Raw genomic sequence first — 144,179 nt, 5'->3', positions numbered from 1 at the left:
AACCTGGAGAGCGTCCCCACGACGAAAATGCCTGAAAATGCTTGAGGTTGAAAATGACTAAATCGGGTGCTCTAATCAGCCCTCATCGATAAAGCAAAGTGTAGCCCGGTAGTGCCCGCTTGGAGACGAGGAAAGGGAGAGCATATATGCCCAATTCTGGCATCGAAAAAGAGCGAGACTCTGGTGGGAACATTTCGTGCGCCAGGCCTCGCCAACAACATGCCGTAGCCCGGAGGTGGGAAGCAGGAGGGGTGTGACGAGAAACGAATGTGGGGAAAGCGACAAGTGGCACGCTGGGAGGCAAGGTGACAAGGCAGGGATGCTAAAAGTGACACGTGGGTGTGCCAAGCAAGCAAGCTAAAAAGCTCATCGTCTCAAAAGCAACAAAAAGTAGTCATCGTCTCAAAAGCAGCAAAAAATAGCAAGCTCCTTCTTTTCGTTGTGGCTTCTTCTCCAGAGCATCCATGGCAGCTATTCCCATCTGCATTCCCCTCTGCTTCGAATGTGGAACCACAGATAATCCTTGCCGCTGTAAGGTCGTCGGTCCGACCTTAGGCTTCCTCGCCTTCTGTATCTCTGCCGTCATCGAATGGCCCGTCGGTGCCCTCGTCTTCTGCTGTGATCGTAAGAAGGGTAGCGACATCATGGCTCAGCCCGCTACCGTCGTCCAGCCCACCGTTTCTGGTTTGATCCCCTTTTAGATCCGCACCATCCTTACCGTTTTCCATCACCGTTATTCTTTCTTCCATCACCTGCTTCTCCCCATAGGATAGCTCATTTTACAGTGGTTTGTAAAGCACTTCGTACTCTACTCTTTAACGGTGGTCGCAACGTTGTTGAGCAATTTCTTCGGATGGCCCTAAGAGTTTCAGACTCTTTACTGAAGACTGTGCAACTCTTAAGGAACGTTGGTTATTTTTGTCCAGGTTCTCGGCTGGTGTCTCATTAACGTATCTTTGACATTCTATTGTACCTGAGAAAATCTGTAGTAAGATAATTTATAAAAATGCTGAGAGAGAGAGAGAGAGAGAGAGAGAACTCACTCGATTGTGAGAAGGATGGGATGGGGAATCTGCGTTTTTAAATCTTCCGTTCGATGAGGCCCTTGTCATAAACTCTGTGGTTTCTCTGTGGAAACCAAAAGTGCAGCTTATGTTCCACTTCAGACACTTTCTTGTCTCTCGTTAGATGTTTTCTTACATATATTCTCGTTTTAAAAGGTAGCGTATAAATTTTTATTTGTAATGTCTAGCTCAAATGAGCAAGTCACTTGCAAGTTGGAGGAAGGCGAGCCTCATATTTTAGCGGGAGAGGAACATGCATACAGGCTTGACTTTCTATGTACCTTTTGTCTTTCTGTGAAAGCAAAACCTTTTGAAGTAGGGGCTGCTGATTAACGTCGCTAAGGGTCTAACGGCACTAAACTAGTGTTGCTTGATGTTTTGAAGTAAATTATTTCTATTTTGCAGTCAAAATTTTCTTTGCTTTGGTTACTCTTTGGATGCCAGTGTAAGAATGGCGTCCATCTAAATGCTAGCCAACCTCTTGGTTGACTTTCCCTCCTCTGAATTGTCAATTGCTTTTGAATAGAGCGGTTCCTAGTGTCACTCCATCCATCTCCTTTTTTCCCATCACTGAGACTACATCTGAACTACATGTCTTTGATGGGACTCAAAGCCTGCTTTTTGGTGGATTTGTCTCCAAATTTGTGGTGCGTATGGCCTCACATGAGGGAGGAGTCTATGATGGTCCAAAGGCTGTGATCTTCTTTACCATGTTAATGAAGTAAGGATTGCGGGCTTTACGTCTAATCCATAAAGAAATGGCCCTATGCTGCATCTATTTGTGCCCTCATCCTACGATGCCATGAGAGGCCACAAGGCTAGCATGTATGGCTCTTGGGGCTGGCGAAGTGGTGCAAATGAAGCACTATACACAACGGAGGCTGCAATCTTATCAATTAAGTATGGATTGCAGGCTTTTAGTGTCGGTACATCTGCTCCATAAAAGAAACAGCCCTCTGCTGCATCTACCTGTGCCCTCCTCCCAGGATGCAACGAGGCCATAAGGCTAGCTTGTATGGCTCTTGGGGCTGGCAAAGTGGTAGCCGCACTTTTATCATGTGTGTGTGCATGAAGCTCTACTCCCAAACAAGGAGATAGAAATAAGAGTAGAAGCAGGTGTGCTATCATATATGGAACAACCCGCTGCACCTGGGGTTGGCGATGCTTGACCTTGAGGATCAAGAACCACAAATATTGTCCAACCTCTCTGCAAGTATCTTTACAGGTGTGAGATCTTCTTTTGGAACTGAAGGGCAAGGGGAGATGCCCTGCCTCCTCACTTCCAATAAATAAGGCCGCACTCAGCCTGTTCCTTCACTTTTTGTGTCCCCAAGGCCTTGTGAAACATGGCTTACAATTTGGGAATTCTGTCTGACTAAATCGGACTAGTCCAGGGTAGCCTTGCTGCTGCAGCATCCTTTAGAGAACACATGTGACATCACCCTTCCATTGAAATTTGAACCAAGTTCAGGTTAATGATTTCCCACGATCATCTTCTGATCATCTAGTCATGCTGAACACATTGAACATCCTGATGCATGTGGAAAACTTGTAAGTATGCCCATGCTTGGTGAGTGCCTTAATAGAGTACCTTGTATTGTACCATGATCCCACGAGTGTTGTGAGTATTTGGATTGCTTCATTCAAAGCATCCTGAAACTTTACCTGGAGAGTGTCGATCAGGGCTCATCTATAAATACCCATAATGCAAAACATTCTGCAATCTTTGGGTATTTTGTTCACTCCAGTCTTGTATTCTTTGTGCACACTCACTACTTTCCTTGCTCCCTCATCACTATCAACATGTGATAGCATGTTAGTATGATAGCATATATCATCTAAATCAATGAAGCAGGCTAGTTGTCCAACTTCTTTTAAAAAAATTGTTTTGATCCCTAGAACCTTTTCTAAAATTATAACTTTTTTTGAAGAGTTGAACCCCCAATAACTTCGATCATCATTTTCTGCGCTTAAACTTACCTACCTCAATGAAATATGGCTCGAGTCCCTAAACATCTTTTGGCGGAATGCAAATATATTTGCTTATAGGTGACAAACTGTGGAATACATACAACTGACAACAAGAAGTGATGATGAACTGATGCAATGCTATGAGGAGCTAGAGAAGAAATAAATGGCAATCATTGATTGTATGGACGACCTCCTTGAGGATTACAAAATTGTACATTTTCATTTGTTAACAGAGTCCATATTCTATAGCTCAGTAAGAGCAAGTCTTACCATGGAGGGCATTGCAAACTTAAGTTTTACCATCACAACCCACTACCAAATATAATGTTGCCTGCAAATTGAATGATAATGAAGTTGCATCTTTAAATTTTCAATCTTGTGTAAAGATCTCTCAATTCAAATGCCAATTCACTTTGCACAAATGAATATCTGCTTGGAGATATTATTTGTGCGTCCTTGGGTCAGAATAGTTGCTCCAATTGAATATGAGGATGAAGAAGAAGATGAATACTTGTGCCCCCTTCATACAGCACAAACTTAAAGCTCTATATCAAATGATCTTGACAAAAGTTCCAATATCTCTTGGCATGGATCACCAAGGCTAATGCTTCCCATTGGGGATTGTGATCCTCTTGAAGAGTGATAGTGGTAGCTTAGATGTTTATATAGATGAGTTGACTTGATTGTTAATGAGATGAGCTCAATGTGGTGCTTCACACGTGTCCCGCTAATAAGTAGAATCTAGGGCACTAGTTGTGATACTCCCAATGCTATCCTCTTGGTTCCCTTCAGTAGCCAACCCAACATCATGCCAAGCAATGCATCCACACAAATCAAAGCCATCACTGAGTCCAAGGCTTGCCACTGCTTCCCCAGGAAGAGAGTATCACAACCAGTGCCCCAATCCTCTTTCGGGCCAAAGGCAGGGCATCCACCCTTCCAAAATTCAACAAGAGTAGCAGTCGCACAAAGCAGAAGAAGAAGGCAAAATTTTGTCTAGCAAATAGAGGCTGTTTCAGCTCAAAATAGCCTCAAAAGATGGTCAAACAATAGATAGCAGACTCTAGCAGGAGGGAGTCGTCCTTGACTGCCTTCCTACACCAAAAAAGGTCACAAGAGAAGTCGTCCAGCAATCAACTGTAAATCTGCCATGAATTCGTCCACCAAAGTGAAGATTCCAACTCACAACCACCTCAGAATGTAGTTCTTATAACACCAGACACAAGCCAGGAGAGAGGTGACCAAGAATATGGCCTTGGACAAGGAAAAGGAAGCATTCCGCCACGAAGAATGTCAAGAAAAGCTTCAGAAAAGGCCCAGAATGGCGACGCCCAGGCCCAAGGTGTTGAGATTCAGCATCTCCAGGCGTGGCCAGCCGACCAGCCCCCATGCAGCAAGGGGGGCCAGAGGGGGTAGGCTCTGGCCGACCAGTTGGTCGGCCCAGTTGGCCTGACCGACCAGGCTGGTCGGTCCAGCCAAACTGGCTGACTCCCCCCCTTGGCCTGCCCTATAAAAGGGCCTCCTTCCCTTCATTTCCTCCATCACTTCTTGCAGCTCCTCAAGGCTCCAGCATACAGCCTGCTCCTGACCATCCCCTCAGAGCCCCCTCTCAGCTGCTCAGTTGGCTGCCCACACTCCCGCAGCAGATCTTGCCTCTTCAGGGCTCTTGCCTCCCCGCTCCAGCCTCTACAGTTCCCTTGTTCCAAGGTTCCTGCCTCTTCACCCAGGCTCCTTCAGCCTCCTCTTCTCTAGGCTCTTGCCTCCTCAGTTCAGGCTCCTCTAGCCTCTTCACTCCAGGCCCCTGCCTCTTCGTTTCAGGCTTCTCCTGCCTCCGTGCTCTCAGGCTTCAGCTTTCTTGTGTTCCCCCCTTTTTTCTCTGCTTCAGTTCAGCCTCTCCTGCAGCTCTTGTTTTCTATCTTATTCAAGATATCTTGTATTTCAGTTGCTGCCCTGGTTTAAGGGCTGATTTACAGCAGATCAATGGTGGTACATTTTGTTATCTCTAGTGTTCTCTGTGTGGCTCTATAATTTCAGTTTGTTTGCATCTTCCGCTGCCATTTTAATACAAGGGGCATGCCAATAGTAGGAAACACCAATAGGAGAAGATCTGTCACGGAGAACGCTTCAAAAACATCTTCAGCCAACAAAGGGAGAGCTACAAAAATCTGCTAGACTCTCCAAAAGACTCCTATGATAGGGATGAAGACCCAGAACAACAGGGTAGGATAGGGTAGAGCTCCAAGACCTTCCAGGTGCTTCCAAATGGGACGCACAGGCACCACAAGTCAAGCAAAGAGCCCAAGCATGCACACACTCAAGACACATGGCAAATTGGAGGTGGGAATTTAATGCCCCTAGGGGGTCACTTTTAAAGTCGTGACCCTAGTGTTTAGAACTAGTGGCCCTAGTAAATAGGACCTCTAGTGGGTCACTTTTTAAAACATGACCCTAGTGAACTAAACCAATGACCCTAGAGAATAGGATCAAGCTAATAGCACTAGGATGATGTACAAGAATACAATGCACATACTCTAGGACTACAGATCCATCCATATGGTAGTGTATCAAACTGTCTGGAGTGTCTATGACCACTCATCATAGAAGTCTCATGGCAAAAACACTGTCAGCATCAGTGCCTCGGGGGAACCGTAGTGTCACTAAGCGACCTCTAGATATCCTGTGAGCCTACCTGCACTGTAGGAGCGGAGGTGCTACCCCTCCCCTTGAGCATCCGGTAATGCTCCAGACCTGTGCTCTGCTGAACCAAAATGAGCCGCTACCGCAGTAGGCTCGAGACCAAATGCCTCAAGGTAGAGCTACAAAACCTGAGGTGAATCTGCCAATTCATTCTCCTCCATCCAGATCGCATCGTTTGCAGGATATTCTTGCACGTCACTCAATAGCATCTGGAAACTCTATCGTTAACCTTCCGATCCTTATGTGCCACAATCTGCTCAGGAATCAAGACCTCATCTTGCTCATCACCTTCAGGTTGCTCTTCAACTGGCATATCCTGTGGCACTTCTCCATGAAAAGGCTTCAACAAGCTAACATCATGGAAAGCATTGTGGATGATCCACTTCTCAGGTAACTTCAGCCTGTTGTAAGCTACCTCATTGATCTTCTCAAGAACTTGAAAGGGCAAACGTAGTACCTCATAATCAATTTGGTATATACAACTTTACCTTCCCTTTCTTGATCCTGAGATTTGCCTTAAGAAAATGCAGCAACAATACCCAGTCACCTTCCTTGAAGACCAGGTTCCTGTGATGCTTATCTACAAGCTCTTTTTGCTTGTCCTAGCTGCATTGAAGGGCATACTTAACCTTTTCATACGATGTCTGCAAGCCTTCCACATACTGATCAACCACAAATATCTTCTCTTTTGTATGCAAAATAGGAGGAACCTTATTCCCACCTTCCACTATTTCAAACGGTGCCCCAGTGGAAGAATGCACTGTGTTGTTGTATGCATACTCCATCAATGGCAAATACTGTTCCCATTTTGTTTTGTGCTGAGACACATAACAACGCAGCAAATCCAATGCTGTAGAATATGCCTCTTGTAACTGGCCATCAGACTGTGGATGATATGAAGATGAAAACAGCAGTGAGGTACCCATGTTATCAAACAAACCTCTCCAAAACATACTGGTCATCCCTGGATCTCTATCGCTCACGACGGACTCAGGCATCCCATGGTACTTGAAAATAAACTTCAAGAATTCTTTTGCCATCTGCTCGGCTGTAATCTTCTTCCTCACTGGAATGAAGTGAGCCTGCTTGCTAAATCTGCAAATTATAGTCCATATGCCACCATGACCAGAAGGAGTGCGAGGGAGATCGAAAACAAATTCCATAGCAATGCTCTGCCATGGTCTATCTGGTATGGGCAAAGGATGAAGTAAACTGGGCTGCTTCTACCTATCATACTTCACCTTCTGACAAATGATACATGTCCTGACATAAGCCTCAACATCCTTTCGTAGAGAAGACCAACAGATATAGTGCTTCACTGCTTTGAGCCTCAATACCCCTATGTCCTGCATATGGTGGGGCATGACTTTCAGTGAACTGTGTCACACATAGCTTACGATGCATCATCATGAATCCCTCCTTTATAGTATAATGATCATGCCGATTTCCCTCCATAAGCTGATCATAAATACGTGCAAAAGCATCATCCATAGCATACTACTCCTTCATGGAGGGACGAGCATTTTCCGAACGAAATCTTCCGAGCATCCGAGCGAAGGAAAAAAAAAGCTTCCAACTATGCAAAAATATGACAAAAATGGATCACAAGAAAACATAGTTTCACTTAGAAATATGAAAAGTATTATAGGAATCCCTATTTTATACATGAATATTTACGTGAATCTTTGGGAATGGTGAGAACATAATGGGATGGCTTTTGAAGAAACCCACATGTAGAGTAGATTTCTCTATGAAAATTCCTTTATAATCCTTCTTACAACTTTTTACTTAATAGGGGGTGGCATTGAAAAACCTCTCTCCACCTATCTTCATGAAAGGGTTTCTCCAAAGAAAACTCATTGAAGCAAGCCATCAAGGTAGTTTCGCCAACGAAACCCCTTTGAACAAGGTCTTTCAAGGTAGTTTCGCTGGCGAAACTACCTTAGACAGCACTTTTAAAAGTGACATCATAACTTTCACATCCAATGTCCAAATATAGTCATTCAGCCACTCAAATTGATTGGAAAACCTCATTTGAGCACATCTATGGGGTTATATTTTGGAAAACCCTCCATATATAGTATTAAATATTACATGTATTTTATGAGAGTGATATATAAGCAAGCCCAAGTCAATACTTATTTACAGTAATTTAAACTTCTATAGAAACATGTCCATAAATATCTTGTTATTAATACTATAAAAACACTTGAAAGATATTGCCATATGATATAAATGTGTTTAATAAGTAATTATTTATGTATAATATTATTATATTGAGAGTGATTATGAGGGACGTTTCTTAAATGAATTATTTTTCAATACTTTTTTAAGGTAATAATAAGGGTACAAAGGGATGTCTATGAATAAGAGGATTTATGTTATGTAAAAATGAATGAGTGACTAGTCTGTATAATTTTATGATAAAGGGATCTAACTCTAATGAAAATAAAAGTGTAGAAACTATGTTTCTTAAAGAAATACTATTTTTAAAATCTCTTGAAAAACACGCTCGTATAAACGTGCTCATAGGTTTTTGCTCATAAAATTGACGCATCCTCCTTCATGGCATCTAGCTCATTGTGATAAGCAATAGTATCTGCAGATACTTGTGGTTTCTTGGACATAGCTTCTGTACGTGGCCCTATGGAAAGTGCATCAGCCACTACATTCTTCTTTCCAGCCACATGAACAATCTGAATATGAAAAATGGAAAGGAAGTTTGCCCATCTCATGTGCTTCTCTGACTACTTTCTCTGAGTGAGAAAGTACCGCAGCGATTGGTGATCAGTTTGCACATAAAAATCACCACCTAATAGATAGTGCTTCCACACAGTAAGAGCATGCATTATGGCTACCAATTCTTGCTCATACACATTCATGTGGTGTTCAGCATCTCGGAGCCGCCTACTCTCATATGCAACCACTCTGCCTTCCTGCATAAGAACTCCACCAACACTATTGCTACTTGCATCGCATTGAAGAACAAAAGGCTTTCATAAGTCTGGCAAAATGATAACAGGATTAGAGCATAGTTTTTCCTTTAGCTCATTGAATGCTGCAATTTCTTTCTTCCCCCAATGGAAAGGCACTGCCTTCTTTTGTAAAGCATGTAAAGATGAAGCTATCTCAACAAAATGGCATATGAACCGCCTGTAATATGAACACAAGCCAAGAAAACTATGGACTTCATGTAGATTCTTCAATGGAGGCCAATTCTTGATTGCCTCTATCCTTACTCCATCCCGTGAGATGATGTGTCCCAAGAAATGGATCTCTGGCATGAAGAAGTCACTTTTTTAGTGTTGGCCAATAGCTTGTGTCTCCTAATGTTGCCTATGCTCCTCTTCATCTTTCAAATGCACAATAATATCATCAAAGAATATTCCCACAAACTTTCTGTGCTCTTTGAAAATTCGGTCCATCATGCGGTTGAAGGTAGTAGGAGCATTAGTCAGACCAAATGGCATAACAAGAAACTCATAAAGCCTAAAAGTAATCCTGAAGGTAGTCTTGTGTACATCTTTGGGCCTGATTCATATCTGGTGGTAACCACTCTTTAAGTCAATGCAACTGAAGATGGCTGATCCCTCCAATCGATCTAGAATATCATCAATGCGTGGGATGGGGAATCGATTCTTGATAGAGATCTTATTCAGAGCCTTGTAGTCAATACACATTCTCCAAGATCCATCCTTCTTCTACACTAGTAGGACGGGAGAACAATATGGAGAAGAGCTTGGCTGAATCCGCCCCTTTTGTAGCAATTCATTCACTTGGCACATGATCTCCTCATGTTGTGCCACACTAACTCTATATGGTGGTTGGTTTGGTGGAGAGCTGCTAGGAATAAAGTCAATGGTATGACCTTCTGGCCTTTCAAGAAGTAACTCCTCTAGAATTGCATCTGAGAAACAATCTTGAAACTGAAATAAAAACCCAGTTTGCTATTTTTCCAGCTTGGAGAAATTAGATTCATCCTCTACTGGCTCCTTTTATTTTACAAATATCAAGAAGATGCTTTTCCATTATGGAGGAAGTCGCCGAAGCGGATACAATTGGGACTGATTTGCCTTTCATTTTTATATCGATGACTTGGGTTTTACCCCTATAAGTCAAAGTGAGCTTCTTATAATGCGTATCAAATGATAGCATGAACACGGTACATCCAAGGCATCCCCAGCAAAACATCACACTCAGGTAAAGGCATCACATAAATATCTTCATAATCCACATAGCCCTGAATGTATTCCATAGCTTCCCTATGATAGGAGTGACAGGGGTACTGAGCTTCATGTTAGCCATATTGGCCTCATAAAGAGGGCAATCTCCTTTGGTCGAAGACCCAACTGAGCTACAAGTTCAGGAGTTATGAAATTTGCTTCGGCCCCACAGTCAAAGAAGTACAAACAATGATGATCCCATAGCATGCCCCATGCTCTGCACATCTATGTCTTCTTCTCATCATCCTCACCCCCAATGATATCAGGAATGTGGCCAGCACTTGGCTTGGGTTTCTTGCCTCTAGGTCCTCTCTTGTGCCCTAATTAGACTCAGCCCGAGTTGCTTTAGGTTCTTTTCTCTTCTTGTTAGGATAGCCCGCTACCCTATGACCAGTCTTTTTGTAGAGGAAACACTTCCCTTCAGCAAACAATTTATTCCTCTCTTTAGAGGTGAGGGAAGAGGGATGCTGTTTTTTGCTTTGGCCTGCAACAAACTTTGATTTAAAAGGTACTTTTCTAGCTTGCTATGGTTTCTTGTGCTCCTCTGTAAAGTTGCTTTTAAATCCTAAGACTCTACCCTACATGAGTGAGAAAGCTGTGTTTGCATTCTCTATCAATTGTGACATGCTAGAAATGTGTGTCTTTATGCAATAGTCCCTCAACTCTTTAGGAAGATCACAACAATACTTTTCGACCTACTCTAAAAAGGGGATTGTTCTGTAGGAGCTCATAGGCAGAAGTGCATCCCAAAACGTCTTATTGTAGTCTTCTAAGTTCTTGCATTCCCTACCATTCAGATTATGCCACTCTGAGTCATGACATCCACTTTAAATGTAGTGGTAAGCCATGTGGCTGAGAATACCTGCTTGAAATCAACCCATGTAGCAGGTGTCTACCTATGAAGAAGAAGATTAGACCACCACTGCATCACATTACCTTTGAGGAATGTGGCTGCCTTCTGATTTTTGAGAACTCTATGAAATAACCTCCAGCATAGGCCAAGTCAAATTGTTGCAAAAAGGTAAGAGCCTTCATCCTATCTGCATGTCCATTGAAGGTCTCAATTTCACTGTTGCTTGATCATTGAGACTGTTGCTACTCTGGCTCAAACTCTAAGTCTACATCATAACCAAGCCTTATATGCTCCATATTAAAGGCAATGAGTGGTTGTACCAAGGAAAATCAGCAGATACATTCTCTGCCCAAGGACTCCTCTAGATGATTTGATGATGATCCTGGAAACGAAACCACTATAATCAATCTTTGACTGTCAAAGGGCAGTATATCTTACTCTACTTTCTCACAATACCAAATTACAACCACCATGTTCCATTGCCATTGCCCAAACACAATACTAGAGCATACAATTCCATAGCATCATTGAATCATACAAAACACGAGAGGCCAGAATACCCCTAGTCAATAGCATACACAGTGACACCTGTTGGCCCCAACACTTGGCGCCCCTTGCGGTATTTATTTATTCACTAGTTAGTTCAATTATAAGGGACTCCCTTCTTGAACTCACCTACAGGTGCAACCCAATACAATGCCAACTCGTGGCTGTGGAAGTGACCAACTCCCACTACTATCCTCTTGGTTCCCTTCAGTAGCCAAGCATATCATAAGCAAAATAACCCAACATCATGCCAAGCAATGCATCCACACAGATCAAATCCATCACCAAGTCCAAGGCTTGCCACTGCTTCCCTAGGAAGAGATTATCACAACCAGTGCCCCAATCCTCTTCCAAGCCAAAGGTAGGGCAGTGGGGTTATGTCATATTTTATTGTTTTAGAGGAAATAAAAATCAAGAAATCGTGAATTTTTCAGGGCCCCAAAATGAGCTCCCTTTTTTCCTAAAAAATAGAAACAATTTGCGGTACTACTGATATGACCAAATGGTAAAATCCTCGATGGCCAACCAGTAAATGTTGATCGAATGATGTTGATCGAATGCCACTAAATCTGATTCTACCCTTTTAACTATTTCAAAAGTGGGGTTTGGATTTCATGGGTCCATTTACACCTATGGCCCAACACTCTGATCACAAGCATGTTGTGATGGTTACGAATTACTGCACCAAGTGGGTTGAGGCCTAGGCATTATGAGATAGATCCGTGTCAAGTATGGCAAAGTTCTTGTACAGGAATATCGTCACCCATTTTGGATGCCCCATTGAGTTGGTCTCCAATTAGAAGGGAAGCTTCTCAACAAAACCATCAAGGAGCTTATGGATGTGCACATGGTGACCCATAAAATATCCACGACGTATCATTTGTAGGCAAACGGGTTGGCAAAAAGTAGCAACAAAACCATGAAGCATGAAGCTAATAGTCTCATAGAACAAAAAGGATTGGGATACAAAATCGGAATTGGCCCTTTGGGCGTACAGAATTGCTTTTGAGATCACCATCAGAATGACCCCATTCTGATTGGTTTTGGGGAATCTAATAGTATATTAGAGAATTTGGGAGTTTCCCAACTCCGACTTTCAAATAATCAGTTAACATTTGACCATGTGGCTAAATCTTAATCTTTTATTTGAAAGTGGGACATGGAAGGAATCCCTAATAAGGTGTTTAGGATAGATTCCACTTTCAACTAAGGGCTTAAGATTTGACCATGTGGCCAAATCTTAACCATATTGGGAATTCCCAAACTACATGAAAATTCTAGAATTCCCTGATATGCTCTCAGATGGAGGCCATTGTACCAATGGAATTCATCTCTTTCAATTTACAAATCATAGCAAAGAAGATGAGTCGAGAGGAGTTTCTTCAATTCCAACAAGATAAACTACTATGTTTAAACAAGGTAGTCGGCGATGTTGAGCGAGTAGGACCAAATAAGTGAGTGAGAAAAAGCAAGCAAAGCAGAAATGGTTAGGCTACCAACACATAATCTCATTGTATGTATGTAATCATAATAATAAATAAAGACTTATAGTGCTTACTCAACATTGAACATGATTATAACATAATATTGCAAGTGCACATTAGTAATAGTGTTCTATATTCTATGAGATGAGCTTCAATAGAAATATTTTGGCTATATCAACAACAGGTACTATATAGTTGAGTGGATAACTTGAGGAAAAGATAACCTCATTATATGTATGTACTGGTCATTAATAAAGCTTTATAGTATCACCATAATTTTGAAGATGATTATAACATAAGCTTGTAAGTTTACATTAGTGATAGTGTTGTTTAGTCTCATGAGATGAACTTGCATAGAAATGCTTTCGCTACCAACAAGTAGTATATAGTTGACGTGCATCATTCAATCAAAACTTCAACATCGAATATGATCATAACATGTTATTGAAAGTCTACCTTGGTAAAAGTGTTCTATACATTTTCATCAGAAGAACTTGCATAGAAAAAATTTGCTTTTTTTGTCCCAATATATAAATAGAGTTCTAACATGCTCCTATTACGAGCGGCCTTGCTCTAAATATGGTGCAAGAAACTGGAAAAAATTTCATTAAATTCACATTTTGATGCATGAATTTTTATTAATAGTGCAAGAGGTCATGATAATAATCTAAATCATGCCTTGCCATTCGTTTTGATATGTAGCATGACCCAATTTTGATTTGTAAATAAAAAGATACAGGACGTCGAAATTCTCATCTTTTGGGCCAAAAGAGGGAGCGCGTTAATGCACTGCCTATTTTGGCCCAAAAGATGAGAATTTCGACGTCTTGTATCTTTTTATTCACAAATCCAAATGGGGTCATGCTACATATCAAAACAAATGGCAAGGCATGATTTAGATGATTATCATGACCTCTTAAACCATTTAGTAAAACTTCATGCATCAAAATGTGAATTCAATAAACAATTAATCGATTTCTTGCATCGAATCTAGAGGAAAGTTTACCTAATCAAGACCATGTCAATATATTGTCTATTTTGGCTTCTACCATTGATTTCTATAAGAAAATATTGATTTGTTTTGGAATTTAATTCATTTTAAAGAAAGAGATGTATTTACTCTTTAGATTTTGTTGGATTGGTGGGATGTAAGAGTGATTCATTAGGGAGGGTTTTTTTGCAAAAAAAAAAACATGGGTTTTGTTCCAAGAGTGAATAGAGTTTCAAAAACTAAGCATTTACACATGCATGTAATGTGTACTATTCCATTCAAGAAGTCCTATGAAACTTTTGACTTGTGTGGAAGATTTCATTAGTGATCTCACTTATGTTGGTGGAGAGAGAGAACCAGTGATTAGGGAGGATTACGAAAAATTGAATGAGTAAAAGTGAGTGAAGATAGGGTGCATCTTTACTAATGATGCCTTGGCAATGACAAAGGTCTAACTCTCTCATGGACTTTTGAAGAACTTAGACAGTTGCTAAAATAAGGGATTTGTCAATCTATTATTGTTTTGTTTTGATTGTTTCTTTTGGCGTGCTCACTTTTTCTTGCTCGCTTTTTTTGGTGCGCTCAATTTTCCTCGCTCACTTTTTGGTAATCCTCTCTTTAAACATGGAGGTGATTTAAGAGCGCGAAAGAGCATGAGTGAACGTTTTGGATTGTGGATCTACATGGCAATGTGTTTCTAGCATAGGTCAATGGTTTCTAGGTGAACCTATTTATTTCCTTAGAGAGTTGGTGGATTTGTCAGGCGATCCACAGCCAAAAAGTTCTAGTCAAGGTAGTCTCTGGGATGTATATGATGGCAGTGGCGGCTCACCATATTCATCTAACTTATAGTACACACGAGTGGATGTGCTTGATAAGATGTTTGAAGCTGCATGAGTCTCCAATGATGATTCATTTCACAAACACTCTTGTCCTTCAGGTGTGCAAGCCTATGCAAGAAGTCATTTTTGTCTTTTATGTGCCCACCATGCGAGGTGTCCCTTATGTTGTAAATCCTTCTAGTAATCAGGAGACGGGGGATACTATAAGTGCTACTTCTGTTGTTCAAACAAACTCGTACTTCCACACTTTGTTGAACAACATGAGAAAATGCAAGGTCCCCTTTGTATCAACTCATAATCTATGTTCTAAGGTTCAAAACATTCTAGGTATCACCGATGATGTAGCAAACTCATCCCCACAGTGAGCTAGTTAGTATGCCATGGCCGACTTGTCTCCCTTTATCGATCGCGAATTTCATTTGGATGGGGATGACCCAAAAATTGGACCTAGCTCTTGTGGAATGGTGATGTATTTAGAAGGTTATAATAATTTGGAATGGTGAAAGTGGCAAGTAAATTTGCAAGTAGATGATCAGTTTGCATGCTTATAGCAAAATAGGGTGATACTTGGCCCCAAGAATTTTACTAGCAGAGAAGGTAACATCTGTAGTGTTCTAGTTGCCTTTGTTGCTGGATGCCCCTATAAAGTCAAAGTTTAAATGCACTACTCAAATGATAATAGTAGAGTTTGGGATGCCACAAACATCTCACTTATATCACATGCTGAAGAATTGCAAAAGTGAGGTCAGCCAAAAGCAGCTCTTGTGGTTCATTGAAAGGGTGTTGTTTTTGACAAAGTATGACTATATGTGAGAGGCAAATTACTATATAAAGGGGACATCAATTTGATTTTGCCAAAATTATACATTCAAGGATCATGGGTGAGGTCCTACGAAAGGACCGAAGGAGTGTCACTTAGTCCAAGTTGAGATAGATACAAAACCGCTTTTCGTACTCGGTATGGTCACTATGAATTTCTCGTATTACCTTTTGGGTTGACCAATTCTCTTGCCACTTTCCAGAAAATGATGAATGATTTGTTCTGAGATTGTTTGGGCAAATTCATTATGGTGTTCTTAGACGACATCTTGGGTGCATTGTATGAGTCTCAAAGCTGACAACATGTCCTCAACATCCTATTGGAATAATAGAGCAGCCCAAGGATCCACTCACAATACCCCTCACTTTTCAAGATGAATGTGGGTTATACATCGGAAGAATTATACGCATCATCATATAAAGTTCCAAAAATGGTGGATTACATTTTACCCAGATCTCTGCATCCAAGCATAATTAGTCCTGGTGCCAAAACACCAATGAAGTTAAGGTTGAACCGTTCGAGCACTATTCAAGAGTTAGTGGGCATAAGTGGCCTGGACATAAATAACCCTCCTAAGGATTTAGACACCCACTTTTCCTCAGTTGAGAAGGATATCAAAACAAAGGAGTTTGACCATCCTTCTAAAAACCAGCAGGAGTTAGGTTTCTTGCTTCAAAATTGTTTTAGAAATGAATTGTGGATCCTAACCAGGTTATACATATACCCTCTGCAGATACCAAGATACTAGATTATGTTGTGGAATTACCACATGTGATTGGATGTGCATAGTAATAGGTACAAGGTGCTACAAAGACTACTTGGTGTGTTTCAGAAATTTCATTGGCTCAAGCTAATGACATGCTTGCTTAGCTTATTTCTTGATTTTCCCTGCTTTCACAATTTCATATGCAACAAAAGGGCGAATTGCACCAAATAAATGAGCTACTTGATGAGTGGGCTAATGAAAAAACCCTACATCAATATTTAAGCAGGGCATGAGAGATTCAAAAATTACATGCATATTAAGATCACAAGGTTGCAATCTAAATTTCAAGCACTAAATGAGGATAATGCTAAATGGCTGCAAGAAAGGGAAGCCTTAGTGAAAATGACAAAGGATATTAATAAGGAGTCCCAACAAAAGTTAGAGCAAGGTCATTATTTTGTGCAAACTTTATAGAAATAGAATAAGGTCATTGAAGAAAAGACTAAGTACTTGCAAGGTTTGTTGACCCTTAGAAGGACCATGATGCAAGATATCCAGAAGTGATTAAATGATATGAAGGGTGCAATTTCTCAATAATTAGACCAAATAATGGATCATAATGCAAAACTTTGGAGTCAAGATGTGATGCTACAAGACACAGTGACTACTTTAGAAGCAGTAGAAACACAAATAAAATCTATGGTTGATGATGGTATAATTAAAGTAGAGGGAAGTTTGTGTGCTCCCAAGAATTTCAGGACATGCAACGTCAATTGAATACTTACATGAAGGATATGTGGCAACAATTCAAGGGGAACTTGGTAGAGACCTTTCTCATCCATTAGGATTATTTAAGGGTTGAAGAGTCAGCCAGGGTCAAAATGTTGCAAAAGGAATTGGAAACTTTACAAAAGGAGCTTTATGAGGTAAAGATGGGTAAGTCTGTGCTTTGCTCTGTGTCATTATCTGAACTAGGAGAGTATTTGTACACTAAGTATGACCAAAAACCTTCAAGGCAGTAGTAGAGGAGACTTGCAAAGCTGCTCTTTTGGTGTTGGTCATTTGTCATGGTGGGGACTCTTGCCTTGTGTTGTAGTCGGTTGGGCTGGCCGCTTTGATGAAGCGATGGAGGCATCTATGGCAAGCTTTGGAGCTGTTGTTGAGGGAGCCTATGTGGAAGAGCTGAGGCTTGATGAAGCTTGTAAATCATAAGAAATAGTAGCTTTTTCTCCCTTGTTTAGAGCCTATGATAGGCTCCTTTACTTGGAGCTGTTCGAGTTGGCTAAGTTGAAGGAAGAGGTTGTAGAGCTCTTTTGGCTCTGTAGGTTGTAGATAGGCCTCCAAAAAAGAAAATCTGAGACCTCTAAAATCCATCAAACACAATGAACAGAGAAAGCTCAATCTCTCAAGGATAAAAAGTAGAATTCATCTCTCTTTCTTTTTGAAGAATGGAATTCCTCTCAAGAAGAAAATGAATGTATCTCACTCTCCATAGCTTGGAAGAATGATGAGGTTTTTGATGCAAATCTGAGAGGGGAATGAGATCTACAAGATGAGCATGAGATGAAACAGAGATGCCTCAAAGGGAGGGATTGTGCCTTGAAGGAACAAGGGCTTGATGCCTTGACAAGGGCAAGGGCTTGACTCTCTCTGAGGGAAAACTCTCTCAATGGAAGATGCCTCACACAAGGAGGGCTTGATGCTCATGAAGGGAGTGGGAGCACCTAGTGCTCTAATACCATGATAGCGGAAGTAAGAGAGGGAGAGAGAGAGAGAGAGAGAGAGAGAGAGAGAGGAGCGCACATGATATAGCTACCTGTACACTAAGTTGTGTTGAACATAACATGAAGATATACATGTGAGCCTCTTAGGGTTAGGGTTAGGGTTAGGGTTTTCCCCTAATGCCCTATGTATATTATGCAATTTACACCATCCTCAACAGCACTATCACATGACAATCATGCATGGATCTAACTCCATCTACTATCACATTAGATGCAGATACACCGTAGGATTTCAATTATGATCATGCAGATTTACAACAGGTGAGTCCTCAGTATGAGGCACTCACATCTCTAGCAGCATGCAGAGATGTATGCCATATTGTATTCAACTCTTCAGGTGATTCCATTCTAGCATCCACCACTGATGCTTTTCCCTTTGACATGGAGCACATCATATCTTTGGACACAATTTTCATTAGCAGTACAGATCAACACATCAGTCTTCTAGACATTCCAGCATCATCTCAATCATGTCACATTGCAGCATGCTTGGATCCAATTATCACCACTTTTGATCAACAGATCATTCCTCAGCATGAGGATATTTATGCATCAGTGCAGTCCTGCCCCAATGTAGTGGACATCATCAGGTTCAGCCATAGCGCAACTCGGGGAACCTCAGTGTTTCAGCATGCACTTATGGTTGTAGTATACAGTCCGCACTTGATGCAGATTAGTGGTTGGGGCTAGGACTTCAGATCAGTCCTCCCTACATCAGCATTCGGCACAGCATTCGGCACTGCATATAACTCAGGGACATTTTATGCTTTCTCAGTTGTATTTAATGCTTCTATGTTAACCTTCAGCTCATGACAATTGAGCATGTAAGTTGGACAGGTTCTTATACCCTATTAGATTTATGGGCCTCTTCGTTAACGGAGCAGTGTATCACACTTGGTCCTTCGGCCCCAGCTTTTTTAGAGCCCCTGGATCACTCTGTCCACATTGACTATGCAGTCTTCTATGATCCTGCATCACATGATAGAGATTACTCTACTGTAGCATACCTCCAACATTGCTATCGGTTCAATTGGGTTGGTGACGCTCTTGTATGTCACAACCTATCGAATTCTTTCTCCATAGCCACATCGACCAGCCTTAGATCTAGATGCCTCTTTTACGATGACTTAAGACATGTTGACTATAGAGCAATAAAGCAGTCTACAATGACTTAAGACTTGTTCAACACGCACCGATACATGCAGTCATCTTTTGATCAACCAGTCTTTGATCCAGGTGAACTTTACTTATGCATATTTCCTTCCTCTTCCCTTTGACCTATTACCTATGCTTTATTCCCAAAGGTGAAGGATGATCCACAACTTAAGAGGGGGAAGTGCACTTTACATATAAGATCTAGTAAGTTGTACTCATTGTGCAGGCTTCTACTACGTAATCAATGTGCTTACACATGTACATACTACTCTAATGTCTTTCTAATTTTCTTTTTTCAGCTTTGGCCTGCTATCATATGCACCAAACGAAACACAAAAAGATGTTGTACATGCACCCTCTACTTACCCAACACAATTCAAGAGGGGTGTTGAGGATGGTGTAAATTGCACCATACCTTAAGGGCATTAGGGGAAAACATAACCCTAACCCTAAGGGGTTCTCATGTATATATTCATGTTTATGTTCAATACAACATAATGTACAGGTAGCTATATCATCTGCACTCCTCTCTCTCTCTCTCTCTCTCTCTCTCTCTCTCTCTCTCTCTCTCTCTCTCTCTCTCTCTCTCAATTTTGGATTGTAGAAGTGGTAAAAGGGAAGGTATTTATGCAATGGTTTAGGACCGCATGCTAATCCATTGAAAGAAAAATATGCTCTTGAAATAGTTGCATGTCCAAAAAAGAAAAGGTCAAGAAGGGGCACCAAAACCCAACCATGATTGGATGTTCTTGATCTTGGAGAAGTAGACATACTTGTTTATGATTTTCAACTTACAAATGATGGACTCCTAAGGAAGAAGACAATGGATATTGTCTTAAAAAGGATCCATCCTATGTGACACATCTTGTTGGATTCTCCTCCTCTAGACTCATACGGTTGCAAATGGAAGGGGCTCTAGGTCTTCACAGGGATGAAGAGAATATTCTTGTTGATAGTGTGGAGGAGGATGGATCATCCACTTTCGGATCATCATCAAATCATGACAATGACCTTGATGATGATGAATTGTAGGTGTTGAAAATGAGGGAGCACTTGTAGAGTGAGATGGAGCACGTACACTTTTTGGTCAGGTAGGAGTCTCCTAATGTTCGTCTTTTTTAAAATATTAGTGTATTAATAAATTGCCCAACTTTTGATTTTTCTCTGATGAAGTTAGCAAACTATAAGGACTATGCATTGTGCTTTTAAAATTATGTAAATTTTGACACATTTCAAATTGCTAAGAAAAGTACGAAAATTTTAAGACTTTTTTTGCATTCTTTTTTTTCCATAGTGATATTGTGCAACAGATTTTTAATTATGATAAAAAAAGTATCAAATTTTTGCTTGGTAAAAATAAATTTTCCATTTGGTTATCATTTGTGAGCAATGTTACCCATTTTATACGCAATAGTGTTGATAGTTTCCTTTTATTTTGCAAGATGGTTTGATACATGGGTTGGACGTATAAAGTCCTTCTCTAGGGAATTAAACTTAGAGGGAGTAGATAGTTCTTCTTTACAGTCTCCCTCTTCTTGGTAGTCCACAATTTTTTTCTATCCTCTTGATTGATATCTTCTTTAAACTCCTTAGACCATCTTGCTAGTAATTCTATAATCCTCCTTAGACCATCTTGCTAGTAACTCTATCATCCTCCATTCTATTTTCCATGGCACCTCGAATCCAATCTTATGTCTCCTAGTTAATGCCTTGAAGAACATCATAAGTTTATTCTTGCACCAATTTAATTGCCTCCTTATCCTTGGTGTCTCTTGTCAAAGGAGCATAGTGATCACATCCTAGGAAAGGTTGTACCGTTCTCCACAAGATTCAAGGATGAGTGTGCGAGATGGTGATTAGAAAATGCAAAAGATGGAGAAGACAAGTAGTCTGACCTCTATCTTTTTTAACCAAAATCGTCTCACCTTGGGGTCATTTGGCATAGCAATGGCGCTAGCATACCATTGTTGAATTAGTGATCCATGTTTTAAAGCACAATGCTTCATGAGGAGGGGAGATTCAATAAGGAGTTCACTAGCCACTCCATAGGTGAATCCATTTCATAACAATGGTAGAGCTAACAATGAAGATCAAATTCCAAAATAACATGGGGTGAGAGGGTGAAAATCCTCATTCCCATATGTAGAGCTTTCTGGGAATGATAGAGATTTGCAATGCAATACAGGGGTGGAGTACTTGACTCCCCCAATGGCATTCATAAATAAGGCTATTGAACGCCTTGATTAAGATGTCCCATCATTTCACGGTGCTAAAGTCCAACCAAATCTAGCAAAAATTAGAGAAGATCATGTATGACTTTGTAGCCCAAATGAGGGTACTCACTAAATAATTGACAATCGTCTTAAATGAAACAATGCTTTATTCGTGATTTTTGAGTGGCCTCACCCATGGTGTAGAGTCGAGAACATGGACATCACAAATCCAATAAGAAGATATGGCAAATTGCTGCACGAGGTAATTCTTGCCAAGAAGGGGATCATTTGTGAGCTCGAAAGGAAGAAAAATTAGTCTTTTTGTGGATAACAAAGATAAACAAGAAGAAGAAGTGCTAGTTGTCAAAAAGAAATAAGAAAAGAGGAAAAGGAAGCATTGAAAAATATTTTCAGAGAAATAGGAGAAGAAAAAATAGGTGAAGAAAGTCTCTTTGTTTCGAAGATTGAGCAATAGCAAGGTGCATTATTGGCCCTACCCCCACGCAAGGATAGGTTCAAGATTGGGTCCAAGTAAGTGTAGCCTTGGAAACAGACAACATTTAGGATGCCACAGTTTATGAGTAGTTTTTCCAATTATAGATTAGCTCAATTACTATTATGACAGCATCACTCGGTCATGGGTTGAGTAGAGCCTAGTTACCTCATTTCTAATTTGGTTTTCTTCATCCCTTGGTATCATGGTTTTACAAGGAGATGATACACATCACGTACCAAGCTATACAATTACAATATGCTTCTTAGGCTTCTCCAAGGAGCATAAATCTATTTTATCATTTATCAAGGTCTGTTCTAAAGACGTTAACGACAAGAGATTCAATACTATGATAGCAAAGTCTTGAAGGTGTGGTTGATAGTGGATGACCCAAACCCAAAGGAGGTACTTTTAGACATCCTAGATCAATATATCTTTAGGCAAAAGGGAAGAGGTTTCAAGCTTATGAGGGCATTGCCTGTGGTACTAACACATGGGCCATCTGCAAGGCTTGCTTGCACTTCGGGAGTCGCCCTTTCCCCAACCCCAAGGTCGCTCCAAACTCCCAACAAGTGGATAGCAGGACATGACCTACCCCCATAAGTGAGAGCCACTTTCTCCTTGGTCAAACCCCATGGGTTACCCCAATAAAAGGGGTTTGGACCAAGGTTGAGGGCAATCAAGTTGGCAAGTGAGCAAGAAAGAATGACAAAGCATCTCAGAGCCTAACCTAGGCCTCATCATTCTCTCCCTCTCTGGGTCCTACCTTGGCATCTTCCCCAAACACGACTTCCCTCTTTTAGCTTCTAAAAAGCAAGCCCACCCACCAAAGCCTTGGAGGTATGAACGAGGAACTGCCTCATTTTGGAGATCTTGGTTTGGATTCTATAGCCCATGAAGGGGGATACCATTGAAGCAATGGGCAACTCTAACCCATCCATTCTAGGGCTTCAACTTCGCAACCACAAGAGAGGAGAAATGGACACGACCTTATGTTGAAGGCCCATATCATGGAGACGTTGAAGGAGTAGCTAGGGATGGCATGTTAAAAACTTTGGCTAGCACATGGTCACAATGCCACCTTCCAACCTAAAAATAGATGTGGTTGGGAGTGCTCAATGCGCAATGTCAATGATTCATTTAGAGCAGAACAAGAAGCTCAACCGAGTGATGCATTCTCCTCTAAACCAATGTGCAATCAAGTAAGGAGTCTCAACCTCCAACAAAGTCCGCTCGCTCAAAAGTGGCTATGTAGACTTCTACTCATGCTTTATCCTAGTACGTTGGAGTTTTTAAGGGTTCCACAATCAAGCATAATTTGTAGACTTCTAGTCCGCTCTCCATAATTTGGATCCTAGTACGTTGGAGTTTTTAAGGGTCCCACAATCAAGCATATCATTAAAAAAAACACTTTATTTCTTGAGTACGGGTTGTAGAGAGCCTTTGTAGAGCGGATAGTTGATATTCTCATCCTCAAGATCATTTGTTCTCAGCCACACCGATATTCACAAACAAAGACACCTTCCAAAAAAGAAGTCCTCAATAGTGGGACGGAGCATGGGGGGTTTGCATCTCAATGGGACAGACCCTAGCTTTAGAGGTGTTTGATCAAGGTAAGCTCATATTGAAATGAACAGTGTGGATCCGTCTGAGGATGGGAAATACCTTCAGTAGGGATCGTCAATCTATACGCACCTTCATGCCATCAATAGAGCGCCAATCTGGTCCCATCTTATAGAGAGCCTATCAAGCATGGATTCCTCAACTATTGGAGGTGACTTCAATAATCTGGAGTTTGCAAAGGACGAGCCTAAAGGGACTTCCTTCCCTACCATGCCCTCCTTAGTTTATCTTCATCGTCAAGGGCCGAGATCCTTGGGGTGAGCATGAGTTCTCTAGAGTGCAAGGGAGTCTCAATTTCTCCTTTGCGTGCCATTGGTACAATGGGATACTGAAGAGATTTTCCATTAATACCATTCTCCAATTGTATTACCTCTAGAAAAGCCATTTTCGTCGGTGAGGATTTAGGACAAGCCATGGCACAAATTTGGTGGGTGGAGGATGCCCTCTCATAAGATGCATGGGCATAAGATGCATGGGCCAACAAACAAATGCAAAGTAGTATCCCAATTACAATGATTGGGAGATAAGGGAGGACAAATGCACTTGGATACCCATGACATCTTGGAGATGACTACCCTCCTACCGATAGCTTTTTTGGGAAAAGGAGAAGACCGCATAAGTGTTGGTAGCCCTTTGTGACAAAAGGCATTGGGATGTTTCCTCTAATCGTAGGCTATTGACCTAGTGAATGTCTATCACTTGATCCGATTGCAAGAGCTGTTGGACTCAAAGTTTGCACATGATACAACCTATTCCTAGAGGGCTCACTTGAGAGCCTAGATAGGATCAAGATCCCCCTAGAGACATATTGTTTGACATCAGGTGCAAAGTTCAACAAGAATAAGTTAGTTGGTTTCTACACAAGCTTCAAGGAGCTCAAGGTGTGGGGTGCTCGCCTTAGCTTCTACTAGATCTTCCAAGGACAACAGACAGCAATATACCTAGGATGTCAAGTGAAACTTCACATTTAGAGCAACAAATTACCTCAATCATGCATCTCTACCAGATGTTGGCTAAACTATCATTGGCAAGAAAAGCATTGCTGGTAAGCCAAGTTCTGAATGATGACTCGGTTACCACCTCATGTTGGTGCTTTCATACAAGGTGCATGGGGTAGTTTAGGCATTCAATTTTTTGTGGACCAAGTCAAACGGAACACGGAATACTTGAGCTAAGGTTGCTTGAAAGACAGTGATACTATCCCAATCATAAGGTCTTGATATTATCTACCCTAAGATGCAGAGCAAAGCCATGTTCGAAAAGCTCGCGTGGCTCCACAACCACTCAAAAAGAACTTCTATTGAACCACGCCTCGCACAAGGAAATGGTAGTAATCTCACAAAATGGATCTTCATAATAAGTGAGCATGCATATCCCACAAATATTCTTAGGAAAAAGGCACAAAGTTACTCTAAGGTTAGAGAGTCACTTAAAAGTGTATTCGCACTATGAGATGTGAAGGGGTTTGGACCTTTGTGGTTCCCCACTCCCTCTTCTACTGCCATGTATTTTTTGAATTCATGGTTGGATCACACATATCTTGAAAGAAAGTATAATTAAAATATGGTATAGCTTGTGTATTTCTCTCTCTATGAAGCCTTCTCTTTCTTCTTTTTAAAGTAGTATGTCTACCTAAAACACTCCCTCACAGGAAAGGGATCACACTAATGCGGAGCTCGATGAGAGATTAGTGGCATATCTCAAGCAGTGTCATTCAAGCAAGGCCCCAGAAGCTGAGTTGAGTTTGAGCGATAGCCTAGGATTTAAGACGCGAACGTCCAAGACTAGGAGGGTCATATATTGGGGCAACACGTTTATTGAGAGAGCGGTGGGACAAAGGTCTAACAAGACCCTTGGGCTATGGAGTCGACTCTCCCAACAGCCAAGGAGAAGTTGAGGGTGCACGCCCACTTGAGAGGAGTCACTACCAAGATTCAGGAGATCGAGGAGGCCATCCTGCCAGAAGAGGTAGGACCCCAAATGCCCACATACCATCCGCATTGATTTTTATAGTTCTCCAAGGTAGGAGTCCCTCTTAGAGTCTCTACCTACAGCAAGGCTACGAAGAGGAAGAACCCTAGCAGGTCTTCTTCAGCATCCACTTAAGTGGCTTACTTCAAATGGAGTCAAAGCGAGAGTACAAAAACTTCGGAACTTAAACTCAACATAGTGATAGAGAGTTAGAGTGCTTAGCCAGCATGGACGATGTTGGATCATCAACCCCAAACTATTTCAGTATGGTAGATCACTCTAATTAGCACCTCTGGTTACGGGCCCCACACAAGGTGCGATGGGATCTAGCAAGTGGTCCCAAGGGTGCCCTTCTTTTCCTAACCACTCACAATGGTAGACAACTTCAATTGGACGCATCGACTTTGACCCCTTCAGTAAAAGCGGAACGTACTCAAGCGGCACATGCCACATGATGTACTTAGAAAATTTTCGTCCCGCCTCTGGAATAGCCTCACCCGAGCAAGATTCTTATTTCTTCTAACTAGTAACTCGTAGAGTTTTGCCCATAGGACCATGTTTCGACCAAATGAGAGTGGATAGGGTCTATCACTGTTGTGACACCAACAACCTTGAGACAAATGCTCTCTCAGGATCATGACCACAACGGGTCTAAGAAGACTCCCAAAGAAGGAAGTATTCAGCAAGACATGGTCTGCAGGCTTTTTTTCTAACTCTCATGGATCGAGGAATCTGCTGGTTGTATAGCCCTCCACACCCTGGTTGTTGGCACCTGTTTGAGCTGAGATCCTGAGAAGCAGGCTGCATAGCAGCCACCTGTCCCTTTTGATTTGTTAAGCATCCATGGATTGCTGATCTGTATTGTCTTCTGAATTTTTCTAATAGAAGATTCTTTTCTTTGGGGGGAAAAGAGGCTGAAAAGCTGTAAACCTTATTTCAAAAAGATCTCCATCCAATCCAGACTCCCTAGTTTAGTTCAGCTTTTGTAATCGAGCTCTCATGTAACATTTACAGGACCTATCAGATCAGGAAAGAAAAAGGATCGAGAATTGAACCAAATGAACATGGGAAAAGAACAGTCCCTTTGGACGAAGGTCGTACACGCTGCATGACTGTAGAGTCCAAGAAACATTTCAGCCAAGCAGCTGAAACATGTCAGCAATCGAAACTTATTGTGATCTTCAAGTAACTGCATTGAACTGTTAATACTTCCCTTCAATACGAAATAAATAAAGGACAACAAAATTGATATAATTCCGCACAAGGATGACACTTTCAGCTTTCATCCGTGGCTAGTCTATCAATGTATCGATTATAATATCTTTGGGCAGCATCAAGATCACCAAGTTCACAATAACAATCTGCAATTGATCCCAATGCTTCTGTATCTCCACAATTTATCCCTGTCCTTTCAGATATTTGCAACACCAAAGTATGGTATTTTATGGCCTCACGAAATTTTCCCATGCGTTGGCATGATGCACCTGCATAAATTTTCTGAAATAAGAATCGCATTTCCAGTGCCAATCAAAACACATTACATTAGCTTGCCTCTAAAGGTAATCGTGCACGCATTCAACCAGCCCAAAAGCACAGCAAAGACACATTACGTTTTTCAATCGTCTCATAGAACATGATAATCTAAGATAAGGCATAAATTTCAGCTATTCTAGGTAACTGAGGCACACAAAATATTAGTGCACACACAATCAAGCAGGTGCAATCTTTAGCGTATATGGTTTACCAAGTCCTCTGGCTGCCTTCTTTTCCTCGATTGAATCACCGATACGTTGAGCAAGTGGAAGAGCTTTCTTGAATTCCTCGTAGGCCAACTGTGGATCCCTCTCCCTCAGAAACTTCTTTCCTGTTTTCAAGAGCCCCATAAGTGCTTCCCTTTCAGAATTCAGGGTCTTATCGTCCTCTGGCCTACCAACCGGTGCATACACTAAACCAGGAGCATATGTTTCTATCATAGCTTTGCTCCTTAAATACTCATTAATTCTCCGAAGTTGAGCATTAAGCCTTTCGAGTTCTTCCTTTCTTTGGCGAGCTAGGGTACCTGTCGAAGAAGTTCAAACTCTCAAAATCACGAACCTCTCTCTCTCTCTCTCTCTCAATCGCGGACTCTCTTTTTTTAATAGTAGAGATATAGTTCCAAAAATAATTACAGATGGCCATATGGCTGCCATGTGATGTCCTAGCTCTCCCTTCCTTGGAGTACCCTCACCCAATATATAGATGTGTAATTCTCCACCAAATGGGCTGCCCTTAAGGAAGAGATTTACCACAATAGTAACCCTTTGATACAACCTATGTGAGCTTTAATATCAACCTTTGCATCAGGTATGAAAGCATTCCTTGTCAACCAGATATGCCACAAATCTGTCCCTCTAAAAAATATTAAGAAGACCACATATTCTAGGTTTCCCATCCCAAGCTGAAGCTTGCAGAAAACCCAATATTGAAACACATATTCCGATTGGTCAACAGATCCATATGAAATCCCACACCTTCGCTGCCCCTGGACATGAAATGAAAAGATGTTCCAAGCATGAATTACAAAACACACAATTACCAGGAGCAATCCGCCGCTTCGCAATTGGTCTCTCATGGGTAGGCCACCCACGAATCCGCTTCGGCCCCCAGAGGACGGTAATACATTCTTCTTCTTCTTCTCTCCGCTCGCCCGCTCAACCTCCCCGACAATTTTCCTCCCATCAATGTGATTAATCACCTAAGGAGCACAGTTACGAAATATAAACAACCTTACCCTTGCATTGACACAATCCCAAATTTGACCTCCTCCTACTCCAGGATGTCAAGGTTGGACGCAAGGGGACCAAGCCTCGCAATGCCCACCAAAATGAAGTCCACGAAATCATACATATGTAGCTCAGACTCCATCACGACCCGCCAGACTCCATAATTGAGTCCATCCAATTAGCAATCGATCGGGAACGTGCGAAAAACTGGAATTTTTGTGGAAAAAAGGACACATCTTTTCGTGTGGGGACACCCCTTTTTAAAACGAGGTCACACCCCTTCATGAAAAGGTACACCTATTCCAAGGGTCACACCCCTTAGAATAGGCACACCTTTTGGCACCAGCACCCTACAAAAGGGTACCTAAAAGGGCTAAAAAGGAAAACCAGCCCTATACCCAAGACCTAACCCTAGACTACCCAAGGGGTTTTAATTTTTGGGTAACCACCACCCAGCAATAGGCGCATGAATCAAAACGCAAAATCCAAAATTCTGTTTCGCCATTTTTTGCCATACCTGATTGTGCCATCTTCTTCCAGCCAGCACGTGCCCTTCGTCAGGCCTCCATCTTGCATAGTTCTCGATTGCCTGCATCAGCCAGCTCTTGTTGGTTCATCGCCATGATTACCTGCGATCAACAGCCTTCGCTGCCCGCAAATCAGCCAAGAAGCAAGAACAGCGCCAGATGCAACGATTTGTTTCAAGCCTCTGCCAGGGAATTTCTTCTAAGCCTCTCCTGCTTGTGATCAGCAGCCTCGATCCCTTTTCATCTTGAATCAAACCAACCAGACCCCGGCTGCTCATCTCGCTACCTTAGCCTGTGAACAGCGGCCTTTTGCTGCCTTCCAATTCCGACCAGCCAGGCCCAAATCTGCTCCTCGCACCCCACAAGTACTTGCCTCTTAATTCAACGCAGGAAAAGCGTGTCTGGGTTCCACGCAATCTGCCTTTTCTGCACCCAGCCTCTGCCAACGCCCCTATCTGCCTCGAAAGTCTACCAGGCACCTATTTCTTGTTCACACATCCACGTGGACTTGCAAGGACAGCACATCTCTCAGTTCACCACATTGGTGCTGGAGATTGATGGTTTAACTGATGATGATTGCCTTCATGCTTTCATCTCAGGCCTAAATCCCTCGTTACGCATTGATGTCCTCAAAGCAAACATCACCACCATAGCTAGCGCTATTGCTTACGCTGAGCGCATTACTGATTTCCAAAACACAGGGAAGCACAGTGCTAATCGAACACAAAACTCTACTATGGCCAAAGGTGCTCGCACTCAAGATAACCCCAAGTTTAGAAAAAACTCAAGTAATCAAGGTCAGCGACAGTCTCAAGATCCCCACAAGTCTCACAAATCTTATGCTAGATTCCAACAGAAGCACTCCTCCAAGGATCGCGCCTCTTCTGCTTCACAAAGTCATCACAATCATCCCCAACATAAAGGTGCGGCCACTAATAAGAAGAACAACTCCAGCACAAAAGGACTTTGTACCATCTGTACAGGCGACCATAGATGGTTCGATTGTCCCAAGCGACCAAAGCAAAATTCCAAGAGCCTTGCCAGCAACCCCGAACCTTCCCTGGCTACTCAAGTACTTTGTGTCCAAGGATCGATTCGTGGAACAACGGTCACTATCCTCCTCGACAATGGCTGCTCTCATAACTTCCTAGCTAGTTCTATGGTCGACAAACTTCGGTTGACCACCAGTCCTAGTCTCATTCAGATTGAACTCGCAAATGGAACTACCTTCTTGTGCAACACCAGGATCAGAAACTTGTCTTTTCGCATCCAACATTATACGGACAAGTTGAATTTCGACATCATGCCTCTTTCTCGGTACGATGTCATACTCACACAACAGTGGCTCTACGACTATGATCCATCAATCAATTTTCGCAGCCATACTATCCAATTTGTCCACCAGGGAAAACTTATTGAGCTAACTGGTTCTAGGGACTCTCCTTCAACCCCAGTTGCCTCTGCCCTACAAGTAAAGAAGTGGGTTCGTAAACATCAAGTAAAGACTTTACTTCTGTTGGTTACGGTAGTAGAGGAGACACCAACAAAGGATCCTCCTGAATACCTCAACCAACCTTTTTTCCAGCCCTACCTAGATATTTTTCCACAGGAATTGCCAAAGCAGTTACCACCTCGACGACCAATGGATCACCCAATCGAACTTATTCCTGGCAGTAATCCACCGTCGAAACCTCCTTATCGGGTTTCTTACACTCAAAATGAAGAAATCCAAAGACAGGTGACCTAACTACTTGACAAAGGTCACATTCGGCCCAGTCGTAGCCCTTTCGGATCTCATGTACTACTTGTGGAAAAAAAGAATAAGTCAATGCGCCTCTGCATCGACTACTGAGCCCTCAACAAGCTCACTATCAAAAACAAGTATCCATTGCCTCGCATCGATGACCTCTTCGATCAACTTCTACACGCCACACAATTCTCAAAGATTGATCTTCGTTCAGGTTATCATCAAATTCGCATACGAGAAGGCAATGAGTACAAGACAGCTTTTCGAACAAAGTATGGACACTATGAATGTTTGGTCGTGCCTTTTGGCAATCCCAACCACATTCATGACACTAATGAACGACATCTTCAGGCCTTTCCTCGATAAGTTCGTCATCGTTTACCTCGATGACATCCTTGTTTTCAGCAGATCCCTTCATGAGCACAAACAACATCTTCACCAAGTTTTTGAAGTTCTCCGCGCAAATTCTCTCTACATCAACATTGAGAAGAGTGAGTTCTTCAAGACCCAACTTGAATATTTGGGACATGTTATTTCAGCTCAAGGCATCTCTGTGGATCCCAAGAAGGTCAAGGTAATCCAAAATTGGCCTACTCCTAAGAATGTTCATGATGTCCGCTCTTTTCTCGGATTGGCAAACTTCTACCATACAAAGGTCTATCAGTTTTTCGAAATCGCAGCTCCTATGTCCGAATTATTGAAACGCACAGTAGTTTTTCAATGGCTTCCTGAAACAGAGTTATAGTTTCCAACAACTCAAGCAAGCACTCACTACCACACCAGTTATGGCTATTGCTGACCCAAACCTTCCATTTGAGGTCATGACCGACGCTTCCGACATCGCTACAAGAGCAGTCTTGATGCAAGAAGGCAGAGTTATTACTTTTGACAGCCATAAACATTCCGATATCCAAACCCGATACCCGGTTTATCATAAGGAGTTTCTTGCCGTTGTACATGCTTATCGCTCTTGGAAACATTATCTCATGAGAGCCAACTCGGTGGTTAAGACAGACCATCACTCTCTAAAGTATATCTTTACTCATCCAGTCATGAACGCTCGACAAGCACGCTGGGTTGAGTTTCTGGCCAACTTTGACATGACCATTGAGTACATTCCAATGTAGTTGCAGATGCTCTCAGCAAGTTAACTCTAGCATCAGCTATGGTAATCTCTACATTATCTGTGGATGTTCCGAATTCATTCAAAGGGAAGTATTTCAATGATAAAGACTTCGGCACAGCAGTACAAGTTCTTTCAAAAGATCGACTTCCGAACAGAAGATTTTCTCATCCTATTCTTATACAGACGACCTTCTGTATTATCAAGATCGCGTCTGTGTACCACATGACAATGATGTTCGACGTCTTTTGTTAAAAGAGCATCATGTAGTTCCTTATGCTGCCCATCCAGGCATCAACAAGACTTATAGGTTACTCAGTGCAACATACTACTCGCCTCAAATGAAAAGCGACGTCATCAAAATGGTTACATCTTGCTTATCTTGTCAACAAATGAAAGCAAGCCAACGACTTTCAGCACGACTTCTTCAGCCTCTTCCAGTTCCAACAGAAAGGTGGGAAAGTATTTCCATGGATTTCATTACAACACTACCACGATCCTCCAGAGGTAACACTCAAATTATGATAATTGTTGATCGATTGTCCAAAAGGGCACACTTTGTTGCTTGCAAAAGCAGTGCACAGGCTCCGGACATCGCCAAACTCTTCATACAACACATCTTCCGACACCATGGATTGCCCAAGAATATCGTATCCAACAGAGATCCTAAGTTTACCAGTCACTTTTGGATTTCCCTGTTCGAATCTTTGGGTACAACTCTACTGTTCAGTTCAGCCTACCACCCAGAATCAAATGGCCAGACTGAAAGAGTCAACCAAGTTCTGGAAGAAATGCTTCAACATTATATTCAGTCACGCCTAGCAGCTTGGGAAGAGTATCTACCACTCCTTGAGTTTGCTTATAATAACTCTTTCCATAGTGCCATCAACATGACTACATTCCAAGCAGCTTATGGACACACTCCGATTGTACCAACAAATTTTATACTTCAACATCGAATGGCCCTAGCTGATCAACTGGTTCAAGAAATGCAAGACATTCTACTCCAAGTCAGGGATCATATGCGAAAAGCGCAAGAGCGGTATCAACGGTCTGCCAACAAACATAGATGTCACCTAGAATTTGACACTGGTGACATGGTGCTATTATTTATAGCCCCACATCGCTATAAGACGGTTAAGTCTGTGTTTCCTAAGTTGCGACCAAGATACTATGGACCTTTCCGGATCGTTAAGAAAAATTCACCTTTAAGTTACAAATTGGAATTACCACCATCATGGGGTAATTCCATCCGACATTTCATATTTCTTGGCTAAAGACGTATATTCCAGGCGATGAAGCAATTCCTCCTACAGGTGATTATGTCCCAGAAATCGATGACGATTATGTTCTCCTTATTCCTTAGCATATTCTGGACCATCGACAGTGAGAGACTCGACATCGACTTATCACGGCATTCCTTGTTCTTTGGCGAGATCTGGACGACTCCGATGCTACTTGGCAATCTGATGAAGACTTACAGCAATACCCTGACATTTTACAACAGTATTTTCAGAATTTACCGTGATATTTTCTACATCAGTTCATTATCTCCACCAGGGTCTTATTTTGAGTGGGAGGGGATGTCACGCTCTGTGACGTATTCCTTTCTCTATACCTTAGACTTATGGATGGTTTGATGAATGGACACTTGTGGAAGGGTATGCTCTTTCGACGGGACACTTCCTATGAGGCACAACCCTTCACAAGAGACATTATATGGAAGAGACACTCCTATTGTAATGTACCCTCTCATCAAGGGTCACACCCTTCACAAGGGATACACACCTCTTCATGCACATACACTTTGGAGTACACACCTTTTCATGTGTGACTCTTCACTCTCTATATAAGAGAGGCCCAATTGTATGGATGACACACTACAAATACTACAGACACTCAAGCAATACAAATATTCCTTGTTCTCTGCTATTTCAGTCTTCTTTCTGTTCCTTAGCACATTTCTAAATATAGTAAATCTAGGATTTCTTACACGTTCTTGCCTGAGTCTGCAAGATACCTTCTCGTATATGCGAGAGAAACTACCCTTAGTGCCAGAGGGACTCCGAAGTCTTGCATTCTTTTCCATAGGCCACCTCTCGGGACTGTATCAAATGCCTTCTTGAAATCTACAAAGCAACACAGAAGAGTTTCTCCTTTGAGCCTGCTCTCATCCATGAGTACTCTTAATGTGACCAAGTGATCCGCAGTTCTATGTTCTTTACAGAAGCCCGCTTCGCCAATGGCTCTCTTCTTGGCCTCTTCAGCCCAATTGCTGATTTTTGCCTCAAGCACTGTGCTAAAAAGTTTGGCTAGTGTGGAACTGACCATTATAGTCCTTTAATTGGTGACTGAATTTTTGTCTCCTCCTTTGAATAGAGGCTGAACCCAATTCTCTTGCCAATCTTGAGGGAAGCCATGATGTAAAGCGTTTGTCAGTATGTGGGACAGCCATTGTCGTGCCCTGTCTTCTGTCCATTTGAAGAGTTCAGCACACATGTGCATGTGGTCAAAGGCCTTGCCATTTGCCATCTTTTTCAACCCTGCTTCAGCATCCTCAAAAGTGAAAGGGCTGGCTGAAGCATATGACATTGTTTCATTTCCCATTTCTGTGGCATTGGCATGATTATAGAGCTTGGTGACATACTCCATCATTTCCTCATCAGAGATATTGCACATGACCTTTTTCTTCTGGCCCTTAACCTGTTTCCACCCCTTTCTGGGATTCTTGATGAATGTAAGCAAATCAGATTTTTCCCTTTCTAAAATGTAATTTCTTTTCTTCTTCCTCGTGAGGGCATTGTATTGCTTTTCCTTCTGTCTGTAGAGGTTAAGAAATATGTTTCAGCTCACTGCGTAGTTGGTTGCATTCATCATCATACCATTTCTTGTGGGGCAGCCCTTTATGTCTCTTCTTTCTGTCCTGGGAAATTTCTCCAAAAATCTGCGTTGCAATGTCAAGGACAGCTTTTCTGAGGGCTTCCCATGTGGGTGTGATTGCCATTGCATTCAGTTTTGCATCTAGTGTGATGGCATAGTCTTTCTGCTTGTCTTGATCAATACGGAAGCCTCTTGAAGTGGCTGCAAATTTCTGCACTTCTCTTTCAGTTGGAATACCAAGAGTCAACCATAGTGGGAGATGGTCTAAGTTTCTATATCATGTAGAGCATTGATATGGGCCAGGACATAATCAAGGACACTATGTCCCCCGCTGGCAGAGAAACATGTCATCTTGTTGGTCCTTGGAAAGCGTTGCATCCCATTCAAAATTGGCACATTCATCATACACCCGAGTGCTCTTCCTTGCGCATTTACAGTATCATCTTCTGATGTCCTGTGCCACAAGGCATCTATTTCAATTGCAGCTTCTTTATCCAATTCATCGTGCATAATAGGTTGGAATTGCGACTGTCCAATTCCAGCATTGAGGTCCCCCATGACTATTACCTTGCCAATGTCTTTCAGTTCTGCAATGTCTAGGCATAGTGATTCAAATGCAGCACTTGAATCTATTCCATTCCGAGCATAGAAAGGGGACTCATGGTGAGGTATATAACATCCTGCCAAGAAGAGAGGGTAGTCACCAAATTCCAGTTTCAGCCATATAAACCTCTTGTGCTTATCAGCTCTGTACATGCTGATTTTGTCTGCTAAGTGTTCCTGGATCATGCATGCCACTCCTCCTTGGCCTCTCTTTCCAATTTGCTTTTGGTAGACTGTATGTACCACATATCCCGGTATTTCTGGGATTCTGCAAAGCTCGCTTTCCCAAGTTTCCCCCAGGAAAGCTATATCTGCTCCCTATATGAATGCATTAATACTGACTCCCTTATTCCAAGGGAAACCTCTACAATTCCAAAACATCACTTGTAACGACGTGTATGTCCCATGGGTCTCGTACCCCTATTTGGCATCTTGGTTGCTTGAGAGAGAGAGAGAGAGAGAGAGAGAGAGAGAGAGAGAGAGGCTGAGCGGGTGAGGGGGGGCTGAGGCGGAGAGGCTGAGCGGAGGGGAGGCCAAAACCCCACAGCCTGCTTGGGAAAACATCTACTGAAGAGACCGCCCACAAGACTGCTCAAAAGGTTCCAGAGTCCAAACGGAAATGCCAAATGAGGGGAGGAAGGGACCTATATATAGCCCCTACCCACCTAGTCAGTCTGCATATAAGGGGCCAACCAGCCTGATATGTGGGCCGACCCTCCTGTATATAGGGCCTTCCCTGCAGCCCTATAAAGGGGGCTGATTCCCCTGCCAAAAGGGCTGACTGCTAGGACCCTAGACGGCTGACTGGCCTGCTCTCCTCCATACCCTATCAGGACTAACAGGTAGGCCCACCTTTGCCTACAAATAGGCTCCTGGGGGGCTGGACTGCTGCATATATGCTGCCCCAAAGGTGGCCCCACAGGCACACCACATAGGCACCTCCATATGAGCTGCCACATGGCATATGAACGGGCCTGCAAATGCCCCGGGTGGGCATGATCTGTCCTGTGCTACTCTACTCTCACGGGGGGCAGGCACACCCACAACAAGGCCCTCACTCTGCCTAACCTAACCTCACAAGGGCAGAGCAAAGGCCCCGGTAACATCACGAGATGTTGACCTCCAACAGAATCTACTGACAAAGGAGTATATGGCTCTTGCCACCCATGCGATGAATTCAGGAAAAAATGAGACAGCCAAGGATTTGTTCAAAGTCACCAAAGTAGTAATTTTCTCATCAATCGATTATGATACTCTCACCAGGTTCAAATCGAGTTAAAGAAGAATCAACCGTTATTTGGCGACTATCAATGTACCGTCATCATCCCTTGCTTCCTATTGACAAGAACAAGGAGCATATAAATTCTAACAACAGTTGAGCACTCATGATTGCAGCTGTCAACTCAGAATTCTATAACTCACAAAAATAGACAAAGTGCTCAAAATGAGAGAAATCCACAAATTATGCCTTAATCTTTTATGAATACGAAGCTAACAAGATGGGATAAATCCTAGGTTTATGTGTCATATGTTTGCATGTGTACCAACATGCTAATACATAGGAGAGGGGCTGGGGGGTTTCAACATCTCTCTCTCTCTCTCTCTCTCTCTCTATATATATATATATATAGATAGATAGATAGAGAGAGAGAGAGAGGGAGAGACAAAGAGACCCACACACGCATGTGCGCACTTGCATATATCTGTGTGTATGTATGTACATATGTATATGTATATGTCTGTGTGTGTGCGTGCGCACACACATTGATATATGCACACGCATGCCTAGTTGTACACCTTGATCTATGCACACTGTCAAGTCATAATTCTCAGAATCATAATCTCGACATGTACTTATAATTTCAGAAAGCCTTCTTTGATACTATATACACAAGCATGTGTTTTTAACTATGCTTGCCTATGCCCAATGCAAGAAAATCTACTGCAATCAAACGATTTGAAAACACATAAACTGAACACTCAGCCCTTTTATATTTGTAGTCAAAGTGAAATTGAATTCATCTTGCAAATTAATACTTGTAATCCTTATCGCATTGCACATTTTCAGGTAGTATGACTATCCCTACTCTGCTTTTGCAGCAACTCTCTACTGCTAACCATTATGTCGAGTTGACATCGTGAATAAAATCTCCACTTCTTGCCTTTGGGGCATAATCATTTAAGACAATAAAACAAATTTCTGTCTTTCCTGCACTAAAATATGTTGTCTGACACAAGGCATGAGAGCTATGTCGAAAGGATGGGCATCAATGTCAAGAATCTCCAATCATGCTTTGTTTTTTGTGAACAGCGTGCTCTTACACAGATTATCGAAAACAAACTGAACCTAAAATCCCTTCTAGTACTATAAAATTGCTGCGAACATTATCATGAATGTAAAGGAGCATTAAAATTTTTGAACTTGTTACCTCCCACAGCCGCTCCAATAAGAGCAATTGCCTCAATGGCAAATATTACATACATGACTTCAGGACTGGCTAGAGAAAAGCCTGTTGAGGCTTCACCCATGTCTGCTACAGCAAAAGCCTGTCTTGCGCCAGACAAACCAACTCCCACGAGTGAAGTACAACACACAGTCGCTGCCAATCCTGCTGGTAACTGCAAAAAAAAAAGTAAACCGTAAGTACAAATGCTAAAATGGCACCACTAAAGACACATACTACCTTTGATGGTTACCAAAGCGTAACTTAAATATCTCACTAATTAGAAGGGAAGGGGGTGTTAGAAGATAAGGCTAGTGTATAAACCCCTTCATATGACTCACAAAACCCAATCCTACAATTCAAAGTTGTACATCCTCACCCAGCCCTAAAAATGGAACCCAAAAGGCAATAAACTAAGAAAAAAATGAGAGAGATAGAAGACCGAAAAAGCTTATGAGACCAACAGCTGAAAAACATCATGAAAGTACACCCACCATCGTGGGAACTAGAGGTATATACACCCACCGTGGGGGGGACTAGAGGTATATATCTAGATGAATCCAGGAACATGCCCAAACTCATCCTCTGAAAACATAGAAAATTGTGCAGTTTCAATCTCATGATAGGCTCTCGCAACGTTGAAAACCATACACTAGCTACTATGATATGCCCGTGTTATAGATCCCCACCAGACTGTCGAGCTTTGATACATGATGCTCGATGTATTCATTAGAAACATTTGAGCTTCATTACTTGCTTGATATGGAGATTCAGAGGACACCTGAAGGGAAATTCCTCAGCCAATACAGGTATTGCTTGGAGCTTTTGGAGGGATTCCACATGACAAAGTAGCCCAATAATTACTCCAATGGATCCAGGGAGCAAACTTTCCAGACATGATTCTTTGCTCTTGGTGGAAGGTACACTATAGCATCAGTTGGTGGGATGCATTCTTTATCTCACAAACATACACCCAAATATTTCTTTTGCAATTAGTGTGTTGGGCAGGTTTTCCCACACCTCACCAATCACATTGGACAGCAAGGTTACGAGTTCTCAGATAGCTGAAGCATACTCAAGATTTTGGTATCTTCTTGTTAGAATTATTATTATATTCTAGCAGTGACCATTATAATGTAATAAGTAGGTTAGGGGCACTTTTCCCTCATTTGAGGTTTTTTCCCCTAACCACAGTTAGTTCACTAACTACGGTTAGTGAAGGATAAGGTTTTGTCACTTAGACAAAACCTTTCCCTCTTGTTGTACTACTTCACTTCATCTATTGCAACGTTACGTTCAGCTCTCTTGCTCTCACTCTCCTCTCTCTCACATTTGGTATCAGAGCAGCAAGACCCTGCTCCTAGCTTCCGGCCTAGCCCCTGGCTCACAGCTCCTAGCCCATTACACCCAGCGCCAATCTGCCATCCGTACCTTCGTACAATAGCAGTCCGTACCTGCGTTGATTGTCCATACAATCTCTACGGTACTCTTGCGCCAATCCGTACCTGCGCTGACTGTCCGTACAATCTTGCGCAGACTGTCGTACAATGCCCGTGAACAGCCATACAACGTCCGAACACTGTATGGATTTGGAGTTTGATGGCCGTACATTCGTCGTACCTGCGCCGTACCACCTGCTCCGTACAAGTATCTCCGTACAGATCTGCGCCGATTGTTCATACCTACTGCTCGTCCGTGCTATGAGCCATTTGGCTGTATGCACAGCCTGTTGGCTGCTTGGTAGTACACAGCTTCAAAGCTGTTCGACGTACTACCGTCCATACGTGCCCGTACTACACAGGAAGGATGATCGTACATCCGTACAAAGTTGTGCATGCCACTCCCGTTCCAACTGCAGGCAGTTAGTCCATACATCCGTACTGCGCTGCTGCCACCAGCAAACACAAGGTGTAGGTACTTCTATTTTTGCAGCAAGTAATATTTAGCAGGCACATTGCAATCTTTGGGACAAAAATCTAGTGCTTCTGTACATTCTTGGACAAGTATTGCAGGCAGATTACAGATTTGTCAAGAGTCTAGGGATTTTGGACTTGCATTGCAATTTTTGCAACAGTTGGGGCTTTTAGTCAATCTGCCGTCTTCTGGTTGCAATTTATGGCAAGAAATTGGGGCTTTTGCAATTGGATTACAATTTTGCAGAAGAAGAGCAATTTGGGAGCTTTGCACGCTTTTTGGACTCAGTTTGAGTCACATTCGAGCACATTGGCAGTAGAATTTACTTCTTTTGCAAATAAATTGCAAATTGGGGCTTTCAGTCAATTTGCCCCTTTTGAGTTGCAATTTCTTGCAAAAATTTGGGGATTTCCGCTTTACACAGCAAATTCTTGCATTTTTGGGGCTTTCAAGCAATTTGCCCTCTTTTGGATGCAATTTCGCTAAAGAAATTGGGGCTTTTGGCATTCGGATGCAATTTGGCGGTGTAAAAGCATTTTGGGACTGTTGCAGGCAATTTTGGACTCATTTTGAGTGACATTGCAGACATTGGCAAATTCTGCAGTGTTTTTTGGAAGTTTTTGAGAGCATTTGTAGAGGACGATTGGAGTGCATTCTGAGCCTTTCACAGGTTGTGACAGTATTTGTCACTGTGGGCAGATTTTTCTTTGAGATTTTACTTGTGCATTTTATATCCCAGGAAGGGATTTCACCTGGTCAGTCTGCTGTATTTTTCGATATTATCTGGTATAAATGGCTCAGAACAACTCCAATGAGGTGTTCGGGGTTCTCACACAGGAGGATAAGTTGGATGGCACCAACTACTCCTTTTGGAGTTTCATGGTTCGCAATATCTTGGTTGGCAGACATCTTTGGGATTATGTCAATGGAGATGAAGCAAGACTAGATACAGCTACTACACCTGTCACTCCTACAACTGGAGGCAGGGGTAGAGGTATAAATGCAGCACAGGTGGTTGGAGCAGCTGCTCCAGGAGCTCCCACAGCAGAACAGAAAAGATGGGACTCTAGAGATGCACAAGCTCTTTCAGTAATTTCTCTTTCTGTCAAGAGGTTCATTACACCTCATATTCGGTCATGCAAGACATCTATGGCAGCTTGGGAAATACTAGAGAGTATGTTTGCAGCAAGAAATGATGCCAGGGTTTCCTTTCTAAAGCAAGAACTTTCCCATATACATATGGAGGAGGGAGATTCCATGAATTCTCACCTCACAAAGCTTTAGGACCTCAAGAAACAATTGTTGAATATTGATGAAGTCATTCCAGATTCAGAGATGATCACCACCACTATGAACTCTCTTCCTGATTCCTATCTCGGTTTTCACACCTCGCTGAATTTGTCATTGAGGGGGGGCAGCAATCCTCTCTCCTTTCACGAGTTGGTAGGACTTCTGTTGCAGGAGGAACAAACTCGCAGAAATATGGCAACCCGGGCTGGCGAGCATGCTATGCTCTCCAAGTTCAAGCCCAAGGGTAAAGGGCAGCAAAAGCCACATGCCAATCAGCCCACACATCAGCATAAAGCTGATTCTGGACAGCCTTCTTATAAGGCAAAGGGTGATACAAATAAGCAGAAAAAGAAGGGCATCTGTCATTATTGCAAAAAGGCAAGTCATTATATTGGGGAGTGCAAAAAGCACATAGCCAAAGAGAAGAAAAGGGATTCCGATATGGCTATATCAGATGCATCAGTTCCACATTCTCATGATCGAGGAGATGTTGCAGCCAACTTGGTTAAAGAGCACTATGCCTTTCTGCCTTGCACTTCAGATTTTTCAGTGGGTAGCTCTGATATTACAGCCACTCATGATGATGACCCATATGCTTTCTTGACTTGCAACTATGATCCTTCAAAGGATGAATGCTCCTTTAGTGTTGATAAGACACTTCATACTTGGTATTTTGACAGTGGTGCTTCAAAGCACATCACTTCCAAGAAGAGTCTGTTTGTAACTCTGCATTCTTCACCCACCAAGAAGAAGGTAACTTGTGCGAATAATTCTTCTTATTCACTGTGTGGAGTGGGAGACATTATTCTCACATCCACTAATGGCATAGATTTCAAAATTTCAGATATACTCTATGTACCAGGGATAAAGAAGAATTTGCTTTCAGTGTCCTCACTCAATAGAGGAGGATTTCAGGTTGTTTTTTATAATGACAAGTCTGCAGTCAGAGACAAAGAAAATGACTATGCTTTGATGTTGTCTGGCACTTTGTATCGGGGTCTTTTTCAGCTTGATCTATATGAAAAAAGATCCCATCTTGCATTATTAGTTAGCACTCCCACTGCTGCGATGCAGAATGCGGAGTTATGGCATGCCAGGTATAGGCACATGAATTATGGCAGCTTAATGACACTTCAGAGGCATGATATGGTTGGTGCATTGCCTCCTTTGGAGTCTCCTCCTCCTCATGCATGTGAAGGCTGCATTCTTGGCAAAATGCATAGACTTCCCTTCAAAAAGGATGGTGCAGTGAAAGCTACACGAAAATTACAGCTTATTCACAGTAATGTCTGCGGTCCCATGAGGACACCTGCTTTTGGGGGTTATCTCTATTTTTTTACATTCATAGATGACTTTACCAACTACACTTGGATCTATGGTCTCAAGGCAAAATCAGAAGTGCTTATGCATTTCAAACACTTTGTGGCTATGGTTGAGAATGAGACAGGACTCAAGGTGCAGACACTTCGAACAGATCGAGGGGGGAAGTATATGTCTCATGAATTTGAGAAATTTTTTAAAGAAAAAGGCATCATGCATCAGCTTACAGTGAGGCATACACCTCAACAGAATGGCAAAGCTGAGCGAAAGAATCGCACCGCCACGGAAATGGATAGATGCATCATGCATGCTCACAAGTAAGAAGTTGCCTCACAGGTTTTGGCTGGAAGGCCTCATGTGTGCCGACTATCTTTTAAATCGGGCTCCTACAAAGGCTTTGAAGACAATCATTGCCTATGAGACATGGCATGGGAAAAGCCTTCAGTGGACCATTTCAGAGTTTTTTGTTGTGTTGCATATGCCCACGTGCCTGTGGAGTTCAGACACAAGTTGTCAGATAAGGCACTCAAATGCATCTTTGTGGGATATAGTTCACAAAGCAAAGGCTATCGTCTCTACAATCCTGCTACATGCAAGATTTTTGTTAGTAGAGATGTTACATTCTCTGAAAATTCTGCACATACACATGCTGAATTTCAGATTCCAGCCTCTTCAGATGATGTGTTTGAGGGGATGCTTCCTATAGCATTTGGTTCCCCCGCTGAAACTCAGAATTTACAGCAACCTCCGCCAGATCCACATGTACAGATTCAGCCCCCAGCTCAATTACTACAACCTCAGGGTGTGAATGAAGTTGTCAGGCAAGAAATTCAAGAGATACATGTAGCCAAAACAGTCCCGCATTGGTTGCTTCAGACTCTCAGGAAGAGTAAGCTTGAAGCTCCATTTTCTGGCAGGACTCGTAGTACAGTAAGGCACATGGGGGGGGCCCTTTCAGTTGAATCAACTTATGCAGAAACTCTTCTTGATGAGAAGGATCCTGAGACATTCGAAGAAGCAAAGGATAATGTGCATTGGATGAATGCCATGCACGATGAATTGCAGTCCATTCATAAAAATCAGACTTGGGATGTCGTGGATTTACCACCAGGTAAGAATGCCATAGGTACACATTGGGTTTTCAAAGTCAAAAGAAAACCAGATGGGTCCATTGATCGGTACAAGGCAAGGCTGGTTGTCATTATGCTTCAACATGTATCCACTTGCTTGGTACTATTTCTTTTTGTTTTTCAATAGTATGCTTATTAAGAAATGAAATGTTTTCCTGCTGTTCAGTTACGGACAATGGGGACTAGGTCTAGCATTTGAGGGTGGACCCCCTTGCTTGGGGTTATGGGCATTAGTGACCCACAAGAGTGATGGCCTCTCTTTGAAAGGGACATCTGGAAACCACACCCCACCTGAGTACCTAAACATGGGACCAATCAAATGCACAGATTGCATACTGACCTAGGAACCATTCAAGAGAATGTTCCCTGAGCTTTGGATGTGGGCCTGGCACATGCCAAGAGTAATGGAGATACAAGATAAGACGACAAACAAATGAGCTCAGTATGGCTCAATTATGACCTTAGAGTCCAAGCTGTTTGAAACCCGTGGGTGCGATCAGAATTGAATTCTGACAACTTTAAAATTTTAGGGTTTTTGGGAGTGACACGTGGCAGCTGACACGTGGCAGACTGCAACATGGAATCTGAGCTGGCAGGTCAGTCCACCTGTCCCACACATGTGGCAACATGCATGGCAAGTGGCAGGGCATGCAAGCCAAGTGTCTGGCCCCAAATCTGGTAGATTTGGGACAGGTTGTGGACTGTCCTCTTTGGGACTGCAGCCCACCAAAAATCTGGGACAAGTGTCCACCTTCCACTCTAAGCCTTGGGGGGGGGGGGCTGACATGAAAAATTCGTCACTTTTCTTCTCTCTCCTTTTGGTTGATGCAGCAGAATCTCTCCAGCTCCTTGGGTGCAGCCAGCTTCTCCCCAGGCTATTCTCTCACCTCAGCAGCACTTTCTCTCTCTACAACAGCACATTCTCTCTCTACAGTTCCAGCCCCTCCTCTCCAGAAATCTGTCCCCTCTCAGCTCTTCTGGAACAGCAGCAGCATCCTCTCTCCTTCTCCTAGCCTAGAGCAGCCACAGCCCCTTTCTCTCTCCTGCTGCAGTCTTTCTCTCTCTACTGCAGAATTTCTCTCTCTACTGTTCCAGCCCATTTCCCTTGCAGATATCTGCCTTTCTGTGCACCTCTGGAACAGCAGCAGCTCCTCTCTTACATCCCCTCCCTTGGGATCAGCATTGGCACTCTCTCTCTACAGCTATCACTCCATAAAGGCTTTCTCTCTCTAGCCTACAGGGTGTTTTTCTCAGCTGTTCTCATTCCAGCCCCATTTCCACACTCTGCTCACCCGCCGAGGTAGCTTCAGAGGCATCAAGGACTTCATCTACAAAAGGGTCAAGTCACAAAGGGAGCCTGTATTGTCAAGTTTATCTCATTTACAGCACTATTTCATGTTGTTTCTACTATCTTTCTAGAAACTAGTGCTTGCCTCTAATGTTGGATGTAAGTGGTGATTGTTGCAGGCTTCTTCCTTGTGGATTGGGCAAGCCAAGAGTTGAAACCTGAGCTTGGAGGAGTCCTTTTGTTGTCTACCTTGCACATATGCTCTTGAGTCTTGTATGTAGGTCCTAGGTTGTCACTGAGTTCATCAGTTTGGAAGGTGCATTGCACCTTGGTCTTGTATCTCCATTTTCAAGAATAAAGTGAGCCTGGATAAGGGGGGAGCTCCGTCTTGGCCCCTCGATCATATTGCAATTTCCAATGATGTCACTTTGTGTTTAAGCTGTATAAGTCTTAATTCCAGCTTAATTGCAAACTCTTAAGTTCAAGTATATGCGTTTGGCAACTCGCAATCATTTCATTCAAACACCTCTGCAAAATCCATTGTCTGAATTGATAGAAAGCACCGAGTAGTTTACATTGGTATCAGAGCTTAAGCAGTGGTCCTGTACTCTGTGCTTTCTCTTGTTGAGTCTCTCCTTCATTGAGTTATCTTGTCATCATGGCAGCCAATTGACCTGACCTTCCTCCTAACCTGCATGAGTTAAGTGCTCTCTTGTCAAACATTGCTCAACAGGTTCAAGTGCTGGAAAGCAACCAAGCAGAAACTCATGACATAGGACCCCAATCCCAAGGAAGAGGCCGTGCGGACAACAATAACTCCAACATGGAGGGAAGATCATCCTCTTCTTCCCCTCCTCGAGGTAGACGGTGTCATCGGAGTCCACCATCTCCTTCGAGATGTCCACGGAGACGAAGGTATGCAAAGCATAAGGTACCTCTTGGAGATAAGCTCTTCAAGTTTACCAAGTACAAGGGAGAGGACAAGCCCGAGGTCTTGCTGGCCTGGATTCGAGACCTCGAGTATTTCTTTGAGGGGGACGAGTACGAAGACAAGGCGAAGATCCGGTTTGCCATCCTGCACATGCAAGACCGTGCTTCACTCTGGTGGGCAGCTATGGTCAACACTGGACAACAAGCCCACACCTGGAAGCACTTCAAGAAGAACTTGATGAGGCACTTCTTGCCTAAGGAGTTTAAGAGAGATACAATGGTGCAGTGGGACATCCTCCGCCAACGCCAAGAAGAGAAAGTCACCGAGTATGTTGATCGTTTTTGGGATACTTTGTTAAAAGTTCAAGCATTCAGTAGGAAGGATAAAAAAGAGCAGCAAAGGAAGTTCTTTGCTGGCCTATGGTATGTCGTTCAGCATGAGGTGGACATTGCCACTCCTACTTCTCTCGAAGACACCATCAACATCGCCTTGAAGGTGGAGAAGAAACAGTCTTTCTCCAACAAGCGGAACGGCAACAACAACAAGCGGAAGTCCCAGGGAACCTCTTCCAAGGAACAAAAGGATAAGGAGACAGCAAAGGACACACCAAAAGAGCAAAAGTCAGCCAGCCAGCCTCCTTCGAAGAAAGCAGCCCGCACTTTCAGCTCATTGTCTCCACAACAAAAGCAAAAGTATTACTCCAAAGGGCGGTGTTTCAAGTGTGGCGAGCGAGGCCACAACTTCTATGAATGCCCTCAAGCTGCCAAAAACAGCAGCAACAAAGAAGCAGCCCCCAAAAAGCCAGTTTTGGTAGTTAACAAGGTGGAAGCACCTCCAGAAAAGGGAGCTGTAAACGACACCCATAGTTTGTTGAAAACATGGGGTCAGGTAAAGGATCAATCCGCTTTGTTTTTGCTCGATAGTGGAGCTACTCACAACTTTATTTCTTATGAGATGGCACAGAACTTGGGGATAGCCCCAGAGGATAAAGGAGAAGCCTTGGAGGCAACTGCAGCCTTCAAGAACCAAGAAGAGAAGGTAAGCTTCGGGTACACATCCAGGGGTACTTGGATCATCTACCCTTCATGGTGGCACCACTTCAAGGATCAGATGTAATTCTCGACATGCCCTGGCATAAGCAAGTCAACCCCCGAATCGATTATGTGAAGAATATTCTAACCCTCCAACATAAGGGTAGAGATGTGAGCATTACAGCGGGAGTTTCAGGAAACACCATTCCTATGGTAAGTCACGCATGATCTCCCAATTTGCTTAAGAAATGATATGTTCTTTTCTAGTATTTGTACACGATAAGCAACCAAGTGAAGAAAAGTCAGATCCTCTCACAAAAGAAAGATTAGATTTCCTTCAGGAATTCTCTAGTTGCTTCTCTCAGGAACTTCCTAGTCACCTCCCTCCTGAGAGACCAGAGGATCACAAAATTGACATAGTTCCAGGGTCTTCACCTCCAAATAGACCCCCATATAGAGTTAGTCAATCTCAACAAGATGAAATCTTCAAGCAAGTCCAAGAACTCTTGGACAAGGGATTGATCCAACCCAGTAGTTCTTCTTTTTGCTCTCCTGTCTTACTAGTCCAAAAGAAGGATAAAACCTTCAGGATGTGCATAGACTATAGAGCCTTAAACAAACAGGTTATCGTTTCCCGATTCCTCGTATAGACAATATCCTTGATCGTTTAGGAGGATTTGAAATTTTCAGCCGCATAGATCTTAAGAGTGGCTACCATCAGGTACGAGTTGTACCTAAGGACATTCATAAAACAACCTTCCGAACCACATTTGGGCTGTATGAATATATGGTAATGCCATTTGGCCTTACCAATGCCCCAACCACGTTCAATCGGCTGATGGAACGGTTGTTCAGGAACTATAGACAGTTCACTGCCGTCTTCTTTGATGACATCCTCATTTTCAGCAAGAATGAGAAAGAGCATAAGGAGCATCTAAAGATTGTATTTCAAATATTAGCTGAAAATGCTCTTCACATCAATGAGAAGAAAAGTGAGTTCTTTCTTCCTGAGATTCACTATCTTGGTCACATTATCTCACGAGAAGGTGTCCGTATGGACCCAGCCAAGATACAAACAATTATAGAGTGGCCTGACTTGAAGAATGCCCATGAGGTAAGGTCTTTTCTAGGCCTATGCTCATATTACCGAAGGTTTATTTGGCATTTTGCTGAACTTGCAGCTCCTCTACATGATCTCACTAAGAAAAATCTGAAGTTCAGATGGACCCAAAAAGAAAAGGACTCTTTTAATGCTCTAAAGCATGCCCTGACTACAGCTCCTGTACTTATCATTCCTGACTTAAGGAAACCATTCCTAGTAGCAGCTGATGCCAGTGGCGATTGCCTTGGGGCTTCTCTTATCCAAGATGGTCATGCTATGGCCTTTGAAAGCCGACGGCTAAGAGATGCTGAACTTCATTATGATATCTATGAAAAAGAACTCTTAGCTGTAATTTATGCTCTCAAACTTTGGAAACATTATCTTTTAGGGATAGATTTTCTTGTAAAAACTGATCATGAAAGTCTTAAATATTTTCTAACTCAACCTCTGATCAGAGAGAGACATATGAAATGGTCTACCTTTCTGCAATCATTTCATTTCCAGATACAATATACTCCTGGAAAAGAGAATGTAGTGGTTGATGCCCTTTCTCGTAGACCACGGCTTCACCATATTTCAGTTCCCTATCATGATGAGCTAACAGCCCTCAAAGAATTCTATGAGGGAGATGCTGATTTTGCTCAGCCATGGGCACATTTGAAAGATGGAGGCACCCATCATGCCTACCACATCAAGGATGGCTATTTATTCATGGAGAACAAACTATGTATCACAAAGCAGCTTAGATCTAAAGTGATGGAGGAAAGCCATAACCCACCCTATGCTGGTCATAGGGGTATTGTGGCCACTTTTTCAGCCATGGATAAATTTTTCTACTGGCCTAACATGAAAAAGGACACTGCTGCCTACATTTCAGCTTGTCTCGCATGTCAAAAAGCTAAGTATGAGAGAGGAAAACCAAATGGTTTACTTCAACCCCTATCCATTCCTGAGAGACCATGGGAACACATCACCATGGACTTCATTACAATAATTCCCAGGACCAATCAAAATCATGACATGATTTGGGTGATAGTAGATCGATTCAGCAAGCAAGCCCACTTCATTCCTTGCAGAAAGAATCTCAAGGCACCTGAAGCTGCCCATTTATTTATTAGACACATCTTTAGACACCACAGCATGCCCAAGTCTATAGTATCAGATAGAGACTCAAAGTTCACTAGTAACTTCTGGCAGGCTTTGTTTGAGAACCTTGGAACCCTTCTAAGTTTCTCCTCAGCTTTTTATCCTCAAACGGATGGCCAAACTGAAGTTACGAATAATACACTCTTGGATTTGCTGAAATTTTATGTGCATGACCAGCAAACCTTTTGGGAGAAATTCCTTCCTCTTGTGGAGTTTGCTTATAACAACACAATTCATTCCTCCACTGGAAAAGCTCCTTTCGAAATTGTATATAGTAGATCTTTACCAACTCCACTCATGCAAACAAAAGAGAAAATCTTTGCCGCTGATCAACTCGTGGAGGATTATGACTCTGCTTATGCCACGGTTCGAGCAGCCATTCAAAAGGCACAGGAGAAACAAAGAGCAGCTGCAAATAAAAGACAGAGGGCGTTTGCAGTGAAAGAAGGTCAATGGGTCTTATTGAAATTTGAGAAAGCCCGGTTAAAAACCAAAGTAGGCAAAAAGCGCATCTACTTCAAGCTATCCTTTCGATATTATGGTCCTTTTCAGATGTTGCAGGTAATAAATGATGTCTCAGTCCGATTGAGACTTCCAGAGCATTGGAAGATCCACGATGTCTTCCATGTAAGCTTGGTGAAACCCTTAATCGGGAAACCACCTCAAGAGCCCACACTGGACGATACACCTGAAGTAGAGGACACTGAGATCTTATTGATCCCAGATCAAATTATTCTGCATAACTGCACTACGAGACGTCGAGGCACGACTCGCAAGATGTATCTTTGAAGTTCAGAGGGCTCCCATCCACCCATGCCCAATGGGTGGACATAGCTACATTTCAGGAGTGTCCTGAAATCCTGGATGCTTATGAGGAAGCATTTCAGTTGAGCACAACCGAATGAAAGACGCATGGAATGTCATCCTGCTTCAACATGTATCCACTTGCTTGGTACTATTTCTTTTTGTTTTTCAATAGTATGCTTATTAAGAAATGAAATGTTTTCCTACTGCTCAATTACAGACAATGGGGACTAGGTCTAGCATTTGAGGGTGGACCCCCTTGCTTGGGGTTATGGGCATTAGTGACCCACAAGAGTGATGGCCTCTCTTTGAGAGGGACATCTGGAAACCACACCCCACCTGAGTACCTAAACATGGGACCAATCAAATGCACAGATTGCATACTGACCTAGGAACCATTCAAGAGAATGTTCCCTGAGCTTTGGGTGTGGGCCTGGCAGCATGCCAAGAGTAATGGAGATACAAGATAAGACGACAAACAAATGAGCTCAGTATGGCTCAATTATGACCTTAGAGTACGTCAATAGATAGTCCAAGCCGTTAGGAACCCGTGGGTGCGATCAGAATTGAATTCTAACAACTTTGAAATTTTAGGGTTTTTGGGAGTGACACGTGGCAGACTGCCACATGGAATCTGAACTGGCAGGTCAGTCCACCTGTCCCACACATGTGGCAGCATGCATGGCAAGTGGCAGGGCATGCACGCCAAGTGTCTGGCCCCAAATCTGGTAGATTTGGGACAGGTTGTGGGCTATCCTCTTTGGGACTGCAGCCCACCAAAAATCTGGGACAAGTGTCCACCTTCCACTCTAAGCCTGGGGGGGGGGCAGAGCCTATAAAAGAAGGCCTCTCCCCTTCATTCCCTACATGAAAAATTCGTCACTTTTCTTCTCTCTCCTTTTGGTTGATGCAGCAGAACCTCTCCAGCTCCTTGGGTGCAGCCAGCTTCTCCCTAGGCCATTCTCTCACCTCAGCAGCACTTTCTCTCTCTATAGCAGCACATTCTCTCTTTACAGTTCCAGCCCCTCCTCTCCAGAAATCTGTCCCCTCTCAGCTCTTCTGGAACAGCAGCAGCATCCTCTCTCCTTCTCCTAGCCTAGAGCAGCCACAGCCCCTTTCTCTCTCCTGCTGCAGTCTTTCTCTCTCTACTGCAAAATTTCTCTCTCTATTGTTCCAGCCCATTTCCCTTGCAGATATCTGCCTTTATGTGCACCTCTGGAACAGCAGCAACTCCTCTCTTACATCCCCTCCCTGGGATCAGCATTGGCACTCTCTCTCTACAGCTATCACTCCATAAAGGCTTTCTCTCTCTAGCCTACATGCAGTTTTCTAAGCTGTTCTCATTCCAGCCCCATTTCCACACTCTCCTCACCCGAGGTAGCTTCAGAGGCATCAAGGACTTCATCTACAAAAGGGTCAAGTCACGAAGGGAGCCTGTATTGTCAAGTTTATCTCATTTACAGCACTATTTCATGTTGTTTCTACTATCTTTCTAGAAACTAGTGCTTGCCTCTAATGTTGGATGTAAGTGGTGATTGTTGCAGGCTTCTTCCTTGTGGATTGGGCAAGCCAAGAGTTGAAACCTGAGCTTGGAGTCCTCCTTTTTGTTGTCTACCTTGCACATATGCTCTTGAGTCTTGTATCTAGGTCCTAGGTTTTCACTGAGTTCATCAGTTTGGAAGGTGCATTGCAACTTTGTCTTGTATCTCCATTTTCAAGAATAAAGTGAGCCTGGATAAAGGGGGGGGGCCGTCTTGGCCCCTCAATCATATTGCAATTTCCAATGATGTCACTTTGTGTTTAAGCTATATAAGTCTTAATTCCAACTTAATTGCAAACTCTTAAGTTCAAGTATATGTGTTTGGCAACTCGCAATCATTTCATTCGAACGCCTCTGCAAAATCCATTGTCTGAATTGATAGAAAGCACCGAGTAGTTTACACTGGTTGCAAAAGGATATGCTTAGAAAAAGAACATAGATTATGAGGAGACTTTTGCTCCTACATCCAGAATGACCACCATCAGGTCAGTTATAGCAATGGCTGCAAATTTTGAATGGAATGTTCAGCAATTGGACATTAAAGCAACTTTCCTTAATGGAGACTTGTTGGAAGAGGTTTATGTCAAACAACCTCCGGGCTTTGAAATTTCAGGAAATGCACATCAGGTATGCAAGCTGAATAAAGCTTTGTATGGGCTGAAACAAGCCCCACGTGCATGGTATGCCAAAATTGATGCCTTTCTAACTAGCAAGGGGCTGCACAATAGTCCAACTAAGAGCACCCTCTACATCAAGAAGGATGGGGGGGATATTTTGGTCATCATTCTTTATGTAGATGACATGCTAATGTAATAAGTAGGTTAGGGGCACTTTTCCCTCATTTGAGGTTTTTCCCCCTAACCACAGTTAGTTCACTAACTACGGTTAGTGAAGGATAAGGTTTTGTCACTTAGACAAAACCTTTCCCTCTTGTTGTACTAACTTCATCTATTGTAACGTTACGTTCAGCTCTCTTGCTCTCTCACTCTCCTCTCTCTCACAGTTCTACCCTCAAGGACCTGAGTTTGGAGGATACACTGACTCAGATTGGGCTGAATACGTTGATTTGTGACAATCTACTACAATTATTGTTGCTTGCTTGGATTAGGTCTCATTTCAAGAAGCAGCAGACCGTGGCGCTATCATTGATAAAAGCAAAGTACAGCGCAGCAAGATTCACTTTGAGCGAGGCTGTCTGGCAGAAAGTTGTTAATAAATTTGGGGCATACATAAGGCAATCCTTCATTGATCCAGTCTGATAGTGAAAGTTGCATTGCTATAGCAACAATCTAGTGTTTCACAACGCACGAAGCATATGAGGTGGATTGTCATTGCACCTGGCAGCTGATTGCGGATGGTTTGGTGGAGCTTGTTCATTGTTCAACGAAAGAGAATTGTAACTGACCTTCTTACAATTCTCGGGAGCAGTGGAGTATTTACTTCAGTGTGTAGGTATAGGCCCACAACCAGGTGCTGCGAGGGGGTGTTACAATATGGCAGTGCCTGCCTTTGAGCCCCATCAAGGAAATTAGGCCTGCCTGGGGGGTATTGTGTGTAGGTGTTATTATGCCCTGTTTCGGGGGCAAGGCCTGAGGGAGATATCCTTTTTGTTTATTTTGTGAGGGCTACTAGGCCGTCCATTGGTTCAGCATGAGCTGCAGGAGGCTGCAGTACAGGAGCCCCCTCATTGGGAAGACCCCACTATGGGTCCTTTAAATAGGCTGTAGGCCGATCAGCCAGGAGCCAGTCAGCCAGATAGGCTGACAGACCAGACTTCCGACTGGCAGTCAGCCAGTCCAGGCGCTGTTCCAGCCCCTGTATAAACATCTTCCCCCCAAGCTTCTTCAGTACAGTTCTACCGATTTGTTCCTGTCTACCCTAGCCTACCTAAGCATCCCCCTGAGCCACATAGAGCAGGAGATTTGGTGCAGCAGAGGCACCTTCACTTTGGAACCCTAAAGTGAATTTTGTTCAAGGTTCACTATTTTGAATGCTGCAATATATTCAGGGTTCAGTTCATTGTGTGTTCTCTGAGTTGTTTATAGAAGTTGCATGTGTGTAGTTTATGTGTTGTGAACTTTCTATCTTGGGTGAGTCATTCCCTCTGTTTGTCTAAAACAGATCAAGGTATCTTCAAGATCTTGAAACATAATGACACTCCACAGCATTTTGCTTCGGCATACATTCGCCCTCACATCGTTGAATTGTTCACATGCTACTTCCCATAGGCAATGCAATGATATGCAAAATGTCAATGATCAGAGGGATCCAATTCCATCCTCACCCTTTACCAGAATATGGACCTTTTTTGCAGTGTGGAATCCTCTTTACAAAACACTTTAACCCTTATCACGCTACCAGACATACAGTCAAGTGACACTAATATCGATCAGCACTCTGCAGAAAGGCATGTAGATGTCAAAAGTTATAGCATGTCACTTTCACAACAGGGCTCTACACACAATTTGGTTATTTACAATGGAATGGGGAGATGGGAACCGTCAAAGATTTTCACCTCCTTCCCAAATTGGAGGGTACGATGTAGTGGCTATCTCATCGGTTCCCCCTCCTTTGCCTCATCCATTTCAAACTTCCTTATCTCAAACCTCCCACAGAGTGGAGCACATATACCTAGCTTCCACCTGCATTCTAAAAGGAAGAGCAAAGGGATTCCGTGTAGCAATTAGTACGACACACAGAACACAGACTTGGGCAATGCATGGAAACCAGGAACTGCAGAGGAGAACAACAAACATAACACATATAAGGTGAAGATCAAAAAAAGAAGGGATTATGAGGGACAAATAGATGGAGAAGTTGGTTTAATTTTTACTAATTCAAATGGTAAACTTATACGAGACATCAAAGTCTAGTTCACAGCAAAATTTGACATGAAAAATGTGTCTTGTTGAACCCTAAGCGGTCCAACCCTGCTCCCATCCATCACACCTGCTGTTTGCCGCTCCTTGCTTCGACTCCACTCTGCTAGTCAATCCAAAATCGCCAGCAGTTAGTTCACCAGCTCTCTGTTCGCCAGCACTGTTGGTCGCCCCTCTGTTTACCTTCTCTGTCAGACCCTGTTCACCAGCCCTCATCTTTGTTTCAGCCTTTTCTTCATTCATCTGCACCTCATCAGCCTCTAGTTGCCAATCCTTATCTCGTCTTTCCTGAAGTCCCTCTGGCTCACCTTGTCTTCCCTGCCTTCACGCTTCTTTCTGCCCGCCTCACCTTGCCCTTGCCTTTAACTCACTCACACATAACCCTTTCAGACACCTAAACACACTCAGACTAAAACACACACACAAGTACAAGCATACTCTTTCACTAAAACACACAAACACTCACACACCCACTCTCTTTTTTTCTTTGGGTCAAAAGAACCTTCCATTAAGAGAAATTTATTTCATAGCTGTACTCTCTCTCTCTCTCTCTCTCTCTCTCTCTCTTCACACATACATTTCAGCACACACACCCTCTCTCACACATGCACGCTTTCTTTCACACTACATTTCAGTGCACACACACACACACACACACACACATACAGCTGCGCGCACACAGTTTGCGCACTCACGTAGCCACTGGCACACAACCAATCATACACGTAGTCATTTACACACACATCACTCATACACAATTATTCACTCACACGCTACTTGCATACACACAGGCACACACACCCTTGCATGTTGCGCCCCTCAGCCAGCCCCTTTCTTTGCTTTCCCCTTCACCTTGCAATTAAATTAAGATCCAAGTCGTCCTTCCCATCTTTGATTGGTGTGCATAATGGCATGGTGCATCCCCCTACACACCCATTAGTAGCAAAGATCATTTCTTTCATAGAAGACGAACTCAAAGTTCTCAAGAAGGACATCACTACAGAGCATGGATATACCCTGATAAGTAAACTATTTGGCTCTCACAAGAAGTTAGGATCTTCATAGATACCTCGCAGTACTTCCTTCACATTACATGCCTCATCTAACAGACATCAAACTTCTCAGTAGGGACTTTTCCCAGATGGACTTTGATGGCTGAAGTTGCAAGGGGGTGCTGATCCTTGCTCTTGAACAAGGGTTGTCAGCTACAATATTCTGTAGTTTCTAGATATACCTGAGATGTATCCAGGATACTTCAGCCATACCATGGAGGGAGCTTTGTTTCCACTTAGCCCTAGTATGGCCTTGTTAGGATTCCTAGTCCAGTTGGGATACCTAAAGGATTTGTTCAATAAGGTCCACATACCTTAGGGTGGACACCTTCCCTAATAGGTATCGTGTATACTGCCACTTCTAGTGAAATTCCCTTCATTTCCTTGTATGACCATGCTAGGCAGTCTCGGTATTCCATTAGGAGTGCTTTTAGCTTTGTTTGCTCTTCTTGTGTGAGATCTTTCCCAATGAATACCAATTTCTCTTCCTCCCCTTCAAGGGCGAGGTTTATTGTGGGAGTTTTGGCTGGTCCCTCATAGATCGAAGTCTCTCCAATGTTATCGGTTTCTTGCCTACCCACTATAGGAAGTAGGTCATCAAGGAGCAGCTTCACCCCTTAGTCACTCATGCACCAATTGACATTCTCCTCCTTTGAGAGCATAAACTTATTCAGAGACAATGCGCCTCAATAGGTAAGCTTCCACCTAGGCATACTTTTGGTATGGTGCTCTTGGATCACATGAAGAGTATGCATTTCAGTTTCAGCCTCAATCCTTCACATTGTTATTGCACTTGGTGAATTAATTCAGCCAGGGCTTAGTGGATCATCGTTCTCATAGGGGGCTCCCAGATTGGGGTGCTCAACATCTATGCACTCAATCAGATAAGGGATCGGGTTGTCCTTTAGAAAGAAAGAAAGAAAGTTTATTAAAGTCTTCAGAAGACCAATGGGTTTATGAGACTGTGAGAAACCTGATACAATGAGCTGTGGTAGTGGAGCTGCTAAACGAGCATCCATACCAATGCAGAATGCAGAAAATGCAAAATGACACCACTAAATCCTAAGTACAACATAGTCATATCTCAACTATATATATATATATATATATATATATATATATATATATATCTGAGCATCATCATAACCATCATCAACAGCAGTAGAACATCAAGATGGATGGGGATGTGGAAGTGGAGGCATGAGGTTAGCAATAGAGCACTGTCGCCCCCCCAAGGGTGCAATCTTGGTACGTCTCCTAGTCGTAGCTCTACGTCTGACCAGGGCCACTGTGACCCCCGTCGGTCGGGCTCTGACCCTAAACAAGGAGGGGATGTCCCCAAGTATGATCTGTGAGTCAACCCTCTGTCTGAGTTGTCGGGTCACAGGTTCCGGCGGGTCACGGTCATGTCGAGGCCTCGTCTCGTGGGGGTCTATGTGATCTGGCTGAAAGAGCTCTAAGAAGTATCAGTCGAGGAGGAAGTCTGCACCTGTCCCCGTGCTCGGAGTATCCTATCACGGTGTCTGAGCACCTCATAAATGAAAGCAACCAAACATCGCTGGTCTAGGTAGGAGAGAATGGGCCAAAACTCCATAACTATCTCTAAAGAGGCAGTAGAAACGCCCTCGGATCTCATAGTAGACAAGACACCTGAAGATGAAATGCAAATAGCCACCACAAGCTAACTCTTGATAGTACGAGGGGACTTCAACATGGTAGAGCAGCTTGGTGACAAGAGGGTGGGAAAGCCACACGGCATTTGGGACTGTTATATGATGATAAGTCGTCACTCATTATGTATGCATTCATGGACAATGACTAGGCTAGATGTTACGACATTAAGGGTGTCTCATGGTGGCAAGTGTTTCATGCTTGGCTCTTCATGCATCTTGGTTCAGTTAGAAAGAGCCTACAGTTGCTACGTCTAGTTATGAAGCTGGGTACAAGGCAGCCTTCATAGCTCCCCGCATCCAACACTTGCATCATCTATGGCTCTTCTATTATTGTAGATCTGCCCCTCAGATGTGTTCCTGAAAATCTTCAAACCATTGTAGGCCGTTGTAGGTTGAACTAGTTTGTGCCCAACTTCCGCTTCTATACCCAAGTGAGCATATTATCTTTGTTGGCATGCATTTGTAGGATTATGCCCATACTTGGTGGCGCTACATGAGAGATTCCCTGCATGGACCCACCACAAGGGAGTAGTGTAAGAGTTTGATAGTCACCACTTCTATTTCCCGCTCATCCTTGAGCAATCTTTGGCTGATTTTTATGCATTGACACAGATTGACACGGTCCAGAAGTATCTACAGCAGCTCTAGAGACTTCCCTCTTTAAACATTACAATCAAAAAAGGGGAAGTTGCTGTGATTTACTCAGGAATGGCACCCTTCCTTGGCATCTGATGTGAGGGCTCACAAACCCCAAACTGTCGAGCAAGCAATTTTTTATTCAAAGTATGTTTTTAAATACAAGCAAGCTGGGGACAGCAATTATGGGAATGCATTAGAGGTTGACAAGAAACTCAGAATGCTTGCATGTCATCATTAAAAGGCTGCAACAACAGCCACATTTCCTGCGTATCCCAAAGTTTCTAGTGGTAGGATGCCTTACGCAAAGCCATACAAGCAGCAGGATACAAAATTTGCAGCAAAGACAAATGCTGTACCAGAAAAAACAGAGATTAAGAAGCATACTAGAGCCATCATGGACAGCAGGAAGAGGAGTAATTTATGCTTCATATGCAGTGAGAAGTGGACTCTTGAGCACAAGGAAGTATGAGGGGACAGCAAGCTAAGCATGATTGTGGAGTTGTTCAATCTATCTCGATGAGGGGACAGCACGCTAAGCATGATTGTGGAGTTGTTCAATCTATCTCTGTATCAGTGATCTCCAGCCCCCACCCCCCATCCCTCCCAGCCCCTTGGTTGCTGCCGAAGCAACGCAAACAACTGCCGCTATCATGTGTGGAGCTGCGCCACCTGCGTCTGGCTCTCTAGCCCCGCGTGGGCTGTCAGGTCATCTACGCCCTCCGTGGGCTGCTACTGCCACCACGCCATAGAGCAGGGCTATCCTCCAAGCCCCCGCTCCTTAAACAAATAGCGGGACTGCTCTCAGCCCCCGTGCAGCCTCTATACCCCTAGACGGGTCTGTGTGAAGCCCCAAAACAGGCGAGGGGGGGCTTCTCCTTGTTACAAATCAACCAACAGAGGGCACGCATAGTGGAAGACTGATAGAATAGCCCAGGAGCCCACACCGTGGTGGTGTGGGTGGAATCACAAACTTCCTTACTTAATGTGCTTCACATATATGTGCAGATCAGTAAATAGACAATGCTCAAGAGAGATTTAGGACCAACAAAATATTTCCGTCCAAAGGACACAATACAACATAGGCCCAAAGTCCCACCAAACCGTGGTCCTTTGTCCTCACCAAAAGATGTTGTCTTACTACCTCCGAGACACTCCTAGATCCCTGAGTCCGTGTGCTCCCTGATGAGCATATGTAGACCTTAGTCTTCGTGTCTGATCCTCCACACCTTGCTGCCCTGAGCCTAGGTGTGCAGTCCTTCTTCAAGCTCTGTCTGCAGTACACAGCCCTTCTTGGTTATCCTAGATGTAGGCCCCAAGTGTGCTGCTCCTCTGCTCCAAACTTGCTCCCTGAAGGCTGCCCTGTTGGATGCCTTGGGGCCTCTCTTCTATAGGGCAAACCTGCCCCAAAATAACCAACCCAAGCAGCCTGTTTGGCCAACCCAGGCAGGCCCTTATGGCCGACTTTTGGTAGGCCTTATGCAGCCCTAACCAGCCGACTTTCCAAATATCCTAGTTGGCTACCTCCCTGCCCTATATAAGGGCCTTTCACTGGCCCTTTTCGGTGCTGCTGCTGGCTCTGCCTGCCACGTGGCTTTGTGCCACTGGCCAGGTCACTACTGCCTCTGTTTGGGGCCTTTCCAGCCCTTGGATGCTGCGCCCTAGCTCTGTACATACTGCTCCACAGTCCCGTACCATTCCGTACTGCTGACATGGCCATCCGTACTGCTGCTGACATCATTTGCTTCCTGCACATCTGCCCAGACAGCCAGGTACCTCTGCAGATGTTTGTTGTGAGGTGCTGCCCATGAGGCATCCCCCCCTTTCTCTTTTATTTGGGCAGATGCCCATGTGGCAAGTCTTGCCCTAGGTCTCCCTCCCCCATGCTCTCCTCAGTTGCGGGCTTACAGATGGGGAGGTGACCTTTCCAACACCCCTAGCCTCCGCCTAGCCCCTAGGCTCCTACACGCAGGCCAAGGGGCTGTCCCCTAGCCACAACGTACCTCTACACCCCTCCAGCTGCCTCTAAATCCGCCCTGTTCCTACACAGCAACAACAAAAGAGTTAGAGCAATCAAGGAAAACAAGAACTTTAAGAAAAGATACTCACAGGAGACTCGACACTCAGAAATACCTCTCTGAAGGCCCTTGTGTACCCAGGCCCTGCCTGCAAGCAAATATACAGCAATATGAGAAGAAAACAGCATGGAAAGTACTAGTGCGAGAAAGAAAGAAAGAAAGAAAGTTTATTAAAGTCTTCGGGAGACCGTGAAGGTCTATGAGACTAAAGAGACAGCAGCAAGCACAATATGTCATATTTCTTTGCATTCAAAAAACAACAGGGATTTGCAGAAGCACTTGCTAAATTGCCTACACAAGGTTGTGTTCAAGATACATGGGGAAAGCAAGCTTTGGAAGCTGCTATAAATGCCTACACAGCAGGAGGAGTGCCCAAGGGTGGGATCTCTGATGTCATCTCTCACCTTCACAAGATTTGCCTTGTGTTGGTTGAGAAGGCTGATGGTTTGGAAGCCACCAAAGTGGCACTGCTAAATGAAAAAGTGCATGTAGACAAGGCATTGGCTGTGTTCAAGAACAAAGTGGACATATGCAAAAGGAATGGCGGAAGGAGAAGAACAAAAAGGATGAGTGGGAGAAGGAAAGAGCATTATGGGAATCAGAAAAGACCAGCCTCAAGGACCAAACGCAAGCTATGGGACCGAGCTACAACAGTTGCACAAGGAGATCTAGAAGGGGCATACAAAACAATGGAAGAGCTGAAATCTGAGAACGAAAGACTCAAAAAAGACCTGGAATCCTTGCACGCCACCATGCAAGGTAAGCATGCTGAATTCACATAAAAGATCGCAAAAGGAGAGGCTGCAATCCTGGAATGGAAAGATGTGGTCAAGAAAGGCACAGCTGCCCCCAAGAAAGAGATTATTTCAGATGCTTTGAAGGAGGACAAGAGGAACAGCAAGGCTCTAAATGATTTGGTTCGAGGTCTCACAGTGGGAGACACTCTTATAGCGTTGCAAAGGCCCTGTTCACCAAAATGGGTGTGAATCTCACGTGCGAGACAGCTTGGACAGTGGGCAAGCCCGAGGCACCGACAAGGCCACTAGTGATGAAACTCCGGACAGCTATGGACAAGAAGACCCTCATGAGCATGAGGGCAACCTCAAAAGGAACCCAAGACTGCCTACAGGGATGGTAAAGTGATCATTTGAGACAGAGTAGACAGGGAAGAAAAGGAAGAGAAGGAAGACGGGGAGTTATGACGGTGTCGAGCCAATGGGGTGAGTGCACAAAGTGGACTGAAAATGACAGTGTGGAATTGCCATGGTATCCGGAAGGTTTCTTGGAGACCTAGACAGGTCCTCCTTCTCAGCGACTTCAATGCACGCACAAGAGATAGTGCCTGAATTGAACCCAACAGAGTTCTGGATAGTTAGACATTCGACAGTGCACCACACGTGACAAGATATGGGCATCATCTACTTGAGCTAGGAGCTGGTCCATGACTTGATCATATATAACGGTCTCCAGAGATGGCCGTCTTCTGGCGGGCTCACTTGCTTCCCACATGGTGGAGGGACCAGTACAGTGGATTATGTGATGGATCCCTTGGCCTTTATATCACGAATACACGATTTCATTGTGCCTCCCTGCCTCGCTCCGCGCTGACCAATCAATACTTGGCTTTTAACATCTCAGCTACCATGCCAGCCACGAAGAGAGCCCCCCCACACCCACCCGTGTTCAGGTCCACATTGTTCATGCTCTTGATCCAGTCTACGTGAGCCATCTAGCTTGCGAGCTCCCGAATCTACTTAAAGATCATGCAGACATCACCTGTGCTTCGGATACCCTTGCCTCACTGATACAGGACGCACAGCTAGATCCTTCCCCACGACCCGATCTACAACGCATGCCCCAATTGGCACAATGCCTTAGAGTCCCTGGTATGATGACGAGTGCAAAGAGATGAGATCTCACCTTACACGTGGGTGAACTTTGGGCCAAATTACGACACAGGAGGCGCTACAGATTGCACGATGACTAACACGTCGTAAGAGGCGGGGTTTCCTCACACAGGATTGAGGAAGTGATTAGATCTTTTCTACTAAGGGACCCTACCATTGGATGGGGACTTCTATCTACGGGGAAGCCGCCTATTCCCATCACGTATCCAAGGGTTTGGCATACTTATATGATGTCCTTATGCAGACACCACCTAATGTCTTCCATGCCCAGCCCCACCACATGTCATCTGTTCACTACACAGAATGTACGGAGCGCCCTCCACCAGCTCCATAACCAAGAGCTTAGGATCACGAGGGGCTACGGACTGAGCATTCCGCACATGGGCAAGAGGTCTAGCTCCAATCCTAGCAGACAATCCTAGCAGAGATGTTCAACCACGCTGAATGCCATGGGTTCCCATCTACTTGGAGCACTACCACCATTATGCCCATACACAAAGCAGGAGATCCCATGGACATTGAGAACTACTACACTCTTATGATTGGCCACACTCTGGCCAAGATCTATGGGTCAGTTCTAGAAAGGGGGATCAGCAGTCACAGAGACACATGGGCAGCACGCTCTAGGACAGGTAGATTTTCGAAGACAACACTCCCCCCTTGATCGCATCTTCACTAGGCAAAATCGAGGCGCCCAAAAGTCTACGCTTGCTTTGTAGACTTCCGGAAAGGCTGTCAGAGGTGGTGGACAATGGGAGGATACTCATACTAGTGGATGCAGAGGAGCTCGAAGCTTGGGAAGATAGATATGCCCACGCCCTGGCATTAATCATAGGGACTACGGCGGACTCTGTGCTTCCTCACATCCAGATGACCGACATGTCAGTAGAGGCGTGGGCCATTCTAAAGGATCTGCACGAGACGGATAACACATCACGGATCTTGCTTCTTCAACATCAGCCCTACAACTTGGATATGGATGAAGGAGATTCGGTACATGACCACTTGATGAAGGTCAAGGTGGTGAGGGATCAACTAGCATCGGTTGGTCAGAAGGTGCACTTGTACAATTTGGCCTCGATGGTACTGAGGAGGCTACCTCGGAGTTTCAAAAGCTTCGTTACTGTGACAGCAGGACAAAAGACCAAACCTCTAACTTTTGAGAAGTTGGGTCCATTACTGCTCCAGGAAGAAGCTAGTGGCCAGTCGGCCCATTTAGGGCTAGCTGGTTGGTCAGTTTAAAGGGGCCTTGGTCCCTATAAAAGGAGAGGCCCCGGGCCTCATTTTGTATCCAGCACATCAAGGGTGAGCAGACAGGAGCAGCTAGCAAGCCTCTCCCTTGGGCCTCAACACTGGGCCAAAGGTGTGCTGCAGACTGAGTTCACAAGGCTGAACCTTAGGCTGTCTATCAGGGAGCAAGAAGCTGACATCTGGATGGAGAGTCTACATACGCTCGAGGTGGAGCATGCGGGCTCAAGTCTAGAGATATCCGGCAGATAGTAGAAGTACGTGGTGGTAAAATCAAAGGACTACATTCTCATGGGACTTTGGATCTATCTCTTTTTTGTATCGTGCTCATAGCTTTGGACGGAAATATATATTCTTTTGGTAGCTTCTATATCTGGTTGGTTCATTGTCTATTGATGAGTCTACACATCTATTTGATGCACCTAAGTTTAAGAAGTTTGTGATTCCACTCCCACACACACACACTTTGTGAGCTCTTGGGCTATTCTATCACTCTTCCACTGTTCGTAAGCTCCGTTGGTCAAATTCTAACAGGAGGAGGTGTCGAATCTCAGTAAATTTGATAAGAAGATCCCCTCTAGAATGGCATGGCAAGGACCTTTACCTTGGTCTCCCTCCCATAAGAAATGTGCTCGAGCTCGAGGGACAAATTCCATCAATTTGTCACCACAAAACTTGCATGCTGACCTCCTTGTGCCAGATGTGCCATATCTCTTAATAAAAATGGTATCTTGCCACACATCCCCGCTTGTGCTTGCAACGGCACGTCTCGAGGCCACACGACCCCAGCACTCCTAAAACCTCTTATCTGCAAGTAAACACAAGAACACACCAAACATGAGGAATCTGAGCAAGCTGCTCACCACCCAACCATGACATCTACAAGATGTGATCCCAAATCAAGAGATGTCCCCTTCGAGCCACGAGCTGAGCTACTGGCACGAAATCCCAACCAGATCCTGACCAACCACGAAGATATGACAGACACCCAACATCTTCTGACCTTCCATTTTCCTTACCTTCTGGCAGCAAAGGGAAATGGATAGGCATGGAAAGACCCGGTGACCTTCCAGATAGCCTGGGTCTTTGTTGTTGAATCATAGATGGAAAGGCCTAGTGACCTTCTAGATAGGTTGGGTCTTTGTTGTTGAATCATAGATTGAAAGGCCTGGTGACCTTCTAGATAGGCTGGGTCTTTTGGAATGGTAGCTCAATCATGGGTCCGTAGGAGACCCAGAAGAAGGGAGTGCCTTGTGTGCTTTGCTAGGAGCAGGTTCTCCATCTCTGCACGGTAGTAATTCTATCCAACCTTTTCTTGAAGCCCCTCTCCCATACCACCAGGTGGCGCCAAGAGGACTGGCATCTGCTATTGGGCCTTAGGCTATGCTAAGATGCAGGCACGTGTCCGCGACTCAATCCAAGATCAGACCTAGCACTTGGAATCGAGACTTGCTCCCATCGGCTCCCTGAAAACTGAACCTCTGGGCCCCTTATATAGACTCGGACCCAATGCGCCAAAAATAACAAAGACCTCTAGCTGGTTCGTACCCTTGCCACTCAACCTGAGAATCAAGCCTCCCCAGGCTACCTAAGCTAGTCTTGTATACCCTAGTACACGTCGGATACGAATCCGTGCACATGACATACTTCCCCTCCTCTAAGAACTCACTCTTGAGTTCGTTAAAAAACCCGAGAATGTCCTCTGGAGATTCGGTAATGTCTTCCATGTTACATCCTCCTCAACACGATCCTTCCACTTGATCTTGTATTCCGTGATAGTTCTATTACAAATCTGTCTTTCACGAAATTCAAGAATACTCTCAGGTTCGTGTGAAATCTATAACTTCTATTATTTCTTAAGGAGAAACAAGTTGATCATCCGTACCCATTAACGCTTTCAGTCTACTCACATGAAACACTGGATGTACTTCATCAGGAGGCAATTCTAGCTTATATGCAACTGGTCCAATTCTTTTAATAATCTTGAATGGACCACAGTATCTGGGGGATAATTTCGAAACCAAACGAGTACTTAGGCTCTCGGATTCCTTGGGAATACGTAAATATATCATCGTCCCTTCAGAGTACTCTCTAGGTGAACGATGTCTATTAGCATAAAATATGTCTTGATCTTGGGCACTTCTAATAGACTCCTTAACAAACTGCAACATTTCTTGCATGTCTTGCAAGAATGTCCTTGCAGCATCATTTTGAATTCCTTTGAACCCAACCATAACTGGTGACTTAGGTTGAAACCCATACATAAGCATAAAAGGACTGTAACCAGTACTTGAATGCTTTTCACTATTATAAGCAAATTCTATCATGGGGAGATAATCTTCCGATGAAGACTGTCTCTTAGAAACATATGCCTGAAGCATATCTTCAACCAATTGGTTGACCTTCTTGTTAGAATTATAGATATAATTCAGCAGTGACCAATGTAATATAATAAGCTAGTTAGGGGCACTTTTCCCTCATTAAGAGGTTTTTCCCCCTAACCGCAGTTAGTTCACTAACTATGGTTAGTGACTACTAAGGTTTTGTCACTAGGACAAAACCTTATCTTTTCCTTCAGTGTGTTGTACTCTCACTCTCTTCTATTGCAACTAAGCTTTCAGCTTCCAAGCTTCCAGCTCTCACACTCTCTCTTGCTCTCTCTCACTCACTCTATCCTCACATTTGGTATCACAGCAGGTTCAAGAGCTTCGGGCTCCCTGCTCCCTTCAAGTTCCAGCCCTTTGCTTCACGTTTCAGCCTGCTCCGACTCGTCCGTACAGTCCGTACGACTGTACGGAATTCTGACGTACTGCCTTCGTACATTCTCCGTACTGCCTCTGTACAGCTCCCGTAAAGACTCCGTACAGGTTCCGTGTAGCGCCATACATCTTCCGTACAATTTTCGTGCAGCATCGTACAACGTACGTACAATCTCCATACATACCGTACAGACTGCCGTACCTGTATCGCTTCTCTCCGTACAGACTCGCCGTACAACTGTCATACAACAACCGTACAACGCCGTACAGGTCGTCGTACCTGCGCTGCAACGTCCGTACAGATTAGCCGTACAGTTGGATTCCGTACCTGCGCTGACAATTTTGTACCTGCGCTAACAGTTTCGTACCTGCTGTACAGTCTGTATGTACTGTGCACGCAAATCTATGAAAGGTACATATGATACGGTACAGTACGGATTGTACGGTACAGTCCGTACGTACTGTACCGTACAGTCCGTACGTACTATACCGTACAATCCGTACTGTACCGTATCATCTGTACCTTTCATAGATTTGCATGCATTTCTGTACTTTCAGATCTGTATTTGCAGATTTACACAGGTTGCCTTCAGCCACAGGTGTTCTTTGGCAGGCACATCTTGCAGAAAACCATAGTTTGGTTCAGTTGTTTGGGAGTACATTTGGGGCATTTTGTATATTGCAGACATTGCAATCATTATGCAGTTTTGGGGCTACATCTGGAGCAAAATTGCAGATTTTGTTTAAAATTTGGGGCTTCTACAGACAGATTTGCAGATCTAGTCTGAAATTTGGGGCTTTTGTTCAAAAATTGCAGATTTGGGGCTTTCAGTAATTTTGCCCCTTTCTGGTTGCAATTTCAAGCCACAAATTGGGGCTTTTGTGTTGGGAGAGCATTTTTTGGAGTATTCAGTTCATACTGCCTTTCTTGGAGTGTTTGAAGCACTTTTGGCAGATTTTGGAGAGTTTTTGATGCTTGGACAGATTTCTGACAGTGCAAGTACAGAAATCTAAGTTGCATTTACAGCCCGTGCTTGGCTGTGTTTTTTGGGAGTTGTGCATTCCATTCCCAGTAAGGGAATTCAGCTTTGTATCTGCTTCAATCTTTTTCTCAGAAATGGCCCATCAAAATCAGAATGAGTTTCCGTTTGGTGGTCTTTCACAAGAAGACAAGTTGGATGGTACCAACTACTCCCTCTGGAGTTTCATGGTACGTAATATTCTGATTTCTCGAAATCTATGGGATTATGTCAATGGGGATGAGATCCGACCAACAGATATTGCACCTGCTACCCCTCCTCAGCAAGGAGGTGGAAGAGGTCGTGCACAGGGTGCAACTGCAGGACAAGTTGTTGGTGCAGCTACAGTCAATACTCCAGAGCAGAAGAGATGGGATTCACGGGATGCCTTAGCTTTGTCATGCATCTCTCTTTCAGTGAAAAGATCTATCATTCCGCATATCCGGTCGTGTAGGATCTCCAGGGCAGCGTGGGATATCTTGGAAAGCATGTATGCAGCACGGAATGATGCCAGGGTATCTTTCTTAAAAAGAGAGTTGAGCAATACACATATGGAGGAGGGTGACTCCATGCCAGTCCACCTCACAAAGCTACAGGATCTCAGAGAGCAATTGTTAAACATAGATGAAATTATTCCTGATTCAGAGATGATTACAACCACTCTGAATTCTCTTCCTGAGTCTTATCTCAGCTTTCACACTTCGCTGAACTTATCATTGAGGGGGGGTGCAAATCCCCTCACTTTTCATGGGTTGATAGGACTTCTGCTTCAGAAGAGCAGACCAGGAAAAATTTGGCTTCACGTGCAGGTGAACAAGCCATGCTCTCAAAATTTAAATCAAAAACAAAGGGACAGGCAAAGACATCAGCAAATCAGCCTTCCAGTGGGTCAGGACAGCCTTCACAAAAGGCTAAAAATGATGCAAGTAAGCCCAAAAAGAAGGGTTTTTGTCATTACTGCAAAAAGCCAGGTCATCACATAGCAGAATGCAGGAAAAGGCTTGCAAAAGAAAAGAAAAACAGCTCAGGTATGGCTGTCTCAGATTCAGCCCCTCATGCATCTGACAGTGGGGATGCTGCAGCCAACTTTGTTGGTCAGGATTATGCCTTTTTATCTTGTATTTCAGATTCTAGGTTGGCTGTTCCAGATGCTCGGGATAGTACAGCCTCTTGCAGTGATGATACATATGCATTTTTGACTTGCAGCTTTGACTCTTCTACAGATGCATCTGCTTTCAGTGTTAATGAAACATTGAACACATGGTATTTTGACAGCGGTGCATCCAAGCACATCACTTCTAGGAAGTGTCTTTTTACTTCCTTGCATCCACCTCCCGTTGGTAAGAAAGTCACTTGTGCCAACAACTCATCATATTCAGTACGTGGCACAGGAGAGGTTGAGCTCACTGCCATTGATGGCTCAATTTTCAGACTTTCAGATGTCTTATATGTGCCTGGCATAACCAAAAATCTCCTTTCAATGTCCACTCTTCACAGAGGGGGATTTCAGGTCATCTTTGAGGATGACAAATGTGCTGTCCGAGACAGGGAAGCTAACTATGCCTTAAGGTTATCTGGTACTCTGCTGCGTGGGCTTTTTGCGTGGGCTTTTTCAGCTTGATATTTTTTAGAAAAGAGTAGCCCATGCTCTGGCAGTTTCTACCCCTACAGCTGCCATGCAAAATGCAGAATTATGGCATGCCAGATATGGCCACATGCATTACAACAGCTTGATGACACTTCAGAAATTTTCAATGGTTGATGCATTGCCACCTCTTGAGAAATGCTCAGAAAAAGGGCATAGATTATGAGGAGATATTCGCTCCTACATCCCGGATGACCACCATCCGATCAGTAATTGCAATGGCTGCACATTTTGAGTGGAATGTTCATCAGTTGGACATAAAAACAACCTTCTTAAATGGGGACTTGCTGGAAGAGGTGTATGTCAAACCACCTCCGGGCTTTGAAATTACAGCAAATGCACTTCAAGTATGCAAGCTCAATAAAGCTTTATATGGGCTGAAACAGGCCCCTCGTGCTTGGTATGCCAAGATACATGCCTTTTTGACCAGCAAGGGGCTGCACAATAGTCCTACTGAGAGCACCCTCTACATCAAGATGGATGGGGGGGAAATATTAGTCATCCTTCTTTATGTCGATGACTTACTGCTCACAGGGTCCAATGAAGAAAAAATTGCAGATTTCAAAGCTGATTTGCAGACCAACTTTGACATGTCAGATTTGGGGCTGCTTCACTTTTATTTGGGGATCCAGTTCTCTCATGAGAGACGTGGCACTGTTATGTCTCAGTCCAAGTATGTTCAGAAACTCTTGGACAGATTTAACATGCAAGAGTGTAAGCCCATAGCCACTCCTATGGAGCCGGGGCTGAAACTCACAATGCATGATGCAGGAGAATCAATTGATGCCACACTTTACAGTCAAGCTGTTGGATGCCTCATATATCTCTGCAACACTAGACCTGATATTCAGTTTGCAGTATCTCAGGTGAGCAGGTACATGCACAGCCCAAAAACTATGCATTGGCAGGCAGTTAAGCGCATCTTCCGTTATTTGCAGGGCACAAAGTCTTTTGGCTTACTATTTCCCAGAGGGGTGACTTGCAGATGCATGCCTACAGTGATTCAGATTGGGCTGGTGGTTATGACACTAGGCAGTCCACTAGTGGCAATTGTTTCTTTTTGGGTAAATCTTGCATTTCATGGCTGAGCAAGAAACAATCTACAGTGGCTACCTCATCATGTGAAGCTGAGTACAGGGCAGCTTTCACAGCAACAGTTGAATGTGTCTGGCTCCGACGTCTATTTGCTGATCTTCATCTATCTTTGGAGGGTCCCTCTCCAATTCTCACTGATAGTCAGAGTGTCATTGCAGTGGCAAAGAATCCAGTGTTTCATGCTCGCACGAAACACATTGAGGTTCACTATCACTACGTCAGAGAGAAGTTGCATGCAAGAGAGATCAGTATGATCTTTGTGTCCACACATGACAACGTTGCAAATATTTTCACCAAAGCACTACCACGTGAAAAGTTTGAGGCATTTCGCAGTGCCCTGAACTTATATCTGTTTGGTGACTGATCAGCCTTGTACATGACATTGGCACTGCAGGGGGGTGTTAGAATTATAGATATAATTCAGCAGTGACCAATGTAATATAATAAGCTAGTTAGGGGCACTTTTCCCTCATTAAGAGGTTTTTCCCCCTAACCGCAGTTAGTTCACTAACTATGGTTAGTGACTACTAAGGTTTTGTCACTAGGACAAAACCTTATCTTTTCCTTCAGTGTGTTGTACTCTCACTCTCTTCTATTGCAACTAAGCTTTCAACTTCCAAGCTTCCAGCTCTCACACTCTCTCTTGCTCTCTCACTCACTCTATCCTCACACTTCTCTGTACTGCCATCAGATTGTGCATGATCTGAGGAACTCATACTTAGAGTAGTTTCCAACTTCTCAAAAACAAGTGTCCAGAAGTTACTCGTAAACTTAGAGTTCCTGTCACTGACTATGTCGGAAGGCAAACCATATAGCTTAAACAATCGATCCACAAACTCGTGAGCTAATTGAACAGCTGATATGGTCGATCTAGTAGGTAAGAATCTAGCCATCTTTGTCAGACGGTCAACTATGACCCAAATGGAGTCATGACCCTTGCGCATTCTAGGCAAACCGGTAATGAAATCCATGAAAATACTTTCTCATTTATTATCCGGGATCTGCAATGGCTGTAATAAACCCGCGCTTCTAAGGCGTTCTGCCTTAGTAACCTTACAAACCCGGCAACCTACCACAGTTTTCAATAAATGCACGCATCTTAGCCAATAAAAAGTATGTTTCACAAGAGATAGAGTCCGATATATACCTAGATGTCCAGCACTAGGAGCATCATGACACTCTATCTGACACACGGATGTTTCCATTCCAGAACAACAAGCCGTTCCTAATCATCCACTTACCTCCCGCCACCTGTACCGTAGGTGGCACAATCCCCGAGCCCTGGTCAACCATGGAGCTCTCATCCTGGACTTTCTGCCAATAAGAACTGAAATGACTATCACTTGCGCAAAGCCCCCTCAAGGGTTGAAATGAGTATGAGGATATTTTCGTAAATGATATAGCATTTACAAACTTGACTCTACTTAAGGCATCTGCCACACTATTCATCTAACCCTTTCGATAACGTATTTCAAAATCAAAATCTTGCATTAACTTTACCCATCTAGCCTTTCGTCCCCTCAATTCAGACCCGTCACACACATACTTGATTGACTGATGATCTATCAATACAAGAAACTTCGAACCGTACAAGTAGTGTCTCCAAACCTTTAGAGCATACACAACTGCATATAGTTCTTTTTCTAGTGTGGGCCAACGATATTGGGTGTCATCTAGCTTTTTACTCTCAAAAGCTACAAGTCTGCGCTCTTAGAATAAAGCTGCCCCAATTGCAAAATCACTCGCATCGGCCTCTAAAACATAAGGCCGGGAAGGATCGGGTAATGCAAGAATAGGAGCTTCCTTGATAGTTAGCTTCAAGGTTTCAAAAGCCTTGTTCAATGCATCATTCCAAGAGATCGGCTGGATAGACCTGCGTCCGTGACCTTTCAATATGTTGGTCAAGGGTGCCGTGATGTTCGAATAATCACACACAGACTTCCATAGAAAAACCGTGAATCCTAGAAAAGAACAAAGTTATTTCACTGTCTGAGGATGGTCCATTTCAAAACCTTTTGGATACGATCTAGATCAATGCTAATACCTTTAGAATAAATCTTGTGTCCTAAATAAATGATCTCCTCCATAAAGAAGTCACATTTACTCATCTTGGCATAGAGCCTATGCTGTCTTAGAATAACTAAGACAATCCTGAGGTGTCCAATGTGATCCTCTAGCGTTTGGCTATATACCAAGATGTCATCTAAGAACACAACCACGAATTTGCCCAAAAAATCTTAGAAAAAATCGTTCATTATTTGCTAAAAGGTAGCAGGAGCATTGGTCAGACCAAAAGGTAATACGAGAAACTCGTAGTGGCCATACCTAGTTCGGAATGCGATTCTATCTATGTGTTTAGCATAGATACGGATTTGGTGATAACCCGTACGCAAATCAATCTTAGTGAAGTAGTTCGCTCTGGCCAAACGGTCTATCAAATCATCGGAACGAGGAAGAGGGAATCGATTCTTAATTGTAACTTCATTCAATCGTTTATAATCTACACACATTCTCCACGAACCATCTTTCTTCTTTCTTAAGAGGACAGGTGCACCCCACGGTGATTTAGTTGGGCGAATATAGCCCATATTTAGATAATCTTGTAGCTGTGAAGCTAACTCGTCCTCCTCAAGATGACTCATCCTATAAGGTGGAATACTAATAGGTTTGAGCCCCAGGTACTAAATCTATGCGATGATCTACTGCCCGTTCTGGAAATAAACCTTCCGATAGTTGAGCAGGCAATACATCCATGAAATCATCTAACAACGTTCTCAATTCACGGTGTTCAAACACACTTAAATCATTTTTATTATTAACAAAGACAAAAGAAGAAGAAAGCGGAATCAAAACACACTGATACATATCATAATGAGAAGTGTTATTATATTCCGAAGCTGGATCGTAGATATAATAGGTCCCTCAGAAGAGGAAATATTATCACATTGAATACAAGATTGGGTGTCGTTGTCCAAAAAAGAGAGTGTATGATCTTTCCATCCAATCCGAATATCGTGGGTTTTAAACCACTCTATTCCAATTAACATGTCCACATGTTCCAAGTGCATGGCATAGCACGTAAGAGCAGCTGTGTAGTCTTGAATCCGGATAGAAACTGCATCGACCTTGCGACCCCAAAACTGCTTCCCAACTGGAAGCTACACCTCGTAGGTCCTCTACACAAGTTTGTAGTTCACCAAATTGTGAGAGCTACCCGGGTCAAAAAGAATGTAAACTCTTTGGTCCCTTACTTCTCTATAAACTCAGAAAAGGTCATGGGGACCAAATAACGTATTATTACAAGTGCAATTATAAGAAAGTGGGTAGGTAATGACATTTACTGAAATACCTGTCATCGAAGCTTAGTTAGCTCCCTTAGCTTTGATACCTTGTCCCGCATGGAGCTTTGGTCCCGGCGCTTGCATTTGGTTCTTGCGCTTAGGACAATCATTCCAAGTGTGGCCCCGCTCCTCGCATGAAAAGCAACGTCCTTCTTTCTTTAACTTCAAGATGCGTAGGAAACGAGCTCGACCATTCTTCGTCTGAGTCCAGTTCTTCTTGGAGGCGTTGTCAATTGACTTCGACTCCCCGGTACCAGTTGTTGACTGAAAAAACTTCCTCTTATTCTTCCCACTCGTGTCGGCAGTAGTGGTTCCCTTTGCGCTGGCCATGGTATCATCATAGATGCACGCATAGTTCATGGCCTCTTGCAAAGTAGTACACTTGTTATTCTTGATATGAAGCTTGTACGAGTCAAGCAAACCATCCACAAAGAAACCTAACAAGGTAACAGGATCCATCTTTGTAGCTCTAGTCTGTAAATCCCAATACCTCTGAAGATAAACTTCAAAAGTCAAATTCAGCTTGGACATATCAAGGGCCTTAAGCTTGCCTACGATATCATAATCTTCCTCCTTCAAAAAACTCTTTCCTCAAGACCTCTTCAAATTCAATCCATGTTGCAGGCTTCGGTCGAAGTTCCTTCCACCACAATAAAGCCTTCCCTTACATATACCCTGCTGCAAGCTGCATCTTCTTTTCATCGGGATAAGGGTGAAACTGGAAGTGTACTTGCCACTTGTGCAACCAAGTGTCAACCACCTCGTTGGTTCTGAATTTTTTATCTCCGGGATAAGGATCGAGAGTGATATTTAGACCCAACACTAAAGCCAAAGCATCCACATGCGTGAGCGCTTGAACAGTGCTAGTCAAAAGCAAGATTGAAGTCTGAATCCCTTGGAGTTGCTGTGTCAACCACTTTTGATTCGCATTAACCCGCTCAAACTTTTCATCGAGAGCAATGATGAATTCACTGAAGGCAGTTTTCGTAATCAAATCATCATAGAGGCCCTGGTCAGACCCTCGTCATCCTCTGCGTGGTAATTCATATCTTGATCACCCATAGCGAGCCCGGGGTCTACTGAATCAACCATAACTGAAATCGAATTTGATGAAGAGGGTAGTCTAGAGAAGAGAAGCTACAGGTGGGCTCGGAGCTAGGAGACTAGAACAGAGTAAAAGCTGGCCAGATAGGAGATGACGAAAGAAAAGAAAGGTTGGCCGAGGAAAAGATAGGCTGGTACGAAGCTGACGATCAGCCACAAATCACTGAACCCTGCTACTCCCGCTCCTGGTTGTGCCGTACGATCGTCTGCAACAGACCATACCACGTGACAAGCTCCCGAACAAGATGGCGTGGAGAGGCTTCATACATGCGCAGTCCACGGGCTTGGGGTAAGAGGCGAACTGACCGAGCTATAAGGTGGGTACGCAGGCTTTTAGAAAGCCCTACTTTTCGAAAGCCCACCCTCCAATTTTGGAAGGGTGGTGCTTTTCTTAGCCTCCAAGCCCCCCCGAATAGCTCTCAACCTAGATCGTGATCTGGCTCCTGCCTATTGCACACCTCTCCGCGCTCCCCTTCTACATGTCATCGCGTTCCCTACGCAGCCAACCGTACAAGCGATCTCTAGGGTCTGCCCAGCTCTACGCTTGCCTAAATCCTTTCGCACCTCTCCCCCTGGACCTCACTGCTCCCTCCTAACTACACCTCTCTCTCTCTCTCATAGTCCTCTAGCAACGAATTCACCCATCTCTCTCTCTCTCCTTCCTTTATTCCCAATCCAAACAACCACAACCCTTTAACGATGAACCAACAAGCACTTGCAGGGCATGAGCATAAATTTCGAATTTGAGGCATACCTAGAGAAAACCACGTTCAAATTTACTCATAACAGAGATTCCTACCTCGGGAGTTGGCTATAATACCAACTGACACGACCCCAGCACTCATGAAACCTCTGATCTGCAAGCAAACACAAGAACACACCAAACATGAGAAATCTGAGCAGGCTGCTCACCACCCAACCATGACATCTATGAGATGTGATCTCGAATCAAGAGATGTCCCCACCGAGCCATGAGCTAAGCTACTGGCACAAAGTCCCAACCAGATCCTAACCAGCCTAGTGTCCCATACCACCACGTGGTGCCACGAGGCCTAGGATCTGCTACTGGGCCTTCAGCTATGCTAAGATGCAGGTGCGCGTCCACGCCTCAATCCGAGATCAGACCTAGCACCTGGGAATAAGACTTGCTTCCATCAGCTCCTTGAGAACTGAACCTCTGGGCCCCTTATATAGACTCGGGCCCAATGCGCCAAAAATAGCGAAGACCTCTAACTGAATCATACCCTCGCCACTCAACCTGAGAATCAAGCCTGCCTAGCCCTAAGCCTCCCCAGGCTACCTGAGCTAGTCTTGTGTACCCTAGTACACGTCACATACCAATCCGTGCACATGACACCATGGGATAGAGAGGAGAGGTTGGAAATTTGGAGAGGATAAGAGGATAGAGGAGAGGTTTGAGAGGAGAGAGGTTGTAGAGGCAGGTAGAGATTGAAGAGAAGAGAGGTTGGAGAGGATAGAGGATAGAGGAGAGGGTAGGCTAGAGGAGAGGCTTGAAGGTAGGAGAGAGTGACGTGTAGAAGTAGAGAGTTATGCTAGGATAGCAAGGGGTTTAGCAAGGGAGGGTATAGTAGGGACTATGGAGGCAAGCAAGGAGCTGCAGTAGCAAAACCCGAGCAGATTCGGCACCAAAAACACTGCGAAACAGTCCCATTGCGTCGGCTTTTGCACCACGCATTTCACACTATGTTGCCACGTTTCATAAAAACAAAACGTTTCTATGCATTTCGGCACCCCGAAACACGTTTTTTGGTCACACTGCATGGCATACCGCATGGTTAAACAGCCCTGTTAAGATTGAGGCCAAGACCTCCTGTCCATGTGCAAAGTACTCCATCCTACAACCCCTCGTGGTACAGATCTTTCCGGTTGTGAAGCCGGCATAGAGCAGCCCGCACATTCTCTGCAGTGGACAAAGTGGATGTGGTGGGTTTGGGTAAGGAAGACAAATCCAATGGTGCATGTATTGGGACACCGTAGAGCGAGGTAGTGTATTTGTGACAAACGCCCAAGTTAGTGATGGGGATGGGCGATTTACCTTCAAAGAGGAGACCCCATCAAAAATGGGATCTCCTCCTCCGAAGGATCTAGCCATCTCATCCATCTCCTCCTCCAAAGGATCTAGCCATCTCATTGTTAGAAATGACCCAACAGAGGGTACGCACAGTGGAAGACTGATAGAATAGCCCAGGAGCTCACACAGTGTGGTGTGGGGTGTGAAATCACAAACTTCTTAACTTATGAGCATAAAATAGATGTGCAGACTCATCAATAGACAATGAACCAACCAGATAGAGAAACCACCAAAATAATATATTTCCGTCCAAAGCTATGGACACAATACAAAAGAGAAAGATCCAGAGTCCCACCAATGGTGTGGTCCTCTGATCTTACCACAACTTCTCCTATCTACTAGCTATCTCTAGACTCGAGCCCGCGTGCTCCACCTCGAGCGTCTGTAGACTTTCCGTCCAGAATGCTCCTCTCTACCTTACTGCCTGTAGATCAGCCTAGGTAGGCAGCCCTTTCTCAGCTTTGTCTGCAGCTACTATGTGCCTCCTTCACCTCCTGGATGTAGGCCCAAGAAAGGTCCTCCTGCTGCTCCAATCTGCTGGTGGTTGGCTGCTCTAGAGAATATGATGATCACAACACCTTGCTGCCCTAGAAGACAGCCAAGGTCCAGCCTCTAGTGAACTCAGTCTGCAGCACACCTTCCACTCTCCTTCACCCCCAGTGAGGCCCAAGGAAGTGGCTTCTGGCTGCCCCTGTCTGCTCCTTTTCTGGCTGAATGTTGGATGATAAAATGAGGCTCAGGGCCTCTCCTTTTATATGGCTCAAGGCCCCCTTGAACCAACTGACCAGCCAGCCCTAATTGGGCCGACTGCCTGGTCTGTAGCAGCCCTAACCAACCGACCGGTTAGTTGGCTGGTTGGCTGGCTGCCTATCCAGCCCTATTTAGGGCCCTTTGCTAGCCCTTTGTTCCATGCAGGGCCCAGCCCCTTTGGACTGCCTACCCCGCCACCTGCCAGCCCTGCTTGCAGAACATAGACCTGCCCAATACCTGCTGCAACAGTGCGACTCCATGCTGCTACTGTTCCGCCTCAGTTCAGCCCTTGTCCGGACCCTGGCACACCCTGCACACCTTCCGTACACTGCCCTGCAGCAGCCCGTACTGATCCGTACAGTGGCTGTCCCCTTTCTCTGAGCATACCTTGCCCTAGGTCTCCCTCATGCTCTCCTCATTTGGGGGCTTACAGAGGGGGAGGAGACCTTTCCAACACCCCCTCTCACCGACACATCTCGGCCCAATGCCAACACGTCGATGACGATGCTCCAGTAACTCCCTGGTCATAGTCCTCTGGAACATTTCGGTGTCAAAATATTTTCCTGGCTTTTCATCCAGTGGCTCCTGCTCCACCAAGTCTAATTCCACTTCCGCACACCATCCTGGTACACAGGTCCATCTTTGGTAGCACCTCCTGGCACCACCTCCTTCAGTCACGTTCCCGCCTTTGAACTTGAGCAATCCAACCATCACGATCTTCCAATTGTCCCCCTCATAATGAGTGAACAACCTGGAGTCTTCCAAGCACCATTCTTTGAGGGTCTATTTCAACCCGTCCTTCCTTTGGCAAGGTCTGCAACAAAAGTACATCTCCAGATAACCTGGACCGCGAACTTTCAACGCACCTGACTAAACCTGAGTCACCCTCCTTCTCACAAGGGCACAATCCTCCAATCGTGGAAGTCGATTCCTAAGAGCTTCTGAATCAGGGTCGTCCTTCAGCAAGGTCCCTGCCTTCAGGCTCCCACACCTGTGAGCCTCCTACTTGGGCTCTGATACCATGTTAGAAATGACCCAACAAAGGGTACGCACAGCGGAAGACTGATAGAATAGCCCAGGAGCTCACACAGTGTGGTGTGGGGTGTGGAATCACAAACTTCTTAACTTATGTGCATAAAATAGATGTGCAGACTCATCAATAGACAATGAGCCAACCAGATAGAGAAACCACCAAAATAATATATTTCCGTCCAAAGCTATGGACACAATACAAAAGAGATAGATCCAGAGTCCCACCAATGGTGTGGTCCTCTGATCTTACCACAAGGTACTTCTCCTATCTACTGGCTATCTCTAGACTCGAGCCCGCATGCTCCACCTCGAGCGTCTGTAGACTTTCCGTCCAGAATGGTTCTCTCCACCTTACTGCCTGTAGATCAGCCTAGGTAGGTAGCCCTTTCTCAGCTTTGTCTCCAGCTTCTATGTGCCTCCTTCACCTCCTGGATGTAGGCCCAAGGAAGGTCCTCCTGCTGCTTCAATTTGCTGGTGGTTGGCTGCTCCAGAGAATATGATGATCACAACACCTTGCTGCCCTAGAAGACAGCCAAGGTCCAGCCTCTAGGGAACTCAGTCTGCAGCACACCTTCCACTCTCCTTCACCCCCAGTGAGGCCCAAGGGAGTGGCTTCTGGCTGCTCCTGTCTGCTCCTTTTCTGGCTGAATGTTGGATGATAAAATGAGGCTGAGAGCCTCTCCTTTTATACAGCTCAAGGCCCTTTTGAACCAACCGACCAGCCAGCCCTAATTGGGCCGACTGGCTGGTCTGTAGCAGCCCTAACCAACCGACCAGTTGGTTGGCTGGTTGGCTGCCTATCCAGCCCTATTTAGGGCCCTTTGCTGGCCCTTTGTTCCATGCAAGGCCCAGCCCCTTTGGACTGCCTACCCCGCCACCTGCCAGCCCTGCTTGCAGGCCATAAACCTGCCCAATACCTGCTGCAACAGTGCGACTACATGCTGCTACTGTTCCGCCTCTGTTCAGCCCTTGTCCGGACCCTAGCATACCCTGCACGCCTTCCGTACACTGCCCTGCAGCAGCCCGTACTGATCCGTACAGTGGCTGTCCCCTTTCTCTGGGCATACCTTGCCCTAGGTCTCCCTCCCCCATGCTCTCCTCATTTGGGAGCTTACAGATGGGGAGGTGACCTTTCCAACACTCATCCATCTTATGTGAGAAGAAAGTTGGTCTCTTCCGGCAAGTAAACTGTGATTTACCTTCAGAGATGAGACCCAATTCAAAATGGGGTCTCCTCCTCAAAAGGATCTGGCCATCTCATCCATCCTATGTGAAAACAAAGCTGGTCTCTTTCAACAAGTCAACAAACGTAATATGCGTTCGGTCATCGTAAGGTGCCCCATAGCTTGCTCACATATGAGATGGGATCTCATCTCTCGACACTCATCATCAAACCATGGATTATGGGGCAGCTTGCCAGATGTAGAGCATGGTGTAGATCGTGTCGTGGGAAAAGACCTAGACCCAGCATCCTGAACCGTTGATACTAGAATGTATGAGGCATGGGCAAGGTATGCATCATCTCCAATGTGGGCTGGCAACTCACGAGACGGGTGGCTCATGTATACCGCATCAAGGGCATGATCGCAGTGCACATGGACCCAAGCGGGGGCCGGTGGATCCCGTCCTATTGTTGGCATGTAGGTCAACACGCTGAAAGTCAAATAGGAGTGGTCAGCGCCTCATGGGGGGGGAGGGTCAGTGAGATCATGGACATGTGACACACAAGATGGGGATCCCAACAAATAATCCATTGCACTCGACCCTCCTCCATGCGGGAAGAAAAGACCGTTGTATATAATCATATCATGAACTGCTCCCATATCCAATAGGTGTGCCATATCCCACAATATCTGGTGCATCCTCTAAGTACAGGCCCAAAGGGGCCTATAAAAGGCAGCCCCTTGGCCTTCATTCCTCATCCCACCTCAGGTCTTCCACCCTTCAGGACAGCAGTAGCTAGGCCTCCCTGCAGCAGCCCAGCAAGGTAGCCTCATCCTCTTCAGGGATCTCTAGTGAGGATTCCCCTCAGCTACTCAGTATCTAGTCTAGGACAGTTTTGCAGTGAGGGTTTCAGTTTAGCCCCTCTTTACAATTGTATTCAGCCCTTTGGGCATTCTTTATTCAGTTGTATCTATTCCTCTTCGGAGGCCCACTACCTTTAATCCCTCTGATTATCTCACTCACATCCACAACATCACTTTGTGTATTGAGTGCATCATCTTCCAGTTTGCAATTATTGTTGAGCAAGAGAGAGAGTGAGATAGTCTATCTCCTGCTACACCACATATGGCATGCATACTCCTCCTTTTGCATCACAGACATATAGGGTCTCAAGTGTGACCTAAAGAGGACTACCACCACTCTAGAGCCTCATATACCACTATCCCTCTGCATCTCCTTCCTATGGGCTGATTCCCACATGTACCCTGTCACTGGACAGTCCGCTCTCTAGGCTCTCGTGGGTCTTCGTGTAGAAAATCACTCTCTATCAGTATATATTTTTGAGAACCCCCCGGGGTCGGACCCAACAGTGCCATTGCAATTCCAAACAACCATTTGTAGCTTGTTTTGTACTCTTGTCTCCAGGGTGTAACACAGTGATAGTTCACCCTCCTCTCTCTCTTCCCTTTCTGCTCTTTTGGTTCTCTCGAATCATCACCTTACCATCTCTATATGCAGCCCTTTTACCTCTGCCATCACTTTTACCATTCCTTTCCTTCTATGTTCTTGTTGCACGAGGGTGAGATCATTATCGAAGAAAGACCTAGTTCCCTTCGATGTCACCCTCATGCTCATAAGAGTAGACATGTCCCCATTTGTCTGGAATCTCAATACCAGCGGTCTTGACGGTGCATCAGCCTTGCCTACCTTGAGGCTGCATCACAAGTGAGGTTGACTCCCATTTGGTGAACAGGGTTGTGGCATCTGCCATAGAGATATCACCTACTGGTAAACCTCTGACCAGCACATTTAAGGATTTGTTGTCCCGCCTCTTGTCCTCTTCAAAAGCATCCAATATAATATCCTTTTTAGGGGCTAATGTACCTTTTCTGACCAAATCTTTCCATTCCAACATCTATGCTTCCCCTTCACTGATTTGCTGTTCACGTTCAGCGTGCTTCCCTTGCATTGTAGCCACATGGCTGCAATGTCTTTCCTGAGGTTAACATTCGTTGGTCTGAGCTCGTCCTCCTTCCAAGGTCCCTTCATATCCTTGATTTGATCCTAATTCAATCCCCAATGCATGCACTTTCTCTTGGAGAGTTGTTTCGACATATTCCCATTCTGCTTTTTCCTTTTCCCACTCTTCTCTCTTGGCTTTCTCCTTCCTCCATTCTTCCTGCATCTTCCCCCCTTGCTTCTTCACCTCATTTAGTGTCTTATCCACAAGTGCTTTCTCGGCTAGCAAGGCCACATTTGTGGCTTACAGATTGTCTATCTTTTCAATCAATGCAAGGCATATTTTATTGAGACTGACAAGGACATTTTCTGCAGCTTTACTAGTTGTCCCTGCTGAGTAAGCTATCACGGCATTCTCTAATGCTTGCTTCCCCCATGTGTCTTCAACATGTCCCCGTGTAGGCATCGTGAACAACCTTCCTGCCCCCAATGCAATCAAGAGTTACCTTTCAGTCTCCCTATGAGCATGTAGTAGCTTGCACTGTTATGTTTGGACTGTCCTTCTGTTCATAGCTCCCTTCAGTTGTTGTATCCACCTCCTAACAGCATTTTCTGATTGGTTCTTGCCTCATCTTTGTGAGTTCTTGCAGGTTCGGGATATTTGGAGAGGGGGCGCAAATCCAGCAAGGCTTGGGTAGGTTCAACAGCCCCTAAAGGGGGGATCTTATGGGCGAATGTGCCCTTCACACGCCCTGTAGCAGCTATGCAAGGTCTGGGCTGACCTCAGAACAGCCCATAGCAGCCGTGCGCTGCTTGGGCAGGTGCTAGGGACTACAGACCCGCAGCAGTCCTGAGGGCTCACGGGGGCTGCTTCCATGGCGATCTTGGAAGCGTCCAGGCGGGGGTTGGAGGTGAACCAGTCCGCACAAGTTCGGGTGTTGGAGGCGCCCAATACGCACAGGTCGGGGCAGCTTGTAGTCCCTCACACCTCGGGTTTGGGGGGCGCAGCAGCCCGCTATGGAGGCACGATAGAGAGGATGAAAGGCGAGGCTTGGGGGGGCAGGGGGGGTGACGCTGGGGGCTGCTAAGAGAGGGGAAGGGGGCAAGGCAGGGAAAGAGGAAGGAAGCAAGAGTGGCACAAAGGATGCAGAGATTATAGAGACCACGCCCCCCACCTTCACGTCTCATCGGAGAGCTACCATGGCCCCTGGATATGTTTTTGGAGCATTAGCACTACCTACTTCAGTCTGTTGAGGTTTTGAGATTATTAGCTTAGCTTAGCACTCAGCAAGGGCCTTAGCGAGCCCTTTGCTTCAGCCCACAGCGGCTTTGTACGAGCTATTTTGTTATTGTACTTTTGTATCATAGGCCCGTGAGGCCTCCTCAAGATATTAATACAACTTTCTTTTCTTTTCTTTCTTCATGCATTGATGGGTGCTAAAAGTGCAGACGCTCAGATTAAAAGGAACATAGGTGTTAGGACTGTTCATGTGTTCGTGGACAGCCGGAGTACACACATTTATCAACACTAAGACCCTCCAGAAAGTTACAGCTGCAGCTGCAGCTACAAATATCGATGCCAATGGACAGCACATGATTAGCAGGCATTGCCAATCGATCTTTTTGCCTCAGACATGGGCCCCATTGACATTGTTGTGGTTGTGATTGGATGGTGGACCACTACAAGGACAACAAGAAAGCCACCACTTGACACAAACAACTGACCAACTCAGTCTGCACTGAAAACTAGCCACTGATGAACCACAGATTTTATTAAGGGGAAGACCTGTGCAAGGTGCACCTCACTTCTCATTCTTGATCTCATCTCCTCCAGTCTTCAACCTTGGGATTCAGAAACAACCCCTGCATGCAGCTAGTTGTTGCACTCAGTCCTAATCCATCAAGATAGGTAGACTTGTGAGCACAATGGAAATGCCATGAGCAATCCCTTATAGGGAACCTTCGTATAGAATTCCTTGAGACTCTGTAAATCGTCTTGTACTTGTACACATTGTACTTTAAATGCACTTGTAAAAAAGTTAGTTGCAGAAAACATCAAGATAATGAATGCTCTCTTCAAGTTCAGATTCAAGTTCTGCAGCCTTTAGCCCCTCCAGTGCAGCCCAGTGCATGTCCAGAGATCCCCTGCACAGCAGCAAGAGTTAGCAGTCCAGATCAGCCTCTAAGGGAGGAGTACACGCAGCACTACAGCCGGGGTTTGGACCAGCGAACGGAAGAAGGTTTGGTGTCTGTTTCAGCAGCTCTTTTACAGCTTCTTTTACAGTTTTCTCAGCTCACTCACAGCTCTTATCACTCAGCTCTCTTTTAGCTTCCCTTACTCTCAGCTTTCCATCTTCCCTTCATCTCTCACACTCACGCTGCTCCGCTGCATGCCCGGGGACAGCACAACCCTCTTCAATAGCCTTGCACAGTAGTCCACATCTTCTGTGTGGGCAGCGTCCTAGATATCTGCTAGGGAGTGCCACGTGGCATTGTGAGGATGGTGCAGCAGTTGTACGGAATGGTAACACTCTGGAACAGACGGATCTGGAGAGCGTCAAGTGGCACAGCTGTACCGCTGTAAGGTGTGGAGGCTAGGGCAGGAAAAGGAGCTTGGAAGAGCCCAGGACTGTACGTGCCTGTGTCTGGAGCAGTACGGAGGGTTGCAGCAGCTGTACGGAGCTGTACCATGTGCAGCAAGGCTGGAACAGAGTCAGCAGACAGGCGGGATGTCTGAAGCACAAAAGGCGACCTGTTGGGGTGCAGATTGGACCAGGAACAGATCTGGAAAAGACCCAGGGATCAGGGCAGAATCAGCCTGCGCGAGTGGCAGGCTGCCACGTGGCCAGGCAGGGCACAAAAAGGCTGCAGGCATGGTCGCTTTAGTTGGCTGTTTCTGGGGTCCCTTGGGGATCTATAAAAGGAAGCCTTCAATGGCTCATTGTTTTCCATTTGGTGAGCAGTTTGAGGGAGCACTTTGGCCAACTTCAAGGTGCCATCCAGGAAGACTCGGTGCAGCAAGGGAAGAGGCTGAGTGCAGCATACAAAGGAGTTCACATGCCTTCGCCATTAGCTTCCTTCACAGCAGCAAGGAAGACGGGATCACAAAGGACACTTGCACCTTAGATTGGGCTGCATTCAGAGCAGCAAGGAGGTCAAAGTTCCATAGCAAGCAATACCTCATGATACGCTGGATGGACAAAAGCAGTAGAGCCTAGTCCACCTTCACAGCCACCCTCATCCACATTTAAAGCAAATGAACAACACCATCAGAAGGTAAAAAGCTTTCATTGTAAATCCTTGTCTCTACACACCTCTATATACAACTCATACTCTGGCCACATTTCCTCCGGAAACCAAACAACCTCAAAAAACCCAATGGAATATCCAGTTCAAGACAAGCTCTCCTACTGACTGAGCTCAAGCTCAGGAACATACAAAAGAACCACAATTTAGGATGCACAGAAGATTGATGATTTTCAGATCTGTTCAACTGTCATTTGAAGTCCCCTCTTCATTGACCAGCAATCATCCAAACAACCATGTATTGTCACAAAACACACAGCCCACAGTGATAGCTTCATATCATGCCTGCTCAGAACAGACAGTCACAGCAGCTTCAGAACTGTCTTCTCATCAGGAAACAGGCTGCTCAAGACAAGACATCTCCATTCATGTAGAACTCGATCTTCCTTCGTGTCAAGCCAGGAAATCCCACATCATGATTGCCTCTGATTTGAGCAAGATCCAGAGCCGCCCTCATTGCTGTCAACCCACGTATCTGCCATCTCGTCATCCAGAAGTCTCCTTTACTCATCACGTAGACGCAGTTGCATGCATGCCTTTTTTTATTCTAGCCACGTCACCCTTCATTAGCCACCTCATGCTTACATTTTTACCACTCTCAAAGTTCCCCCCAAAACTTAGACCAAGGCCATTAATGCCTATATTCCAACCTTAGGCACACCACATTTGTACATAACCTTCAAGCAAGCCTTTAAAGCTTTATTGTCACATATAACCACACATCCATAACGCCCACATGGAGTATATGAGTGCTCCCATGACTTTACCACAATACGAAACATCACTCATGACCCTATGAACACTTGGTAAAGGACTACTATGACGGACATATGTCATCCACAATCAACACCGTCACACTTGATACCATGCTGTACTCAAAGCTGCTCACACAAAATTTGATTGAACGCTAGCAAGCACACACACAAGTTGAACATCACACATGTACATATGTACAAGACGAGTTTGGGGTTTTCAAAAATCTTCACACAACGCTGTCTAGGAGGATGTCAAGGAGGTAGGAGAACAGTCTTGTCTGTACAAGGGTCCACATCTAGTCAGCACTCAGCTGATAGAGGGTGGTACCTTTGTTACTACAATGATTGCAAGGTAGCGGTCGGTGCCGATTACTTTCGAGGAACTCATGCCTTTGCTTCTACAGGAGGAAGCTCGGGAAAAGAAGTACAAAGGCGAACCCATGAGGACAAAGCCTTTCCCGTCAGAATAAGAGCAAAGGCAAGGGAAGGGCAAGCCTATCAACAATGGCAAGCCCAAGAAGGACACATCTGAGGATGATGGAAACGAAAATAAGAAGAAATGAAAGCAACAAAAGAAGTGCTTCTATTGTGATTGGCCACGACATTTCACGTAGGATTGCAGCAGGAAGAAAGCAGATCACAAGGAGTCGTCCAATTCAAAACCAGAGTCAAAGAATACAGTAATGTGTTAGTCATTGGAGCTTTTCGTGGTGTCAACAAGTCCACCATTTCCACCTTCCAGCATCTTGCTTTTGGGCTTTGAAGGAATACCAACACTTCCCCTTCTCCCTTCCAAGACGGCATACACCTCTTGCTCTCATTACCAGAGAAAGAAAAAGACTAGAATATGCCCACAGTATGCTATTGAGGTTTAAATCAACAATCAAATAATGCACATACCAGAAAGTCTGCTGCTTGTTTGCTTGCTCTGAAAGCAATCCATGCACCTCATGGAGGCACACTTAGCTTTCTTTGTAACGCCCCCTTGAGCACCACAACTCCCGAATCCGTAGGTCCTTCCAAGGAATCCTTCCTCATGTTAGTGATACCAGCCAAGCACTCAGAGCAATCCAAGCGCTCATTGTTGTCCTTTACCTTCAGAAAGGTGTCTGACTCCTCTCCATACCACATCTCAATGTCAGACATCCTTACTGTAACACTGTGCCTTACCTTAGTAACACCTGGAGAAGTTAGTGGTGGAGACAAGGACATCTACAAGAAAAGAAAGTGTGCTAAAGTCGAGGGTTTTGCTTGAGAGTTGATTGGGAGCTTATGGTCTCGGTATTCTGGAGATATGCTTGGGTTGGGAGATTTGTATGGATCAATCACAAGAGTTTTCGTGCTCAGGCTGGCCATTTGGATGCAGACCTTGCCAGAGAAAGGGTAGACCTCGAGGGCATGTGCTAGGAAGACCTAAAGGTAGAGGTGCCCTATGGTGCTACCAAGGTTGGACCTATGTACCAAGATGGTTCTATTTTGCAAGACTAGACCTGGAGGAGCAGGAGCCACTGGTTGGACCTGTGTACCAAGATGGTTCTATTTTGAAGAAGACGAGACCTGGAGGAGCAGGAGCCACTAGTTGAAAGACCAAGGAATGACAACGACCTGGTATTGGTCCAGAGGCCTTCTCTAAGGAAGCCGATGGAGCATCTACATAGACGTGTTGGCATTGGCCCACGATGTATTGGTGAGGGTGGGTGTTGGAGTATAGATGGTCACCTCCCCATCTGTGAGCCCCCAAATGAGGAGTGCAACAAGAGCTGGACCAAGTTAGTCACAACCAGGTACTTTCTCTGGATGCTGCCCATGTGGCAGCCCTGTTTCCTTTGGAGCCTTCTGGTGGGTAGGTTCAGATTCGAATAGGGATGAAGCAGCAGAAGCACCTAGAAATCTGCCAGTTAGGTGCCAGCACGTGGCATCCTGTGGATGGTGCCCAGTCATTGTATGGGCCTGGAAACACTCTGAAACAGATCGATCCAGAGCAGAGCCAGGTGGTGCAGCTGTATGGCTGTCAGGTGTGGAGGCTGCGCTAGGAAAGGAGCTTGTAAGAGCCTGGGACTGTAGGCGCATGTGTCTGGAGCCGTACGAAGGGTTGCAGCAGGCTGTACACAGCTGTACCATGTGCAGCAAGGCTGGAACAGAGCCAGCAGACAGGCAGGATGTCTGGAGCACAAAGGCAACTTGCTGGAGTGCAGATTGGACCGAAAACAGGTCTGGAAAAGACCTGGGATCAGGGTGGAATAAGCTTGGGCTACTGCCAGGCTGCAACGTGGCCAGGCACGGCATAAGAGGGTTGCCGGTAGGATTAGTTTAACAGACTGGAACAATTGGCTCTTCCAGTTGGCTGTTTCTGGGGTCCTTTGGGCGCCTATAAAAGGGACCCTTCCAAGGCTTATTTGTTATCCATTTGGTGAGCAGTTTGTGGGAGCACTTCAACTAATTTCAAGGTGCCATCCAAGAGGATTTGGTGCAGCAAGGGAAGAGGCTGAGTGTAGCATGCAAAGGAGTTTAAATATGAAATATTGGGATTTTACCCTATAGCATAACAAGTTATTTTCTGTGAGTTATGTTGAGGCCTCTCTCTTTCCTTGAGCAAAGCATTATCCCACCCTGGGAGATGTACATAAGTTGAATAGAAGCTAGAAGAACTCAATGCTGGTGGCCGGGCAAACAGCATACTGCAAAACTGTAGCTGGAGTGTAATTCGGAGTGAATATTTTTTACAGAAAAGAAATCAGGTTCACAAGTCCCTTCGAAAAACAAAATTGTCTGTAACCAGTCTAGACTCTCTTTGTTTGATTTCAAAGCGAACCTCATCAACACACCTCGCTCGGTTTCATTTCAAAGAGAGACTAATCACTACAAGCGTCATACCACAGTGTTTCATTAAAAAGCACCAACTAGATCTAGATTGAATGTGTGTGAATAAGGTTCTTAATTCAATAACATGAGAATATCGGCATTCATCCCTCCGAAGGCGAGAGACATGATCTTCGACTAACAGGTGTTATTAAAGGGAGCATCCTAGCTGGAAAGGACACTCGAAGATTCAGCTCAAAATAAACAGAAGGTCGTCCAATTTTGCGAGTGAGAGCGCACTAAGACAGAAGTTTCCCATTTGCTTTGCCAGCTTCAACATATAGGCGTTGCCCACTAATCTACATAATCACGTCACGCAATCCCATTTCTATAAACATGTGTCGACTCTGCGGCACTGCCCATTAAAAACCGAGTGAGGTCCGGATATAGAACTGGGTCAAGCAATGCGACCAAGCTACGATCGCTCAATGAGACGAAACGATCAGGCAAAGTTCCATATCCAGGAAAGGGAGGGTCTATTGAAGGCTGATAAGGATGAATGGAGGAAAGGATTGTGCAGCAAACCTGAGAAGAGCGGCAAGCGAGGAGGAGACGGCGGGGGGGGAGAGGGAGGAAGGAGGGGGAGGCGAGGTGGAGGAGGGAGCGATGATGGGAGCAGGAGGGAAGCCATGGAGGAGGAGGAGGACGAACCAGAGAGGCAGCCATCAAAGAAGAGCTCTATGTCGTAGTAAACTCACATCAAAAAGAGATACTAAGTAGACACATAGCTCTTAGAATGTAGTAGACTCATCACAACGCTTTACATTTTATTACATTTTGCATTCCCCCTCCAACACACCCACTTATAGCCCTTCCAAGGCCTCTAATGCTATGCTCTTCTGGTGCCTCTCGTAGCCCGAATTCTCGACGCTTTCTTGGAGTGCCACTGGTGTGTGTGCCTCGTAGCCCGCTTGGTTGGAGCGCCACTGGTGTGCGAGAATCGACACCTCCATTCTAGAGGCTCCATTCTGGAGATTGCAGAGTTGGGCATTAGTGCGCCATCTCTCCTCCAACCAATCAGCAATTGCCACATACCTCCTGCAGCTCAAACAGAGCTTCCTCCATCTCACACACAGCTCCATGTAGCTCGCCAAAAGCTCCGTCAGATGCATTAAAGGCGCCAAACTTTCGTTCATGTGAAATAATAGACTTTTACCTTGAGTGTCGCACCAACTTAATCTTGTGTGCATTGGCCCTTACCCACACCCCCTCTTGCCCCCCCCCCCTTACCTTGTCTAGTTTCAATTCCCTCAAGAAGCCCCCCCTCGAGACGCCCCTTGTTGCCTTCGTATATGTTTAAAATATAAACAATATTTTTTGGAAACTATAGTTTTCAACATCATGAGCTTCTGTAGAGGAGGCCCGTAGCCACCATCAATGGTGATGATGGCTAGAGGAGGAGCAGCAATTAAAGAGGGAGCCACTCATCACAAAGCTTTACATTTTACATCACCATACAAGCACCAAGGGAGACACCAACACACCCACCTGCGCAACTTGCTGCACACTTTTGATTCCCTCAAGAAGCTCCTTGTTCCCTTCGTAAGCTATGAGCGGATGTGCCCCACGATGGATGTGTGTGTGGCAAGGAAAAAATAAGACTCAGTAATGCTCCACTGATTCACAACGATTAAACATAACTATACACGGCCGCAACCTTGCCAACATCAACGCTATCGCATCAAAAGTAGCAACTTCAGTCTAAAACCTGAAATCGAACGTCTAGAACCTAAGAAGAACGTACTAAGGGATTGGAATGAGATGGAATGACTAGGCATGGTGGGCATGGGGTGGCATGCGCCACAAGGTAAGCACCAATTGGATGGCATCTGCCACATAGTAAAAATTGGTTGGAGGGATGAAAAGTCTTGCCTTGCAAGGTAGTTCTAAAAAAGAGCTTGTGTATGCTAAAGGTTTAAGCTTCACATCACCACACAAGCTTCAAGGGAGACACACACGCTTACCACACACACACACCCAACTCACCCACATGCCCACATCTCTCTACACACATGCCACCTCCCACTCTCAACATCTTATTAGAGTTTGTTCTTGCTTACTGCTCCACAATGCTCAAGCAGCATTCTTGCACATTTGTGGGCGGTGATGAGAAATGGTTCCCTTGTACTCCTCCTTGTCCATCTCTAACTATAAAACTTGTAATGAGCCCACATCAATAGGAAAAACGTGCAAACGGACTGGCTCCAAGGAGGTAAACTGGTAGGGGCTTTAAGATGCCCGCCTGGAGACTCATTTTTTCAATCTCCAACAGGGTACTGGATTGCCACATTGGGGCCCCTTAATAATCAAGACATCTCATGAGAATATGTGGCATACCAAAAAAATGTTGCTTTGTGGCATTTATGCTCAAAAGCCTTGAGTGAGAATGGCCTCTTAATTCTCTCAGTCACTCTCACACAAAAGCACCTCCTAATGATCAGGAGTGTGAATAGTAATGCCAATGAATCTACCCATATTGATATGTCCTCTTGGTGTAGATTGTTGTATCGCTATAGTTGACATGGCTTGTTGCCCATATCGCGCACCCTTTGACATGGTACGTTGCGCGTGTTGCCTATGTAGACAAACATGTTGGCTAAACGTGGGCCATAAATTAAGGAGCAGCTTATGGATATTCCCTTTTGTGTTGTGGCTAGTTTCAGGATCATCATTACAAAATGAAGCAACAAATTGGCTCCCCTCCCTATTTTCACCTCCAACTTCACCCAAAACTATAATGTTAATGGGAGCTTCTGAGCTAATGAGGAGGGCAAGATTCTTGGAAAATGGCTATAATTATTTACGTCTTCATCCACAAATTTCAAAGTGTATGATTCCCTTATGTGGGAATTCACTCTAGTGATTTGGTGCTTTGTAAGCCATCATCCTAGATTGTAGCCTACCCTCAAATCAAACAACTCACCATGCATCCAAATCATCATATGAAACGTGAATAACAATTCTAACACATACAATAGCACCAAAATTTGAATATGCATGGAAACTCATGAAAAGACAAGAGGCAATCATTGGATATAATCTCCCCCCTTGAGGTGTGTGGCTCACGATCCCACACCAAGAGTATTTATAATATTGAAATAAGAGCATGAGCCATTGATACAAAGTCACGTATTCATCTCTTGAACATCCTTCTTCCATACTTTTCTCTTGAGCATCCTTTTACCATACTTTTCTCTTTGTCACCCATTTACTCACATACTCATCCAAAATTACATGCCAAAAGTGGAAGGCTTTTAAGCACCCTCCCTTATTTAAAATGTGATGGGACCCTTGGCCATTTAATACATTACATAGCACTCGCATAAAACCACGGCATTTAGTCTTTATTCCCTTGAGCTTGTTTACTCCCATCTGTCTATGTCATTTCCTGTACTCAATAAACCAATCCACCATTAGTCAAATACTTAGTGCAATGATATACATCAAATAATTAGCCAATCATGCTAAGTAATGGTCTTTACAAACAACTACCCATTAATGTGAGTATTTCTAAATTTCATCATCATGATAGTTATTAATGGCACACGTTTAGTTAGGCGTCCCTAACTAAACCCAAGTATTAAATAGAACCCCTGCCATGTCTAGTGCGATCTTATAAATACTTTACACCATTTCGAACAAGTGCTTTGAGAAATACTTTCTACACCACTACACAGTGCTAATGCTTTAGAAAGATTCGGTTCATCATTCAACTAAAAGTAGCTGGAGCATTGGTCAAACCAAATGGCATAACCAAAAACCTATAATGACCCGTTTGTGTTCTAAAAGCCGTTTTGTAAACGTATTCTTCCATCATTCTAACTTGATGATAACCAGATTTAAGATCAATCTTGCTAAAGACTTTAGCTCCTCTCAACTTGTCAAGTAAATCATCTACTCTCAGAATTGGATACAGATTCTTGACAGTGAGTTTATTAAGTGCTCTATAATCCACACACATTCTAAATGTGGCATTTTCTTTTTCACCAAAAGGACTAGAGCACCATATGGGGAGCTACTTAGTCTAATCAACTTCCTTTCCAGCAATTCTTCTATTTGTCTTTGAATCTCTTTTCGTTCTAAGATGTTTACTCGATATGGAGCTCTACAAGGAGGTGAATTTCCAGGTAAAATCTCTATGCAATGATCTTTGAGATGGTTAACAACACATTTAATTTTGTCTTTTTCAGGAAACCTTTCAACCTGGAAATAATCATCATGCTGACTAATCCATGCTAAAACAAAATTTGCATCTTTCTTCCCATCATATTTTTAAAAAGTAAAAGATTTCCCACTAATTTTATTTTCCTTCTTTTCTCTCAATGTAGATTTAACAGCTCTACGAATCATTCCCTTAGAATCAGATCCTAAAGTACTCTCATCTCTCACATGTCTCTTCCTTTTCTTGGTCTTACTTTTCTCAAGCTCTTTCTCTAATTTCTCTTGATGATCTCTCTCTTGCAAAAGTTGAAGGTAAAGTGCATTAATTTGCTCTTGAACCGTTGGAGATGGTGGGAAATGTTGTGCCATTTTGTGAAAGCAAATAAACTCTCTTACACTCAATAAAATGAAATTTACTCAATCGTTATACTTATCTCTTATGTGCTCGCCACCCAAGTTGAGAGCGTCCACTAGCATTGCCAATCGTCTTTGCCAAGATCCACAATACCAACTTTACGATGCTATCAATGTGAGAGAACCTTCTTGATGCTTAGTGACAAGAGCTTTACAATTTCTAGATGTTGCTGAATATGAAGTTGTTCAAGTAGAAGAGCCTCCAAAAATTAGCTTGAAGAAAGCTATCCGTTTGATTGACTTATGAGGGAATTAGTGTGGAAATAAAAGGGGTAGAAGAGGACTAGAGGCTTGATAAGTTGTTGAGGGCTTGATGACTTATCAGATAAGCTCTCTTTCTTTTATCAATGAAAAAAACTGCACTTATCATCTTCTTCCACGATCTGTGAGCTTTTCACCCACGATAAGTGCATTTGAACCCACTCAACCGCTCCACCATAGCGCAAATGGACCGAGGGAATGCATTTGGAGGGTCTGAAGACCGTATAGCTAGCTCTAGAAACAAATTTGTAGCAAAATTTTTCATCGTTGGATCTTCTTCTTCTCGCGTGGCCGTTCGTGGTAGGAAGCGTTACTTGGAGCAATTTTTTTTCCAATGGCCATTCTCAATCGTTTGGAGAGGCTTTGAGGGAAGCTTGGAGGGCTTATGCAATGGAGCAAGAGAAGAAGAGGCGGCCCGTCGCGCGGCAATTCATAATAGAGAAGAAAGTCTTTGTTTTCTTTTCAAGAGAAAGAGAACTTTAAACAAGGAGATAAGGCCCCCAAAAATTTGACTCTCAATTACCACTCTCCCAAGTACTATTGGAGCTCCCTTTTTGAAATCTGAGTTGACGGCTCCTTCAGCTCTCTTCCCAACACTTCTTTGGAGAAGTACCTCTCAATTCCGGGTCCTCGTGGAGCATAGCAAGAGCTCTGATACCACTGAAACATGAATAACAATTCTAACACATACAATAGCACCAAAAATTGAATATGCACAAAAACTCATAAGTACAATCTCCCCCCTCGAGATTTGTGGATCGTGATCCCACACCAAGAGTATTTATAATATTGAAATAAGATCATGAGCCGTTGATACAAAGTCACGTATTCATCTCTTGAACATCCCTTTTCCATACTTTTCTCTTGAGCATCCTTTTACCATACTTTTCTCTTTGTCACTCCTTTACTCACGTACTCATCCAAAATTACATGCCAAAAGTGGAAGGCTTTAAGTACTCTCCCTTATAAAAAATGTAATGACTCTTGGCCATTTAATACATTACATAGCACTAGCATAAAACCATGGTATTTAGCCTTTATTCCCTTGAGCTTGTTTACTCCCATCCGTCTATGTCATTTCCTGTACTCAATAAACCAATCCACCATTAGTCAAATACTTAGTGCAATGATATACATCAAATGATTAGCCAATCATGCGAAGTTATGGTCTTTACAAATGACTACCCATTAATGTGAGTATTTCTAAATGGCATCACCCATGATACTTATTAATGGCACACGTTTAGTTAGGCATCCCTGACTAAACCCAAGTATCCCTGCCACGTCTGGTGCAATCCTATAAATACTTTACATCGTTTCAAACAAGAGCTTTGAGAAATACTTTCTCGTAACATCATCAATGCCATGCCACATTTTCCACATGTCATCATGCTGCCCCACATGCTGCCCAACATTGATGGCCAAAATACTTCTTCGGTCATGAAATAGTATAGAACTCTCCCACTTGCCGTTTCCAAGCCCAAAAATCCTACCAATGACCTCTCCACTCTATGAGGCTCCTCCCCCAAAAAGCATGCCCCATAGGGTGATCACTCAGTACAACATGTGACATAGCATTGGTAAAGTTTTTGGTGCAAGTTGATTTCAATTATGAAGATGATTATTCAAGTGAAGGGACAACATGAGCCACCTTTCCTTCTAGCACAAACTTACGACAAGAGATCAACATTAGCCATGACCTTGGTCTCAAGCCACTTCAAGCAATGAAAAATGTGGAATCAAATTTCATGTATCATTGAGGCATGTAGCTCTTAAGTTTATGACAAGTTGTTTTATTGAAAGGTTTAGCACCATTGATGTTTTGTATATCTTGCTTCCTCATTGTTGTTTCAAAGGCTAGAAGCCCACTAGAGCTCCTCATTGGGAGAATTTTTAGTCTGCAAAAATCCTTTGGAAGAGACTCTAGAAACCCCTCAAGGATAGAAAATCACTCTTTTCTTTTGGCTTTATATTCCTAGAGGGACTCCCTTGAACCAAGGGATGTCAAAGTTTGTGGCTGACCCCACATGTTCTTTTTGCTTCTCTATTGTTGAGCCTATTCAGCATTGCCTATAAGACTACAACACGTGAGGATCATTTGGAAGGGGATTGCTAGACTACTGAGCATCTTTAAGCATTCTCCTTTCTTTATGACTTGGGGCTCGATAGCATGGCTCTCTCTTTCTAGGCCTCAAGTGTTCTATGAGGGACATGACCTTTTGTTGGGCTTTTTTGATTCAATGACATTTGGTTGAGTCATGTTCTCTAGTCGAGGTTAGTGGCTCTTAGTATAGGCCTACATATGCATCTGTGGATACTTTGTGAGAGATTCTAGCGAGCATATCAATGTGGCATATTTGCAGATCTTGTTGTACAGAGACCTTGGATGGTTCCCAAGTCCCACCCAGCACACACATTGGCTAGTATGTAGAGCGACTTAGCACACACTTTGATAGCCATTTGGGGGACTTTGCGGGACTCTTCAAGAGTAGCCTCTACCAGCAAAAATGTTTTCTCGAGGGAGTGGAGTGGCTCCCCATTCTTCTTGGGATCCCGCATAGGGCTGAGGTGACACTATCAACCTCAACCTTGGCTTATTTCTTGCTGTGTTGCAAGAGCTTGATTTGTATTTGGTTTTATATTCTCATGCCTTGCATGATGTACTTCTCGACTGAGCTTTGCTCTCAAAGGTTCTTTCATGCTCAATAGAAGTCTCTTTTTTGCACACAAAAAAAGAAAACAATTGTAGGAAGGCACACACATGCTTTCTAACCCATGTCATATATAACATAGGGTGATGATCATCTTAATGTCAATCATATCATTAAAAAAATGGGATTGTGATGATAAAGACAGAAGACCTTTTTAAAGACTATTTCAAGAAGTAAAATATCATTATCATAGGATGATTATCAATATATCAAGGATAAGATAACGATTATGATTATGCAAGTCATGAGAAAACGAGAATGCTGATGTTAATAAATGGAGCATTGTGCATCCTAAGAAGTGCATATCTAGGTCCATATTATCCTTGCATGTGAGTTTCATATGTACACAACGCACTCAATCTTGAAATCTCATGAATGCTATAGACACATATACCATATTTCTTGATAGATTTACTATACATTAAAAGTTTTCTCTATTTGAAGAACTACCCTGACATTGGTAAGTAACTCTGGAATGCTAATGTCGATCACTACTTGATTCCTATTTTTTGTTGATTTGATGATGATGACTACCTCTACATGATAACCAACTTTGTGTGATGATCTACCTCTTTCTCTACTCTACAAAGGCTTGCTCATGTTTTTGTCCTTTCTTTGATTGAATTGCATGGGTCTATAACTATTCACCCAATGGAAGTGATTGTAGCTCTTCCAATGTTGGTACCTACTTTTGAATGGTTGTGCTTTGTACTAGGCTACCATAACCTCCATCGAGGATGACTTGGATAAGTTCGTTGAATTTAATTGTTTCACTAATTGTTTCATGTTGGTTGTTGATATCTTTGGTCCTTAACACACATGCATGTTGAGTGTTGTTGCATGTCAAGCAATGATATCTTTGGTCCTTAACACACATGCATGTGCAATCTCCTTTTTTTTTTCAAAAGCCTCAGTTGATGTTATTTATAAATGTCAAGATTCTTGATGTATTCTTTGATTCATAAAAGATTTCAAACATGGCCCATGTTTCTTTTGATGTTTTTGTTGTGTTCAATTGTCCAAGAATTACAACTTGCACATTTTGTTTGATCAAGTGTTTACCCCTTTTGTCCCAATCTTGTTGTGCTTGTGTGATGGAATAGTCAATTTGTGTGTTACCTATTGGTCTAGGTAGAGTGCCATTAACATGTTTCCCATTGTATTGAAGAACAATACGGCTTCTATTCTATCTTTCCATGTATGATAGTTGTTGTTCAATTGTTGTTTGTTGAGCTTTATTGAAGACTCTATGTCAACCTTGCTTGATATTTACATATTGCTGTATGTCGATATGCTTTAATTTTGGATCACTTTGTGAAAAATATGCACATTGGGTCCCAAGCCCCATCCCCTATCCATGCAATGCACGCGAGACCCTTTGTCAAAAGGGGGTTGGCCCATATTCCAACAAGATTGTCAAATGAAAACTTATGTATTTAACAAAGGGACATTTTTAAAAGAGGAATCATTTCATTACCTTTAAAATATGTGTTCTTTGTTCTGAAGTTGATTCTTTGATAAGACACAAAAAAGGGGGAAAATGATAAAACGTGAATATAGAAGAGGAAAAGAAGTTGATTCTTTATGCTTAAATAAGACACAAAAAGGGGCAAAAATGATAAAACATGAATACAGAAGAGGGAAAATGACTAATCAAGAAAGGAATGAAGATTTTTGAAACAAGCTACTAGAAAGTGGTGGGAATGCATTTTTTGAGTGCATGGAAGAGATAAAAAAATTTGAAGAGAGAGAGAGAGAGAGAGAGAGAGAGAGAGAGAGAGAATTGCTTTGGAAGTCAAAGTTATGGGCCAAATGGTTGAACTAGAGGTTGAACCAAAAGGCAAACATGAGGATACCGTGCAGGTATTTTGGAAAAAACGTGGAATTTTTTTCCTAGATTTGGGGAGCCCCTATTACAAATAATTCCACATTGCATAATTTCCTTGATGGATTCCATATTCCCTTATCTAGGCCTCTAATATTTTAATAATTCTCTAAAGGTCCCCTTTTTGAGTCCAAAAGTTTTGTAATGTAAGTGATGCACTAATAGGGATTGATGACAAATTTAGTAACATTGTTTGTGAAGCTCTAACTGGAGTTGAGGATATAGATGCAATTTGTGAGATAAGTGATACATTAATAGGGAGTGATGATAAGAGTGACATTGGCCATGAAGTTCTTACTAGAGTGGAGGACATAGATGTCATATGTGGGAGGATTGATGTTACACATTCGGCATGAAGTTCTTACTGCAGTAGAGAATATAATTGACACAACATCTGTTTGTGATTGTTGACTCTGTGCCAACATGGACTTAGGTAGTACAAAATGTGCATGTAGAGTAGCGGCAAAGCTCCGCTTGTACTTGCATAAGGCTAGAAATAATCCCTCTTAGAAATCCAACTTGCATGTTCTACATGCAAGCTCTACATGCAACTCCTACATGCGAGTTGTACATGCGAGTTCTACATGCAAGTTCTACATATGACTTCTACATACAACTCCTACATGCAACTCCTACATGCAAGTTGTACATGCGAGTTGTACATGCAAGTTCTACAAACGAGTTGTACATGTGAGTTCTATATACAAGTTTAACATACGACTTCTACATACAACTCCTACATGCAACTCCTACATGCAAGTTGTACATGCAAGTTCTACATACAAGTTGTACATGCGGGTTCTACATGCAAGTTCTACATACGACTTCTACATGCAACTCCTACATGCGAGTTGTACATGTGAGTTCTACATGCAAGTTCTACATACGACTTGTACATGTGACTTCTACCCGCAACTCCTACATGTGAGTTATACATGCAAGTTCTACATATGACTTCTACATGCAACTTCTATATGCAAGTTCTACATCTAGAGAGAGAATGTGTTACAATCCCTACATGCAAAAAGAGAAGCTCTCTAACTTGTATAAATACCCCATAATGGAATGAAGCCCACACTCTTTGGGGCATTGTGTTGAGTTCTACTTTGGTATTCCAAACAATTGTCTCAAGTGTCCATGTTTCCTTGCACTCCACATCCAAAAGCATGTCCTAACCTTGCAACTCCTCCCCTCTCCTCCAATCTTGCAACCCATCCTCTCCCTCTCCTCCTTCCTCCTCCTCCTCCCTCCTCCTCCTTCTCCTCTCTCCTTCTCCCTTATCCTCCTCCTCCTCCCTCCTCTCTCCTCTCTCCTCTTTCCCCCATGCTCTTACACCTTCTTCCTCTCCCACTCCTATACTCCCCCTAAACCCTTAGTTCCTCAACCCTTAAACTCTATGATCTACGAGGGAGACGAGTTCTCCACCATGTACTCTACCCTGAACCTTGGATCCTCCTTCTAAACCTTGGAACCTCCTTCTAACCTTGGAGCCTCTCTTAAACTCTAGAATCTCTCTCTAAACCTTGGAATTTCTTTCTAAACCTTGGAACTCCTTCGAATCTTGGAACCTCCTTCTAAACCTTGGAACTCCTTCTAACCCTGGAACCTCCTTCTAACCCTAGAACCTCCTTCTAACCCTTAAACTCCTCCTAAACCCTGCAACCCCCAATGAAGGCAAAAGCCTTCATTACCTCAATCATGATAATACACGTTCCTTTGACACATGCATGCACTTTGCTTGCTTACCACAGTTAAGCCTACATCTCTTGCCGGAACATGACTCAAGGTCCTAAGCTACACAAATACTACAATCGACAACCCCGATATATCTGTAGGTGACAAAAAGCCTTGAAGCCCTGCATATTGAGAATACCCTGCTCTTCCTACAAAAGCCATAGGAAAGAGCCAACATTTGGCACCACTGTCAAGGAGACTAGCGTCTCAAGTAATGAGTACACATATGTAGGTATGTATAAAAAATAAACTACTTCAAACTTTCACAAGCATAACACTCAAGGGCAAGGAGAGGAAATTTTGTTTCCATTTCTAGCCAAACATATCAACCCCAAGCATCAACCTTGGGTTACTACCTTAAGAAATTTTCTTTATTTCTTAAAAAGAAGCCACTTGATAAACAATCAAGCTAGGTAGTGGACACGAATGCATAGATCTTGTAATTTCGATAATTTCACCTTTTTGTAGAAGAGCAAACCGAGCTATCCATAAAAAGTTATGGCTCGGGAAAACTTTAGGGTTTAAACCCTAAACCTAAACCCATATCCTATAAAAACCCACTCCACCCCCTCATTCTTCATCTTTCACATTTTGCCTCCATCCTTTTCAACCCTACGCAAGACACTCCTCCCTCTCCATTGACCGCCACCTTACTCCCATCCTCACATGGTAAGTGACTTGGAGCCCATCTCTCGCAACAATAACCTAGCCATCCACCCAACGTCCATTGTTCCTCAACAATCCCATTACATCGAGAAAGACTTGGAGAGCGTTCATTTCTGGCCAATGCCTCTGACTCCAACGCTTGCCAAATTTGCATACAACTCCGCTGCAACCACCGCCCTCAACAATCCTCTACCCTGAATCCCCCCCAGAAATTCAATCACCCCCTTTAACTTCTCCATGCCCCAACATGGTTGGATGCCATCGCGACAATGATGGGGATATCGAACTCGATGTAGAGGCTGACAATTTCTTTAATTGAAGAAATAATAACAATTAAGGCAGACATCCCTTGGGAAAACTGGAACTTTCCAAATATAATGGTAGGGGAGATCCAGCCCGATTCCTCTAGCATTTTGATGCCGCATGCCGCGCAAGTGGAGATCAATCCCGTGAAACCAAGGTGGCTTGGTTTCCCATGGCCTTAACTGATAAAGCGTCTGAATGGTACCTAGACCTTCTAGTGGAAGAGCGTGCCACATGGGACCTACTTCAAATAGAATTCAAACGATGCTTTCAAATGGAGAGGCTAAAAGATGATCCCGCTCCCAACTAAGCAAGATCGAACAAGGCTGGCGAGAAGATGTACGCATGTACCTGGGTAAGATGAAAAGATTAATTGCCAAATGTGACCCATGCTCAAATGCAAAGTACCTCACGGCATGGTTCATTGCAGGACTAAGAAAGAAAATCTGAAAGGATATGAAAAAGATAAGCAGCTATGAAACGTTCAGTGCTGCTCATGCGGCAGCCATTGACATTGAGGATGGCATGACCGACTCAGACACTAGCAGTGATGACGGTAGATCTAGTACATGCGATCAGCACTCGAAAAAGGACAAATCAAAGGCCACTGCCGAAACATCAAATGAAGATTGCCTAGAGGCCATGACCCTGAAACTGAAAGAAGACATGATGCATGCCATGGAACAAAAACTTCACTTGTCTTAGTCGCCAACTCAGACATATCCACGGTGAGAAAATGTCTGGTGTCAACACTGCATGGCCAATCATACAGCAAATGAGTGCTTGGTCCTAAGGGCCAGGATCATTGCACAAGCAAATCCACCACCAAGGTTGTGGTGCCATGTTTGCATCGTCGGCGATCATTATGAAAACAGTTGCATCTTCAACATGCATAATAACCCACCTCGACCTCAACAATACCAAGCAGCACCCATGCCAGTGTACAGGTGACTGGCACTTACACAAGCGCCCCTAGCTCTGAGGCTAAATTCTATTCTTGTTTGGACACAAGTCCCACAATTACTCATGAATCCAAATCCACGACCATATCCAAGAGTACCAAATCCAGCACCTCAGGCAGTTCCAATAGATCAATTACAAGTCAAGGAAGTAGACTTGCCATTTGAGTATGAAGCAGAGTACCTAGTGTACTATGTAGAAGGTGCAGAGGGTCTAATACCAATTTATGCAAATCAAGTACGTCGTAAAACATATCGCACACCAATCAAGTGCTACGGTTGTGGAGAAAATGACCAGATCGCAGAGTGCCCTCACCGTGGTAGCCCAGCTACTTTCCAACCCCTCTATAGAGATTGTGGCATAGGACATGCCTGTATGGATTGTCCCATGAAAAATAAAGGCCTAGAACAACTAGAGGTTAAGCTTGACATCCCAATCGACATCATTGGGGTGGACCATCAAAGTCTAGGTCTGGCCAGTGTAATATTACAACCTGTAAATGTAATTACATGCCAACAAAAAGAGGCCACCAAGGGCCCTAACATTCCAATCCAACCAAAGCGACTTCTGAAAAAAGAAAACACAAGTGCCTCCACCTCCGCCAAGCAATGAGCAGCCGAGCTCATCCACATCAACTCCCAAGCCTCAAATAAAAGCAGCTCCATACCCAAATACAGAGGTGGAAAAGGCTCATTTTTAGGCACTTCAACAATGGGTACAAAATGAACAACCTCAATTTGAGGCTGAGAAACAAGCTCAAGACCCAATCCATGACTTAGCCTCACAAAGTATTGATACTGTATTCGAGCCTCTGTTCCAACAATAGACTCCACAACATAATGTACCGCCACGTCAACTTGAAGGAGCCGCACTCTCTAGCATCCTGAGTTGCCCTGAGTCAATTCCCATCGGAATCCTCCTACAAAATTGTCCCAATCACTGGGAGAGTTTCAAAGGATGGATTAAACTCGCAAATCCCCCTCCACTTATGAACGACATTGAAGATATCCCTGTGCGGTGGATGGGTGAAAGAGATGACATATGCAACATTACTGTGCCTTTGATCCACAAGGCAGATAATGAAGTCCAAGCCATAGTGGATGGCAGAGTAGGTGTAAATGTCCTATCAAAGGAGCTCTATGAAGAATGGGGTCTCCCACCAATGCAAAAGGCTAATTTCAACATACGCCTTGCCGATGATTTCTGGGCTAAACCCTTGGGAATAGTAAATGGTGTGTCCACAAAAATCGTAGGAGTCCACTTTTCCCTTCAATCCACAATCTTGGATCTCCCCAAAATTTCCTATCAATTCTTACTAGGACGTCCTTGGTTATGGGAAGCATCAGTCCTCCATGACTGGGAAACTAATAAATTGAAAATCTAGAATCGTGACACCGTAGTTAGGGTGAGTGTGGGGATAGGAGCTATAAAACCAATTGTGCCTAGGGCATTGTATGACACATCTTCAACGACAATCTCAAGAAAATCAGCTCCCTTGCAATAGCATGCCATAGCAGGTGACTCACAAAGCAATGTCAATAACTAGATACAAACATTGGCAACCGTTGACAACTGCCATTCAGTAGACCCCATCTTCTCACAAATAGATGCTAAGGCACTATAGGTAGATCCTCCACTCCCACATGAAGAACCAATCGATCCAGAGATGCCATTCTTTATGGCTAACCTTGAGTGGGATAATGAACTTGAAGAAGATACCCATACCAATGACGACTCAGATTTTCCTTGGGACCTTAAAACAGAGGCTGAGAATGCTAGAATTGAAGATCAAATCTTTAATAATGACTTAGCCATTTTGCATGCCCTAATGGCAGTCAAGCTTCCAAAAGTTGAACCTCCAAATTTGAATAACAGCAGAAGATCCCTCTAGAAAGCTGAAGGAGGAAATCGCAGAAAAGCCAAGGCCGATCACTTCAATGAATTTTAACGAGTCCAAACAAGGATTGTTGAATTGTACCTTGCAAAGTCAGCTCCCTCAAAATCAGAACCACTGCCTCTTGAATGGTCCCTGAGGGACTGGATGGAGTATGTGCAGCAAATGAACCCTTACTTGGAAACACTTTACCAATGGAAAAGTTACCCCATAGTTCCCAACATAAGAAGTTTCAAAAATATAAGCCACATGTATGGATGAAAAGCTCGATTAAGAGACTTCAGAAAAAGATAGTCAAGAAGAGCCTAACCAATTAGTAAATGCAACAATGCCACCTAGTACACATGACACATGTCAAGCTAGTTCTTCACCATCAGAGGCCGATCTTCAAGAAGTGCCAGAATACTTCAAGAATTATACAAGTGGCAGTGCGCCAATAGCAATGCCAAGACCACTACCACTAAGAGAGTCTGAAGTTCAAGTAATCGATAGCATTGGAGAAACTCCAATCTATGAGGGATCAGCAAAAACACACACAATAAACCTTGCCCTTGAAGGGGAGGAAGAAAAACTGGTTTTCATTGGGAAACAACTTCAACAAGAAGATGAAACCAAACTCAAAGCACTTCTAATGGAATACCGTGACTGCCTAGCATGGTCATACAAAGAGATGGAAGGAATTTCACCCGAAGTGGTAATACACATGATACCTATAAGGGAAGGTGCTCACACTAAGGTTTGTGGACCTTATCGCACAAATCCTAAATATGGCACCATGGCATATGACGAGCTGGAAAAACTCCTAGATGTCGAATTCATCTACAAGATAGAGCACACTGATTGGGTTTCACCCATTGTCATTATGCCTAAACACAATAAGAAGCTTAGAATATGCATAAACTTAAAAAATGTGAATGCTGCCAAAATTGTGGATCACTATCCCCTGCCCTTAACAGAAACAGTATTGGAAAAGGTAGCAGGTTCAAAAATATATAGCTTCTTGGATGGCTTCAGTGGCTATAACCAAGTGTAAATTGCTCCTAAAGACCAATCAAAAACAGCATTTACTACAGAATGGGGTATTTTTGCATATAGAGTCATGCCATTCGGCCTTTGTAATGCCCCGGCCACATTCCAACGAGTCATATTCACAGCTTTCAAGTCATTTCTGGATAAGTTTTTACAGGTGTTTTTGGATGATTTGTGCATCCATTTAAACAAACAAGACCACTTCAAATATCTTGAAGCAGTACTAATCAAATGCAGGGAGTATGGCATCTCCCTAAATCCAACAAAATGCCAGTTCATGGTCACCCATGGAGTTGTTTTGGGACACATTGTCTCTCAACATGGGATTGCAACTAACATGGACAAAATTAAAATAATCATGGAATTGCCTCCTCCTACAAATTCCAAAGGTGTACAGGTCTTTATGGGACATGCTTGCTATTGTAGAAGATTTATATTGTAGTATGCCATGATAGCTAGACCACTTTACAAATTGTTAGTGGAATTCTTATGAACCAAAGAGTGCGACCAAGCTTTTGAGCTTTTAAAGTGGCACCTAATCACAGCACCCATCCTTATATCTCCCAATTGGAATATTGATTTTCATGTTCATACTGATGGATCCAAGTATGCAATTGGGAGCGTGCTTTGTCAACTTGGTGAACATAAGAAAGACTACCCATTCTACTTCACCAGTCAACAACTCAATGATGTAGAGATCAACTATACCACCACAGAAAGAGAAGCCCTAGCAATGGTGTATAGTGTAAAGAAATTTCGGCACTATCTATTGGCAAATGATTTTGTGTTCCACACCGACCATCAAGCATTGCTTTATCTTGTGAACCGTCCATGTACAATAGAAAGAATAACTAGATGGCTCCTCTTGCTTCAAGAATTCAACTTCAAAATAGTGGTTTGCAAAGGTGCCCAACACTACAGTGCCGATCACATGTCTCGTGTCTAGTCGAGAGAAGAAGCCACTGGAGTAGAAGATGACTTACCAGATGCCACACTATTTCAAATAGATGCTATTCCAAAGTGGTGTGGAGATATCATTGGGTACTTGATGGCAGGAAGACCACCCCCTGAAATGAAAGTAGTAGATGCTAGAAAATTGATTCTAAAGGCTGCACCCTATCAACTCATTGCAGGACAACTGTATAAGATGGGCAAGGACCAAATATTAAGAAGATGTGTAATGCCTCATGACATCATGCCAATCCTGAATGAAGTCCATGAAGGCATTGTAGCGGGACACTTCCAAGGGGAAGCCACAATAAGAAAAGTTCTCCTCACAGGCTATTGGTGGCCAACACTATGGGCAGATACCTATGAATATGTAAAAGGCTGTGATGTATGCCAACGGACTACTAAACCACAACACAAAGACTTCAATCCCCTAACAACAATTGTTGCACAAAAATCATTTGAAAAATGAGGGATTGACTATGTGGGTCCCATACATCTAGTAGCAAAAGGAACACATGCATGCTACATCATTGTGGCCATTGATTACTTTACAAAATGGGTTGAAGCTAAAGCAGTCAGAAAGGCAGATGCCAGAAGCACAACGAGATACTTATACAAAAATATGATCACCCGATTCAGAGGCCCCATTGAAATTGTGTCAGATAGAGGCACACATTTTGTCAATGAGGTAATCCAAGAACTCTTGTCTAGCTTCATGGTAATCCATAGAAAAAGTACACCCTACTACCCCCAAGGGAATGGCCAAGCCGAATCCACCAACAAAATAATATGCATTATCCTCACCAAGGTAGTAGAACCACAGTGTTCTGATTGGGTAGAGAAACTGAATATAGCCTTATGGGCATACAAAACTACATTCTGTTAGATATCAATGCTCCACTCTCATGTAACTACGTGGGAACCAACTAACTCTACTTGTAAGCCCCCCATATGAGGAGAAGGCATTTGAGTAGCTCAGTTATCCGGTAGGTCCGGGTGTGGACACCAGATGGGGGCCATGTGTGGCCTGATGGCTGGACGACTTCAGATAGAGTTGGCACACTGCCAACTAGGCTACATGCAAGTGTGGGAAGGCATCCCATGACTGACCGCATTGAGGGTAGACAGAGGATTTCCTGCGACAGCCCACTCTCGGGTTGTGGGGCCCATTTGGAGCCTCAGATGATCCCAGATGGAATGGAGACCGTAGGTTAGTTGCTTTATTTTGCACACCGGTTCTATCGTGTGGTCGGTGGCCTATTTTGGGACCGACCCTTAGTCGACCATTTTGGGCAGATTGGGTTGGTCAGAGGATTACCAAAAAGTGAGCAGAGAAAAGCGAGCAGCCCCAAATAAGCGAGCAAGATTAAATAGGTTTCAAGTGAGCGAGAACCTCATCCAGCATCTTATTACTCTCAATATCATTGGAACAATTGATGTGATCATAAGCAAATTAAACATATTCCAACAATGAAGGCATGCCTAAAACTCACAATTAACTTCTCTTTCATCCCCATACTATCAATTTGAGTCGTTGTGAGAGGTAGAGACACAACAATACATAAAATTTGCAATAAAAAAAGCAAACACTACTCAGATTGAACATCCACACAGCAAGATAATGATAGATCACAAGGTAGAATATATGACTGAAAATATATAAACATGATCATGTGCTACATATACATATCATGTCTTTTATGCTTGCAGAAGATCATCCATACATTCGATCCAAAAACATGGAAACAGAACTAACTATGTCAAAAGAAAAAAAACTCATTTTGATCATAAGGATTAATTTTTCTTAGTGAAAATACCTATGCAATCTGGACAATACCATGCTTTAAAAAACTTAGGGAGCCAAAAAAGGATTTTAGCCCTCCATACTTCTATTATGACCAATGTCTGAATGATAGTTCTATCGGAACTAGAAATGAATGCATCTAACCACTATGTTGAGTGCTCATCCAGTATCCTGTAGACTATTATGTTAAACTCAATACGTGACCACAAACTCAAGCATAAGAGGAGCATGATTCAAGTGAAATAATTGGCAAAGACACTCTGTAACTAGTATCCTACTGCATCTAACGGAAAATATGCACCAGGCGTTAACAAGCTTCTATTTCCACCCGTATAAGCAAACTCGTATCCTGTAGTATGAAAAACTTTAAGGAAAACATTGCACTTAATGCATCAATTAAGCCAGTGACTACTAATCATGCACAATCGAACAATCATCAAGGAAAGTCTAGTCAAGCAAGTTGAAGCAAAAAACCAAATATCTATTCGGATCTATGCCGTGGTGTATTCGCCAACCATGAGTAGCAAAAGAACCTATGAAAAAAGCAAAATAGGCATTATGCCACTCTACCATGATCACTTCCATGCTACAAATAAGGGAATACATAGTCGTTTTAGGGTACTTTTAGGGTTCATTCCCAACCACTAAAAAGAGAGCCAATGCTATCTATTTATATTCATAAAATCTTTATGAACATTATCATGTTCAATATAAGGATAGGAGCCAACTCAATGGGTAGTTTTAAACAAATATAAATACTATTCGAATTTTAACCTTATGCAAAAGCTTTTTTTTAAACACAAAGTAAAACTTGATTATACATATAGATGGGAATCAGGTCACCATTGTAAGTATGTATTTAGTAATTAAGTTGAAAATATTCCCTTAGAAAAATAGCTCAATCAACATAGTACCCATATTATATATCCAAAATTTACAAGATCTCATTCATACCATTAGATTGTTTTCATCACTTGTCATGAGTACTAACCTCAATTGGCATTATGTATTTGGGTCAAAATAGTATTTAGTATAGGATATAATGGAGCAATACATTTATGTAATATCTAGTGATCATAGTTTCTAATATAGGATAAAATGGAGCATAGAGTAATGTTGTCATTCAAAAATGATAATATACCTTCCTTGACCATATACAAGTATCATGCATTCATAAAAAAAGTTAGTCATAAACTGCAATATAATGTGCCCATAATGCATGTACATTAAATCTTCACATGTTAGAATGTGAGAAAGGGAATAATTTAACTATGAAATCAGGGATCAATGTAGGAAATGGTCTTCTATGCACACATATATGCTAAGGGTCCATCTAATACAATATTGGAAATTGATGTGAGTATAAGTGTATGCATCCATCGGTGATGTATATGAGTGTATGCATCCATTTGTGATGTATATTGTTGTACTAATCCATGGTGCTTTACGGCTTGAGTTGTTTGTAGCGCAATTAATCACAACAATGTTGTATTTTTTAAAAGAAAAATGCCATAAAAATTTCATGCTACAAAACACACACAAAAAAATGGCATTTGTAGCATTAATCCAAGCATTTCCAACAAGCAATCTCCATCCCTCCCTTTCCTTCTTACTCTTTCGGCCACCTCCACCCTCTTGTTGCCCTTCAAGACTGCCTCTTGCCTCCTCGCCTCCTTGCTTCCTCACCTCCTCACCTCCTTGCTTCTTTGCCTTCTCACCTCCTTGCATCATGCTTGTTGCTGGCAATTCCAAGGCTGTCCCTTCCCTCATTGGCCAGCTCCTCTACTCCTCACGTCATCCTTCTCCTCATTTTGGTGTCTCCAATGAATAGCTTGGGGGTCTTGTTTTTGGAGGGGGGAAGCATAAGAATGGCAACACCTTAATGTGCTGTCATTTTTCGTGCTTTTGCCACTCAAAAACAAGACCTGCAAAGCCCTTGCTTAAGCTTGAATGAGCCTCTTGATTTTGGGCATGTTAAGCCATTTTTTACCATTATACCCCCAAAATCAAGAGGCTCATTCAAGCTTAAGCAAGGGCTTTGCAAGCATTGCAAGTCTAGTAAATGAAATCAATCAGATTAGGAATTGGCAAACTCAATTTGGGAATGGTCAGAAATACTTTGTCTTTGAATCATGCCTTGGATCATGGGATGGGGTCCCATGAACCTGCTGCCTATGATGATGAATGGTTCTGCCCTCGACTAAAGGTGACGTGTGTAGTAGTAAAAGGATAGCCCTCATGGAATCTCTAAGGGGTCTTGATTTTGGCCATGATTTGCACATTCTAGCACTTGAGCCATACATCAATTTCCAACACTTGAGGCATATAGTGGCTTTGCCCACGCAACGTTTCCAGCTACAATCCAAGCATCAAGCAATCTCATATTCTGTATCCAGAGACATCATGAGGGGTAGAGCCTCTTTTTGGTAGTCTCACTAGCAATATGTATTGAAAAAAAAATGTATTCAATTATTATATTCTTCCTTGCTATATGAATGCTCTTAATGCATCCAAATTCTAGAACTACTTCAATACTACTTCTTAGTTATATTGTATAATAACCTCCATATGTATGCTCGTGAGACAACAAAAAAGAGACTTGGCAACCAAAAAATGATAGTGCATTGATGCGCTGCCATTTTTGGGCTACTAGGCCTCTTTTTTAATGTCTCCTGAACATAAGAACAAGCACTTGTGTTCCTTACCTTTCTTTCTAATGGGGGTCTTGATTTTGGGGGTGTATGCCAAAAATTGATAAACAACATTATTTGATGCATATAGTTTTATTAAATCGATAAAATAGGCATGAAAACATCTAAATTGGCTCTTGACATTTGATTTGATGTATGACATGACCCCATTTGGATTTGTAATTCCAAAGATACGGGGTCTTACTTTTAGGGCTTGAATGCCTAAAATAGGCAGCGCGTCAATGCGCTGCCTAATTCATACATTTAGGCCTCAAAAGTAGGACCCCATGTAGGACCAAATGAGGTCCTACTTTTGAGGCCTAAAGGCATGAAATAGGCAGCACATTGACAAGCTACCTATTTCAGGAATTCAGGTCCTAAAAGTAGGACCCCGTATCTTTGGACTTACAAATCCCAATGGGATCATGTCCTATATCAAATCGAATGGCAAGAGCCAATTTAGATGGTTTTCAAGCCTATTTTTTCCATCAATCAAAACTGTATGCATAAATATATACATCAAGATATGCATCAATATATGCATCAATATATACATATGTATGTATGTATATATATATATATATAGATAGATACATACATACATACATACATACATACATGTGTGTGTGTATACACACACACACACACACACACACACATATATATATATACACATATAAATATATATGTATGTATATACATACATATATACATACTTACATACATACAGCAAAATGGGGGTCTTGATTTTGGGGGGGGTATGCCAAAAATTGATAAACAACATTATTTGATGAATATAGTTTTAGTTGCTGGAGAAAATGGACATGAAAACCATCTAAATTGGATCTTGCCATTCAATTTGATATATGACATGACCCCATTCGGATATGCAAGTCCAAAGATACGGGGTGCTACTTTTAGGGCCTGAATGCCTAAAATAGGCAGCGCGTTAACGCGCTGCCTATTTCATGCATTTAGGCCTCAAAAGTAGGACCCCATTGGCAACCCCGTATCTTTGGACTTACAAATCCAAATGGGGTCATGTCATATATCAAATCAAACGGCAAGAGCCAATTTAGATGATTTTCATGTCCATTTTCTCCATATATCAAAATTGTATGCATTAATATATACATCAATATATACAAATATGCATCAACATATACATACATACATACATACATATATATATATATATATATATATATGTGTATGTATGTATGTATGTATGTATGTATGTATGTATGTATGTATATACATGCATATATATACATACATACATACATACAAACATCAAAAGTAAGACCCCATTGGTTTCCCATGTCATGCATTTTATGTTCTCATGAGCATAAGAACAAGCACTTGTGTTCTTTACCTTTCTTTGCAATGGGGGTCTTGATTTTGGGGGGGTATGCCAAAAATTGATCAACAACATTATTTGATGAATATAGTTTTAGTTGATGGAGAAAATGGACATGAAAACCATCTAAATTGGATCTTGCGGTTCGATTTGATATATGACATGACCCCATTTGGATATGCAAGTCCAAAGATATGGGGTACTACTTTTAGGGCCTGAATGCTTAAAATAGGCAGCGCGTTAACGCGCTGTCTATTTCATGCATTTAGGCCTCAAAACTAGGACCCCATTGTGTTGCCAATGGGGTCCTACTTTTGAGGCCTAAATGCATGAAATAGGTAGCACGTTAACATGCTGCCTATTTTAGGCATTCAGGCCCTAAAAGTAGGACCCCATATCTTTGGACTTACAAACGAAATGGGATCATGTCATATATCAAATCGAACGACAAGAGCGAATTTAGATGGTTTTCATGTCCATTTTCTCCATATATCAAAATTGTATGCATCAATATATACATCAATATATACATATATGCATCAACATATACATATACATACATATATATATATATATATATATATATATATATATATATATACATACATACATACATACACACACACACACACACACACACACACACACACACACACACACATATAGACACATATAGATATATATGTATGTATATACATACATATATACATACTTACATACATACATCAAAATTAGGACCCCATTGGTTGCCTATTTCATGCATTTTGTTGTCTCATGAGCATAAGAACAAGCACTTGTGTTCCTTGCCTTTCTTTGCAATGGGGGTCTTGATTTTGGGGGGGGTATGCCAAAAATTGATAAACAACATTATTTGATGAATATAGTTTTAGTTGATGGAGAAAATGGACATGAAAACCATCTAAATTGGATCTTGCCGTTCGATTTGATATATGACATGACCCCATTCGGATATGCAAGTCCAAAGATACGGGGTGCTACTTTTAGTGTCTGAATGCCTAAAATAGGCAGCGCGTTAATGCGCTGCCTATTTCATGCATTTAGGCCTCAAAAGTAGGACCCCATTGTGTTGCCAATGGGGTCCTACTTTTGAGGCCTAAATGCATGAAATAGGCAGCGCGTTAACGCGCTGCCTATTTCAGGCATTCAGGCCCTAAAAGTAGGACCCCGTATCTTTGGACTTACAAATCCAAATGGGGTCATGTCATATATCAAATCAAATGGCAAGAGCCAATTTAGATGATTTTCATGTCCATTTTCTCCATATATCAAAATTGTATGCATCAATATATACATCAATATATTGTCATGCATTTTGTTGTCTCATGAGCATAAGAACAAGCACTTGTGTTCTTTACCTTTCTTTGCAATGGGGGTCTTGATTTTGGGGGGGTATGCCAAAAATTGATCAACAACATTATTTGATGAATATAGTTTTAGTTGATGGAGAAAATGGACATGAAAACCATCTAAATTGGATCTTGCCATTCGATTTGATATATGACATGACCCCATTTGGATATGCAAGTCCAAAGATACGGGGTCCTACTTTTAGGGCCTGAATGCCTATTTCATGACTTTAGGCCTCAAAAGTAGGACCCCATTGGTGTTGCCAATGGGGTCCTACTTTTGAGGCCTAAAGTCATGAAATAGGCAGCGCGTTAACGTGCTACCTATTTTAGGCATTCAGGCCCTAAAGTTAGGACCCCGTATCTTTGGACTTATAAATCCAAATGGGGTCATGTCATATATCAAATCAAATGGCAAGAGCCAATTTAGATGATTTTCATGTCCATTTTCTCCATATATCAAAATTGTATTCATCAATATATACATCAATATATACATATATGCATCAACATATACATAAATACATATATATATATATATATATATATATATATATATATATATATATATATATATGTATGTATGTACATTCATATACATACATACATACATACATAAAAACATCAAAAGTAAGACCCCATTGGTTTCCCATGTCATGCATTTTGTTGTCTCATGAGCATAAGAACAAGCACTTGTGTTCTTTACCTTTCTTTGCAATGGGGCTCTTGATTTTGGGGGGGTTTGCCAAAAATTGATCAACAACATTATTTGATGAATATAGTTTTAGTTGATGGAGAAAATGGACATGAAAACCATCTAAATTGGATCTTGCCGTTCGATTTGATATATGACATGACCCCATTTGGATTTGCAAGTGCAAAGATACGGGGTACTACTTTTAGGGCCTGAATGCCTAAAATAGGCAGCGCGTTAACGCGCTGTCTATTTCATGCATTTAGGCCTCAAAACTAGGACCCCATTGTGTTGTCGATGGGGTCCTACTTTTGAGGCCTAAATGCATGAAATAGGTAGCGTGTTAACGCGCTGCCTATTTTAGGCATTCAGGCCCTAAAAGTAGGACCCCATATCTTTGGACTTACAAATCCAAATAGGATCATGTCATCTATCAAATCGAGTGACAAGAACCAATTTAGATGGTTTTCATGTCCATTTTCTCCCTATATCAAAATTGTATGCATCAATATATACATCAATATATACATATATGCATCAACATATACATATACATATATATATATATATATATATATATATATATATATATACATACATACATACATACATACATACATATATATATATATATACATACATACACACACACACACACATATATATATATATATATATACACACACACACATATATATATATATGTATGTATGTATGTATGTACATACACATATATATACATACATACATACAAACATCAAAAGTAAGACCCCATTGATTGCCTATGTCATGCATTTTGTTGTCTCATGAGCATAAGAACAAGCACTTGTGTTCCTTACCTTTCTTTGCAATGGGGGTCTTGATTTTGGTGGGGTATGCCAAAAATTGATCAACAACATTATTTGATGGATATAGTTTCAGTAGTTTTAGTACACATACATACATATGTGTGTGTGTGTGTACATACATACATGGATGCATGCATGCATGCATACATACATACATACATAAATACATATTGATGCATATAGTTCTACTAGATGGGGAAAATAGGCCCCACTCCGATTTTTGTGGAGAGACACAACTAGACAAATAGAGCAAGTCCAAGGGGTCGCTAGGGACACCCCCCAGCAAATGGAGATGCCCAGTATGCAATTTTAGCACCAATTTTGGGATGTAAGCTGCATAGTCATGTCCAAAAAAAGTTGTCAATTCTTGCATTAAATGTAGGGTGGTGAATATATCCTATTCCGTCATGGGGCCGGAGAAGACGGAGGCAAAAAATTGAACCTCCAAAAAGACTTCTTTTACCGGTCTATGGGGACCGGCTCTTACTAGTGTTGAGAGTGGACAAGACAGCTACCATTGGTATGATATGGGAATCTTCCAATCTACAATTTTAGCACCAATTTTGGGATGTAAACTACATAGTCAGGTCCAAAAAAGTTGTGTCAATTCTTGCATTAAATGTAGGGTGATGAATATATCCTATTTCATCATGGGGCCTGTAGAAGACGGAGGGAAAAAATTGAACCTCCAAAAAGACTTCTTTTACCGGTCTATGGGGCCTAGCTCTTACTAGCATTGAGAGTGGACAAGATAGCTACCGCTGGTGTGATATGGGAATCTCCAAGTCTCAAGTTTTGGGGTACATGAAATTAGATCATGCTAACGGTAACTCTAAGAGGTTCTAAAGGCAGGCAACATTCTTCATCATAGCTAACTCAAATGCAAGGCAATGAAAATGCCAGGAGAGTTGCTAGGTAGCATTGATTTTGGGAAGGGATATGATGATACTTTGTTGTGTTATGTAGGATATTAATTTCCATTAAATTTGGGACATGTTAGATATAACTTCATAAAATCCTAAGTCATGAAATTAATACATTACAAGTTCAAGCATAAATAATAGTTGTGAAGTTAATGCATTAAATATTCAAGCCTAAAGAAGAATTAATCAAGACCTAATGCACCGTACCAGAGACTTTGGCCTTACCCTCATTCCATAGACTTGCCAATGTAAGGCCAAAATTTTCATTCTTAAGAATATGTGGAAAGACCTTACATTTGGCCCACTTTTGGCGAAAAAATTTCATTCTAAAGAATAGGTGGAGTGAAATTGTGTTTGATAAATACAAATCAATGCTCAAGTTTGGACATAAATAAAGGTATCCTTTTGAAGATATTGGAACACATGAGAGAAATAATATTGAAGATACATGAATTTTTAGACACACTATTAAAGACAAATGAACATATAATGGATGAAATCCTATTGATGATACATGAATTTTCAATAGAACTATTATTCAAAAGATTTGATGGATTGAATGTAGCTTTACTACATTATCCCTTTTACAAGGGTGTTTGAGTTTGAGGCTTGAAACATAAGAATGAATTTGTGTTGAAGCCTAGTGGTTTGTTAAGGATATGTGAAACTTAAAGTAAAAGTACTTACAATGGAAGGGATTATATCAAGATCCTATTAAGGACATGTGAACATATAGTAGAATAATTCTACATAAAATCAGTGGATCAAACTTAATGGCTCAAAAGCAAAGAAGGATGATGGTGCAACCTAGGGGCTACTCTACGGCACTATGGCAGCAATCTTTGTAGTTACTATCAAAGGTAGTGTAACTTTTTTATCAAGGAAAGAGACGCGAACCACTCCACATGACCTAGATCTGTATGACCTAGGTTGCACCGACTTGTTTCTTTCATGGATAAAAAGTGACCCTTAGGTGATGCTATAGCACTCCCTTTTTTGGTCCATTATTATAGCACAATTGGGGCCTTTTGACCTAATACTAGCTACCCATCAAATATTTGTTGTAGATGTTAGGGGTAATTACCAAACTACTAGTGGTAGTTTTATCACCACCATTAGTAATTTTATTTGAGTGTTCCTCAATGGTATTTCTCCTACTACTACATACAATATTACCAATAGTATTCCTAATCCCAATGATAGTACACATAATATTATTACGACCGTCCAACTTTAATCATCATTATATGTATGAATACATATATATAGGTCTATCTATATCTATACCTATTTATTCCTCATCCAATACGTTTGCATTTATTTTTGGTGCTTTGCTTACTTTGAAACTAAAGATAATGTGATTTCATTATTGTTTGCATTCTTGTCAAACATGAGGAGCTGGAATGCATAAGAGTTGGGAGGCACATTATAATTTTTGTGCAGATTTGAGCCATTGAATAGCCTATTGATTCTGATTGTTTTCTTTCTTATTAAATCCTTAATTTGGTTATTTCACACCGAACATCACCATATCAATTCATATTTTTTTTGTTCTAGTAATGTCCTATCGTAGCATAGTCTAGGGTTGATCAAACAAGATAAATGGGTGCTCACATTTAATATATTTTTGAGAGTCAAAGGATAGTGGCTGTAGACTACAAAATCATCACTTTGAATAAATTTGGCAAGATTCTTCTGATAGAAGGAATAATTTCTATTACACTAATGGTGAAAGAAAATTATCAAAAGGTTGATACAAGGCTCAAAATCACAGTGGTGCTACTAGGCTTAATAGTCATAGGCTAGTAGTAGTACTAGTGTATTTACTAAGTAGTGTGCATGCCTCTCCTCATTAAAATTCATAGTCTTCAAAAATATATAATACATAAGTCAAAATATTCTAATTAGTTTTATCATCCTAATGTTGAAATTGACTTAAATTCATAGTCTTCAAAAAGGTATAATAAATAAGTGAAAATATTCCAATTAGTTTTATTGTCCTCATGTTGAAACTGACTTTCTCTTCCTTCGTCTCCTATGAGCTTCAAACCTTTAATCCATTAATCTCTCAAATAGTAAGAATGGTCTTGTATTAAGAGGCGATGATATCTAAAGTGATCTACAAATACTAAGAATGGTCTTATATTAAGAGGTGATGATATCTCAAGTGTTATACAAACCATAAGAATGGTTTTGTATTAAAAGGTGATGATATCTCAAGTATTCTACAAATAGTAAGAATGGTTCAAGTGTTCTACAAAAGTATAAGGTACCTCTTAGTGGCTGAAGGGAAGGAGTGATGATATCTCAAGTGTTCTACAAATAGTAAGAATGGTCTTGTATTAAGAGGTGATGATATCTCAAGTGTTCTACAAATAGTAATAATGGTTTTGTATTAGGAGGTGATGATATCTCAAGTGTTCTATAAAACTATTAGATACCTCTTAGTGGTTGAAGGGAAGGGGTTGGAAGTATGGGCAAAATCTCTAGGAACTACAAGATGGTTGCAAGAACAATTTTGAATGCCATAAATGACACTTGGGTTTTTCAACATACGGGTGAACTATTTTTAAACATTTTCTTTCATGGTTGATAACACTTTTAATAAGAAGAACCATTTTGAATGTCATAAGTATTGATGCAATCCCATGCTATGAAGTCTACAGACACCCCACATATGGGTGAAGTAATGTTTATGTTACTAAGTTCAACATATCAAGCAACACATTTGTTTTGATTATTGAAGGACTTTGATAATAAGACCCATTTCAAATGCAAAAGAATTGTTGTATCAGTAATGGAATCTGCTTTGGAGTGGAAATTCGGTTTCTTTCAAACCCACATACTATTGTTGCATAATGTGAGTATGGCTCCAATTGGAAGTTAAGGTAGACTATAATTCACAATATTGGTATAGTTACACATACTAACATAAGTTTTATTTTCGAGAATCTTCCCAAATAGTGGTTTCCACAAAGCTATGTTGAGTACCTCGATAAGGAAATTGTGGAAAAGCTCACTCGCTCTATCGACTGCCTCGGTTGGTCACCCAATTGGCTCTAACCGACTACTTGTGGTGGCTATATAAGAGCAAGCTCGTGAAGCCCATTTCATCACTGGCTATAGCAACCCTGATTCCTTAGCATCCAACATCCATCTTCTACTATTTCCAGCTTGCCATCGAAGCTTCTTTCACAGGAGTGCACAGTTGGGAGGCAGCGCCATCTATTGTATCAGTTTTACAGTAATCAAATTTTTGCGTACGAGATCCTTTTATCTGTTGAGCATAGATGTTGTATTGTTTTCTTACATGGTATCAGAGCCTGGACTCTAGCAAGAAGATTTGGTAGTGTGTTTCTGTTTGCGAGCAGATTGTGAGATGTTTTTGTTTGTGAGTAGATTGTGAGAGATGGCCGAGCCCGCAAGACTGTGAATCCCACTGTTTGGTGAAAGCGAAAAGTTGGATGGCTCTAACTATCCACTCTGGAAGTTCAAGATGAAGACCATCCTAAGCGCATATGAGCTTTGGGATACTACTATTGGGGTGGACATAAGCCGACCAAATCTGACCAATGCAGCGCAACAGATAGCACCAACTGCAGATGAGATTCTCACGTGGACAAGAAGAAATGTAGATGCACTGTGTTCTGTTGTCTACAGTGTAAGTGATTCCATCATGGTGTGAATTCAACTTGTCACCATAGTAGAGGAGGCATGGACGATCTTGAAGAATCAGTATGAGACCAGAATCAGACGTGGATTCAGAATTTGGAGACTCAACTCGCGAACGAGAAACTATCTGAGTCTAAAGCAACAGAGAATTTCATCACCAAGGTGAAGAATCTACGTGATTAGATGACTATAATTGGCATCACCATCACTAGCGAGAATTTAGCACGGAGGTGCATACGGATTCTCCCACCAAAGTATGACAGTCTTGTTACAGCGCTGAATACGCAAAACAAAAATCCGCCCCTCAACTTTGAGGATTTCAGCGCAATGCTTCTGGAGGAGGAGATGCGTCAAACAACGAGGACTGGAGAAGATTTGGCTTTCTACATTAGATCAAAGAAAGGTAATTGTAAGGACTCTAGTAACCCATCTTCTTCTGATGATAAAAAGAGAAAGAAGAAGATCAAGTGCTTCTATTGCAACAAGGTAGGGCACAAGCAGAATGAGTGCCGAAAGAAGATTGCAGATGAGAAGAATGGAGTAAAGAAAGAGTCCGGCAATAGCGCACAGGCAGTATCAGTAGAGCTATTCGTAGCAATTGAGGAGATTTGCACGGAGATAGTTCATGTACCTGCAGATGGACCGTGGATCATTAACAGTGGTGCATCATGCCACATGACCAGTCGCAAGGATTGGTATACCTCTCTACAATCAGTAGGGAATGACATCCTAGTAGTAGTCAGCAATGATGCAAAATGTCCAACAAAAGGAAAAGGTACGATTGCTCTCAAGTCAAATGGAGTTGTAAAACAGTTGTCCGATGTTCTTTATGTGCTAGATATCAAGAGGAACTTGTTGTCCATTTCTATGATCATGGATCGGGACCTCAAAGTTCACTTCAATAAGAATGGCGCATAGATTTTGGATCTTCAAGGGAAGGTCATTGGTAAAGGTACACGGCGCAACAACATCTATGAACTCTCAGCTTTCAGTGCTTGAGCAGATGTGAAGAACACTAAGCAGTGGCATGAGAGGTTTGGTCATCTAAACCTTAGTCCTTTGAAGGAGATGCATAAAAGTGGAATGATTGCAGACCTACCAAAAATTGTAGATTTGCCCGATGTATGTGAAGCTTGCATGATGGAAAAGTAGCATCGGCATCCCTTTCCTAAAGAGGCCAGTAGGGCAAAGGATCCTCTAGAGCTGGTTCACATGGACCTTTGCGAAAAGATGGAGGCGGAAGCTTTGGGTGTTTCCTACTACTTCATGATGGTGATCGACGACTACAATAGAAGGATATGGATATACTTCCTGAAGACTAAAGACGAGCCTTTTAGTAAGTTCAAGGAATGGCATGTAATGGTCGAGAAAGAAACACGAAAGAAGGTGAAGAAGTTGAGATCAGATAGAGGTGGAGAGTTCACATCAACTGAGAGTTACTGCAAAAGTCACAGAATCAAGAGGCAGAAACCCCCGCCACATATATCACAGCAAAATGGAGTAGCAGAATGCAAGATGCACCTCATCTATGAAATGGGTAGGAGTATGATGAAAGGGACAGATTTGCCAAAGACTTTTTGGGCTGAAGCATGTAACACTATAGTTTACATTCTGAATCATAGCTACATAAAGGCTGTGAATCGGATGACTCCACTGCAGGCCTTTTTTGGTAAGAAGCCTTCAGCTGCACATTTCAGAGTTTTTGGATGTGATTGTTTTGTGCATGTCCCTGATGCTACCAGGACCAAATGGGAACCGAAGAGCCGAAAGTGTATTTTCTTGGGCTACAGTGAAGAGGCAAAGGGTTACCATCTCTATAACCCTATTACCAAGAAGGTAATTGTAAGTTGCGATGTGGTCTTCTCAGAACAGCCGCATCAATTGGAGGAGGATGCTTTCTTTGGAGACAACTAGGACCAGGATATCCATCCAATACCACCACCAACAGCAGACCAATCTCCCCCAACGATGCTTGGGAGGATTCAAGACAAAGAAGAGGAAGAAGAGCCTGCAGAACCACAATGGCAACAGCCATTCCCAAAGTGGGTAAAGTAGCTTTTGGATGGCAGAGAACCTCCGGCTATTGAGGAGGAACCATCCGAATACTGCCGGTCCAAGAGATTAGAGGAGCAAAGAAGGGCACAGGAACACTTGGTCAACTATATGTTAATGATAGAGGTGATCCGTGCTGAAGAACCCAAGTGTCTTGAAGAGGCACAGGGTGATGATAGGTGGATGGAGGCTATGTAGTCGGAGTATGGCTCCATAATGAAGAACAACACTTGGGACCTTGTAGATCGACCACCAAAATGCAAGGTAATCGGAACCAAGTGGGTGTACAAGACCAAGTACAAGTCCGATGGCACGTTGGATAAGTACAAGGCTCGGCTCATGGCAAAAGGATTTGCATAGGTACATGGTTTTGATTATCAGGATTCTTTTGCTCCCATAGCTCGACTAACCACAATTTGCAGTGTTTTGGCTTTAGCTGCCTAGGGAAGTTGGCTCGTGTTTCAGATGGATGTAAAATCCACCTTTCTAAATGGAGATCTCAAGGAGAAGGTATACGTGGAACAACCACTAGGTTTTGAGATCCTTGGCTCAGAAGGTAAAGTCTGCAAACTAAAGAAGTCACTTTATGGGCTAAAACAGGCCCCACGAGCATGGTACCAGTGAATTAATGCCTACTTTCTGCAAAATGGGTTCAGGAGAAGCCCATCTGATGCAAATTTTTATATCTTCAGAGGAGGCAGGTGTATGATTATGGTCCTTTATGTGGATGACCTTGTCATAATAGGGAACCATGAAGAGAAGATCTCACAGATGAAGCATTTTCTAGGAAGAGAGATTGAAATGATAGACCTCGGACTAATGTAATTCTGTTTGTTGGGGATTGAAGTTTGGCAAGAGCCGAAACAGATCTTTATTTCATGGCTGAAGTATTCTGGAGAGATATCAAAGGCATTTGGCATGGCTGAGTGCAAGACAGTTGGTACCCCTATGGAGGTTGATGTGAAGCTCTCAAACGAGGATTCATCACCACTAGTGGATGAAGTGAACGAGGGGTGCCAAGTGTGGGACTTTGTATCCCTTACATGGATCAGGGGTATTTGATCATGTTGTTGCAATAACCGAGCAGCCAAGCACTTCTTTGTGGCATTGCAGGTTGGGGCACATGAGCCAGAATGGAATAAAACTCTTATGCCATTTGGGTTATGTACCACATTGTTTCTATGATTTTGAATTTTGTGAGCACTGTCTCTATGGGAAGTAGACTAAATCAGCACATCAAAGAAGGGGAAAGAAAGAGTTTGAAAAGCTTGATTTGGTGCATTCAGACGTATGTGATCCCATGCCTACACGGTCATTAGGCGGGGCTGAATACTATGTGACATTCATTGATGATGCAACTAGGAAAGTGTGGGCTTATGCTATTGCTCGGAAGATTGATGTGTTCCAGGTATTTCAGAAATGGCTGGCCTTGGTTGAGAATCAGTCAGGTAGAACGCTTAAATGCCTACGGATTGACAATGGTGGAGAGTATCTCTCTCATGACTTTCAGCATTTCTGTGATACACGTGGGATTAAGAGGGAGCTCACATCCCCTCGTACTCCAAAACAAAATCCAGTTGCAGAAAAGATGAATCGTACCATTCAAGAAAGGTTGCAATGCATGCTTTCCAAAGCAAGTCTTTCTGGTGGTTTTTGGGCTGAGGCAATGAAGACTGCAGTGCATGTGATCAATAGATCACCTAGTAAGAGTTTGGATGGTGGTATTCCTAAAGAGGCATGGAGTGGCAAGAAGCCCTCTTACTCTCATTTGTGTATATTTGGGTGTGAGGCATATGCACATGTGCCGAAAGAGCTTCGAAAGAAGCTAGATCCTAAGTCTAGGAAATGCATCTTTCTGGGTTATGGTAAAAGTGGAGAGATGGGCTATCATCTCTAGGATCCAAAAGCAAAGAAGATCATATGCAGCCATGATGTAGTATTCAATGAGAAGAAGATGCATAAGGCACCCATAAGGATGTTGAAAAGACAGAGGGAGATAGAGATAGAGGGAGACAAGAGAGAGAGGGGGGATCTAGCCTAAGAAGCAGACAAAAACAGAGGGAGATAGAGATAGAGGGAGACAAGAGAGAGAGGGGGGATCTAGCTAGAGAACTACTCAGCCTCTCCGCCTCATCCTCCCTCACCCACTCAGCCTCCCTCACCCGCTCAGCCAACAGCAGCCAGCAGTCGCCTCCACCAGAAGTCACCGTCCGCCTCAGCAAGGGACACGTAACCCCAGGGTTTGGGCTGAGCCCCAAAACCCAACCCTGGGGGTTAGTTACAGCAAGGGGCGCCTGAATATATGCAGGCCACTATGGATGGGGATGCCAAGACACTTGTGGCCTTCCCCAAGGTCAAGACACTTGTCTCGACCCCGACAAAAGCACTATATTCCTCCGTTGCAGCTCTCCCCTCACCTCCCCCCTATGTGTTTGCAAAGATGCACATGCATTTGCGATTAGCTTCACATTCTGCTCCAAAGGAACTGAAATAGGCTTACAGCCTATTATCCCATATTTGGACAGCATGTCCAATCCATACTGCCTTTGCAAGAGCCATATCCCACTTGTGGATCTAATCACCTCAATGCCCAAGAAGTAATGCAGCTCTCCCAAATCCTTCATCTCAAACTTCTGCTTCAATTGCATTTTCACATGAAGGATATCTTCATCACTATCACCTGTGATGATCAAATCATCGACATAAATGACAAGCAGCATAATGCCTTTCTCTGTTTTTCTCACATAAAGTGAGAAATCTGCCTTGGAAATTTGAAAGCCAATAGTGACAAGATATTGTTCTATCTTGTCAGACCATGCTCTGGGTGCTTGCTTCAAGCCATACAAAGCTTTCTTTGACCATATAGCATTTGCTTCCAAGGCATCCATTTCTTTATCCATGGCTTTCTCCCATTTTTCTTTTCCCATGGCTTGCTCAAAAGAAGTGGTTCATGTATCACTTTGACCATATAGGCATAGTGAATGGATGTAAATCCATCATATTTTAGCCTATCCACAGGATACCTAGCTCTGGTAGACCTGCACAAAATAGGCTCACTACCAGGTGCTCTCAAAACATCCCTTGTCTTCCTTACTCCAGGTGTAACAATAGAAGGAATACCCAACTCATCATCAAGGCTCTATTCTGAGCTACTGGATTCACCATCCACATAAGAGTGACCTACATTCACATCAACCATGGGCTCATCTACATTCTCTTTTCCTTTGCGTGATACTTGCATACCACTATTTGCATTGCTTTGAGGAGATCCTCAATCTGCCTGTCCATGGCAAAGTATGTGAACCACTGCTAGAGGACACTATAGGTCCACTAATATTTTGTGATTGCTGCTGTGAATTCTGTGCAGCAGCATTACCATTTTGTGCATCTACATCGTCAACCACATTTACTGGTGTATACCAATTGCTCATCTCATAAAAAACAACATCTCTGCTTACTGTAAACTTATGAGTAGAAGGGTTATAGCATCTATACCCTTTTTGTTATAGAAAATAACCAATAAAGATGCACTTCTCAACTTTTGGATCCAACTTGGATCTCAACTCATCTGGCACATGAACATAGGCAATGCAACCAAAAACTTTCAAATGAGAAATATCTGGTTTCCTACCAGTATACTTCTCCTCTGGCGTCATGCCATGTATTACTGTAGTGGGAGTCTTGTTCATTATGTAAACTGTTGAAGCAGCTGCTTCAGCCCAATAATAATCTAGCAGGTCTTTTTCATTGAGCATGGCACGAGATACCTCTCCAATATGCCTGTTTTTCCTTTCTGCAAGTCCATTTTGCTGTGGGGTATGACTGCATGAATATTACTACTTTATGCCATGCTCCTGTAGGAAACTTGCAACCTCTTTTGAGAGATACTCTCCCCCTCCATCTGACCTTAGGCATTTTATTTGCAGGCCTGTTTCTTTTTCAACCATAGCTTTAAAAGCTTTGAAATGCCCAAACACTTCACTTTTCTTTTTCATAAAATACACCCAAACTTTTCTGTTGTAGTCATCAATAAAAGTGATAAAATAATGACAACCTCCAATAGATGCAGCTTTAGTAGTACACACATCAGAGTCGATTAATTTGAATGGCCTCTTACTCTCTTGAACATGTCTAGGAAATGGTTTCCTTGCCTGTTTTCCAAATCGACAGGCTTCACATACCTTATGCATTTCTGCAACCTTGAACTTAAGCAATCTTGCAACAATATTTGGGCCTACATTAATTTAAGTCACTGTACATTAACATGACCAATGCATTTATGCCAGATATCAATATCTACAACTACATCGGTCCCATGCGCAAACATTGCTGCACTCAATTCAGGCATGTCCGCATCCAATGTAAACATCCTACCCTTCTTCTTCCCTTTTGCTATCAAGCGACGACCTTTATTTTTCATATCCTCAACAAAGCATCCATGAGGATTAAATCTGAACTGCAAACCCTGCTCAACCATTTGACCAACAAAAACTAGGCTCTTGGTGATATTTGGGACATGAGATACATCAGACAGGTATTTCTTTTTTCCATCCTGCATAGACAAAGGAATTTTACCAATCTGCACAATAGGATGTGTAGTATCATCACCAGTCTCCACAAATCCTGGTCTTTCCATTTTCCTTGCATCCTGCATCCATTCTGCATGACCTGTCATGTGGTTTGACACACTTGAGTCAACATACCACATGTCATTGCTTTCTTCTACACTTGTCACAGAATTGGTCATGTGCTGCACCATAAACATATGCTCATTTCTGTCATCACTCTGTCTACTAGAGGATGCATAATTGCCTTGCTGTAATTTTCTAGTCGTGATGTCATTCTGCTTTTTATAGCTGTCTTTAACCATATGACCCATTTTACCACAATAGTAGCATTCAACATTGTTGTTTGCATTTTGGCCTCTTTGCCATCCACCACGACCTCTTTGGATCCCCCTGCCTCTAAAGTTACCATGCCTCCTCCATAGGACTGGTTTTCTTGAATTTGTTGCATGTTTTGATTTTTGTCACAGCCTCCAGATCGGCTTGCTTTACCTCTGCCTCTACCTCTTCCAACATTTGAGTAGAAGATAGCTTCTTTTGAAGTTCCTCCTGAAGAAGATGCACCACCATTTCTCTACTCTTTAGAAATTAGAAGAGCGATCAACTCCTCAAAATTAGGAAAATTCTCACGGACGGCAATGGATGTTTGGAATTGTGCATAATCCTTTCCTAGACCATTCAAGGTCACCGAAACTAAATCATCAACTTCCACTGGTGACCCAATAGAAGCAAGTGCATCTGCAATCTTCTTCACCTTCATGTGGTAGCCATTGATGCTCATATTTTCTCTCTGCACATTATACAACTCCTACTTGCTATACATTTTTGTCAAAGTATCCCATGCCTCCTTCGGCACACTTGCATCTTGAATTTGCATAATCATAGAATATGAAATACTGATAGATAGCTAGTACATAACTTTTCAAGCTCTCTTATGCCAACCTTTAAATGCCTGCAACTCCTATTGATTGGAATAACTGGTTCTTGTTTAGCTCTAGTAATGAACTCCCAATAGCCTTTTCCCTTAAGGAAATTCATCATTCTAAACTTCCATGCTTGGAAGTTGTTCTTGTCAAGCTTTTCAGTGACAATCTATGAAAGAGCATCAGACGCCATTACAGAACACTACAAAATATTCTGTCACTGTAAAAAAACACAACTTCTACCTCACAAGGGCAAATCTGCAAAACTGACGAGAGTGGTATTTGACCACACAGTCACTTCCTAGTGACGATTATGTATCAACATGCAATAAGAATGATTTTGTCACTCCCAATATCTCTGCGTACAGGCATACGATGTAATTTCTGTGAAGATAGTGGGAGAGAGGGAAGGAGTCTCACTTGCGGCTTTCTCACATACACAATGGGGGAATACACACACAGGTGGAGGCTGAAAATAGTTTTCCTCTTCTTAGTTGTGAAAGCCAAAAGAACTCTAGTACAAAGAAATAGAAGAACCCTATATGTGGGTCTCAAACCAAACTCAACTAACTAAGGTGGCATACTAACTGAGCCACAAACTAGAGTAGATAAGGATAGCTATCATCCAGCTATTATTCATGGGCGGTGTACCAACCGCATCTTAGTTGTGAAAGCCAAAAGAACTCTAGTACAAAGAAATAGAAGAACCCTATATGTGGGTCTCAAACCAAACTCAACTAACTAAGGTGGCATACTAACTAAGGTGGCATACTAACTAGAGTAGATAAGGATAGCTGTCATCCAGCTATTATTCGTGGGCGGTGTACCAACCGCATCTGTAGCTAACAAGTCAGTGACATAAATGCACAACGGTCACCCTGGCATATCACGAGTGGAGCTCGATATCTCAACACTCCCCCTCAAGCTCAATCCCAATCCTTGCACACCAAGCAGGTCTCTGAACTTGCGCAGCTTCTCTGCACCCAATGCCTTCGTGAATATGTCAGCTACCTGATCCTCTGTGTTGACATAAACTAGATCAATAAGACCTAGTAAAACCTTCTCCCGCACATAGTGATAATGCACCTCGATGTGCTTTGTTCTAGCATGATAGACTGGGTTATTTGCCAAGTGTATACTGCTCATGTTGTCACAATAAATGACAACTGGCCCATCTGTAGACTGATGCATATTATAAAGTAGCTTATGCAACCAAGCTACCTCACATGCAACCATTGCTACACCCCTGTACTCAGCCTCTATGCTCGACAAGGCAACTGTAGGCTGTTTCTTGCTGCTCCAAGTGACTGCAGCACTCCCAAAAGAGAGCACATATCCACTGGTAGATCGTCTATCAGAAATACTACCAGCCTAATCAGCATCAGTGTATCCATGCAACTGTATTTGAACCCCAGCCTCATAAAATAGTCCATACTGCAATGTGGACTTCACATTCCTGAGTATGCATCTAGCCGCATCCAAATGCGGTTTCCTTGGAGCCTGCATAAATTGACTTACCAATCCAACAGCATAGCTTAAATATGGCCTGGTAATAGTCATATAAATCAAACTTCCTACTATGTGTCTGTACATAGTAGGGTTTTCCAGAAGCTCACCTGCATCTGTGCTCAGCTTCACATTCTGCTCCAAAGGAACTGAAATAGACTTACAGCCTGTCATCCCATATTTGGATAGCATGTCCAATCCATACTGCCTCTGCAACAGCTGTATCCCACTTGGTGATCTTATCACCTCAATGCCCAAGAAATAACACAGCTCTCCCAAATCCTTCATCTCAAACTTCTGCTTCAATAGCATTTTCATATGAAGGATATCTTCATCACTATCACCTGTGATGATCAAATCATCAACATAAATGACAAGTAGCATAATCCCTTTCTGTGTTTTTCTCACATAGAGTGAGAAATCTGCCTTGGAAATCTAAAAGACAATAGTGACAAGATACTGTCCTATCTTGTCAGACCATGCTCTAGGTGCTTGCTTCAAGCCATACAAGGCTTTCTTCAACCTGCAAACAAACTCAGGATGAATAGCATGAACATAACCTGCTGGCTGCTTCATAAAGACCTCTTCTTCCAAATCACCATGCAAGAAGGCATTCTTTACATCCATCTAATGTAAAGACCATCCCTTTGATGCATCCATAGCAATGACTGCTCTTACAGTTGCCATCTTTGCAACCGGACTGAATGTTTCTTCATAATCAATGCCATATGTCTGTGCATACCCCTTGACAACTAATCTTGCCTTGTATCTATTCACTGAACCATCTGCATTGTGCTTGATCTTATAAACCCACTTACAACCAATTGCATTCTTGTTTTTAGGCAAAGGCACCAATTCCCATGTAGCATTTGCTTCCAAGGCATCCATTTCTTCATCCATGGCTTTCTCCCATTTTTCATTTCCCATGGCTTGCTCAAAAGAAGTGGGTTCTGGTTCCTGTATCACTTTGACCATATAGGCATAGTGAATGGCTGTAAATCCATCATATTTCAGCCTATCCACAGGATACCAAGTGTGAAGATTATGGGAGAGAGGGAAGGAGTCTCACTTGCGGCTTTCTCACATCCACAATGGGGGAATACACACAAAGGTGGAGGCTGAAAACAGTTTTCCTCTTCTTAGTTGTGAAAAGCCAAAAGGAACTCAAGTACAAAGAAATAGAAGAACCCTATATGTGGGTCTCAAACCAAACTCAACTAACTAAGGTGGCATACTAACTGAGCCACGAACTAGTGTAGATAAGGATAGCTGTCATCCAGCTATTATTCGTGTGGGCGGTGTACCAACCGCATCTCCAGCCGCATCTCCAGCTAACAAGTCGGTGACATAAATGCACAACAGTCACCCTGGCATATCGCGAGTGGAGCTCGATATCTCAACACTCCCCCTCGAGCTCAATCCCAAATTCTGCACACCAAGCAGGTCTCTGAACTTGCGCAGCTTCTCTGCACCCAATGCTTTCGTGAATATGTCAGCTACCTGATCCTCTGTGCTGACATAAACTAGATCAATAAGACCTAGTAAAATCTTCTCCTGCACATAGTGATAATGCACCTCAATGTGCTTTGTTCTAGCATGAAAGACTAGGTTCTTTGCCAAGTGTATACTGCTCATGTTGTCACAATAAATGACAACCGGCCCATCTGTAGACTGATGCATATCATAGAGTAGCTTATGCAACCAAGCTACCTCACATGCAGCCATTGCTGCACCCCTGTACTCAGCCTCTATGCTCGATAAGGCAACTGTAGGCTATTTCTTACTGCTCCAAGTGACTGCAGCACTCCCAAAAGAGAACACATATCCACTGGTAGATCGTCTATCAGAAATGCTACCAGCCCAATCAGCATCAGTGTATCCATGCAATTGTATCTGAACCCCAGCCTCATAAAATAGTCCATATTGCAATGTGGACTTCACATACCTGAGTATGCGTCTAGCCGCATCCAAATGTGGTTTCCTTGGAGCCTGCATAAACTGACTTACCAACCCAACAGCATAGCTTAAATCTAGCCTGGTAATAGTCATGTAAATCAAACTTCCTACTATGCGTCTGTACATAGTAGGGTCTTCCAGAAGCTCACCTGCATCTGTGCTCAGCTTCACATTCTGCTCCAAAGGAACTGAAATAGGCTTACAACCTGTCATCCCATATTTGGACAGCATGTCCAATCCATACTGCCTCTGCAAGAGCTGTATCCCACTTGGTGATCTAATCACCTCAATGCCCAAGAAATAACGCAGCTCTCCCAAATCCTTCATCTCAAACTTCTGCCTCAATAGCATTTTCACATGAAGGATATCTTCATCACTATCACCTGTGATGATCAAATCATCAACATAAATGACCAGCAGCATAATCCCTTTCTCTGTTTTTCTCACATAGAGTGAGAAATCTGCCTTGGAAATCTGAAAGCCAATAGTGACAAGATACTGTCCTATCTTGTCAGACCATGCTCTAGGTGCTTGATTCAAGCTATACAAGGCTTTCTTCAACCTGCAAACAAACTCAGGATGAATAGCATGAACATAACCTGCTGGCTGCTCCATAAAGACCTCTTCTTACAAATCACCATGCAAGAAGGCATTCTTTACATCCATCTGATGTAAAGACCATCCCTTTGATGTAGCCATAGCAATTACTGCTCTTACAGTTGCCATCCTTGCAACCGGGCTGAAAGTTTCTTCATAATCAATGCCATATGTCTGTGCATACCCCTTGACAACTAATCTTGCCTTGTATCTATTCACAGAACCATCTGCATTGTGCTTGATCTTATAAACCCACTTACAACCAATTGCATTCTTGCCTTTAGGCAAAGGCACCAATTCCCATGTAGCATTAGCATCCAAGGCATCCATTTCTTCATCCATGGCTTTCTCCCACTTTTCATTTCCCATGGCTTGCTCAAAAGAAGTGGGTTCTGGTTCCTGTATCACTTTGACCATATAGGCATAGTGAATGGCTGTAAATCCATCATATTTCAGCCTATCCACAGGATACCTAACCCTGGTAGACCTGCGCAAAATAGGCTCACTTCCAGGTGCTCTCAAAACATCCCTGGTCTTCCTTACTCCAGGTGTAACAATAGAAGGAATACCCAACTCCATCATCAATGCTCTGTTCTGAGCCACTGGATTCACCATCCACACAAGAGTGACCTGCATTCACATCATACATGGGCTGATCTACCTTCTCTGTGCATTGCTTTGAGGGGATTCTCCTGATCTCAATCTGCCTGTCCATGGCGAAGTATGTGAACCACTGGTAGAGGACACTCCAGGTCCACTGATATTTTGTGATTGCTGCTGTGCATTCTGTGCAGCATTACCATTTTGTGCATCTACATCAATCATCACATTTACTGGTTTATACTAGTTGCTCATCTCATCAAAAACAACATCTCTGCTCACTGTGAACTTACGTGTAGAAGGGTTATAGCATCTATACCCTTTCTGCTGCAGAGAATAACCAATAAAGACGCACTTCTCAACTTTTGGATCCAACTTGGACCTCAACTCATCTGGCACATGGACATAGGCAATGCAACAAAAAATCTTCAAATGAGAAATATCTGGTTTCCTACCAGTATACATCTCCTCTGGCATCATGCCATGTATTGCTGCAGTGGGAGTCCTGTTCATTATATAGAATGCTGTAGCAACTGCTTCAGCCCAATAATAATCTGGTAGATCTTTTTCATTTAGCATAGCCCGAGATACCTCTCCAATATGCCTGTTTTTTCTTTCTGCAATTCCATTTCGCTGTGGGGTATGACTGCATGAATATTGCTGCTTTATACCATGCTCCTGCAAGAACCTTGCAAACTCATTTGAGAGGTACTCTCCCCCTCCATCTGACCTTAGGCATTTTATTTGCAGGCCTGTTTCTTTTTCAACCATAGCTTTGAAAGCTTTGAAGTGCCCAAACACTTCACTTTTCTTTTTCATAAAATACACCCACAGTTTTTTGCTGAAGTCATCAATAAATGTGACAAAATAGTGACAGCCTCCAATAGATGCAGCTTTTGTAGTCCACACATCAGAGTGGATTAATTCCAATGGCTTTTTACTCTCTTGAACATGCCTAGGAAAAGGTTTCCTTGCCTGTTTCCCGAATTGACAGGCTTCACAAACCTTGTGCATTTCTGCAACCTTGAATTTAGGCAATCGTGCAACAATATTTTGGGCTTGCATTGATTTTAGTCACTGTATATTAACATGACCAATGCGTTTGTGCCAGATATCAATATCTGCAACTACACCGGTCCCATGTGCAAACATTGCTGCACTCAATTCAGGCATGTCTGCATCCAACGTAAACATCCTGCCCTTCTTCTTTCCTTTTGCTATCAAGCGACCGTTATTTTTCATATCCTCAACAAAGCATCCATGAGGATTAAATCTAACCTGCAAGCCCTGCTCAACCATTTGACCAATAGAAACCAGGTTCTTGGTGATGTTCGGGACATGAAATACATCAGACAAGTATTTCTTTTTCCCATCCTGCATAGACAAAGGAATTTTGCCAATCTGCACAATAGGATGTGCAGTATCATCACCAGTCTCCACAAATCCTGGTTTTTCCATTTTCCTTGCATCCTGCATCCATTCAGCGTGACCTGTATGTGGTTTGACGCACCCGAGTCAACATACCACACATCATTGCTTTCTTCTGCACTTGTGACAGAATTTGTCATATGGTGCACCATAAACAAATGCTCATTTCTATCATCACCCTGTCTACTAGAGGATGCATAATTGCCTTGCTGCAATTTTCCACTCATAATGTCATTCTGCTTTTTGTAGCAGTCTTTAGCCATATGACCCATTTTGCCACAATAGTAGCATTCAACATTGCTGTTTGCATTTTGGCTTCTCTGCCATCCACCACGGCCTCTTTGGCTCCCCCTACCTCTAGAGTTACCATGTCCTCCTGCATAGGACTGGTTTTCTTGCGTTTGCTACATATTCTGATTTCTACCACGGCCTGCAGATCGGCCTCCTCTACCTCTGCCTCTACCTATGTCAGCATTTGAGTAGAAGACAGTTTCTTTTGAAGTTCCTGCTGAAGAAGATGCACCCCCATTTCTCTGCTCTTCAGAAATTAGAAGAGCAATCAACTCCTCAAAATCAGGAAAGTTTTCACGGACGGCAATGGATGTCCGGAACTGTGCATAATCCTTTCCTAGACCACCATTCAAGGTCACAGAAACCAAATCATCATCATCCACTGGCGACCCAATGGAAGCAAGTGCATCTGCAATTTTCTTCACTTTCATGTGGTAGTCATTTATGCTCAAATTTTCTCTTTGCACATTGTGCAACTCCTGTTTGAGTTGCATTTTCCTGGCTTGCGTATTTGTGCTATACATTTTTGCCAAAGTATCCCATGCCTCCTTTGGCGTATTTGCATCCTGAATATGCACAATCATGGAGTCCGAAATACTGATAGACAGCCAGTACATAACTTTCCTGGCTCTCTCATGCCATCCTTTGAATGCCTGCATTTCCTGTTGACTGGGAACATTAGGAAGAACAGGTTCTTCTTCATTTCCTGTAATGAATTCCCAATAGCCTTTTCCCATCAAGAAATTCGTCATTCTAAACTTCCATGCCTGGAAGTTGTTCTTGTCAAGCTTTTCAGTGACAATCTGTGAAAGAGAATCAGATGCCATTACAGAACACTGCAAAATATTCTGTCACTGCAAAAAACACAGCTTTTGCCTCACACGGGCAGATCTGCAAAACCGACGAGAGTGGTATTTCACCACACAGTCACTTCCTAGTGACGATTTTGCATCAATAGGCAATAGGCATGAATTTGCAACTCCCAATATCTCTGCACATAGGCATACGATGCAATTTCTGTGGCACCTTTCCACCAACTAGCCGCGCAGTGGTCGCACAGCAAAAAACAGGGCCTTTCTCTGAGTGCCTGCGAAGAACTTCCGCCTTCAAAACGGGCCCCGAAACGGCCTCAAATCAGAAAAATAAAGTCACTGAGGGCTTCGCCCATGCCTGCAGCATATACTGCGCTCTCGCCACACCGCGAAGGGCGTCTCAATCTGAAACAGTGCACTCCTGCACTTCTGGCTGTGCTACCTGCAGAGATTTGCTCCCAAACTCGAAATAGGAAAGCAACACTGGTCCTCTTACCAGGACACCACGAACTTGGCTTGCTTTCTTGAGCTCCTTACCATGAACAAGGCTCTGATACCATGTGAAGATTGTGGGAGAGAGGGAAGGAGTCTCACTTGCGGCTTTCTCACATGCACAATGGGGGAATACACACAAGGGTGGAGGCTGAAAACAGTTTTCCTCTTCTTAGTTGTGAAAAGCCAAAAAGAACTCAAGTACAAAGAAATAGAAGAACCCTATATGTGGGTCTCAAACCAAACTCAACTAACTAAGGTGGCATACTAACTGAGCCACGAACTAGTGTAGATAAGGATAGCTGTCATCCAGCTATTATTCGTGGGTGGGGTACCAACCGCATCTCCAACCGCATCTCCAGCTAACAAGTCGGTGACATAAATGCACAACAGTCACCCTGGCATATCACGAGTGGCGCTCGATATCTCAACACCAAGCTCTGGTAGACCTGCACAAAATAGGCTCACTTCCAGGTGCTCTCAAAACATCCCTGGTCTTCCTTACTCTAGGTGTAACAACAGAAGGAATACCCAACTCATCATCAATGCTCTGTTCTGAGCCACTGGATTCACCATCCACATAAGAGTAACCTGCATTCACATCAAACATGGTTTGATCTACCTTCTCTTTTCCTTTTCGTGATACCTGCGTACCACTATCTGCATTGCTTTGAGGAGATTCTCCTAATCTCAATCTGCATGTCTATGGCGAAGTATGTGAACCACTGCTAGAGGACACTGTAGGTCCACTGATATTTTGTGACTGCTGCATTGAATTCTGTGCAGCATTACCATTTTGTGCATCTACATCAATCATCACATTTACTGGTTTATACCAGCTGCTCATCTCATAAAAAACAACATCTTTGCTCACTGTAAACTTACGAGTAGAAGGGTTATAGCATCTATACCCTTTTTGTTGCAGAGAATAACCAATAAAGATGCACTTCTCAGCTTTTCGATCCAACTTGGACCTCAACTCATCTGGCACATGAACATAGGCAATGCAACCAAAAATTTTCAAATGAGAAATGTCTGGTTTCCTACCAGTATACATCTCCTCTGGCATCATGCCATGTATTGCTGCAGTGGGAGTCCAGTTCATTATGTAAAATGATGTAGCAACTGCTTTAGCCCAATAATAATCTGGTATATCTTTTTCATTTAGCATGGCCCGAGATACCTCTCCAATATGCCTATTTTTCCTTTCGGCAAGTCCATTTTGCTGTGGGATATGACTGCATGAATATTGCTGCTTTATGCCATGCTCCTGTAGGAACCTTGCAAACTCATTTGAGAGGTATTCTCCCCCTCCATCTGACCTTAGGCATTTTATTTGCAGGCTTGTTTCTTTTTCAACCATAGATTTAAAAGCTTTGAAGTGCCAAAACACTTCACTTTTCTTTTACATAAAATACACCCAAACTTTTCTGCTGAAGTCATCAATAAAAGTGACAAAATAGTGATAGCCTCCAATAGATGCAGCTTTAGTAGTCCACACATCAGAGTGGATTAATTCCAATGGCTTTTTACTCTCTTGAACATGCCTAGGAAATGGTTTCCTTGCCTATTTTCCAAATTGACAGGCTTCACAAACCTTATGCATTTTTGCAACCTTGAATTTAGGCAATCCTGCAATAATATTTTGGGCTTGCATTGATTTAAGTCGCTGTATATTAACATGACCAATGCGTTTATGCCAGATTTCAATATCTGCAACTACACCGGTCCCATGTGCAAACATTGCTGCACTCAATTCAGGCATGTCCGCATCCAACGTAAACATCCTGCCCTTCTTCTTTCCTTATGCTATCAAGCGACTGTTATTTTTCATATCCTCAACAAAGCATCCATGAGGATTAAATCTGACCTACAAGCCCTGCTCAACCATTTGACCAATAGAAACCAGGTTCTTGGTGATGTTTGGGACATGAAATACATCAGACAGGTATTTCTTTTTCCCATCGTGCATAGACAAAGGAATTTTACCAACCTGCACAATAGGATGTGCAGTATCATCACCACTCTCCACAAATCCTGGTTTTTCATTTTCCTTGCATCCTGTATCCATTCTGCATGACCTATCATGTGGTTTGATGCACCTGAGTCAACATACCACACATCATTTCATTCTTCTGCACTTGTCATAGAATTGGCCATATGCTGCACCATAAATAGATGCTCATTTCTGTCATCACTCTGTCTACTGGAAGATACATAATTGCCTTGCTGCAATTTTCCATTCATAATGTCATTCTTCTTTTTGTAGCAGTCCTTAGCCATATGACCCATTTTACCACAGTAGTAGCATTCAACATTGCTGTTTGCATTTTGGCCTCTCTGCGATCCACCACGGCCTCTTTGGCTCCCCCTGCCTCTAGAGTTACCACGTCCTCTTGCATAGGATTGGTTTTCTTGAGTTTATTGCATATTCTGATTTCTACCACGGCCTACAGATCGGCCTCCTCTACCTCTGCCTCTACCTCTTCCAGCATTTGAGTAGAAGATAGTTTCTTTTGAAGTTCCTCCTGAAGAAGATGCACCCCCATTTCTCTGCTCTTCAGAAATTAGAAGAGCAAACAACTCTTCAAAATCAGGAAATTTTTCACGGACGGCAATGGATGTCCGGAACTGTGCATAATCCTTTTCTAGACCATTCAAGGTCACATAAACTAGATCATCATCTTCCACTGGCAACCCAATGGAAGCAAGTGCATCTGCAATTTTCTTCACCTTCATGTGGTAGTCATTGATGCTCAAATTTTCTCTCTGCACAACATTGTGCAACTCCTGTTTGAGCTGCATTTTCCTGGCTTGTGTATTTGTGCTGTACATTTTTGCCAAAGTATCCCATGCCTCCTTTGGCATACTTGCATCCTGAATATGCACAATCATAGAATCAGAAATACCGATAGACAGCCAATACATAACTTTTCTGGCTCTCTCATGCCATCCTTTAAATGCCTGCATTTCCTGTTGATTGGGAACATTAGGAAGAATTGGTTCTTCTTCATTTCCTGTAATGAATTCCCAATAGCCTTTTCCCATAAAAAAATTCATCATTCTAAACTTCCATGCATGGAAGTTGTTCTTGTCAAGCTTTTCTGTGACAATCTATGAAAGAGAATCAGACGCCATTATAGAACACTGCAACATATTCTGTCACTGCGAAAAACACAGCTTTTGCCTCACAGGGGCAGATCTGCAAAACTGACGAAAGTGGTATTTGATCACACAGTCACTTCCTAGTGACGATTTTGCATCAACAGGCAACAAGCATGATTCTGCAACTCCCAATATCTCTGCACACAGGCATATGATGCAATTTCTGTGTCAACTTTTCATCGACCAGTAGAGCAGTGGTCGCACAGCAAAAACAGGGCCTTTTTTTGAGTGCCTACGAAGAGCTTTCGCCTTCAAAAAGAGCCTCAAAATGGCCCCGTAGCATATACTACACTCTCATCACACCGCAAAGGGTGTCTCAATCTGAGGCAGTGCACTCTTGCACTTCTGGCTGTGCTACCTATAGAGATTTGCTTCCAAACTTGAAATAGGAAAGCAACGCTGGTCCTCTTACCAGGAAACCACAAACTTGGTTTGCTTTCTTGAGCTCCTTACCACGAACAAGGCTCTGATACCATGTGAAGATAGTGGGAGAGAGGGAAGGAGTCTCACTTGCGGCTTTCTCACATACACAATGGGGGAATACACACACAGGTGGAGGCTGAAAATAGTTTTCCTCTTCTTAGTTGTGAAATCCAAAAGAACTCTAGTACAAAGAAATAGAAGAATCCTATATGTGGGTCTCAAACCAAACTCAACTAACTAAGGTGGCACACTAACTGAGCCACAAACTAGAGTAGATAAGGATAGCTGTCATCCAGCTATTATTCGTGGGCAGTGTACCAACCGCATCTGCAGCTAACAAGTCGGTGACATAAATGCACAACGGTCACCCTAGCATATCACTGAGAGTGCTCTCAACGGAAGCAAGAACGGAAGAAGGAGAGAGAGAGATAGAGAGGGAGACAGAGAGCCATACAAGTTTTGGTGGGTGCAAAACCACCCTAATCTTCTTTTTCATTCATTTATATATGTGTTTGAGTATTGTACATAACTGGGGTTAAGGCACAGTGACCTTTAACCCCCACAACCTCCCACTTAAAGGACAATGTGCCTTTAAGAGAGAACAACCAGTGAGCATACTATCCAATGCCCATCAATACACGACAATACTCAAACCGCTGACTAGGTAGACTCTTCGTCAGCATATCTGCAGGGTTATCATCTGTATGAACCTTGACAAGCTCTATGCGCTTGTCCTCAAGTACCTCCCTGATGAAATGGTACCTGACCTCAATATGTTTGGTCTTTGCATGAAAGACTGGATTCCGTGCTAGCTGAATAGCACTCATGGAATCACTATGCAATGTCGGTACACCTGTATGAATCCCCAAATCTCCCACTAGCCGATCAAGCCATATAGCCTCCTTGCAACCCTCTGTGGTTGCAACATACTCAGCCTCTGTGGTAGACAAAGCCACGCACTTCTGTGCACGAGACATCCACGACACTGCACCACCTGCAAAGGTGAACACATAACCAGAAGTGGATCTCCTACTATCCACATGCCCTGCATAGTCTGAATCTGTGTACCCAAGTACACGCATGTCTCCTTTACCAAAGCAAATGCACATCTCCTTGGTACCCTTCATGTACCTCATGATGCACTTAACTGCCTCCCAATGCCTCTTTCCTGGATTAGCCATATACCGGCTAACAACTCCCACTGCAAATGCAATGTCTGGTCTAGTAGCTATCATAGCATACATAAGACTCCCAATTGCTGATGCATAAGGAACCTTGGCCATCATGGCCCTTTCCTCATCTGATTTGGGACTATCTGTATGACTCAGTTTCACATATGGAGGCAATGGAGTACTCACTGCCTTCCCCCCCTCCATATTGAAACGTTGCAATACTTTTGTAACATACTCTTTTTGTGAAAGCCAAAGGAGTTTCCTACTCCGATCACGCGTGATGCGCATACCAAGAATATGACCTGCAAATCCCAAATCCTTCATATCAAAGGCCTCATGCAACTTGGCCTTTAATGCATCTAGCTCATAAGTATTCTTGCTAGCCAATAGCATATCATCCACATATAGTGCCAGGATTATTAGGCTATTATCCTTAGCCCTTTTAGTGTAGAGGCAGTGATCAATTTCACTCCTTCTGAAACCCTGGGACCGAATGAAAGCATCAAACTTCTGATACCATTCTCTAGGTGCTTGCTTAAGACCATAGAGACTCTTTTTCAGCTTGCAAACTAAATGCTCTTTGCCCTTTTCTTCAAAGCCTTCCGGCTGCACCATGTAAATGTCCTCATGCAAATCCCCATGCAAGAAAGCTGTCTTGACATCCATTTGCATAAGCTCCATATCCTCTACTGCCACTAGTCCAAGCATGCATCTAAGTGTGGTCATCTTCACAACCGGAGAGAATATCTCATCAAAGTCCACACCCTTCTCTTGCTTGAACCCTTTAGCAACCAAACGGGCCTTGTACCTAGGCACATCATCACCTGTGACCTTCATTTTGTAGACCCATTTACATGGCAATGCTTTCTTTCCATGTGGCAAAGAAACCAAGTCCCAAGTCTTATTCTTCATAAGTGAACTCATCTCTGATTGCATAGCATACTCCCACTTACGTTGATCCTCACGCATCATAGCCTCTCTGTAGCAAGAAGGCTCCCCGCAATCAGTAAGCATCACATAGTCTACCCCTGGAACAAACCTATCAGGCGGTCTAGACACTCTAGATGATCTTCTCAAGGGCATTTCAGCTTGCTGTCCCACTTGCATATCAGCCACATTTGGCTCATCATTTCCATCAATAGATGATCCATCATCTACCCTTGATTGTATACCTGTGGGAGTACTTGGTGGTACCATTTCTTGCACATTTGGTGCATGGACAGCTTCCTGTCTATCAACATATGTAGGTGGATTCACATCCTGGAAAGTGATTCTCCTCATTTCCACATCCCTCATGGGTGCCTTATGCATCTTCTTCTCATTAAAGACCACATCATGGCTGCGTATGATCTTCTTTGCTTCTGGATCCCAGAGACGACAGCCCATCTCTCCACTTTCACCATAACCCAGAAAGATGCATTTCCTAGACTTAGGATCTTGCTTCTTTCGAAGCTCTTTTGGCACATGTGCATATGCCTCACACCCAAATATACGCAAATGAGAGTAAGAGGGCTTCTTGCCACTCCATGCCTCTTGAGGAATACCACCATCCAAACTCTTACTAGGTGAGCTATTGATCACATGCACTGCAGTCTTCATTGCCTCAGCCCAAAAACCACCAGAAAGACTTGCATTGGAAAGCATGCATTGCAACCTTTCTTGAATGGTACGGTTCATCTTTTCTGCAACTGGATTTTGCTCTGGAGTATGAGGGGATGTGAGCTCCCTCTTAATCCCACGTGTATCACAGAAATGCTGAAAGTCATGAGAGAGATACTCTCCACCATTGTCAGTCCGTAGGCATTTAAGCATTCTACCTGACTGATTCTCAACCAAGGCCAGCCATTTCTGAAATACCTGGAACACATCACTCTTCCGAGCTATAGCATAAGCCCACACTTTCCTAGTTGCATCATCAATGAATGTCACATAGTATTCAGCCCTGCCTAATGACCGTGTAGGCATGGGACCACATACGTCTGAATGCACCAAATCAAGCATTTCAAACTCTTTCTTTCCCCTTCTTTTATGGGCTGATTTAGTCTGCTTCCCATAGAGACAATGCTCACAAAATTCAAAATCAGAGAAACTCAAATGCGGTACATAACCCAAACGACATAAGAGTTTCATTCCATTCTGGCTCATGTGCCCCAACCTACAATGCCACAAAGAAGTGCTTGGCTGCTCGGTTATTGCAACAACATGATCAAATACCCCTGATACATGTAAGGGATACAAAGTCCCACACTTGGCACCCCTGGCCAAAAGCATAGAGCCCTTCTGAATTTTCCAACTCTGAAAGCCAAAAGTGGTGTGAAAACCAGCATCATCTAGCTGACCCACTGAAATAAGACTCTTGGTCAGCTTAGGCACATGTCTCACATGTTTCAAAACAAATGCAGACCCATTTGCAAAAGAAAACTTTATGTCACCTGCTCCCACTATGTCACATGCATAGTCATTTCCAAGATGCACACAACCTGTCTTTCCACTATCATAAGTGGAGAACCATTCCCTATGGGGAGTAACATGGAATGAAGCACCAGAATCCAAAATCCAATCCTGGGAATATGCATCATCTGAAGTGGCAAGCAACTCTGCAGATAAACTAGACATGAAGAGAACATCATTGTCACTATCACGTGTGACTGCATTGATCTCCTCGATCTTCACTTTTCCTTTGTCCTCCCTTGGACTCTCTTCCTTTTGATTTGCACCCCAATTTGCATTCTTTTTCTTATCCTTTTGCTCTCTTTTCAGCTTGTAGCAATCCTTTTTCATATGGCCCTTCTTGCCACAATGGTAACACTCAATGTTCCGTGCCCTGGATTTGCTACGAGACTTCCCTCTTTCTTGGGACTTCCCTTTGAACTGTGATCTGCCCATTTGCACATTTAAGGCTGCATCCTGCTTGTTGCCATCCATAGACTTCCGTCTAATCTCCTCGGCCAACAAGCTACCCACAACATCATCAAATTTCAGTACTCCACCAGGTGCAGAGTTACTGACAGCTGTACAGAAGGTATCCCATGAGGATGGCAATGAACATAAGAGAAATATTGCCTTAGTCTCCGCATCAAAATTCATTTTCTGAGCCTGAAGCTGGCTGAAAATAATATTGAATTCATTCAAGTGAGAAGCAATGGAGACCCCTTCCTTCATCTGCAGCTCAAACAACCTCTTCATGAGGTAAACTTTATTAGAGGCAGTTTCCTTCTCATAAGTGGCACACAGTTTCTTCCACAAATCTTCCGTAGTCTGCTCATTTACTACTGTGAAATAAACTGACTCTGCAAGATGAAGTCTAATAGTAGACTTTGCTAATGCATCCAACTCATTCCAATCATCCTCAGACATATTTGCAGGCTTAGCTTCAATCCCTGCCAAGGGTTTAATCTGCTTCTTTTGAATAAGCACATCCCTTATTTGTTCTTTCCACAAAGAAAAGTTTGTCCCATCAAACTTTTTAATGCTGAAAAACTCCTTTTCAGGCATGGAAGAGGATGCCATGATGCAAATGAAACAAAATCCCAAATGCTAGTGCCTCAAGAGAAAATCACACCAAATACCAGGTGCACCCAAATGTGTATGCCACAATAGAGTGAAATATCACCAAAAACTTAAAACTCAAAGCATCTGACTCATGTGCATATACTATGCATCCATATGAGCAAATCTGGCCCAAAAGAAAATGCCAATAAGTGCCAAATGACTCAAGCATAAACATTGTCCACTGGCATATGCATCAATAATGTCTCATCCAAGAGAGCATAGCACTATCAGTGCATCACCTGCAATGTTTCAAAGCTATCCCTCAGCATAAAATAGCATCCATGTGCAAAGCGTTCATAAAAAATAGCATCCCACAAGGCAATTTGGGCCTATCAGCGCATCCAACAAGGACCGCAATGCATCCAAATGGCCTATAAATCATCCACTGCAACCCAATGCACACCACGAATGAGCGCACACTGCTCAAACTGCAACTAGAGTGATCTGCATAAGGTATGCTCAAGAAATCATAGTCCCACGGTAATGAGCGCTACTGAAAATAGAACCTGAGATGCCTCAAAACATGGGAGCCATTGCATAATCGGAATCAGCAAGAAAATCTGCAAATATCTCTCTTCTGCCAGAACTCCAAAATCCCAACCGATGAGTGAGAAATGGGAGTCAACACTTATCCACTGCCATGTGGCATAAATCTAAGGTTTCAAAACCTTAGAATGAAAAATGCATAACAGAGAGACGAAATCGAATACATAAAGATTTATAACTCTGAAAATCCTCCACCGAATCACGCAAGAACTGATAGGTAGGGGTTTTTGGGCGTCCGTAATGCAATGGGACAGACGGTTTTGGAAACCGTGGCCTCAATCACTGGGTCCAACACACGGACTGAAAAACGTTTTTGGAAACAGAGCTATCTGTAAACTCCACCGGAGTGCGAATGATGAGCAACATAGAAGTTTTAGGACCTCCTGAGTCCACCGGAACTGACAGATCTGCAAATGGTTGCTCCAAACTTGAGTTCCAACACCCGGGCAAAAAACGCAGGAACTGACACAGTGAGTCAGAAATCCAATGAAATGATCCCAGATTCAAGAATGAAGGTGTTTCCAAGCTCCTGAAGTAATGTGGACACCAAAAGCAATCAATAGTTGCCTCTACAAGTCAATATGGAGTCTCTGTCATCGAACGGAATAGGGAAAAGCTCAAAAAACGACTTTTTCTTTGAAAGCTCTTAACAGGCTCTCAAAACCACTTCGCAAAGCCAAAGTGACTTTTCCAAAGGTTCCTCCAAGGTCTCTGCACACTTGGATGTAAGTAAAGTCACCCACAAAGCTTCCCACAGAGCTTCTCCTTCCTCCCACAGAGCTGCTGAGCTTCAAGCATTCACGCACGCTCAGCTAGATCACCCGGCTCTGATACCAGTTGAGAGTGCTCTCAACGGAAGCAAGAACGGAAGAAGGAGAGAGAGAGATAGAGAGGGAGACAGAGAGCCACACAAGTTTTGGTGGGTGCAGAACCACCCTAATCTTCTTTTTCATTCATTTATATATGTGTTTGAATATTGTACATAACTGGGGTTAAGGCACAGTGACCTTTAACCCCCACAATCACGAGTGGAGCTCGATATCTCAACAATTTCTACGATAACTTTTCACTGACCTGCAGAACAGTGGTTGCATAGCAAAAATAGGGCACTTTTCTGAGTGCCTGCGGAAAACTTCTGCCACCAAAATGGCCTCGAATCAAAAAAATAATTTCACCATGGGGTTTGCCCTCACTTGTACCATATGTTGCCCTCTCGCCACACTGCAAAGGGCATCCCAATCTGAGACAATGCACTCTTGCACTTTCTAGCTATGCTACCTATAGAGATTTGCTCCCAAACTCGAAAAAAAAGGAAAGCAACACTGATCCTCTTACTAGGACACCGCGAACTTGGTTTGCTTTCTTGAGCTCCTTACCACAAAATGAGCTCTAATACCATGTGAAGAGAGTGGGAGAGAAGGAAGGAGTGTCACTTGCAGCTTTCTCACATACACAATGGGGGAATATACACAAAGGTGGAGGCTGAAAATAGTTTTCCTCTTCTTAGTTGTGAAAGCCAAAAGAATTCTAAGTACAAAAGAATAGGTGAACCCTATGTGTGGTTCTCAAACCAAACTCAGCTAACTAAGGTGGCATACTAACTGAGCCACTAACTAGAGTACATAAAGATAGCTGTCATCTAGCTATTATTGATGGGTGGTGTACCAACCACATTTGTAGCTAACAAGTCAGTGACATAAATGCACAACGGTCACCCTGGCATATCACGAGTGGAGCTCGATATCTCAACAGGGGGATCTAGCTAGAGAGGGAGATAGAGAGAGAGGGAGATAGAGAGAGAGGGAGGGATATAGCTAGAGAGGGAGACAGAGAGAGAGGGGGGGATCTAGTTGGAGAGAGAGAGAGAGAGAGAGAGAGAGAGAGAGAGAGAGACCGGGGGGGGGGGGGGGGAGCTAGAGACAGAGAGAGAGGTGGGGATCTAGCTACAGAGGGAGACAGAGACTGAGAGGGTGGGATCTAGCTAGAGAGGGAGATAGAGAGAGAAGGGGGTGGAGAGAGAGAGAGAGGGAGGGGTGGAGGTGGAGAGAGGGGGAGGGAGAGGGAGAGAGTGTACAAAAGAAAGTAAAATGGAGGGTTGGGAAATTTGCAACCCTCCTAATCACTTTCTTTTGTACACACATACACATCCCTTTGGGGATCCTTATGTGCTTCAGGATTTTCAACACTGATGGCTCATAAAGGTCGGAAATCATATTGAAGCCTTTCATAAAGAATATGATGTCCCACTTATGCACAGGCTTAGTCCCATGAGGGTTATCACATCTTATAGGACTTGACAATACTTGTTATTATTGTTTTCTCCATAATGTTGTTTATTATTGATCATGGAGCTAGCATAGTGGATTTAATGGAGGAGCATGCCCAAACCATTATTGATTTA

General features: G+C 43.1%; 2 protein-coding genes across 6 annotated transcripts; one reads left to right on the top strand and one right to left on the bottom strand.

The window, feature by feature from the left end:
* Positions 1-407: 407 nt before the first annotated feature.
* On the top strand, positions 408-1,088 carry LOC147888564 (uncharacterized). The gene has a single exon (XM_087392921.1). It carries the CDS (start codon positions 465-467, stop codon positions 699-701), a length of 237 nt encoding a protein of 78 aa, XP_087249047.1. The 5' UTR covers positions 408-464; the 3' UTR covers positions 702-1,088.
* A 25,317-nt stretch (positions 1,089-26,405) lies between these two features.
* FLU (Tetratricopeptide repeat (TPR)-like superfamily protein) lies at positions 26,406-88,112 on the bottom strand. Of its 5 annotated transcripts, XM_087392767.1 has the most exons (6): positions 87,897-88,112; positions 59,392-59,424; positions 59,262-59,300; positions 37,508-37,697; positions 27,181-27,495; positions 26,406-26,920 (listed from the first exon to the last, which is right to left on the bottom strand). In XM_087392767.1, exons 1-6 carry the CDS (start codon positions 88,035-88,037, stop codon positions 26,712-26,714), a joined length of 927 nt encoding a protein of 308 aa, XP_087248893.1. In that variant the 5' UTR covers positions 88,038-88,112; the 3' UTR covers positions 26,406-26,711. The 5 variants fall into 5 exon arrangements, with proteins under 5 accessions (XP_087248893.1, XP_087248894.1, XP_087248895.1 ...); XM_087392768.1 differs by lacking the exon at positions 59,262-59,300 and having other exon boundaries at positions 59,368-59,424; XM_087392769.1 differs by lacking the exon at positions 59,262-59,300.
* Positions 88,113-144,179: the final 56,067 nt, after the last annotated feature.

Source organism: Dipteris shenzhenensis, chromosome 21 (assembly GCF_047967505.1).
Source record: "Dipteris shenzhenensis isolate YYH24624 ecotype China chromosome 21, Dip_SZ_1.0, whole genome shotgun sequence".
Lineage (NCBI taxonomy): Eukaryota > Viridiplantae > Streptophyta > Polypodiopsida > Gleicheniales > Dipteridaceae > Dipteris > Dipteris shenzhenensis.
This window is presented reverse-complemented; position numbering and strand designations above follow the sequence as displayed.

Coding starts and splice junctions, on each gene's coding strand:
- LOC147888564 (XM_087392921.1), top strand. CDS start 465: ATGGCAGCTATTCCCATCTGCATTCCCCTCTGCTTCGAATGTGGAACC.
- FLU (XM_087392767.1), bottom strand. CDS start 88,037: ATGGCTGCCTCTCTGGTTCGTCCTCCTCCTCCTCCATGGCTTCCCTCC. Junction 59,301..59,391: donor ACACAAGGGCCTTCAGAGAG/GTATTTCTGAGT, acceptor GTTGCTGTGTAG/GAACAGGGCGGATTTAGAGG. Junction 26,921..27,180: donor GAAGGCAGCCAGAGGACTTG/GTAAACCATATA, acceptor AAATTTATGCAG/GTGCATCATGCCAACGCATG.